The 144,179-nt window shown below is 32.0% G+C and overlaps 9 protein-coding genes, 1 non-coding gene and 1 pseudogene across 14 annotated transcripts; 5 read left to right on the top strand and 6 right to left on the bottom strand.

Moving 5' to 3' along the window:
• Positions 1 to 7,188: 7,188 nt before the first annotated feature.
• LOC110635617 (DEAD-box ATP-dependent RNA helicase 1) lies at positions 7,189 to 19,910 on the bottom strand. Of its 2 annotated transcripts, XR_009144164.1 has the most exons (10): positions 19,716 to 19,910; positions 19,256 to 19,490; positions 18,424 to 18,678; positions 17,583 to 17,737; positions 17,109 to 17,286; positions 16,208 to 16,395; positions 14,040 to 14,244; positions 13,044 to 13,149; positions 12,301 to 12,466; positions 7,189 to 7,674 (listed from the first exon to the last, which is right to left on the bottom strand). XR_009144164.1 is itself a non-coding variant. In XM_021785034.2 (9 exons), the coding sequence occupies exons 1-9, from the start codon at positions 19,874 to 19,876 to the stop codon at positions 12,354 to 12,356; spliced, it is 1,596 nt and encodes a 531-aa protein (XP_021640726.2). In that variant the 5' UTR covers positions 19,877 to 19,910; the 3' UTR covers positions 12,226 to 12,353. The 2 variants fall into 2 exon arrangements, 1 of the variants encoding a protein (XP_021640726.2); XM_021785034.2 differs by lacking the exon at positions 7,189 to 7,674 and having other exon boundaries at positions 12,226 to 12,466.
• A 12,962-nt stretch (positions 19,911 to 32,872) lies between these two features.
• Positions 32,873 to 32,978, bottom strand: LOC131174294 (small nucleolar RNA R71). The gene has a single exon (XR_009144542.1). It is a non-coding gene; the product is annotated as a small nucleolar RNA R71 (small nucleolar RNA).
• Positions 32,979 to 41,888: 8,910 nt separating this feature from the next.
• LOC110635580 (CBL-interacting protein kinase 23-like) lies at positions 41,889 to 46,819 on the top strand. Its single transcript, XM_058136069.1, has 8 exons — positions 41,889 to 42,620; positions 44,788 to 44,850; positions 45,076 to 45,147; positions 45,261 to 45,368; positions 45,492 to 45,572; positions 45,707 to 45,760; positions 45,851 to 45,976; positions 46,504 to 46,819. The coding sequence occupies exons 1-8, from the start codon at positions 42,435 to 42,437 to the stop codon at positions 46,690 to 46,692; spliced, it is 879 nt and encodes a 292-aa protein (XP_057992052.1). The 5' UTR covers positions 41,889 to 42,434; the 3' UTR covers positions 46,693 to 46,819.
• Positions 46,820 to 51,303: 4,484 nt separating this feature from the next.
• Positions 51,304 to 52,839, bottom strand: LOC110635585 (lignin-forming anionic peroxidase). Its single transcript, XM_021784978.2, has 4 exons — positions 52,484 to 52,839; positions 52,201 to 52,392; positions 51,943 to 52,108; positions 51,304 to 51,842 (listed from the first exon to the last, which is right to left on the bottom strand). The coding sequence occupies exons 1-4, from the start codon at positions 52,718 to 52,720 to the stop codon at positions 51,457 to 51,459; spliced, it is 981 nt and encodes a 326-aa protein (XP_021640670.2). The 5' UTR covers positions 52,721 to 52,839; the 3' UTR covers positions 51,304 to 51,456.
• Positions 52,840 to 56,319: 3,480 nt separating this feature from the next.
• LOC110635624 (peroxidase 5-like) lies at positions 56,320 to 68,222 on the bottom strand (annotated as a pseudogene).
• A 10,909-nt stretch (positions 68,223 to 79,131) lies between these two features.
• LOC110635593 (uncharacterized) lies at positions 79,132 to 87,464 on the top strand. The gene is made up of 7 exons (XM_021784987.2): positions 79,132 to 79,270; positions 79,807 to 80,056; positions 80,891 to 81,014; positions 81,649 to 81,995; positions 82,120 to 83,908; positions 84,133 to 84,386; positions 87,102 to 87,464. Exons 1-7 carry the CDS (start codon positions 79,215 to 79,217, stop codon positions 87,171 to 87,173), a joined length of 2,892 nt encoding a protein of 963 aa, XP_021640679.2. The 5' UTR covers positions 79,132 to 79,214; the 3' UTR covers positions 87,174 to 87,464.
• A 152-nt stretch (positions 87,465 to 87,616) lies between these two features.
• On the top strand, positions 87,617 to 91,321 carry LOC110635595 (transcription termination factor MTEF1, chloroplastic). 2 transcript variants are annotated; one of them, XM_021784992.2, is made up of 2 exons: positions 87,617 to 89,772; positions 91,018 to 91,321. In XM_021784992.2, the coding sequence occupies exon 1, from the start codon at positions 88,857 to 88,859 to the stop codon at positions 89,766 to 89,768; it is 912 nt and encodes a 303-aa protein (XP_021640684.2). In that variant the 5' UTR covers positions 87,617 to 88,856; the 3' UTR covers positions 89,769 to 89,772; positions 91,018 to 91,321. The 2 variants fall into 2 exon arrangements, with proteins under 2 accessions (XP_021640684.2, XP_021640683.2); XM_021784991.2 differs by having other exon boundaries at positions 90,215 to 91,321.
• On the bottom strand, positions 90,962 to 94,713 carry LOC110635594 (uncharacterized). 2 transcript variants are annotated; one of them, XM_021784989.2, is made up of 7 exons: positions 94,157 to 94,713; positions 92,770 to 93,266; positions 92,606 to 92,673; positions 91,978 to 92,034; positions 91,632 to 91,721; positions 91,353 to 91,529; positions 90,962 to 91,212 (listed from the first exon to the last, which is right to left on the bottom strand). In XM_021784989.2, exons 1-7 carry the CDS (start codon positions 94,639 to 94,641, stop codon positions 91,168 to 91,170), a joined length of 1,419 nt encoding a protein of 472 aa, XP_021640681.2. In that variant the 5' UTR covers positions 94,642 to 94,713; the 3' UTR covers positions 90,962 to 91,167. The 2 variants fall into 2 exon arrangements, with proteins under 2 accessions (XP_021640681.2, XP_021640680.2); XM_021784988.2 differs by having other exon boundaries at positions 92,770 to 93,287; positions 94,157 to 94,712.
• Positions 94,714 to 101,788: 7,075 nt separating this feature from the next.
• LOC110635588 (uncharacterized) lies at positions 101,789 to 103,503 on the top strand. Its single transcript, XM_021784980.2, has 3 exons — positions 101,789 to 102,328; positions 102,601 to 102,666; positions 102,889 to 103,503. The coding sequence occupies exons 1-3, from the start codon at positions 101,864 to 101,866 to the stop codon at positions 103,390 to 103,392; spliced, it is 1,035 nt and encodes a 344-aa protein (XP_021640672.2). The 5' UTR covers positions 101,789 to 101,863; the 3' UTR covers positions 103,393 to 103,503.
• Positions 103,504 to 113,320: 9,817 nt separating this feature from the next.
• LOC110635579 (uncharacterized) lies at positions 113,321 to 117,277 on the top strand. 2 transcript variants are annotated; one of them, XM_021784969.2, is made up of 6 exons: positions 113,321 to 113,586; positions 114,140 to 114,302; positions 114,489 to 115,169; positions 115,845 to 116,292; positions 116,433 to 116,514; positions 116,871 to 117,277. In XM_021784969.2, exons 1-6 carry the CDS (start codon positions 113,557 to 113,559, stop codon positions 117,075 to 117,077), a joined length of 1,611 nt encoding a protein of 536 aa, XP_021640661.2. In that variant the 5' UTR covers positions 113,321 to 113,556; the 3' UTR covers positions 117,078 to 117,277. The 2 variants fall into 2 exon arrangements, with proteins under 2 accessions (XP_021640661.2, XP_021640660.2); XM_021784968.2 differs by having other exon boundaries at positions 113,332 to 113,586; positions 114,483 to 115,169.
• A 3,912-nt stretch (positions 117,278 to 121,189) lies between these two features.
• Positions 121,190 to 128,492, bottom strand: LOC110635616 (auxin response factor 6). Its single transcript, XM_021785033.2, has 14 exons — positions 127,334 to 128,492; positions 126,647 to 126,759; positions 126,138 to 126,236; positions 125,994 to 126,050; positions 125,747 to 125,902; positions 125,564 to 125,648; positions 124,901 to 124,991; positions 124,493 to 124,657; positions 124,297 to 124,419; positions 123,863 to 123,938; positions 123,569 to 123,713; positions 122,206 to 123,356; positions 121,862 to 122,052; positions 121,190 to 121,592 (listed from the first exon to the last, which is right to left on the bottom strand). Exons 1-14 carry the CDS (start codon positions 127,374 to 127,376, stop codon positions 121,394 to 121,396), a joined length of 2,694 nt encoding a protein of 897 aa, XP_021640725.2. The 5' UTR covers positions 127,377 to 128,492; the 3' UTR covers positions 121,190 to 121,393.
• Positions 128,493 to 144,179: the final 15,687 nt, after the last annotated feature.

Raw genomic sequence — 144,179 nt, 5'->3', positions numbered from 1 at the left:
TATTTTAATTTTATTTAAATTTTAGGAATTTTTTTGAGATTTTTCGGATTTTAAAAATCGGGTTCGATTTTCCGAAAATATAAACTTTGATGATTTTTAAAAATTAATTTAAAGACCACGTGGCAAAACTAAAAATATATTTGGAGTCTACGTATTTTTCTGAGTTTTCTGAAATTTTTTCAGAATTTTTGGACCTCCTTTTCGGTCCCGAGGCAGAGTAAAAATTCAAAATTTTGTATCCTAAATCGGACCGGCCGAATCGAACTGGACCGGATCGAACCGATCGAATCGGACTGGCCTTTTTTTTTTCTTCCTTCCTCCTCCCGCGCGCGTCGACCCCTCTCCCTTCTCTCTCTCTTTTCTCTCTCCTCCCTCCTCCCCTTACCGCGCTGCCACCTCCCCTGCCTCCCCACCTCGCCGGCGCCCCACCTTGGCCCTCCCCCACGGCCGGCTGCCGCCTGGAACGCTGGAAAACGTCGCCCGAAGTTGAGCGACGCGCACGCGCGGCTGTTGGTCTTCCCGGCCAAAATTCGGTCGATCCGGCCACCAATCGGACCGGGTCTTGTGTCTAAAATCATCTACTCGTCGAGAGCTTTCCATAGACACCAAGAACACCGAAAATCCATCGAGCGGTTTGTCCGATTTTTGTCTGGGAAGTTTTTAGCCCATTTCGACTTTTGGGCTAGATTTCTAGCAAACCGTGAACCCCACGAGAAAACCGAGAGTACCAGAGCGCTCCACTCGTCGAGAGCTTCACGGGGATATAAATTTCAAAATTTTCCGACACCGTTTTTCGGTGGGTCCCACGGAACTTCGCAGTGTTTTTCCGATCATTAAATGAGCTTAGAAAATTCTGAAAAATTTATGTACTAACCCCCGTGTTGTGGGCTTCGTGTAGGTATCCTCAATTCGCGGAAATTCGACAATTGATCGGGTCTGTGAATTTCCGGCCAGACAGACCCGTTACCGGAAAAGTCTCCGAATTGGGCCGAGGTTTTGGCTACCCCCTATTGTCAGACGTCCCGAGCGCGTCCCCGAAGTCGGAATCGGCAAAGGTAAACCCGAACCTTGTTTTTACGTAATTTTCTAGTGCTTAAATAGGATTAAAAATCCATAAAATATTCGTGGTAGCTTAGAAAATTATGATTCTTTTTGCAATCGCTTAGTAATATTGCTAAGGACCGCGGGGCAAAGTTAGAATTTTTAGAGCTGATTTGGGCAGTTTTTGCAAAAATGGTCAATTATAAGGACTAAATTGAAATTTTACATATTGTGATGGATGATTGATTTGATGGGCCCAGGAGGGGCTGTGTGATGGGATTGAGTTGTGGACATATGGATTGTGAATATAGAAGTGTGTTTTGAGCCCTTTTGCAGGTTGGGTAGGTCCTAGGTATAGGGGAGACTCTGCCGAATTTTCGGCACGACTGAGGACGTATTTGGTCTTTTCTTTATTTGTATTGAGTCAAATTTATTAAATGATTGTAATAAAATTGTCAAGTGAGCCGGGACAGCCTTCTTCCTCCGCCCAGCCGCCTCAGTGACCACCGTCAAGTCTGTGAGTAAAATATTAATTTTAATTGTAATTTCGATATTATTATATGTTCAAGCATGCCCATGCATCACTTATATGCATATATCTATGTAGATAAATTCTAGGCACGATTTATGTTGCATTCATAACTGTGAAAGTGCCATGGATGTTGTTGTGGTAATTTGGAGCAGTGTGCGTGCATTGGCGTGCGTGTGATGTGGTGTGGACTATGGATAGGACGGGTAGACACGGCTTGAGATCTTCGCTGGGACCTGGTCCTTCGGGGCAGACACGGCTTGAGTTCTTCGCTGGGACCCCGATTTGGTTATTAAGTGGAAGTCCGAGCTGAGTTCTTCGCTGGCACCAGGTTGGATTTAAGAGAGCTATATAGGGGATCAGCTCCCATATATTATGATTGATGTTACAGAGTGTGTGAGTGCTCCAAATTACCTTTTTGATGTTATGATGTGAAAATGTCGTTGATGTTGCATTTCACTCTACAGGGTGCATTAGTTTTAGATAGTTATAGAGATTATGGTTAAAATTGATATTTTACTCTTTGAGTCGAACGCTCACTCCTGTTCAATATTTTTCCAGGCCACAGGAGGATATTTTTGAGGTTAACCTGCTTCCTTTCCTCGCAGGTTGTTTATCAATATTTGTATAATTTTATTTACTCCTAGAATTTCCGCATGTGTTAGAAATGTTTATTTGATTTGGGTCTGTAAACTAAATTATTATTGTGAACCTGTAAAATTATTATATGCATGTTTGATGGACTGGATGAGGGAGCTGAGCTCCCATTTATCATTATGATGATATGAGTATGTGGAGGGTGAGCTGAGCTCCCCAATGGATTGTTTATTGTGTTTACAGGTCGGGTGAGTCAAAAACTCCCCGTTGGTAGGTCCATTTTATGGCCGGACTCTGTCCGGTTGGTTTCTTGAAATTGGGCCCAAATGGGCCTTAGAGTTGGGTAAATGAATAGTTAAGGCTTACTACGGGCCTCGGGGGCTTTAAGCTGGCCCAGGTCCTAGTGCCGGTCCGGCCCATAGGTTGGGTCGTGACAAGTCCACTACAAGAACCAATCCATATAAGATATAGGATTCTAATATGGACATGATGAGTTCTTATTAATTAATATATGTGATTTAAGATTTTCTAAAAATATATGAATAAATATAATACATAGTGTGTTACTGTAAAATATGATAATGATTTGTTTATATATTGTGAAGAACTATACATATCTAAGCTAATAAGTCAAGTAAAAACTTTTGGTTGACATTAATTGCAGAATTAATAAATTATAATTGTAATCTTTATCATAAAGGAGTTCATATTTCTTTTTTAGTTACATGCACATGGATTTCAACAGCTATTCATTTTTTTATATAATTAATTTTATTAGATCTTATATTCAACATACAGACGACTCTAATATTATTAAATTAAAATTTATTAAGTACCTATAATTTTTGTTTTAATCTATCTTACACAATTATTTATAGGGGCGAGTATTCGATTAATCAAAATGAACTTAATTGAATTTCAACTAATTAAATTATTAATTAACTCTAAAATTATTAACCGAATTAAGCTAAAATTAACTGAAACAAAATAATATTTTGTCAATTATGGATTATAATTGAATTAATAAAAAAATAAAATATATATTTTACATTATTGATTAATTAATTAATTATTATAAAAATATATTTATAATTTTTATATATAAAAATAATAAATATGATTTACTATTAATTAGACAATAATTATAAGTTAAATATTATTATAAAATTATATAAATGATAATTACAAATAATATATTATTAATAAAATTATAATTAATAAATTAATTAATAAAAATTTAATTATTTGAGTTAATTCGATTATTAGATAAAAAGTAATCGAACTGATAATCAAAAATTAAAAATTTTTATTATATTAATTAAGAATTAAATTGAATCAAATTTACTCTTATTGAAATAACTGAATTAATTGAATTTCATCTATTCGATTTAATTATAACTAAGTAATTCACGCCTCTAATACTTTGAATTAACTTGTATACGTAAAAAAGACAGAACCTGAAGAAACAATAAAAACAGGAACAAGCATCAACATCCTTGTACTTGCTTGGATCTTTAGAGGTTCTCCTTCAACAATTGTCTCCAATTTTAAACAAGAACAAGTTCTCCTTCTATTTGCTACAACGGCAGGAGCACCTCATCTCCTTCACCGCATTATGATAATTTTATTTCTCTCTACACAATCAAAGTCACAGGAAAAATTAGAAGGCTTCCCCTTATGGCTAGTGAGGATTGCCTTGTCCCTCTCCATCATCAACCCCACTATCTATACATATATAATCTCAGCAAATTTTATTAAAATAGTAGTTTTCTCCAGTTAGCATATGGCATTGTCAATGGCCTGCATGACGCCACGTAAGCAAGTCAAAAATTTTCTTGTCTTTTTTGTAACATGCAATAAATATAGCATGTTCACTCGATTTAGATAATCACTTGTCATGTTAAAAGACTAATTATATATATTTTATTTAATTAATAGTCGACTAGATTCAATTATTGAAATTAATTAATTTTTAAAATTTAATTATTAATTAAAATTCATTTAGTTTTAATTGGAGAGCAAATTTTAAATTTATTGATATATCATCATCATTTAAAATGGGTATAATATATAAATAAATAAATAATTTTTATATTGGCAATCCGAAGCCTGATCCTCCAAACTTAAGTCCCGCTGGTGTGACGCGACCAAGTTCCCTCTCCAAGAGGTAACCGAGGGAAATAAAATATCACTAATAATAAGCTATATATATATATATATATATATATATATATATATATATATATATATATATATATATATAAAATTTATCTGAAATATATATTCAGTTTATAACTCCATATATATTAATTCTAAGTAATAAGAAAATTAACTTCATAATTTCAAATATATTAAGCATCTACTATAAATAATTAATCACGCATATTATAGTAAATAACATGTTAAAATTTAAGAAAAATAAACTGAATTTAACTCTAACCCAAAAGTTAACTCAAGAGAAAAAGATTTTTTCAAATCTTATATTTAGTATAAATACTTTATCTCAAACCTACATGGGACAACGCAAATATTATCTATAAGGGTCTGCCTTATAACCAAATCATCATTTTTTTGGAACAATTAAGAATAAAATTACCCTACAAACTTAAGTAACTAACCACTAATACACCTAAAATAATTCAACATAATTTACTTGATAAGGCAGAGTTACCTAAATTATAAATCCATAAGCATAAAGATTAGGAGAATATACATGCATGCGTGGAGTGGCTCTCCCTAGCTAGCTAACTAAGCACACCCCCAGTTATGACAATAAGATGGCAAAGGCTTTTGGCCTTCAAGGAAACAAGTTGAAAAGATTGATGAAGAAAAACTCTGATCCATCTCCATGCATTCTTCTTCATTTTCTTCTTCTTGAATTGTTTCCAAGGTTATTCTAATATGAACCCTAGAGATTCTAATAAAGCGAGATGGTGCAACTGCAGAGAATGGAGTTCTGGGTGAGGTATTATTACGATTAGGGAATTGAATCTTGGTGGGTGGGAGAAGACTTGGGTGGATAAAGGGTGAGTACGTTGCTGGAGGTGATCCAATTCTTGCCATGTTAATTAATTTCTTCTCTCCGCTATCAAGAATTCAAGTATATTGACTTGGTGAAGGGGTGTGGGGGAGAAAGGCAGGACCTTGGGCATACCCATATTCCATATCCTATGTCCCATTTATATAGACGTTATAACAACTAGAATGTCGTTAGGTTTTCATATATTCACAATAATGCCATTCATAGATAGAGAGTTTATTAAAAAAATTGTATAATTTAATTCGAAAATCCACAATTCTAAAAATAATTTCAATATTATTAAATTAAAAATATTAATAATATGATAATTTTTTTCTAATGTTATAATAAAAATGTTGACTAATTTATCATTATTTAAAATATAAATATATAAAATTTATTTATTTTATACATAAATTTTATTATGTATAATATATTTTTTATTTATGATAAATCAAATATAAATGAATAAGAATATCTCTATAAGTGATAATCCATTCTTGAAAAGAGTGATGTAATTAATTGAACAAAAAGAAAAAAAAAGAATGATGTAAATAAATGCAAAAAGTTGAAATTTGGTGATTTCATATTTTGAATGGAAAGATTCTCAAATTTCAATGAGTTTTTGCCTTTTACGGCAGGCTTCAACGCATCCATTCTGTTGAGGGGACATGCTTTTGCAATTAAGAGCGGCTAACAAAAAATAAATGTGCCCTTAATTAATTTTCTTTGCAAACAAATTGCTGCATTTAAAGCGAAAATGATATTGACAAATTAGTCACGAAAAATTGGACCTTTGACCTTTCTGTATCGGTTGAATTAGGGTTCCAATTCAATGGCAAATCAAATCAATGAATGAAGTGATAGTGCAACTAGAGGCGGTGGAGTAAACAAAAGAAAATTAGCGAAATAATAAAGATAATGGGGCCATAGAAAGTTAACCAATTAAGGGTTGATGGCAATTGCAAAGAAAAAGTTAACGTTTCTTTGCTTTATGAATTCAATGCAAGATTTGGAGCTACTCTTTTTGGTGTCATTTCCCCTAACAAGTCTTCTTCAATTCTCCATGCCTCCTTTGTATTCCTACTGCTAACCTTGTAGCCACATTGTTACTTTACTTGCTGTTTTGTTCCTTTTTATAATTATTTTTTTGAAAAGTGCTTTTTAACATTTTAATCCCATTAGCAAACAGGTTATTAATGTTCTGCACTAAAAAAAATTGTTGCCTACTGCTAACCTTGCAGCCACATTGTTACTTTACTTGCTGTTTTGTTCCTTTTTATAATTATTTTTTTGAAAAGTGCTTTTTAACCTTTTAATCCCAATAGCAAACAGGTTATTAATGTTCTGCACTAAAAAAAAATTGTTGGAGGATATATATGTATATAGATTCCTCTAGTCTATGCCTTGATGTGGGGTAGAGAAATTGGAGGATAGATACAGGAGTGGCAAGCACTTGCTCAAATTTCTTAGTCTTTTTGTATAAATGTGTGTGTATATACAACGTATCTATATCTCATCCTCAACTCGACTGAAAAAATATCTTATCCTCAAATTTCTGGAGTCCAAACACATCCTAAACAATACAACAAAAGATGAATTAAAATAGGATTCTAAAAAAGGTTGCCCCTGTCCTTTGTTGCCATAATATGAATCGTCAACGTGGTGGCGTGTGCCTTGCCTTTATTTGCCTGCCATACACAAACTAATCAATTCCATTTTGGCTAGCGTTCAAGATTATCATCATTGATCAATCTTCTCAATCATCAAATTCTCAAACTAGAGATTGATATAGATTAATAAATTACTTCATCACCTAGCTTGCAGTTAAGTTGAAAGAACCTAATTAGGCATGGAGTTCTGATTTATGAGCGGCAAGCACAAATCTTTCATGCATTTTTGCTATCATTTTTTTTCAAGAAAACTCAAATACAAACATCTAGTTTTTTCAAGAAAACTCAAATACAAACATCTAGTCCCTTTCAAGGATACATTGCTTTCTGTTCTTGCCGCCCTATTGTCTTCTTTGATATGCAACAGAGTCGCATAATATGAACAACATAGAGAGACAGTTGTATATTGATGCCCCATGTGGGAAATTTTAAAACCGAAAGAACTGGTAAAGAAAAAGTTCACTGAAAGGTCTCAATAGAAAAAGGAACTTTTAGTTGTGGTCCTTGTTCTTGGCTGCTCAGCCTTTACCCCTTTTTATTGCCATGGAATAGAGGCAAAAGAAAATTATATCAGAGAAGCATGGTAAGTGGACTGAGAGTAATGGGACATCATCCGTATCCATTGAGGCATCACTATCATCTCCCTTGTAAATTCAAGCCATGCCATGTGATTCTGTAGGTCCTTAGAAAAAGTGGACGTAAGTTGGACTCACTGCAAGAGAAATTCATCTCAACACCTCCTCCGTCAGTCATCTGTACAGTAGTTTACCCACTAGTTTCTCAATATCAATGAAGTTGAAGAGGATATTATTTTCCTGTACCAATAGTTTCCCTTCGAGACTTTTAATTAACAAAAATAAGATAAAATTGTAACCAATAAAAAATAAAATAAAATAAAATAGAATAATAAAAGCACTACAATGAATCAATAATTAAAAAAATGAAAAAAGAAGTATGAAAATTAAATATATTTTTAATAATATCGATTCAGTGCTAAATTATCTTTTCCCCAGTTCTTATTTGAATGCCGTGTAATGAAATGCAGGTAGCGACTGGAAGCTACAAGACAAACACTTTTTGGTAAGGATTTCACTCTATATATAGTATACTCCAATTGACTGGAATTTCAAGTCTCATTTCATTTTTTACACTATATTAATTGCTTTCTTTTTTAAAAAAATTAAAAAAAGAAAAAGAGCGAAAGGCATTTATATTAAGCTGGCAAATCTGACAATAAAAAAGCCAGGATACAAGAGGGTACTTCATCAAGAAAGACTCAGGTTCAGTACACAGAGCCAATTTAGCTAACTGATGAGCGGCCATGTTAGCAGCACGCCTAACATATTGGAAAAGCAATAGCTGAAAAGCAAGAGGACCTACTCCTCATATCATCCATAATTAAACCCAGAGGTCCCACTCCCAAATAACCATTGGTAAAAGCACCAACCGAGGCAGAAGAATCACACTCCACAATTACATTCAAGAAATCAGAATCCAAAGCAACGCCCTGACCGTAAAAATAATACATAAGGTGTGAAAGAGTACCAAAATGTCTCGAAGTTAAGGGGTTAATTTCATTCACACAGGATTGTTGTTTAACTTTAATTTGTTTCACATAATACTAAAACTTTAATTTAATACCACTCAAATTTTTCTGGCTAGATTCTGTTGAGTACTCTGGTTCTAAATTGATCTGGACATACTTAAGTGAATTAGACATAATAGAAAATACTTATATCATATTGACAAAACAATCTTTTTAATTGTAATTGAAACATTATTGATAACCTTTTCATTTCATTAAATTTTTTTTCTTTATTTTTGAACATATCAAATCTTGAATTATTTTTTATCATGTCTAATCCATCTAGGCATGTCCAAATCAGTTTATGGCCAATGTATCCAACAAAATTTAGTTAAAGAAACTTTGATGTTATTAAATTAAAATTTGAATACTTTTGTGATACAAATTAAAGTTAAATTTAGTGATGAAATAACCTTTAAAGTTAAGAGACAGTAAAATTAAACTCAAGTTAAAGTTTAATAGAAAAAAATTATGGAAAATAATAATTTAGTATAAATTCTTAGGATAATAATAATAATTATTATATATATATATATATATATTAAAAAGAATTATTTCAGTATATGACCACTTTTAACTTTTATGAAAATAATACATAGATAATTAATAAATTTAAGATTAATGATATTAAAATTATTTTTAAAATTATAAAGAGTCAAATCAATAAAAAAATACATAAATAAACATATAACTTTACTGAAATCTTTGTTTAGAAAATTAATTTACTCAAAATCTTTATTGAATATAAAAAAAAACTATACAATTGTGCATAGCCGTTAAAAAAAAAAAAAAAAAAAAAAAAAAAAAAAAAAAGAAGAAGAAGAAGAATAAAGAAGAGGGAAGAATATAGCCATTAACAATTGGATTAAAAGGGTTTTTATAAACGCAGCAATACCACCGGCCAGAGTATTATCTAAGCTCTGTTGTCGTCTTTATTTGATAATAAACTAAACCCAGTGCAAGTTTATAGAAAATTCAGGCCCAACATTAACAAAAGGAATTAAAAAAAATAAATAAATCTCTCATTATTGCGATAAACAAATTCTAGTTTGATAAGTAAAAAATAAAACACTAGCTCAAAATTTTTGATTGGTCTCTCAACTGCCAACATCAATCAATCCAAGACTTTGGGCATTCTATATCCTTGATTTTTGTCAGCATTGATTCGCATTAACCTTTAATTAATGTTTTCTTTTTTTACTTTTCTTGCTTCCAGAAACAGTTTCTAACTCTTAATCCCAGCTTACATCCAAATCAACAATAGTTAACACAGATCCCTACAGTACATTATAACATGTTTTATATCTCTCTATTTATGCATGGCTTTGCTAATCAGTGCACAAATCCAACTTAGTTAAGCATATTAAAGAGGAAGAAATCAATAAAATTTAATTCAGTAATATTGACTTTGTTTACAGAATTGAGAGGTTATAAGTTTAAATATCTCAATCAGAACTAAATGAATAAAAAAACTTAAAAATAAGAAAGTACTAAAAAATAATTTCACAAAAAAGAAAGTAATGGAAAATGATTTAGTAGCTTTAGATTTTTCTAAAGACGTAGCCCTAAACAAGTGTAATGTAGAAATTGGATTCATATAATTGATCTCAATTAATTTAGAATTAATTGAATTTAAGTGGAGCTTAATACAAAATGATGACAAGTTATGGTGAATATTTCTTCAACCAATGCATGAATACAGAATTTAAGCCAGCCAAATATGACCCTTCCTTCCCTGAAGAGGCAGGAAAGTTTAAGAAGAAACTTCTAGTTAGGATCACGGTTCAAATCAAGACTCATTTAAGAACCGTGTCTCCCAGGCAAGTAATTAGAAAGTTAAAAAGTATTCTCATTTCTATCTTAAGAAATCAATAGACAGATGGCAAGCAACCAGCTGCTCCTGCTTAAGCCAGGAAAAGTGCAAAATTGGAAGCTATTGATCACAACTAAAAAACATCCCTTGAGATAATTCACTTTCCACACAAGGTGTGACACATACCAGAAAAAAGGACCCACGAGTTATCTACACAAACTATCATAGAAGTGTCAAGCCTCTGCAATTAATATCAAAAGGGGGTGGCGGCCCTAACTGAAAATGACCAATTTCAATTAGCCTCTTTTCATTAGGACCAGTAGCTCAATTTTAAGCCTAAACATGTCCCCATAAATCTTACCCACATCTTAAGTTCATGCCCATCCCAAACCAAGCCTTTCCTCCGCAAACCCTTTTCCCACTGGGTTCTTATCTTTCAGTTTTTCCTCTTTCTAAATTCTAAGCTCTTAACCCTTTGAAATACTTGAAAGAAATGGCTAATTCACGCATAGCAAAGTTCATTATAGAAGTTGCACCACCACAATACATTAGTGTCATAAGTCACAGAAGATCAAAGGTGTTGGATACAATTAACGAAGACCACAGAGATGTTAGCCCCAGCAATTCTTTTGCTTCTCCTATGTCACCGACTTCTGCTACCACTAGTGCTGCTATGGCTGCAGTGGCAGCCGCTGACTCCAAGTACTTTAAAGATCTTTTTCAATCTTTGAAACCTGAGAAGTGAGAACTGTCTTTGACTTCCTTGTAACTTGTTGAAGAGTTGATGTTAGTGTTTATTATTATTATTATTATTATTATTATTATTTAGGGTCTTTAGTTATCTCCCTTTTGTTGTTTTTCAGTTGAGGGAGTGGAGGGGGAATTGGTTTTGGTGACCAAGAGTTGCTTATATCATGCAACAGAATGACAGATGAGTCTATTGTAATCTCAAAGTTGTACATAGGAGAAAATTCAGTAATAATCACGAAGCTAGTTTAAGTATTGAAATAATTTGGTTTTTGCGTCTACCCAGTTAAATGACCAATGCTTCTGCTACCAGGTAAACTAGTCATTGGATGATGCTAAGCATTTCAACTAGCAGTTTGTGACTTTTTTTTTAATGCATTTGCTCTACTTTTCTGAGCTTCCAAATTGTCTTAATTAGTTTAGTTTTTCAATGTTTAAAAAAAAAAAAATTGCATCCACCACCATACCGCCTTCGATGATTAGCACTGCCGTTACTAGCATGCTACCCTCGCTAACAGTGTCAGCCCATTGCCACTGAACCATGGCCGTCATCATCTTTCTGCATCTTCTACCATAACTAGAAATCACCACTTTCCATAATTGCCCTTTTCATATTTTCATAGATTTAAGGTCCATTTGTTTGGCAAAAATTTGCTTGTGAAATACATTTTTAAATATAGGTTTTTTTTTTTTTTAATTGTTGCCTACTATCGGCCAGTCGGCTACCACTCCAGTGTCGGGTGACGACTGAAGATAATTGACGGTAATAGGTAGGCTATGCTACCAGCTTTGTGATTTCCTTACACGCTTTTTTTTTCCACTTTAAAATTATAAATTTATAAAAAAAAAATTGAAAAAATGAATTCTCATTTTAAAAACAAGAAAATGGATATCTAGTTTTTCAATGGCAGCTAGTCTTCATAACTATTCGAAACACTGTTAAACTGACAATTGATCTACTTGTGTGGTATGTTTTCAGTATTGGCGACACTTTTTCTGCATACACTCTTGGTCTTAGGACGTTCTACAATTCTCCTAAATACTCTGTGCTACAGTATTCATAAAATCACATAACTCTCAAGAAGACACGCAGATTACTTGTGTTTATGCACAAATCTAGAATTTCTCCGGATGCAGCGGATCATTATTTTCTGATCATGGAGAAAATAATGAACTAAAATAAAAATGGCTATAGTAAAAAATTGGAATTATACAATTGAATTTTGTTGAAATGAATTTTCATATTAGAAGAATAAGTTTGTAGTTTTTTTAATTTTCTGTACACTTAAAACTAACCTGTGTACACACAAAGACTGTCTGACACAAAGGAGGCTGCTTGATTGATAAAGCTATTCCTTGGCTGAGTTTTTCTCCTTTCCTCTGCCTGTCCTTGAAGATTTGAAACCAATTTTGTGCTTCCTGGATGTTTCTGATTCAACCGTCTCTTTCAGTTTCTCCAGTGCTGACACATAAAAAAGGAATGAAAGGCTCAGAGTTCTTGGTACATGACATGACATTCAACTTAAGACTCAGAAAACCTTTTACATGGTTTTCTAATCCATACAAGACGCAATGGACTTTTTAAAACAACATCATTATAAAGATCTTTTTCAACATGTATCACACTATAACCTCTTCCTTTCAGGATATAACCTTATATGCGGATGGGAATCACAGAAGATATAAAGAAATTAAGAGCCATATCATTATTTGGTATTCATAACAAAAGCCATTAAACCAGTAGGGGGTAGCTTGATTGGTACTCCAATATTTACTCATATGTGCAGGCCTTGGGTTCAATATCCAGGCCCATCCCCAAAGAAACCAAAAAGAATAAACTCAATCAGGAAAAGCGCAGCAAATGATGTGGAAAAAAGTTTAAAAATATCAAAATTCAAATTTAATCGAGTCTGTTGTCTAGATAAGCATATCCACAGTATATATTTACCAATGTACTTGCAACCCAACCCAAAAACCAAAGATAGTATTTATCAATGCATTTATGAGTTCATCTATAGGAAAGAAATCCAGGAAATTACCAGACACATAAATAGAATGAAGAGACTCCACAGAACTGGAAGGGACAGTGTAAACAGGACAAGAATCATTGTCAACCTTCTGTAACAGTTTCCTGAAACGCTTTACCTGTAACAAGTAAAATTGTTGACATAACATGTTATAAATGAAATGACAACCAATTGAGGATATAAGGATTATTTTCAATATTGAACCTTATTTGCTCAATCTTTCTTTTGCTATATGCTTCCATTTGAAAATATCAGAAATAAAACAATTAAGGAAATTGTACAGGAGCCCAGCTAGTGAGCCAAGCCCATCTATCTATAAACTACTGGAATCTAATAACGGAAAAAAAGCATTTAAAATTATTCAATAATCATTTAAATCTATGAGTATTCACATGCTCAATTGCGTCACAATGGATCCAGTTGCCAATTGATGATTGAGCACTTGTAGGTCCCTCAGTGAAGATCTGAGCAGTCTGACAATAAATTTGAGAATGGGCAAAAAAAGCCCATGTCAAACTCTACTGAAACGATTCATCTGAACTCAGGTGGCCAGTCCCACTTCAAATTACAGGGTTCAGTTATCAGTAAAACTCGCACTGGCTATTACCTGGGCAGAATCCAGCTCACTCAGTATTTGACTGAGTGATGCTCGCTCATTGCACATATTAGATTGTGAAACCTTCTCTACAGATTGTCCTTGAGATAGGATCTTAGTTTTAAACCAGCTTTACACATAAAGAATGAACCCTTTTATAACAGTGCAATTGACATCAAATGACTTGAATGAAAGATACCACGCCATTAGCAGTCTCAACAAGGTCCAGAGGAAGGAGATCAAGCTTGAGCTTCTCTTTTGGATTAGCCAGGAAAAAGAAGGGGGGAGTTGGGTAATTCCATTATATAATTTAGGTCCAGGAAAACACCTAATTTGGATCCAACTAACCTCATTGGCATATAAATTTAAAGTAATACTTGCCAAGTATGGAACAATCAACATGAATATCATACCTCATCTCTATGCAACAGTGTGAAACAACGCCCAGCCTGGCCTGCTCTAGCTGTCCGACCAGCTCGATGAATATATGTCTTTATGAATGGAGGCCTATCATAGTTAATGACATTTCTCACCCCTTCAACATCCATTCCACGAGTCATTGCATCAGAGGAAACGAGTACTTGAATCTCTCCTTCCCGGAAGACCTTCAATGTCTTGCTGCAGTATGTTCACTTGTATTACACTTCAATTTGTTAAATAATTTAGATATAGCCCCATAAACATTATTATTATTCTTTCCCATCATCTTTACAAATAATTAGCATAGGGTATGATATTAATGCTGTTAATTAGCATGGGTATCAAAAAAGAAAAAAGATGCTCTCCATAAAATGCTTATATGATAATGATATTCACCTAAATCTCCTACATAAAACTCCCTAGATTAAGAAGATTTTGTAAAATGTTGAATCAGGATTGAATTTGGAACTATAAACAACTCAACTCAACTCAACTCAACTCAACTCAACTCAACCTTTATCCCAAAAATTTGGGTCGGCTATATGGATTCGCTTTCTCCACTCTAAAAGATTTTAGATTAAATTCTCAGAAATGTGTAATGCTTCTAGGTCACGTTGTACTACTCTCATCCAAGTCAATTTAGGTCTACCCATTTTTTTCTTTCTATCCTCTAACCTAATGTGCTCTACTTGTCTAACTGGAGCCTCCATATATCTACGCTTCACATGACCAAACCACCTCAATCTCCATTCTCTCAACTTATTCTCAATTGGCACCACCCCTACCTTTTCTCTAATACTCTCATTACGGACTTTATCTAGTCTAGTATGGCCACTCATCTATCTTAACATTCTCAACTCTGTAACTCTTATCTTAGATGCATATGACTCCTTCAGTGCAGACTCACTACCATATAACATAGCGGGTCGTATGGCTGTACGGTAAAATTTTTCTTTCAACTTATTGGAATCTTGCGATCACATAAAACTTCCGTGGCACGTCTCCACTTCAACCATCCGGCTTTAATCCTATGACTAACATCCTCCTCACATCCCCCATCTATTTGAAGGACTGAGCCGAGATATTTAAAGTGATTACTTTGGGATAGTACCACTCCATCCAAACTAACTCCTTCTCTATCACCAGTTTGGCCTTCACTAAACTTGCAATGCATGTATTCTTTCTTCGTTCTACTTAACTTAAAACTCTTTGACTCTAAAGTACTTCTCCAAAGTTCTAACTTTCTATTGACTCCTTTTCGTGTCTCATCTATCAGAACAATATCATCCGCAAACATCATGCACCAAGGAATACTCTCTTGTATATGTTTCGTCAATTCATCTAAAACTAATGTAAAAAGGTAAAGGCTTATAGCTGATCCTTAATGTAATCCAATTGAGATCGGAAAATCTCTTGTGTTCCCTCCCACTGTACGCACAATAGTACTTGCTCCTTCATACATATCTTTCAACACTTGTATGTACCTAATAGATACCATCTTTTGTTTTAACACACTCCATAAAATATCTCTTGGAACACTATCATAAGCCTTCTCCAAATCAATAAAAATCATGTGTAGATCTTTCTTCACATCTCTATATTCCTCCATCAAGCTTCTAATGAAAAATATCGCTTCCATAGTTGAACGACTGGGCATGAAGCCAAATTGATTGAGAGAAATAGAAGTATCATGACGTCGTCGATGCGCTACAACTCTCTTCCACAACTTCATAGTATGGCCATGAGTTTAATTCCCCTATATTTGAGCAACTCTGTATGTCTCACTTATTTTTAAAAATAGGTACTAAAATACTCCTCCTCCATTCATCAGGCATTTTCTTTGAGTTTAGAATTAAATAATTTAGTTAACCATGCCACTCCCATATCTCCCAAACACTTCCACACTTCAATTAATATTCCATCGGGTGGAACTACAAACAAACAAGTGTTAAACTCTATAACGGTTGGTGCTCTGATAATGAAGCATCATTGCAGTAATTAGCCCCCAAGGAAACTACATTCTATTTCATTTTAACATGATGTCCCAAATACAGTCAAAAAGGGACTTATTCAGTGGAGAATTTGCTTATTTGTCTCTCCTACAGCAAGGACATTGGTTTCTTAGATCGCACCATTATAAACTTCACAGCAGAAAAATTACCTTCTAACAGATTGACGTTGAAGACCTGAATATTCCTTGATCTTGACTTTCAAATCACCAAAAAAGTTCAGTAAGGTGCAAAGCCGATGTGTCGACTCCACTGATGATGTGAAAACAATGCACTTCTCCCCTCCTAAATTTTGTAGAAGAGCAACCAGGTACAGAGGCTTCAGCTTGGACTCGCAAATCTGCATGAAAAATATAGAAATGAGTTTGCATTGGAGCGCACTTGAATAGAAAAACACTTTTCTTTTCAACATTCCTAATGGCAAAATAGCTTCACTCCATATAAAACTGTGAAGCTCCAGACAAAGGTAATGAATTATGTTAATCTATGAATTTAACAGCCAGCATCTAAATTCGGAACATGTTAATCTTTTTAATCATTGTCAACACTCAACATCGTTATAGATTTAAACCAGAGATAAAAAAAAAATAATAATAAAAAATAAAAAAAAAGTATCATATGAATATTATATAGAACTTAATAGGAAATCAAAATTTAATATCATAACACTCCTACTTGCTCAAAATCCACACTGCATCTTAAAATTTTCAAACTTATTCCAATACTCAATCTCATACAGGTCGTTTGTTAGCTCTATCCATGTTCATGGCAAAAGACGCATAGAAATGAAAAGGCAACTTCCCATTTTTACATTAAAATAATTACTAACTCATGCATAAATTATCAGCAAACTTCCTTGAATTATTATCAGTTAAAATTTGATGCGTAAAGTAAAACTGCTCCAAATTTTATTATCCGTTTCTTTTCGTATTCCAGACCAAGAATAAGGTAAAATGCAATAGAGTGCCCGCTGTCAATAGCTGTAAGAGTTTAAAATGGAATGACTAGCAGTCATAGACTGAGCATGCTTATAAATACTGTCGCAAAATATACCACTCTGTAGGATTCCAACTTTTCAGGGAGCTGATAACGCCTTTTCCCACTTGTCAAGAACAAAGGGTGATGAAGATCAAGTTGAGCAAGCTTGCTTGGATCTCGGGTTAATGTGGCTGACAAAACCATCTTAACAAGTCTTGGGTAGCATTTGCCCTTAAAACCCCTTTCAACACCACTGCAACAAATTGGAAACAACAATTACAAGATAAGATAAAATTTCTTATCTATCTTTTGGCACAATAATAATACAGAGAAAACTTAACAGTAGTGTGAATCCAATGAAGGAATTTAATCAATGCTAACAACCCCAAAAATAATCATAGCATCTTTCAAGCATCAGCAGCTCCCAGTAATGACTATATTGGCCAAAATATAAAAATATACATTCTGTAGAATGGTGCATCAAACCATGCTTGTAGCGAAAGCTGGAGAAAGCAGATATTATGAAGAAATAACAGATATAGAACTCACCATCTCCTTATGGTTTTCAAAGGACCAAAAACATAAGGAAAAAAACTATTAACATGAGGCATGATACTTTCATCGTGATAACGAGTCATTTTGAGCACAGTAGGAAGCCAAGATTGGTATTCCTCCCTAAGCATGCGATCTGTTTCATCAACCACCTAAAATAGCTTAATTATCAGCACGTGTTTTACTGCAAAATAAACAACTACATCTAGAAGTTTGTTTAAAAAAAAAAAAAAAGCCTTTGGCCCTTGCAATGTACAAGCAAAGATGTCATTTGAACGGTTAAATTTATTTTTCCAAAGAAGCTGTCTTGCAGTTAATCATGATGAAGAAACACAAACAGTTTTCAGAATTTGGTGTCAATAATCAATAAAAATAACAAAAACGCCACATATTAAAGAAATAGTGGTGTTCAATAACCATGAACAAAACTGCTGGAAATCAATGGAAGCCTGCATCATTGAATAAGTTGAAAACCATAAACCAAAGAAATGCACACAAGATCTTTGACAACTCATAATCACTAATCAAATTACTATCCATGCAAACATTAGCTTATAAACAACACAACTGAAGCTCATATTTATGTAGAAAGTAGCTTTGTGTACTGGGTCCAATTCAAAGTGTAGATAAAAACACAAGGAAATTCCCCTCAGAATCATGTTTTTAACTACTATATAAACCACATTTAAAACAAATCTAAAATCCATAAATAAACAACGAACACCTTGTATATAAAATGAAACCACCAAAATTTAATCATATAAATTCAGCGCAAGCACAAAATACATTAGAGTTCAGCTTTTAAAGATGCATATGTCTAGCACATCCTGTGGCTTACAAGATAACAGAGATGCTCAAGTGTAAATCCCTTGGTGGTGGTGATATGATCCATAAGCCGTCCTGGAGTTGCCACCAATATATCCACTGAACTCTCAAACCCTTGCATAAGATATTCCCGGTCATAACAAATGCCAGCCTCAAACTTAGGTCTCTTAATAAGCTCTGAAATTTCATGAGAAATTGAAGATTGCCCTACAGCCAAACCAACAGATAAGCCCACCGCAGGTGCAATTGCAGCAAAAACTTCTTTAACCTGAATCAGATAAAGAAAACAGGCAGGTTTCTTTAGAGGTGTACTGACAATTATGCAACTGAATTACTTCTATCTGATGAGAAAATACTTCAAAAATGATGGGGAGATGGAGAAGGAAACAATTGCAATAGAGGAATAAAATCATAATCGACCAATAATACAGACATTTTTCAAGTCCATTATGGTGTGCAACCTGAAGATGATTTCTCAGAAAAAAAAAAAGGAAAAAGGAACATTGCGGTTTTGTTGGCCCCCGGCAGGGGGGGGAGGGGGGGGTGGGGGGGGTGGGGGGGTTGGGGTTGTTGTGGGGGTGGGGTTGTTGTGGGGGTGGGGGGTGTGTGGTTTGGGGTGGTGTGGAGTTTCTAAATGCAGTAATAACTTTGTGGACTAGGATACTGGACAATTATCATCAATTTAAATGATAATTCATCTCACTCATAATGAATAATAGAGAATTATTTAACCATAACAGATTGATACCAACAAAAATGGGGGAAAAGAAATCATATTATATCAGCATGAACACAAACTTGAGTAGAAAATGCTAAGAAACAGTAGAGATCAGGAGGTGTTTTACCTGCACTGCTAAATCACGTGTGGGCAAAACAATCAAAGCACGAAGACATTTGATTGCACGAGTTGACAGCCTTTGCACTATTGGCAAAGCATAAGCTAAAGTTTTCCCACTTCCCGTTGGCGAATTTATGCAAAGGTCCCGCTCAAAAGCGCCAGGTCCAATTGTTTCTTGCCAAACTGCAATTTGCACTGGCAAGAGTGATGAGAAACCCAACTTCTGCAAGGCCACCTTCAACCTAAGGTAAAATAATTAACCACATATAAGTAAAGCTCTATCCACCTCATTCTCATCTCCATTTTTTTCACAATGATAATGTTTAAAATACATATCAACCAAAAGTCCAAAACCCAGAACAGAACCTGAGAACAGCAGAGGTCAAACGAAAATCTCAAATGTATCAGAAATCATAGAATTCTAAATTGAACAGCAATGAATAATGACATAATAGTGAAGGGGATACCTGGGATCAAGGCAAGGGATGAGATCAAAAGGGCAATCTTCGAATTGAGTAATGTCAACCGGGCTCCTCATCCATGGCAAAACTGGTACACTCTTCTTTGCTGTTGATTCCTCCATTTCCCCCTCTCTCTCCAAATGCACCATAAACCCTAGGGAAGACATTAGGCAGGGGTTTACAGGGACAAGACATATCAACCAATGAATAATGCGGGCTCAGGCCCAATTCAACACTTTCATTGTGTAGATTGGGTTTGGATTTTTTTTTTTTTTTTTATAATTAAGAAATGTATTTATAAATTTATATTCCCAAAATTAAATTTAGGAAAATGCTGTTCTACAATAATTCACTTCACGAAACTCACAGAGAGCTTCACAATTTTGTGTATGCATTTTCTTGTAGTAACAGAATCTTTGAATTTAACATTCATTTCTCGAATTAAAACTATTTTCAAAATATATTTATTTTATGATATAGTAATGCTAATATTTAATATATATATGCTAAATGAAGAGTTATGTGTGTGTTAATTACTTAAAGTGGTTTTCTAAGTATATATGAAACACAAAAGAAAAAGATACTTTTTTAATTTTAAAATGATAAATTTCCTTTAAATTTGAGAATTGATAAAATCCTCTGTAGCTCTTTAAGAGGTTTTAGGTCTACTTGTATATATGAATTGATTACAAGATAATTATAAATATTACAAAAATAAATATAAATAAATAATGGCTAAATAATACATTTATAAAATATATCTATAACAAGATTAACCTGTTTTAATATGAGTGGAAAATAATCATTATCAGATCTAAAAAATTTAATATGAGTGGAAAATAAATTTTTAACATGAGCCTTAAAGGATTGAAAACAAGCCAGAGCTTCACTTTTATGATGCATAGGATATAGCCATGTAAATTTAGAATAGTCACCAATAAAGAGAATATAATAATGAAAGCTAGTGATTGAAGAAATTGGAGAAGTCCAAACATAACTCTGAATTAATTCAAGATAATATTTAGAAGTAGTGACACTTTTGGAAAAAGGCAAATTATAACTCTTTAATTGCAACCATGAAGAACAATAAAAATTTCTAGACATATTATTTTCCACTGAAAGAACAGAAGACAAGACTCGGAATATTGCAGCTCTTAGATGTCCTAGTCTTGCATGCCACATGGATTGTAAAGCTCGGCTGGGGAGTAAAGCTTGAGAAGAACCATGATAAATAGGACTTGAATTAAAAGAATATAGACCCACATCACTGAGGCAACGATGAAGAAGTTTCCCCGTTCGTGAGTCCTTGACAAGAAAACCCCAATCTTGAAATTTCACAAAACAATTATTGTCTTTAGTAAACTTATGAACATAGATAAGATTTTTATGAATAGAACGAATATAAAGAGAGAAGGAATATAAAGAGTCTGTGGAAGATGAAATTTGGTAGTGGAGATAGATTAAGATGAGTTACCAATATATTTGATAGGCAAAGTGGTCCCATTTCTAACTACTACTTCATGTAAACCAATATAAGGAGAAGGGGAAGATAGGTTACTAGGATCATTTGTCATATGGGTGTGGCTCTAGTATCCATGTAAAATGATGGGTCAAAAGCATCATGTATAGAAACATTGGCATGTTGATCATAATTAGAATTTGGAAAAGAATGCCCTTATTGCCAATAAGCACATAAACCATGTCCTTCATTGCAACATCTATGGCAATTTTGGATGAATAAGTTGAATTTGGGAATAAAGGAGTAGGGGCAAATCCAAGAATACCATGACCTCGTGAAGGATACTGAAAAAAAAAAAAAAAGTTTGAGAATAGCTATTAGAATAATTCTAATTAAACCACCTACCACCTCAAGATCAACCACGACCAACACCTGTTATAAATAGCTTGTATGTTAGATAGTATAGAGAGAAAGAATTCCTATATTGTTAAAATATAAGAAAGTGAATGAATGACAAGAGTGATATATGTATAGAATTATATATATATATAATTCAATATATATTATTCTATTATGGCACTTGACAAGTATATGTGTGAAATAAAATAATTATTATATTGTAATTTTCATAAATAAATTATGAACAGATGTGTTTATTAACAAGTAGATGTGTCTGTTAATAGACAGACATATCAATTCTATACAAACAGTCACAACTGTTTGTATAGGTGTCTGTTAATAAATAGACATATCTATTATATACAAAAAGTCATAACTATTTGTATAGGTATCTGTTAATAAACAAATATGTCGATACAAATAGTCACAACTATTTGTATAGGTATCTTTTAATAAACAGAAATATCTATTACATAAACAGTTGTATCTATTGGAGATAGACAGATATGTCTATCTATTAAAGGTGCTATGACTTTTCATTCTTTATAAATATGGATGAGTTTTCAATCCAGACATATACTACTTCTACTTCTTCTTCTTTTCTTCTAGTCTCTCTAAATTCGGTTCGTATAAAGAGTTCTTAAGGGAAATCTTCAGGAGTTGCTGTCTGCAGATTTCAGGCTTTGTTGTATCCTGGAGGTATATTGCCATAACCTTACAGCAATCTAGTGAGGGCAATTAATACCTTAAAGATAGTGATTCATCACGCCTCAAAGCCTATTCTACACCCACTGCCTCAACAATTTTAAGGTATTAATCGCAATAGAGTCTAAGGCTATTTCCGTGATGAATCAAGAGTTCGTGAAACTTGATCATTTTAAGCAAAAAAAATTATGTTCACTGAGAAGGTGAAAGCAGATCAAGAAAAGAAGATGAATTGCCATACCGAGGTCATATTCTCAATAACTCATCAGATAGGCTATAAGATTTGTTTAGCTCTGTCAAGTCTCCAAAGGAAATCTAGAATTCGTTAGAATTCTAATATAATATAGAAAAAAAAAGGGTATGGATAAATTTCTTATTATGAAATATTTTGAATTCTAAATACTTGATAATATGCCTGTTATGGATAAGTCCATGAGTTGCATATCTTTGTTTCAAAGTTTAAGGATTTGAAAGTGGTAGTTCCTAAATCATTGCAATTATGAGGAATAAGAGCACATCATACTTCTAGTTTGAATGATTACAGGAAGAAATTATTGTATGCTACATACGACTTTTCTCTTAAATAGATTCATAAATACATACAAATTAAAAGTTTTTTATGTGATAATTTATTTTATGTTGATGGCATGCTTATAATTAGAAGAAATATAAGGTTATATTATGATACTAAAGCTCATGGTGAATGTGTTAAAAGAATATAATAAGATTTATGTGCATAAGTCGAAAAACACTTTTTATATGCATAAAATCCTAATTCATATTGATTGTGTTTATCACTAACTAGGTGGAGATATTGTTAAAATATTAGTGATCAAAAAAAAAATTTGTCTCATTTAAAAAGAGTTATGTATGTTCATTAAAAGATATCAAAATGAACTATTTATTACCGATAATTATATTTGTTTTAAAAGGTATAAGTAAGCAAATATAATTGTTCTAAGAGATACAAAGTGAATGGTTGTATCTGTTCTAAAAGGTATAAGTGAATGGTCGTATCTGTTCTAAGAGGTATAAGTGTACGGTTGTATATGTTCTAAGAGATATAAGTGAACAGATATAATTATACTAAGAGATACAAAGCGACAGTTGTATCTGTTGTAAAAAGTATAAGTGAATAGATGTAATTATTATAAGAGATACAAAGTGAATGATTGTATCTGTTATAAAAGGTGCAAGAGAATAGATGTAATTGTTATAAGAGATACGAAGTGAACTATTGTGTCTATTCTAAAAGGTGTAAGTGAACAGATATAATTATTCTAATAGATACAAAGTGAACTATTGTATATGTTTGAAGAGATGCAAATGCTTTATAAATAGCAGTTTGGAACAAAAATCTATTAACTTTTCTTTTTTGTCTCTTCTCTTCATTTTTACCTACAATCAATATTATTATTCTTTAATTTATTATTGGGAGAAATTTTAAAATTACTGTCTAGATTTATATTTTGGTTATTATCCTTGAGGGATCTGCCTAAATTACCTAGCTGTAACATAGTGGGGGTTTTACTATTTGTCAATTTCATTATATTGAGGGAAGCAAATACTCCATATGATATTTATTGCAAATTGACTAGAAATTTTGGTAGAATAATTACTCAAATTGAGTATACTAATGCTATTGATAGCTTAATATATGCTATGTATTACACTAGACCTGATATTGCTTTCGCAGTATTTAAATTATCAAGTTATACTAGTAATATTAGTATGAAATACTGGAAAGAAATTTCAAGGTTTGGATATTAAAAAAAAAAGAATTATAAATTATAGATTATTCTGTGATAAATTTCCAAATATGCTAAAACCATATAAAGAGTTGTATTCATGCAAAGAGTTGTGTCTCTTGGCTAAAAGATGTAACTAAATAAAAAGATGCAATTCTTCTTAATAGTTACATGTATGAAGAGATGAATTTATTGGCCAAAAGGTTGACACATTTTAAGTAGTAAATATAAGAGCCTTACAAGTCATTTGTAAGAAGTGACAAAAGGACAAATGAGTATGCATTTGTGTATATGTGCAAGTTTAACTTGGTTCTTTATTGTTGGATACTCTCATTTTAGACAAGTTATGGAGCAATTTATTTCAACAAATAAGGTACAAATCTAGACTGTGAATAATTTATGTAGTTCATGTTATAAACATGTGATTATATGCTTGACTAGTGAAACAAATATGGAGATCATAAGGTTATATAAATGCGAATTGGATAAGTAGTACTAAGGATAATAAGTCAACATTTGGTTAGGTGTCCACTTTAGGTGGAGGTTTTGTTTCTTGGGCATTAAAGAAACAAACTTGTATAACTCATTCTACGGTAGAATCCGAATTTATAACTTTGGCGAATGTTGGTAAAGAAGTAGAATGGCTAAGAAACTTGTTATCGGATATTAAGTTGTGGCCATAACCTGTGCTATCTATTTCTTTATATTGTGATAGTCAAATCACGATGGTTAAAGCTTATAGTAAAATATACAATTAAAAGTATACACATATAAGTTTAAGACATGGAAATGTAAGACAATTAGTCTCTAATGGTATTATTACCATGTTTATGTTAAATCCTATAATAATCTAGCAAATCCTTTAATAAAAGGGCTCTCGAGAGTTATGATCATAAGTACATGTACTTATTAGGATTTAGAATATTCCATTAAATTTACTACTGATGGGAATCCTACTTTATAGTATTATTACTAAATAAAGTTTAAAGGGTAACAACAAGTCATTAGTAAATGTTGTAATTAAATACTTAGTGTATTAAGTTAATGGAATGAGGATGAGTATTTATACTCTTAATGAAGTTTAAAATCATTACAAAGGAAACTTCACCTATATGAACATAGGAAGTGGTGCCGCTTCAACAAAAGTGAGAATAACTTTTGTAAATGTTCATGAAAAAAGGAGGTAGCATAAGTCCATATTCGTGCTAAAATTTTGGTGAACTTTTTAAGTCGAACTAATTGATTCGTGTGTGGAGTATTTCCGGTTCTATTTAATAGGAATCTAGGTTTAAGCTAAGGCCACCATGATTTCTTTAGAACTTTGAAATACTTACACTAAGGAAAAGTTTAAATCGAAAGATACTTTTCATTATAAATGAAACAATGGGATCTAACAATACAAGCTAAGTGGGGGATTGTTATAAATAGCTTGTATGTTAGATAGTATAGAGAGAAAGAATTCCTATATTGTTAAAATATAAGAAAGTGAATGAATGACAAGAGTGAAATATGTATAGAATTATATATATATAATTCAATATATATTATTCTATTATGGCACTTGACAAGTATATGTGTGAAATAAAATAATTATTATATTGTAATTTTCGTAAATAAATTACGAACATATGTGTTTATTAACAAGTAGATGTGTCTGTTAATAGACAGACATATCAATTCTATACAAACAGTCACAACTGTTTGTATAGGTATCTGTTAATAAATAGACATGTCTATTCTATACAAAAAGTCATAACTATTTGTATAGGTGTCTGTTAATAAACAAATATGTCTATACAAATAATCACAACTATTTGTATAGGTATCTTTTAATAAACAGAAATGCCTATTACATAAACAGTTGTATCTATTGGAGATAAACAGATGTGTCTATCTATTAAAGGTGCTATGACTTTTCATTCTTTATAAATATGGATGAGTTTTCAATCCAAACATATACTACTTCTACTTCTTCTTCTTTTCTTCTAGTCTCTCTAAATTCAGTTCGTATAAAGAGTTCTTAAGGGAAATCTTCAGGAGTTGCTGTCTGCAGATTTCAGGCTTTGTTGTATCCTGGAGGTATATTGCCATAACCTTGCAGCAATCTAGTGGGGGCAATTAATACCTTAAAGATAGTGATTCATCAAGCCTCAAAGCCTATTCTACACCCACTGCCTCAACAACACCTACCGCCTCAAAATCAACCACGACCTCACCATCGATTCCCACAGCCACAAGGATTACTCTGACCACGAAACTATGTAAAAGTGGTAGAGAACTATTGATTGGAAGGTGCTAGAGTTCTCAAAGAAACTAAGGCAGTCGGTCGATGATGCATGCATTTAATATCATCATTTAGGTATAATTTTTACACATAATTTACCCTTATTTATAGTTATTACTGTAGATATTAGTATATATTTAATTAATTTTTACCTTTTTACAGTTTTTAGTTTAATTCTTGAAATTTATTTGTTTCATAGATTAAATTTAAAGAATTTTAGTGATATTTTGATCAGAGCAGTTATTTGGAGGAAATTAGAGTTGAATTGCAAAATTTCAAAAAAAAAAAATTTGAAGTTGAGTTAAAAAAAATAGAGAGTTACACAACCTATGACACAACTTATGTCGCAGGTTGTGTCATTGTCAGATGTGAAATTTTTCTCAGGCAGAAAGTTACACAACTTGCAACACAAGGCGCAATACAACTGATGCAGCTTGTGATGTTTTAATGAAAATTGTTGATGTGACACTTTCGTCCCTCTGATTTAATACATTATTTTCTCCATAATCTTCTGTCTTTTAACCCATTTTAGGGCAGACCTCTGAACCATATATAAACACCTTTTTCTCTTTCTTTCCATAAGGAGAAAAGAAGGGAGATTTTGTAAGAGAGAGAAGAAGGAAGAGAAGCACACGAGATCAAGTTTTACAACAGCAGAGGACGCCTTCTGCAACACTCCAGCAGCAAATTCTTCATCATTTTACTGGGTTTTTCTTTTCCTAAGCTTAGATTTTTATTATTTCTTCATTACTCTACTTGGGTTTGTCTTGAAATCATGGTTTGTGAGTAGGTCTTTGATATTCTAGAGATGGATCTATAAATATTGCTTTGTATTGTAGTTTTTGAACTAATTTAATCATTTAAATGAGATTTGCTATATTTTGATTTATTACTTGTGAGTTTGTTGCCTTGCTTAATAATGGCCCTCATTAAGTTAAGTTTTAATCATTAACAGATGGACTGAAAAGTGAATATTTGGGATAGATAATCTTGTAATAAACTTAGTTTTCTTAGTATTAGAGATAAGCTAAGAGGATTAAGGAGAATTTTAAAATCAATTAGAGCTTTAATTGGGTTTTTGTCAAGTTTGAAATACCGTGAAAATATGATTTGATTTAATGAATACCAACTTTGAAATGCTTGAAAAAAGTTTCAAAAAACTAAGAATTGATTTCCCTTAAAATTGCAATTCTCATGTGTTTGGCTAAATTGGGAATAAATCACATACAAACAATATAAAAAACCCTATCTCTAGAATCACTTTAATTTTTATTGAAGTTAGATTTAATTCCTCCCAATTTGATAAATAGTAATTTCAATCCAAATTTTAGTCATCTAGTTTAATTAATTGTTTGATTTGGCTTAAATTCTTCAAGTACCAATTTTAATTTTGAATTTCATTATCAATATCTTTAAATTTTGACAATTCTAATTAGTTTATTCCTTTAATTCCAATTTAAGCACAATTTCCTGTGGGAACGATATTTTAAAAACTATACTACTGTGACCCGTACACTTGCGAAAGCTATTTCACAGCTAACATCAAATTTTTTGCTCCATTGCTGGGAATTATTTATGTTTAAGTTGGATTTTAATTGTTTTAAGCTAATTAGAATTTTTTTTTTCTTTTATTTTCACTATTGTTTCTTATGTTTTTCAGGTACTTTTCTTGTTTATGAGACGATCGAAAAGCACAAGTGATACTCAATTGTTGTTCAACCCTGAAATTGAAAAATTCTGTCGAGCCAACAGAAAGGAATCTAAGAGGAGAAAGGAAGCAGAAAAAGAAGAACAATGAAGCTTTGAGCAAGAGGAGAAAATTAAAAATATGGAAAATCAAAATAGAGCGATTGATGGAAATAATGGAGGAATGAGCAAAACTGTAACACCCCTATATTCGGTAGTGCGTTCTACTGTTTCGGTGATCGGTGTCTGTCTGGACAGTTAGAATGCCTGAAATTATACTTAAATGTTAGTGAAGAGAAATAAGATAATGAAATACAATAGAAGAAATACAAGAAAAATAAAGAAAAAAATAAGAGCAATGAAATGTGATTAAGTTAAACGAGTAAAAAACTGTAGCAATGGGTGACAACACCGGGAAGTTGCAGCGAGGATCGTTAACTAGCCCTGGACCGCGAAGAACCCTGGAAAATATTTTTAAGACTTAAATAAACATCTATTGAGGTATAATTGACTTAGAAAATGTCAAAGAAAATTTAATTAATTAGTATAAAGAAGAACGAAGACAGAATACATACATTGCAAGTTCAGTGAAGGCCAAACTGGTGATAGGGAAGGAGTTAGTTTGAATGGAGTGGCACTGTCCCAAAGTAATCACTTTAAATATCTAGGCTCAGTCCTTCAAGTAGATGGGGGATGTGAGGAGGATGTTAGTCATAGGATTAAAGCCGGATGGTTGAAGTGGAGACGTGCCACGGGAGTTCTATGTGATCGTAAGATTCCCAATAAATTAAAAGGAAAATTTTACCGTACAGCCATACGACCGGCTATGCTATATGGTAGTGAGTGTTGGGCACTAAAAGAGTCGTATGCATCTAAGATAAGAGTTGCAGAGATGAGAATGTTAAGGTGGATGAGTGGCCATACTAGACTAGATAAAGTCCGTAATGAAAGTATTAGAGAAAAGGTAGGAGTGGTGCCAATTGAAGATAAGTTGAGAGAAGGGAGATTGAGGTGGTTTGGTCATGTGAAGCGTAGACATACGGAGGCTCCAGTTAGACAAGTAGAGCACATTAGGCTAGAGGATAGAAAGAAAAAAAGGGGTAGACCTAAATTGACTTGGAGGAGAGTAGTACAGCATGACTTAGAAGCATTACACATTTCTGAGGATTTAACTCAAAATCGTTCAGAGTGGAAAAAGCGAATCCATATAGCCGACCCCAAATTTTTGGGATAAAGGCTTAGTTGAGTTGAGTTGAGTTGAGTTGAGTATAAAGAAAAACGAAAAATTGAGAAACCGACAAAAATTAGTGTTACCGAAAAATTGGGAATACAAACTGAATAGGGGCATTTTAGTTAATTGACACCCCGAGTTGCCTTTTGACCTAAATTTCCATTAAAAATAAGTGATGTTAAACTTTGAAAATGTCATAAAAATTAAAAATGTGATACATAATGTAAATAATGGGAGTTTGAGGCATAACATTCAAAATTGTGAAACTTTAATTAATTAAAGATTAAACTATGGTTAGTGCTCCACTAACTCATAATTTTGGGACACCTAAAAGCTAAAGTGGATAGAATTACTTCATCTTCAACCTCTCACCAAAACCAGTCGAATTACTCTCCCAAAACCTCCATTGCCGTCCCATACCCAAGCTCTCTCTCTCATGGTTTAAGCCACCATTTTTCAATCTTCCTTCGCTAAAGTTGTTCTACACAACTTGGACAACTTTTGAGAATAAGAAAGAAGAGTTTTCTTGGAGTTTTGAGGAAGTTCATAAGAGATAAGTATCCATTTCTTCTTCATTTTTAAGTAAAGTTTATGTTTAGTTTGAGATAAGTGATTTGGTGAAGAAATTTTAAAGTTTTGAGGAGTTATTGATATATTCAATTTTGGATAGCCATGAAATTATATATTTAATGAACTATTCTTACATGTATTATGCAGAATTAATGTTGATTAATATGATTTAAGGTATTAGCAAGTTAACTTCTTGTATAAGTGATGATTGAGCAAGTGAAAAATTGGTGTTGAAGCAATTATGGGAAACTTTTGTAGTTTGGAGCAATTCGGCAGCCTTGAGACTTCTTAATGAATGCTTGAATTCATGAAGATATTTGATGAAATATGATCTTAAAGATTGCTAAGTGTGTATGTAATTTAATAGTGAATTTATATGTAATGGTTAAGAGTATTATGTGTATATATTGTTTAGAATTGAATTTTGTGAATTGGAAGTGTAATTGGTGCATTGTCAATTAGTTATATACAGCCCAAATTGACTATATTGTGAAGTGATAAATGAATTTGGTATGGTACCAAATCAGAATGAGGTATGAGAAGTTTAAATTTAGCAAGTTGAATGTATATGTGATTGGTGTTTGAGGAAAGTGTAAAGGGCAGTATGCATTTCAGCCTATAACCCTAAATGTGTGACTCCAATTGGTATGAAGCTAATTGAAGGTGAAACTAGGCACAAAATGTGCCAACTTTCATGTTGAAAGCATACCAAAATTCTGTCCAGAAAGTGACACTAAAACTGACCTAATTCGGAATTGCAAACTTGGTAACCCAGAAATTGACCATTTGAACAGTAATCAGTCTTTTGACCATAACTTACTCAAAATAGGTCCAAATAACCTGAAATTTATACCGTTAGAAAGCTTAGACATAGGGATACAATTTTGGTTAAGACCACCAAACCCAGAAATGACCATAAGCAAGCCAAAATGCTTGCACAAGTTCGGGTATAAAACCTGCCAGAATTAGAAATGACCCAAAAATGACCTAAGTTCACAATAAAAGGGTAATTTGACCAGCAATAGTAAAATGACCATAACTTGGTTCAGAAAACTTCAAATGACATGAAATTAGTGCCAAAATGTCACTAAGACATAAATTTACAATTTTGCTCTTTTGACTAGAATCTAAAAACCAAGGAAAGCAAGACATTTAGCTAGAGCAATCTAGCATAAAAAAATCTAAAAAATGACAATAAAATGTAATAAGCTTTAAAATGAAATTTGTAACATATACCAACACTTAGAGACTATAAAATGTGATAAATTGGAAATATTAAAATTAACTCACTTAGAGTGCATCAAAGGTCAACATTATAGGTTGACTAATGAAAGTAATAGTATTAATAAAATTAATTATTGAACCTTATTATTAGAAACAATTTAAATGAGTACTGAAACACTTAAATTGTGTGTTTCAATTAGCAAAGACTTAGGAAAGGGGAAAGAACCACTGAGTCAAGGCCAAGAGGCTACTCATCAGAAGTTTGTGCATAACAGTTATTTCTTTTGAATTTTCACTTGAAATAAATTATGACCATTTGTATGTTATTGCTTAAATTGTGGAAAATTTGTTTGAATGAAATTTGATAGATACTTATTGCTTGAAAAATATTGCAAATAGTTTGAAACCACAGTTATTATGTATATTTGATTGAATTCCTCGCTAGCTTGTCTAGTGGGACGACTTGGTTTTGAATTCCCTCTCTGGCTGAAGTGTTGAGGTGTGTGCTAGTTGAGGACGAATAGGATGAGTACTCATATAATTGCTAGCTAGCTATGTTATTCCTCTTTAGCCATTGGCTTTTGAGACGAATTGGACTTTGGAATCATGATCAAGCTGTGTGTGTGATTTATTAGTATTTATTGAGATATTGTGAAATGGAATTTAATTCTTTATGACAATCTCTATCTTTTAAAATGAACTATGATTTTAAGTATCCACAGTTTATATGATTTATGGTTTATGGTTTTTAAATTGCATTTTCTTAATGTTGTGCACCATTGAGATATTGGCTCAGCGATAACTTTTTCATTGCTGTCGCAGGTAGACAGACAGATAAAGCAGTAGAGTAGGCTGCTTGTGCTACACTTTTGAGATTTTGCAGGGCATATTGAGTATACCACCTTCTTTTTGTTGTAATGTATGTGAACTATATATATATATATATATTGTACTTGGTTTTGAGCAGTTGTAAACTAAAGTTATAAATTATTTTGGGCTGTAAAAAAATGTCATATTATACTTCTCTTATCTTAGCTTTTGAACTACTCGGTTATTTTGCATTCTATTTTTGGAACTACTGAAAATGATGTTGAATTGAGTATGACTTGTGTTGAGAAAATTGATTTGTGTTGAGCCATATTGGAGTTTGGAAATGAGACAAATATATTGGAAGTGTTTTTTACAGGTTTTTGAAAAACTGTTTTGTTCAAAATACAGACGGCACTCTGCCGAAATTTTTATAGAATTTGTTGATATTGCAGATTTGTTATGTAATTTAACTTTGAGTAAAAGGTTTTAAAACCTGTCAAAAGTGCTCACTACTGTATAAAGACATATTAAATTGTTTAAAATCCTTTGTAGTATATTTAATGAGTTATCAGTAGGCGAAGTTCGATAATTCATTATGTATACTACGGGAACATGTTATGCCTTACGGAGGGGTAAGGTGTGACAAAAACAGGCAAAATGAAGTTGTTAACCAGAATGATCCTCAGAGAATATCCATGTTAGATTATGCTTTTCCTAGATGTGCAGACGTGAGAGATAATAGACCTATCATTGGAGCTAACCAATTTGAGTTAAAGACTGGTCTCATTCAAATGGTCCAAACTTCACAATTTGGAGGTAGCTCACTTGAAAATCCTCATTCTCATTTGAAGAAATTTTTGATGATATGTGGCACACAAAGACAGCCTGGAGTTTCAGATGAAGTGATTCGGCTCACCTTATTCCCATTCTCTCTTTGGGATTCAGCATTAGAGTGGTATGACTCACTTCCACAAGCTACTATAGCTACTTGGGAGCAGCTATCTCAAGCTTTTCTATCTCAGTTTTTCCCACCTGAGAAGACCACTCATTTAAAGAATTTGATGGTAGCTTTTAAACTAAGGGATGATGAAACTTTGTATGAATCTTGGATGAGATTTAAGGAGCTTGAAAGGCAATGTCCTCATCATGAAATACCCAAATAGATGATTGTGTAGAATTTCTTCACCAGAGTTACTCCAGCCATAAGAAATACAATTGATTCACAAGCAGAATGAGATTTCATGGGAATGACAAGTGAAGAATGCTATGATCTATTAGAAAAGATTGCTCATAATACCCATTTGTGGGGAAATCCTAGAGCAATTAAGCCAAAGAAGGCTAGGATCTATGAACTTGACTCAGTTAGCTACATGAATGGAACATTTGATCAGTTGACTCAGCTACTTAGTGATTTTTACACAAAGGCAACAGTCTCAACTCCTACAACTATGCAACAAGTTGCTTACATAGATGGAACCCAAAGTTGTGGAGTTGATTACTCTTCTTATAGTGATGATTATTTGCAAGAACAAGCTGCTTATGTAGGAGGTTATCAACAGAAACCTATGAGAAATTCTTATTCTAATGTCAATAACTCAACATGGAGACCACAAGCAACTTTTGGTCAACAAGGTCAAAGCTCAAACTATACTCATAACCAGCAGTATATGCAGCAAAATAGGCCTCAATTTCAGCCTCAATTTCAACCCACAAGGCAGCCACAACCTGGATATCAATTAAGAGCACAATAACCTCTTCCACCATCTGAACCAAAGCCAACCTTGGAAAGCATGATGGAGAAATTTTTTGCTGAACAAAGTAAGATGAATAGCAAATTGGAGGAAGAAATGCAACACATGATAAAAACCATGGATCAATTACAAGCCCACAACCGTATGTTGGAGACTCAATTGGCTCAACAAGCAAGCTCATCAAGAAGTAAATCCTATGACAAACTACCTAGCCAACCACAGAACCCTCATGAATAATGCAAGGTTATGACCTTGAGAAGTGGTAAGAAAGTTAGTCAAGAGAGTGAAAACAAGAGAGAAGAAAAAGATTGCACAAAAGAAGAAAATTCAGTTGAGAGCAAAAAAAATGAAAAAGAAGAAGAAAGCAAAAGTGAGCAAGATGAGGGAGAGAAACCATACATTCCACCTGAGCCTTATAAGCTCACCCTTCCCTACCCTCAAAGATTCATCAAGCATAAACTAGACAAACAATTTGGCAAATTCCTTGAAGTGCTGAAGAAGTTGTATATCAATGTACCATTCAGTGAGGCACCATCCCAAATGCCAAGTTATGCCAAGTTTTTGAAGGAGATTCTTACCAACAAGAGAAGGATAGAGGATTATGATACTATTAACTTGGGAGAACAATGTAGTGTTATAATTCAGAACAAGTTACCTCCCAAACTTAAGGATCCTGGTGTGTTTTCCATTCCTTGTCATATAGGTGATAATTATGTGGTAAATGCCTTATGTGATCTTGGAGCTAGCGTCAGCCTAATGCCTCTTTCAATATATGAGAAGCTAAACATGGGAGAGTTAAAGCCCACTAACATGTATCTTTCATTGGCTGACCATTCAATTAAGTATCCAGAAGGCATTCTAGAAAATGTACCTATCAAAGTTGGGAAATTCTACATTCCGGTGGATTTTATCATTTCAGATATGGAAGAAAACACAAAAATTCCTATCTTGTTGGGAAGACCCTTTTTGGCAACAGCTGGTATACTAATTGATGTAAAGGGTAAGAAATTGACATTTAGAGTGAGAGATAATCAAATGATATTCAACATCAATCCAGCCATGAAGAGAAAACATGAAGAAGTCGAGTCTTGTTTGCGGGTAGACATCATTGATGAGATTGTTTAAGAACATTTCAAAAGAAGCTATCTACAAGACCCACTGGAAAATTGCTTAGTCCATGGTGGGAGCATTGATGATGACAACCCACACATAGCTGCTTTTGCACAACACTTGGAGAGCTCTCCACCACATCCTAAAGCTACAATTTTTCAGCTTGAAAAAAGTGCAGACATTGGAGATTAAACCACCATCATTAAAGGTAGAGGATGCCCCAAAGGTAGATCTTAAACCTCTCCCTTCCAACCTCAGGTATGCTTTTCTTGGACCCAATGAAACATATCCTATTATAATTAATGCATCTTTGACTGATGTTGAGATTGACAAATTGTTGAGAGTTTTGAGAAAATATAGGAGAGTTTTGGGATTTGCAATTGATGATGTAAAGGGAATTAGCCCAATACTTTATATGCATAAGATTTTCCTTGAGCCAAAACCACCACCACCACCTCCACCTAATGGCAAGCGCAAAGGAGTTATTATTCTTAGCAAGACAGTTTTACTTGCAGCATTTATAATTCATGTTTTTATTTAGGTGTTTATTTAGTTAGTTCTTTTAGTTACTTATTTAGTTAGCTTTATCCTCTCATAGCTTGTTAGCTTATTTAGTTAATATTTTGTTTGTGTTTTTATTTGAGATAGTTGCTTATTTAGTATTTTTAGTTATTTTCCGGTACATTTTTCTTTTTTATTTTTACTCTTTAATGCTTTACTTGTTTTTAATATGCTCATTTAGAATTTTTCTTATTGAATGGCTATATCTTGAATAAATTCTTACTTCCATATTTCATTTTGTGCTTAATTGATTTCATAGACCCTGTTTTTCTTTTGGCAAAGTATAGCAGCAGCTCAAAAAAAAATTCTTTAATTAAATTGGCTGCATCTTCAATGAGGTAACAATTTGCCACTACTTATGCAATAGGGGAATATCTATCCACTTTCTTTTAAGTTCATTAGGCTTACTTATCTATTCTTTATGCCCATGTTAGCCATATATTTCCTGTACAGTATTTGAGTGAGCCCATTGAATTTATAGCCAAATTATCTCATTCCTTGCATTCTTTTGACATTGAGGACAATGTCCATTCTGAGTATGGGGGAGAGGGTAAATTTTTTGCATAAAATATTTTTTCTTTTCAATTGCATATAGTTACATAATCATTCATTAATTCATACTTGTACATACTCATACATATTCATTGCATATAGCTTCATATATTTAGTCATACATACTTAGTTGCATATAGGTTCATTATACATTCATACATTCATGCATTTCATTTATTCATTTTTAAAAAAAATGGATTTAAACTAGTCTTTGAATTCCAGAAGTTGCTTATTCAAGCAATCTAACTTGCCTCTACATGGTTAGTGGAATGAAAGTTTCCAACTAGGTACAAAGTGTTAAGCATTATTCTTTCTCTTATTTAATAGCTAAAAATTAATATATTCATCTAGATACGCAGATTCTGATTAGTTATTTTGAGTGTGTGAATAAGCCTTTAAGGAAGAAAATAGTCATTGTTGTCTCACCAATACTAGAACAAGCATCTTAGATCTTTCAAAGCGAAATTTTTAACTTGTATTTGATAAGAATATAATTTAGGCATTCCTTCATATTTTTAAACCTCATATTTAGCCTTAACCCACCTTAATTTCATTTCAACCCTTGCAAACTCCCTTGAACCTTAATTTCTTAATTTCTTTAGAACCCAAATCATTTACCTAGCCATAAACCTAAACACTACCACCCATTTATGAGAATAATATTTTAGCAATTAAGTGCATTTTAAAAAAAATGAAGATGATAAAAAAAAAACTTGGAGGATTGAAACATCTTGAAAAATGCTAGAGTAATTATGAAAAGCTGATTAAAAAAAAAAAGGAAGTCACCAAAATATCACAAAAGTAATTTTAGGTGTGACATGAAATAGGGATAATTACAAAATCAAAAAAGTATAAAAAGTAGTCCCTTTATATAATCACTGTGATAGCACTTGAGATTCATAGTGAATTTCTTTCCTCTTGAGTTAAAAAAATTATTATTAAAAAAAATTTAATTAAAAAAAAAAGAGAATATTGGATGCACTTTGAGTTTCATGATTATTATTATTCTCATATTTTGTTTTCCTTGTTTCCTTTCTTTGTTAACCATAATTTTATCCTATTTGACCTCATTACAACCCTTAAAAAGACCTAACGATTCCTTGAAAAATGCTTGTATATTAGTGGAGTTAGATCTTTTATGCTTATATATGAGTTTGGCAATACAATCCTCCATACATTACTCACTATCTATTTGAGACATATTGGCTATCGATTTCATTTAGGTCTGTTTAGGTACAATTGACTCTTATAGCTGGTTGGTATTTGTTGCTTGGGTTGATTGGTTAATTCTTAGCTATTCTGTAATTGTTGAGAGTGATTGCTTCATTCTTTGTACTTTGCTGGTGGGAATTTGGAATATTGGTGGTTAGAGGTAAGTTGGTGGTTTGGATTAGTGATTTTTGTGTTTTCAAATACTGATTCTATTCCCTTCCAAATGAGTTTTAATGAAATTTTTGCTTGGGGACAAGTAAGAATTTGAGTATGGGAGAATTTGATGCATGCATTTTATATCATCATTTAAGTATAATTTTTACACATAATTTATCCTTGTTTATAGTTATTACTATAGATATTAGCATATATTTAGTTAATTTTTACCTTTTTACACTTTTTAGTTTAATTCTGAGAATTTATTTATTTTATAGGCTAAATTTGGAGAATTTTAGTGATATTTTGATCAGAGCAGCTATTTGGAGGAAATTAGAGTTGAATTACAAAATTTCAAAAAGAAAATTTTAAAGTTGAGTTAAAGAAACAGAAAGTTACACAACCAATGACACAACTTATGTCACAGGTTGTATCGTTGTCAGATATGAAATTTTTCTCAGGCAGAAAGTTACACAACTTGCAACACACGGCGCAACACAACTGATATAGCTTGTGATGTTTTAATGAAAATTACTGATGTGGCACTTTCGTCCTTCTGATTTAATACATCATTTTCTCCAGAATCTTCTGTCTTTTAACCCATTCTAGGGCAGACCTCTGAACCATATATAAACACCTTTTTCTCTTTGTTTCCATAAGGAGAAAAGAAGGGAGATTTTGCAAAAGAGAGAAGAAGGAAGAGGAGCACACGAGATCAAGTTTTACAGCAGCAGAGGACGCCTTCTGCAATACTCCAGCAGCAAATTCTTCATCATTTTACTAGGTTTTTCTTTTCCTTAGCTTAGATTTTTATTATTTCTTCATTACTCTACTTGGGTTTGTCTTGAAATCATGGTTTGTGAGTAGATCTTTGATATTCTAGAGATGGATCTATAAATATTGCTTTGTATTATAGTTTTTTAACTAATTTAGTCATTTAAATGAGATTTGCTGCATTTTGATTTATTGTTTGTGAGCTTGTTGCCTTGCTTGATGAAATGGCTCTCATTAAGTTAAGTTTTAATCCTTAACAGATGGACTGAAAAGTAAATGTTTGGGATAGATAATATTGCAATAAACTTAGTTTTCTTAGTGTTAGAGATAAACTAAGAGGATTAAGGAGAATTTTAAAATCAATTAGAGCTTTAATTTGGTTTTTATCAAGTTTGAAATACCGTGAAAATAGGATTTGATTTAATAAATACCAACTTTGAAATACTTGAAAAAAGTTTCAAAAAACTAAGAATTGATTTCCCTCAAAATTGCAATTCTCACTTGTTTGGCTAAATTGGGGATAAACCACATACAAACAATATTGAAAACCCTATCTCTAGAATCACTTTAATTTTTATTAAAGTTAGATTTAATTCCTCCCAATTTAATAAATAGTAATTTCAATCCAAATTTTAGTCATCTAGTTTAATTAGTTTAATTAATTATTTGATTTGGCTTAAATTCCTCAAATACTAATTTTAATTTTGAATTTCATTATCAATATCTTTAAATTTTGACAATTCTAATTAGCTTATTCATTTAATTCTAATTTAAGCATAATTCCCTATAGAAATGATATTTTTAAAATTATACTAATGTGACCCGTGCACTTGCGAAAGTTATTTCATAGCTAACATCAGTCGAACTTGAAAAAATTTGTCAAATGGAGTAGATTCCATTGACTCCAATCTTGCTTCATGACTAGGAAGCATTGTCCATACTTTACGAAATGTAGGAGGTGACTTTTGATTTGTGGCAACGGTGACAATAGATTCACATGTTGAAGGCAAACCTTGCAACAACTTTGTGACTTGTTCGCGGTCAGATAAAGGACATTTAATGGCAGCCAAAGCATCAGTGATTTGTTTGAATTTTTTACAATATTCTTCAATAGAAAGAGTGGCCTTTTTCAACTTATAGAGCTCATATTGCAAATGGTTTTCCTGTGCCATGGATTTATCTAAGAAATGCTCTTTAAGAGCAATCCATACTTCTTTGGCAAATTTGGAGTGATAAAGAAGGGGAAGTATCTCTTTTTGAACTGTAGTATTGATCCAACTCAAGATAAATCAATCAAATTTTCTCCAAGATAGATAGGACGGATTTGGAGCAGTAGTTTTTCCATCATCGATAGTGATAGTTTCTAAGGGTAGAATAGAAGTAGGATTAATATGATCTTGAAAATCATACATTTCTAGAACAGGACCAAAGAGATATGACCAAGTCAAATAATTGTTCATGTTAAGTTTTTCATGAATATAATCAGGAATACTAACTGCATAGGGATTGGTAAATGGATTTTTGGAATTTTGAGAAGATGATAATTTGAAGTTCTGATACCATAAAAATTGATAAAATCCTCCATATCTCTTTAAGAGGTTTTAGGTCTATTTATGCATATGAATTGATTACAAGGTGATTATAAATATTACAAAAATAAATACAAATAACTAATGGCTAAATAATACATTTATACAACATATATGTAACAAAATTAACCAGTTTTAGTTTAATAATATTAAATTATATTTAAAATTGTAAAATATTAAATTTAAATTCTAATATGATTAAATATAAAAACAATTCAAATTAAATAATCAAAATTTCAAAAAATACATTACTTGTGCCGGTCATGCATTTGGAAATTTTTATTTTTTATTTAAGAAAATACTTTTTTTTAATTATAAAGTAAAGTTATTTTATTATAAAAAAAACAAGATGATATAATAAAATTTTATCATTTATTTTATGTGATTTTTTAAATTAATATTTTTTCTTAAAATTCTTAATTATGAAAATTTTATTAACTTAATTGAAAAGGTAAAATTTTTTATGTGAGAGAAAAAATACATATATAATTTTTTTAAAAATCCAATATATATGTAGTAAATTTTATTAAAAAATTAAAGGAACTGATTACTCATTATTATAGTAAATTGCATTAAATTAAAATAATTAATTATATTGCATATAATTCTTATAACAATTATTTTTCTTGCTAGTTAAATTTTTTGTAATTAATTACTTTGAAAAAATATATCAATTTAAAAAATTGTATAAGTTAATTATAAAATTTTATTAAATTATTTTATTTTTCATAATAAATTAATTTTGCTTTTTAATAAAATAAATAAGCGTGTAATACACTAATACTTTATATAGAATTTTAGTTATTATTTAATTGAATAATTCAACTGCCTACCATGAGATTGAAGAGCATAGAACAAAAAGTTCACATTATGTATAGCTGAATAATTTTTTTTTTCAAATGATTCAATGTTTTATTCTCGTAATATATGCATTCAAATATATTTATATTTTAATCACTCATTTTCTTTTAAAAATTTAGTTGGTTGGTAGCTGTGGAGTTTAAGAAATATCTACCTATATATCTACATAAAGCAGAAATATATTCTCAATAGGTTAATATGTATAATTAATTTTCATAGTCTTACCATATGTCGTTTCACGTAAAGATAATATTACTATAATTTATAAAATATAGTTAATTGGCTATAAAATATAATTTATTTAATTTTATTAATATATGCATGCAAAGTGGCAAATTATTTATAAAATATAATTTATTTAATGTTATTAAAATTTTTCTATTATTTATTTATTAATTATTTAATTGTGTTAAATTATAATTAAGTTATTAATTTTTTAATTATATATATATGAAAGTTACAAATTATTTAATGATTACTCTCTTAATACTATAATAAGTAGCTATTATTATAAGGTAAGTTATAATATATTAACATATATTTATTGCATATACATATACATAATTTTATTTTATTTTTCACTTTATTTATATATTTTCATATATTAATATTATTTTTAAGTAAATAAAGATAATATATATATATAAACAGAATAAAACAATATTTTGATATTTAAAAAAATAAAATTAATCACATGATTAAACTAATTTCAAACGATTCAATGTATTTAATTAATATTTTTATTATATTTTTATATTTTTATTATTTTTATTATGAAATTTTTATTAAAAAGTTTAAAAAATTAAAAATTTAATATATATAAAAAATAATAAAAATAAAATATAAAACAATTAATATAAATTTAAGACATTATTTTATTTTAATATATTAAAAAATATATAAATTAAAATTATTTATATATTAAAATTATTAGTAGTCACATAAACAATTTTCTAGTAGTACATCGCTTCGAACCTAATTAATTATCTAATATGAGACCAAATTATTCATACTAAGTAATAATTAATTATTAATTTTAATTATACATGTATGAATGGTCAAATTAATTATATTATATATATGGTGTCTGCTGCCGCCATGTTTTTGTTGGACCTTCATTTTTATTGTGTTATCATCCCTTACAATTTTGCATATAGGTTTTAACTGTGGGCACGATAATGTTGGACTAAATTATTGTCAAATGTTCACACCGACATACGCTTATGTCATGTTGTGGCTCCGCGTGATCTTTATTTATAATTAAAATTATGATATAATGATAAATTAGTATAATTAATTGAAAAATATGAAAATTTTAATTTTAATTTTATTTTTAATAAATAAAAAATATAATTAACATATAAAAACAATTTTATTAAAAATATAAATTAGATTTAAATCCGTCAAACTTCGATTAGATCGAGCATCAAAGAATGTTATACTCAATTGTGATCTTAAAATAGATATGTAATTCATCGATGCGAAATGCATGTTTTGTGTCGCATATTACTTGCCATATAGAAAATTCCGAGGTGAATAAGCTCCAAATAAAGCCTTCCCTCACCAACCACCAAACAGTGCTCTTCCCCACCCCATAGGTTAAGCTCTCAGATTCTTTACTCAATTGCTGCTTGCATGAAAAAAGCTGTGCGTCTTTTCTAGTTCCTTTACGTGAAAATCTATGGGTTCTTATATGATGCCACCATCCTTTTTTGCTTCCCTTCATTTCTCGATACACTTCCCTTCGTTGTCGAGATTTGTAAGGAATCTTTTTCTTTCTTCGTTTGTTTGAAGCTTGATCTTCGTAAAGTACTTACTTTCTATAGCTAGTTTTCGTTTTTTGCTTTAATTCGAAGAAAATGAGGGTGGCAAAGTCTCAGGTGTGGCAACCCTGCAAGAAGAAGAGGTCTTGATGCACAATCTCTAGGGACAGAGAGAGACGGAGGATTTGCATTTTGCAATTTGAAATATTTAATCGAAGGGAATTGCATTTCTAGGTAGAAAAAGTGAGAGTGACCGAGAATTTGGAATCTGTAGGGGAGGATGAAGTCTCGAGGGAGTGCTGCGACTGGCAGTAGGACGCGCGTGGGGATGTACGAGCTGGGAAGGACGCTTGGTGAAGGGACATTTGGCAAGGTGAAGTTTGCTAGGAATACAGAGACCGGAGAGAATGTGGCGATTAAGATTCTCGATAAAGAGAAGATTCTCAAGCATAAAATGATTAGTCAGGTATCGATTAATTTGTAATATGTATCTTACTTCTTTTTCAATGATTTTGTTGATAGTTGTGTTTTACTTCTTTATCAATGATTTTGTTGATAGTGTTTGGTTGTCGAGAAAATGAACTGGGGAAAAAAGGGAAAAGTCAAATTGACGAGGCAGAATCGTCGTTTTGCAATTATGGAGGATAGTTTATTAATTTACTTGCTAGCAGAGTGAGCATTATTCAGTTCAAACTGAATAAATCGAACTGAACCACCTTAATTTGATAATTTAGTTTGATTTTTAATATAATTCGATTCGGTTTGATTTTATATTATAAAATTTCGATTATTTTGGTTTGATTCAGTTTTAAAGAGAAAAAAATTTATTAAACCGAATCGAACTGAACAAGTTTATTAATTTTTAAATTGATTTATTTTTATGAGGAATTTATAAATTATATGTAATTATATATATAAATTATTTAATTTTATTGATTAACGGTTATTACGTTCAAACTAAGGTTAAAATTAGACCAAATAACTTGAAAATAAAGTCTAAATTAAAAAATAAAACCGATCGATTTGAATCGAACCGAATCAAAATAGAGCGATTTGGTTCGATTCGATTTTTCATCAATTTCGATTCTATTCGGTTTCTAAAATATGTAATTCGATTTTCATGATTTAATTCTGTTCAGTTCGATTCGATTCGGTTTGAACCGAATGCTCACCTTACTTACTAGGCTAGACTTGTGTTACCATTGATTGTTTACTTCTTTTTAGGTTAGCCTATTGTTTCCTTTTTTTTTTAATTTTTATTTTTATTATTTAGGAAAAAATACTATTTAGTTCATAAATTTAATAAAACTAACTAATTGGTAAAAAATATGCTATTTAGTCTATTTAGTATTGTGTTTTAACTCCGTTAAATTATTTAGTCCCTCTATCAAATTTTTCATTATTAATATTATTTAAAATACTATTTAGTCTTTTTATTTTAAGAAAATTAATTAGTTAATATTTATATTTTGAAAACACTACTAATTAAACTAATTAGTTGGTCCATATATTTTAAAAATATATTCTATGATAAAAATAAAAATTTTGCTACATGTAGATAAAATTTGAATTCACTTTTTTTTTTTTAATTTTCAAATTCTTTGGACATTATTTTATGTTTTCTTTACTTAGAAATAATTTTCCTTCATTATTTAGAAATTAAGGAAACTGATTAAATTTTTTTGTATAGATAATTTGTACCATTTTTATCAATAAATGAAAACAAAGAGATAATAAAGGGAAAAAGGTGTAAAGGAAAAAAAAAACATAGAAAGAGAAATAAGGTAGGATAAGAAAGAAAGAAGAAGAAGAAGATAAATAATTTTCCTTCATTATTTAGAAATTAAGGAAACTGATTAAATTTTTTTGTATAGATAATTTGTACCATTTTTATCAATAAATGAAAACAAAGAGATAATAAAGGGAAAAAGGTGTAAAGGAAAAAAAAAACATAGAAAGAGAAATAAGGTAGGATAAGAAAGAAAGAAGAAGAAGAAGATTAGGGTAATTTAAGTATAAAAAATAATTATTAGAGTAAGTATTTAACTGAGTCAAATTATAGGGACTAACTAATATATTTTTTTAAAATATAAGAACTAATTAATTAGTTTCACTAAAATAAAGGGACTAAATATAAATTGACCAATATTGACCAATGAAAGAATTGACGCAGGGACTAAACAGTTAAACAGTTTAATGGAAGCAAAATATAGAAACTAAATAGTGTATTTTTTTTTTAAAGTACAAGACTAGATAGTAATTACTCTTCAATTTGACTGGGAAGGAAAAATAAAAGTTCTTTACTTTGAGATCTAAATTTGTTCTATTAATTTGCTTCTTTTGAGAAAAAAAGTAATTTTTTTTTGGTTAAGCTACACAAGTACTGTAGTAAGCAAAATCTGTGATTCATTTTTTATATTGTCAAATACAATAAAAAAAAAAAAGGAAGAGAGAGAGAGAGAGAACAAAATGGCAACTTTAGCTTACTAACCAAATGTATCCTTAGTTTCTATGTATTGAATATTATAATGTGTTCTACCATACTAATGATATATGATCTGTTTTGTTATTAGCATCATTCCTTTTTTAGCTTAACAATTGTCATTTCTTTTTTCTTGTTTTCCCTTTTGCAGATTAAACATGAAATTTCAACAATGAAACTAATTAGACACCCAAATGTGATCCGTATGTATGAGGTTTGAAGGCAATTTACATTTTTCAGTTCTTTTGAACCCTTGTTATTTGTTGTAATAGCGTAGACTCTGATTTGGTTGTTATTCCTTGTGCATTTTCACTTAAAAGGTTCACATTTTTTTTTTGTCATCCACCTTATAGGCCTTAATTTTACGCTACTAATCCAAATGTTAACATTTTATGTTATTTGGTCATATAACTGACTTCCAGTGGTATTGTTGTTGTAGGTGATGGCAAGCAAGACAAAAATATACATTGTTTTGGAATTTATTATTGGCGGTGAACTTTTTGAGAAAATTGTAAGCAGATATGTGATGTGTCAAAACTTCAAAATTGTTGTACAGAGTGTTTAACAACTCTATGTCCTTACTTTTTTTTTTCTTTTTCTTTTTGTGTAATTTCCTTGAGTCAGGCGAGTAGAGGGAGGTTGAAAGAGGATGAAGCAAGAAAGTATTTTCAGCAGCTTATCAATGCTGTAGATTACTGTCATAGCAGAGGCGTGCACCATAGAGACCTAAAGGTTTAAGATTTGACTTTTTATTTCAAATTTGCTATTGATGTTCATCCTTGGAATTTCTTCAGTAGAGTTTTCAAAGCTTTTTGTTATGTAATATTATAATTTTATTGTGGTTTTGAATCGCAGCCTGAAAATCTGCTTCTGGATGCTAGAGGAGTTCTTAAAGTTTCAGATTTTGGATTAAGTGCCCTACCTCAACAAATTCGAGTAAGTGTGAAGACTTCACGGCCTAGATAATTTGCCATTGATTTATCATTATGTAACAGAAAGTGGCAAGGCGGCATGCATGAGCATTTTTCTTACAAAAATGCATAACTAATTATTTTCCATTTGTGATTTAGGAAGATGGGTTACTTCACACAACATGTGGAACACCAAATTATGTTGCTCCTGAGGTCTGCTAGTTTTTTTGGCAAATCTTTCTTTCTTGTCGTATCTACTCTTTATTCTCTTTTTCCATATTAATTGGTGCTTCATTTTTCTAGGTTATAAATAATAAAGGCTATGATGGAGCTAAGGCAGATTTATGGTCATGTGGTGTGATTCTTTTTGTCTTAATGGCTGGTTACTTGCCTTTTGAAGAATCCAACCTTATGGCTCTCTATAAAAAGGTGACTAGTTCCATCATTCCTTGCTGCTTTACATGTGCAGTGTGCATGTGTTTGCACACACAAGCTTTTGAGAGAACTCAACTGAAGTATGTAAAAGATTTATAGTTATATCTTAGCGTCAAAAGCAAGAGTAAATTTTCACTTGATGATGTCTGCTTTGATATCTTTAACTTAGAAAATTTTGGTTTGTGCATGACTTGCATAGACAAGTTTTTCTTAGAAAATAATAGCGTAAAAGATCTACTGAAGTTGGCACATTAATTGTACAAATGAACTTGAGAGAGCTTCCAAATTAGCCGATCACAAGCTGGTTGTTCTGATCACTTGTCTAGTATACTTTGTTATAAAGTTCTTACCGGCTGTTCATTATTGAAATAGCAATGGGAGAGTAACTGGCAGGTTCATATCTTATTCTCTGGTATTGTAAAATGGGAACTGATCAAAGTTGGGAATTGGGAACCTATGTGCATGTATGCTCTGTTCTTACCATGATTTAATTTTATTATATGGTTCCTATGTGATTACAGATATTTAAGGCTGACTTCACATGTCCTCCATGGTTCTCATCAAGTGCAAAGAAACTTATCAAAAGAATTCTGGATCCTAATCCTTTGACAGTATGCTCCCCTTGCTCATTCTCTTATATATATGTGTATGCATTTGTGTGTCTCTTAATTTACGGAAAGAATGCATCACTGAATTATGATGCATGCTAATGGAATGCAACAGCGTATTACTATTGCTGAGTTAATTGAAACTGAGTGGCTTAAGAAAGGATATAAGCCGCCTATTTTTGAACAAGCTGAAGTTAATCTTGATGATGTGAGCTCTTTCTTCAATGAATCAGGGGTAAGATTGTTGGGTTTTGGTTTTGTATCTTTTTATTTTGCTCCTGATATGTGCTTGATTTTTCTCTCGGTCAACAGGATTGCCATAACCTTGTTGTGGAGAGGCAAGATGCTCCAACAGGGCCTGCAGCACCTATAACTATGAACGCGTTTGAACTTATCTCTACGTCTCAGGGTCTCAACCTAAGTAGTCTTTTTGAGAAACAAATGGTATATCTTGTGCTGATTTCTTCTTTCTTTTTTGTTTTTAAAATTTTTTAATACAAGCAGATTTTGAAATGGTCTCAATTTTTGACAAAGTATGCAGATTGTTCTAATGCCCATTGATCAGTAGATTTGAAATTTAAGCATGTTGTAAATCATATGCCTGTTGTGAGAGCTAATATTTATTTGTAACCCCACATCCCCCATCTGTTCCAATAAGAAAAAGAAATAGAAAATCCAATTATTTGCTGGACCGAACAGCCTATGAACTGTTGTGCCTCATAGTGCATGTTACTCAATAATTCAATAGATTGATGAGCCATACATTTTTGTATATGTAGTCATTATCTGAGGTATTCATGAAAACAAACTTAACAGAGTTTTCTTTTCCTTTGTTGACCAGGGACTTGTAAAACGGGAAACTAGATTTACATCCAAATGTTCAGCTAATGAAATAATCTCAAAAATTGAAGAAGCTGTGATGCCTCTGGGTTTTGAAGTCAAGAAAAATAACTTCAAGGTTTCATTATATTCTCTTTGAAATCTTACTAATGATGACTTAGATGGATTATCTAGGGCATGAGTCTGGATTTTTGCCTTGAACTTTATTCTTTTTGCAATGGAGTCCCTAAATAATAGTGCCATACATAAAATAATAAAACTGTTGACAGTTCATACATTTCCCTCACATGAGCCTCTGATGTTGACTGTTAATGGATGTGCTCAAGTGTCAAAAGAATTGCTGACATTTCTTGCAGGTACTGTGATAGATAAAGGAAAACTCAGAACCAGAAATTACACGAAAAAACAGAACAAGGAATGATAGCAGGAAGAAGATTTAGATTTTATTCAAAATACCCAAATGGATCCAGGTGGATACAAAACACTAAGATCTCTCTTAGACCCCAGCAGTAAGGAACTAATAATACTGCCCCCAGGCTAAAAGATAGCTGGAAGAAACATTACAATTCAGATCATCCGCTCTCTCAGCTAATCCTTTCCTATTTAAAACTACCCTTGCTGCTTTTTCTCATGCCTTCAGAAATTACTCTAACAGAATGGAGCTGAGCTGGCTCTCTTCCTGTCCTTTTTGTATCTTTTTTGCTTCTTCTAGAATATACCCTTTGGCTCTTCTTTTCCCTTCCTCTTGGTTCTGCTGTAGCATTTTCTGCATCATACTGCCACTGAAGAATCCCTTAGAAGTGGATCCCAGTTAATGTGGTCTAAAGAAATTCTTTTTATTAATCTATTATTATTGGCAGATCCATTTGCTATAGGAGTTATTTCTTAGCACCCAAAGATAGGATTTAGGTGAATGGAAGTGGAAGGTGATCGCTATCTTTATTGTTTTAATGCTTGTTTTCATGAAAGTGAACTGTTTACAGTAAGAGCTTGATAACCATTAGTTGTGTGATGCTTTTTAGTTGGTGTACAGTAAGATGAAATTGAGAAGAAACTGAATATGTTCAGAAATTGAGCTGTTTTCTCATGGCTCAACTGTTAGATTTTTAATTCTGAGCCATTCTTCTGTTTCTAATCTCAGATGAAGCTTCAAGGAGAGAAGAGTGGGCGTAAGGGTCATTTATCTATTGCAACAGAAGTATGTCTTGAGGATGATCTGTGATGGCAAATGGTTTTTTTATCGCATTAAGATTATTCTTTTAAACATTCTCTCTTTTATTTTATTTTTTTTTCCTCCAGATCTTTGAGGTGGCACCCTCTTTTTATATGGTTGAGCTTCGCAAATCTGGTGGAGATACCCTAGAATTTCACAAGGTAGGTATTACAATGTTGGGCTTGAGTGGCATCTGATTAAAGGAGATACAAGAATATGTTAAATATAAAAGAAACCGTGCTTTGACATCAATTAGGTGACTGCCGGTGTAGCTAGATCATGTCCGCTAGATTTTTGTTGTTGTTTTTAAGAAGAGAAAACAAAAGACTAATAAGCTATAAATATGTTACCATGCTGAGTTGAATAAGATGCAAAATGATTTATAGGCTTTCTGGGCTATGTATGCTCTTGATTCTTGAACAATCAGCCAAAGTTTACTCTTTGATTATCTGGTCTTCCTGGATGGATTGAGTGGGCCAGACAAAAAGAATCGTCTCTAGCCTAACATGTTTGTTTAATTAATCCTTTTTTGTGGAATATTTTTCATTTTTTGAAGAGACAAAATCACATTCTTCTAATATTATCAGCTCTAATTTTGAAATCAATTGGCTTGACTTGCAGTTCTACAAGAACCTGTCAACTGGACTAAAAGATATTGTTTGGAAGACAGTTGAATAAGAAAAGGAAGAAGAAAAGGTGCAGATAAATGGTGAGTATCTGTTAACAGTTTTATGTGCATTTTTTTACATATCCATACAACAAATTTTATGCATAGGCAGAAATGGGGCTGAAAACTGGGGTTCTGGGCAGTGGGCACTTAATTTTGCATGTTTTGCATGTGGTAATTGTTACAATTAGACTTTAATGCAATTGGAAGTTTGTGCAGAAACTTAGTAGTAGACTATATTTTTACAACACTATATCAACCTGCCAACGGATGTGTAACTTGATTGATATTTGACCTTTTATGTGACATCAAAAAGCGAGGAAAAGTTTTTAGGACCATTAGTGAAGAAAATTGGCTTAAATAAACCTTTTGAAAGGTTAAAGACGACATAATGTTGTGTTTCACTACCATTTATTATTTTCTTTTCCTAGATGCTTTTGCTCCACCCTAATACTGTGCATGGACAATCGAGAAAATTTATTCTGGGTTTCTTTTTCATTCAGGTGCTGCTGTGGTACTGGCATGAGTTGCGTAGAGCCGTAGGGCAGCTCTTCTCCATATGGATTATTCAAAGATATTGTTATCTAGCTCGTAGTGTTGATACATATTGTTCCAAAAAGGATCAAACTTCTGTTTTATTTTGCCTTAGCTGGAACTTTGTTATCAAGAACTTAGTCATGTTTGCCTTGGCTTAGCTTGAAGCATTCTTCATACCTTGGGAGAAAATAGATAAATATATTCTGATTTGCGAAGAAGCGCTCTCCCTTTCCCTCCCTCATCATTTTCCATGGTTTCATCCCTGCGTATTCTCTTAAAAATTTTAGTATGTTTAGAGATTTTCTTTTTGTGCAAGCAGGTAGGAGTGCAAATATATCTTCGTCATCTTTTCTAATTAATTTAATGTTATTGCTAGAGGTAATTATTGATTGCAAATAGTTTACTGGCCTACATTTTATTTATTTTTTATTTATCTATTTATGTATAATCTATCTATAATATATATAAGCTAGTAGACAGCACTGCAGATCCTCCGTATCTCCCCGGCAGATCCAGTGAGAGGATCAGTGTCTCCCATTTTGATCATGGCAGAAGCAAAGTCGGAGCTAAGTTGTAGGGCTCTTGCTATGTTATGGGATAATGTTGTCAGTGGAACCTCCACTAAATAGGACTTGTTCTGCTTCAAGAAGACCTTTCTTTTGCACTAAATTCTTGAAGTAATTATTGCCAAAAGAATTGGGTGTGACCAAATCAAGTGGAGCCAAAGTTGTATCGCCACCAATAGTTGGAAAGCGACGCTGTTGATAGCTTGCAAATCCAGCATCAATATTGGTGCCATTGCAGTATGCTCCATCCCAAAACGTAAAGGACTGAGCTCGCTCACGAGTGTGGGAACCTGGATTTCAAGAATTATTTAGCATTCTCAGCATAAAATAGCAAATTGACTAAAGATAATATGTAATTAATTGATACCTAAATTCAGGTCCAACCTGACAAAGCAACCATGTCTGTTGCAGTAAGGCTTTTACTCTGAAAGCGAGAACATGGCAGTTTTCTGTTGGCTAAAGTTTCGACTTGCTGTAGTGGAGTCTCATCCTCCAAGCTTCACTATCCACCTGATATTTATGGAAATATATCGTGAATGGTTCTGTTGCTAGATATATAAATTGAGAAAGAAAACAGATTAGATATGCTTACATATTCAGACGCATCCCTTGCTGGCGCTGCTATGATATATGCAGTGTCTAGAAGGTACAATTTCAATCAATGTTACTATTTTAGGATCAAATAATATGTGATATTTTATTAATTGAATGTTAGGTTACTCTATAATAGAATATAAAGAAAATATATGAACTAACAATAAGGAACACTCAGTTTTAAATTTTGAATGTTCGGCTTGTCTTGAAGGACTGGACTTGTATTGAACTTACTCATCAATGAATTTTATCTTTGATAAAAAAAAAAAAAAAAAAAACATATATGCGTCTAAAGATTAAATAACAATATAATTTTAAATATTCAACATGGAAAAATACAATTAATGAAATGAATTACAAGCGGAAATGAGTAAAAGAATGACACACATTTGTTTTACACTTGGTGCAAATTATAAAGAATGAACAAATTGGTCGAGAAGAACATAAAACTAGTTCACAGCACTGCAAATCCTCCTTATTTCCCCAGCGGTTCCTGTGAGAGGCTCAATATTTCCCATTTTGATCATGGCAGAAGCAAAGTCAGAGCTAAAAGCTGCGCGACTTCTGCTATATTCTGAGACAATACCGTCTGTTGAACCTCCACTAAAAAGAATTTGATCAGATTCGAGAAGACCTTTCCTTTGTATTAGATTCTTGAAATAATTGTTGTCAAAAGAATTGGGTGTGACCAAATCAAGGGGAGCCAAATTTGAATCACCGCCAACAGCTGGACAGCCACGCCGGCGAGTGCTAGCAAATCCAGCGTCAATAGTGACATTGTTGTATATCCTATCGCGGAATGTAACGCATTGAGCTTGACCTAGAGTATGAGAACCTGCAACAGGAAATGAAAAATACTTTAGCATAAATGCTATAAGCCAAGAATTATTTTGCTGTCACTTAAAAGGCTTGTTGCTTGTTAGATAAGGATATACCTGACAAGGCAACCATATCCCTTGCACTGAGGCCTTTACTTTGAAAGCGAGATATAAGTCTGTCCAGGCCATCTGTAAAACTTGGCAGTTCACTATTGGCTAGTGTTCTACTAGCAGTAGTTGAGTCTCTTCTTCCAAGCATCACTGTCCAAGATGGACCTCCCACCTGATATTTTTTGAAAAATGTGAAAAAAAAAATTAATAAACTAGAACTTGAGAAGAGTGACATCTGAAACAAGTTATATTGAATATGCTTACATATGCGGATGCATCTCTTGCAGCTACAGCGAGGATATCTGCACAAGATACCACTCCAGGGCATATCTTCTCTACTTCAGATTTTGCTTTTTCAATGACTCGATAGCCTCTGGCGGAATCTTTATTGGGAACTGCCGTCTGTTCACTCTCGATAGATGGAGTCTCTTCGAGTAAGATTGAGGCATCACAACCCTGCAAGTTCAAGAATTCATGAAGCAATGCTCATAGAATAATATATTAGTCATACGTATATGGCAGGAGAAAAGAGACCGATATATAATACCTGAACAAAGCAATCGTGGAAGTGTAGGCGAATGAGAGAAGCTGCCATTCTTCGTTCTGCTGCAATTGAATTCCTTATGGAAGTGCGGATGGTACTGAGTGCATTTGGACAAGAATTTTTGTAAAATGTAGAGGTGAGTTGAGCCTTGCAAGCGGTGTGCAAGAGCAGCAACACAAACATGAAGGCTGCTGCTTTTGCAGGAGATGTCAAAATATTATAATGAATTGAAGTTGCCATTTTCTTTTGTTTTCTCAAGATCAAGAACAAGCTACACAAGTCTTTAAACAAATGGAACAGCTTTTGAAAGGCTACGAACACTAACAAAAGAATCAAGAAATGATACAATAGATGAAGAAATTATACGAGGGTGACTACCTTATATAGAGGAAAAGGTCAGCGCATCAGGGTTTGTCTAGGTCTCTATTTTGAGCCACCGCGCGCAGCCGCTGTCATCTTTCTTTATTATGACCGGCTCCTATTCTCCCACTTGCTCATGGGCTTGTGTGCCATTGTGGTCGAAGGTATGTTAATTAAATGATTGAACGGGGGAAAATTTTATCTATTCATAGTTATCATGACGTGAAATTTATTTAATTTTATAAAAAAATTATTTAAATTTTAAATATAAACATATAAATTATATTATTTTTAAAATTTATGATAAATTAAATTTAAGTAATTTTTTATATAAAAAATTTATTTTATATATATTATATTTTAAATTTATAATAAATCAAATTAAAAAAAAAAAACAAATCAGTTATAATTAAAAGGGAAATTAGCTAGTAGGTATAATTGAGCCAGTAGTAATTAATTAAGTTAAGATAATTTGGCATTACTCCCACTAATTTACCTAAACACTTAGCAAATAATGCTTTGATACTGTGTGAAATCTAATCATGTTGATGGTCAAATAAAATTAAAGGTGTTGTGGACCGCTTGGAGCTTGCATGGCCTTCATGACTCGGCAACCATGGCAGCCCAGACTTTTCTTTTTTCATTTTTTTTTAATTATTAGTTTATTACTACACTATGCGAAAAGTCAGAATCAGAGGTTCATGGTAATCAATAATTAGTAATTAAAATAAAATTTATAAAAGTTTTTTATAATTATAATATCAAAATATCAATCACTCAGTAAGGGCTGATGGATTTTGCATCGGTAGTGATAATCTTTAGCTAAGGCATAGGATTCCAATCCATCTCATTGCCTGATGCCGTGCATTTCAGGCTGTCCACCTTCAATTAAAAGTTCTGTTGACATGTGGGTTGGGGTCTTTACAGGTTCACATGTTGCATCTGTTGGTCAATAGCTCTCTTCGGCATTATGCTTAGGATGGAATGATTCTTGATTTGGATGGTGAAACTCTTGGCATGAATCTGTCAAAGATAATTGGCTACAGAGGCCTTTTCGTGGGTGATGAGCTACGAGACAAGTGTGCAAGCTTCTCTCAAGAACCAATTCTAGTCTGAAAAAATGAATGCATAGCAATTTTTGGAAATGTATTCCTGAGTTCAATTGCTGTTTTGGTTAAGAGGATTTTGAGCTCTTGGTTTGGGAAATTGGATTTTACTTGTTAACAGAGGCTTAATCTTGGAGTTTTTTCTCCTTTCCCCTTAAATCTATTTTTAATAATATAAAAATTTTTTTACAGCATTATACCAATCCTGCAAATCAGGATCTTTCAAAAGATTTCGATGAAATTTTTTATGCCATGCAAAAGCTGCATGGCATTGATCATATCAGTCATGAATAACAAATTTCAAGTTAAAAAAAAATTAATTATACATATACATAAGTTTAATAATTAGTTAAAAAAAATTATTTAAACTCATTCATCATACACCTGAAATACAAATATATGAATTCAACCTATTTTATATATGAGTCACATCATATATATTATATTTTAAATTCATTATAAATCACATCTTTTCTCAAATTTAGATTTTATTTTGTTTAAGTTTCATACTTTCTAACAAGTTTACTTTTCAAGAAGGAACTTACTCCATTAGGTAAATAAATTACTTTCTACAAAGTAAAGAAAGTGTCATTAAAATAAAATGTCGATCAAATAAATTAAATTTATTAATTTCTTAAAAACATAAATTTTTTTAGTGAACTTACCTTAACCAAACAACTTCGTAGAATTAATTACAACCAAATACTGATTGAAAAAATTAACTTGCCATATATCATTGCCCTGGAATTATAGAAACTTAAAGCATCATCTCTAAGCTACATGCTATTAGATATGATTTGATACGTGTTTAAACAGAAATTAAATTGTGATTTGATATGTGTTCAAATAGAAATTAAATTGTGATGAAACTAAGAAATTTTAAATTTAAATAGAATTATTTTGAATCAAATAAAAATTCAGTTTTATCAATTTGATCGATTTAGTCTAATTTTGAATGAAAATCAAACTTTTCACTTTTTAATAAAATAAAATGTATTTTTCAAAGGCCAAAAACAAGAAAAGATAATTATTTAGGCACTTTCTATGCGACTATACCTTTGGTCACAAATGGTTAAGCTGAAGGAAGTGGGATATTACTGGGCTTTTGTAAGGCTGGGCTCTCCATCTCCGCTCTACACCCATTGCCACGTTGGTTGCTACACGTCTTCTTCTTATCCCTGCAGTCTTCTGATCACATCGTTTATTTATGATTCCAGCATTCTTGCTCAAATCTTCAAGCAGAGAGCCTATGTGTGGTGTTGATCGCCTTCACCGTCGTTACTGGTGGCTTGGTGCTCTCCCAGTCTCAGGTGCTTATATTTTAAGCACATTTGTACACTGTATTACTTTAAATAAATGATATTAATGATTATATATTCTTGATGCCCGTTGTATCTCTATTTTGGTTAGGTTTACTGGTGTATTTAAGTTGGGTAAAATGAAAAAAACCCATTGGTTGGAATTTTGTAGTATTTTTCATTTTTTATTAAAATTATTTTGTCTATAAAATATATATATATATATTGATTTCAATAATAAAATATAATAAATTAATAATTATATATTTATTTTAATGATAATATAAACTACAAATATATTTTTATTAATCATTTTATATGTTATAATAATAATTAAATATAATTTTATCAAATACTTAATATAAATAAATTATAATCAATTATTTGTCATCGGCTCCTGAATAGCTATCTAACTGGCAACTTACTGGCCAATTCCAATTCCTCTATGGAACTTGCTCTAGTTCTTTCATTGCAGCGACTTACTGGCCAATAGTAATTACAGATTTCTATTTTTATAATTCTGAATGACATTTTTTATTAATTTAAAATTAAAAATTTGTAAGAATTTAATTTAATTTTTTCATTAATTTTCATATTTAAAATATATAAATGAAAAAAAAAATTAATTCTTTTAATTTTAGAAAATATTCATTTAAGAAAAACAAAAATTAGATCACAAATACAATCTGCATATGATTTATTCCTGAAAAAGCTGACTCGTCTATCTATGCTATGTATGATCTTTGCAAAATGTTGATAATTGAAAAGCTTGAACTTCAAGCCAAGCAAGAAATTTTTGATAAGTCATGAATGAAACACACCCATTCTATTCCATGAAGTGAAAATTCAATTACTGAAAAGAATCATAATTATGACCATACAAATAAGATACAGTTATTTTACACTTGATGAAATACAAAGAAGAACAAATTGATGACAAAGAGCTGAAGTGCAGAACATGGACTTTCTCTAACGCATCAGAAACGCCTAATTACTTGTATACAATTTATCAGAGATGAAATTCAAGAAATCAAAAGGAAAATTTTAACATCTTGCAAAATGAAAGCAACACATATTACTCACGGACAGCACTGCAGATTCTCCTAAACTGTCCTTTAGAACCAGTGAGAGGCTTGTAATTTCCCATCCAGATCATGGCAGATGCAAAATCTGAGTTGAAAGCTGCACGATTTTCGCTGTATTCTTGGACAATACTATCGGTGGAACCTCCACTAAAAAGAATTGATCTGATTCCAGAAGTCCTTTCCTTTGGATCAAATTCTTGAAGTAATTGCTGTCCCAAGAATTGGGTGTGACCAGATCAAGTGGAGCCAAATTTCCGTCACCACCAACAGCAGGACAACGACGTCTGCGAGTGGTAGCAAATCCAGCATCTATGTCACTGCCATTGCTATATATCCTATCACGAAATGTGGCACATTGAGCTTGTCCTAGAGTGTGAGAACCTGCATTTGGAGAAATGGATATGTTAAGCACTAACAGAATACAACTACAATGTGTGTTATGCTAATTAATGCAATATAATTAATCAAGGGTTTTTAATTAATTAGAATGGTTTCGAACCTGACAAAGCAGCCAAGTCCCTAGCACTGAGTCCTATTTTCTGAAAGCGAGATATAAGTTTGTCCACACCATCCTTAAAACTAGGAAGTTCCTTGTTGGCTAGAGCTCTGCTTCCGGTGGTTGAATCTCTTCTTCCGAGCAACACAGTATAAGATGGACCAGCCACCTTAGATAGTTTTGAAAATATATAATACATGATGAACATTAGTTTTGGCTCCTAGGTTTTATCGATAGATATGAATTGAGAAGATATATAGCTAGCTAGGGGTTACTTACATATTCAGTTGCATCCCTTGCTGCCACAGCAATGATATCTGCACAGGATACAACACCAGGGCATATCTTCTCTACTTCAGATTTTGCCTTTTCAATGACTTCAAAAACTCTTGCAGAATTTTTGTTGGGCAATTGAGTCTTTTCACTCTTGATAGAGGAAGTCTCGTCGAGTAGGATTGAGGCATCACAACTCTGCAAGAAAGAGGATTTAGTTGCCAATAAAACATGAAAGTTTAAGATCTTTTTACAACACGGGTTGACAGAAAAAATAATATATAAAAAATGGTGAGTTTGAACTTAATTATTAAAAGTGGTGAAATTGTGTTAAAAAATTTAAGGGTAAGATATTAATTATAATAGCGTTTTGAGCCGGATGTTATTTATAATCGTTTATAGCTGATTTTAATTAAAAATTATTAAATAAAACAGCTAAAAAATAAAAAAAAAACGATAGCTATTATATATAATATCAAACTTTATTTTTTATCAATTGTTTTATATTATATTTTTAAATAAAGTGTAAATATTATTTTAATAAATAGTATTATACTAATTAATATTTTAGACCATAATATTTTTATTATAAATTTTTTTATTTTAAATTTAATTTTAAATTAAATAAAAAATTAAAATATAAAATGTTATTAATTTTACAAAATAATAAATTACTAAATATTTAATTAAATTTTAAATGAAATAAAAAGTTACAATATAAAATATTGTTAATTTTGTTTTAATAATTATTTCAAAAAATTAATTAATTATTAAATTTAACTGTTACTAATTTTATTTTAATAATTATTTAAAAAAATAAATTAGTAATTATAATTAAGCATTATTATTAATTTTTTCTCAATCATTAATTTTATAAAATAATTAATATTTATTTCATAATACACTGATTAAACTAAGATTCGACTCGAGTTAAATCTTAATTATTAAACCTTCTGCTTTCACCGATTCGACAACTGAATCAATTTTAAAACTTTGTTTGTTTCGTTAATGTGTGCATTTAGTCAATTTTAAAAACCTCCACACACACACACGTTATGTATGTAAGTATTCTGTAATTATTGATTTTGAAAGATAGATTGATGAAAAATTTTTACTTAAATTTAATTTATTATAAATTTAATATTAATAAAATGTTCATGCATTGTGTATATTTACATTAATAAAAATTTAATTTACTTTTTTTAAATATAAAAATAATTATATTGACAGATATTTTTTACCTTTTTAAGTTATTATTTTAGATATTATGTTGAATATAAATAGTTTGAATATTATTTAATGAGTGATAATAATATTTAGATTATCATTAAATATTTATTATTTTTTATTAGATTGAATTATAAATTATATTACAATATATATAATTAAGAATTTCATATTTGATGATTTTTTTTATGTTATATATATTTTGAATGTGTTGTGAAATTTTATATGCAAATATTATTTACATTTCTAAAGTAATATTGTAGAAATACGTAACTATATAAATGAAAAATGAAAAGTGACATATTTATTGCTGAATAATTTCCTCTCTTCCTTTGTGGTGCTTCATCTTTCTCATACTGACTTGGAAAGCAGTAAATAATCAAAACTTCTACTGTGTATTAGGTTAATTACTTACATTTTTTTAAAATTAATAATTTTAAGAGTATTGGTTAATTTGTGTTTGATTGTTTTGAATTCATTTGTAACATGATTTAGATTAATCGTTTAAGTATTACTAAATTCATTAAGATAAAATTATCTCGATTCTAATTATTTTTTATTTATTGATTTAAGGAATACAGTATTTAACTTTTATAATCTTTAAAAAAAAATCATACTTTTGTGAATGTTTGTAATTCTGTTCATTTTTGAAATTTTATCAATTTTAATTTAATTTGAGTAAATAAATTAATTTTTAATTGTTCATTTCCTTTATTATTTAAATTAAATGTAAAATTAATCATGCATTAATCAATGAAACCTAAACCAAAATAAAATTTATGATTCCAAAATTAGTAAATTTCTCTATATTTCAAAAAATATATATTAACTGGTTTAATCAAAACATGAAAAATAGAGAAAAATTTTAAAATTTTTGAAGAAAAAATATTTCTAAACTTAAAATTCTTGGTGGTTGTGGTTTTGATTGACGAATTAGGTTATTTGTTAATTGTAGTAACAATAAATTTTATTTGCATCTTTTTAAATTATATATTGGGTTGAACCCAGAAAAAGAAGAGACAGCATAATATATTTATTGAGTAGATCAATAAAAAAAAAAAAGAAAAAACTACCAAGTAAAATCATAAAATTGAATGTGAGAGAAAAGTTTCAAAAAATATTGATACATTTTATATAGAAGATAGGGAAAAGGAGATTATTTAACAAAAAATGATTCAACTTAGTTCATTTCATTAAAGAGTATGCATCATTGTCCTAAAACAAAACTCATTGCTTTAAAGAAATTGTTGCAATAAGTGCAACACTAAAGGATACCACTATAGTTGCTATAGTTGAAGCATTAGCTGGAGTATTGTCACGACCCAAACAATGGGCCAGACCGGCACTAGGACTTGAGTCAACATAAGGCCCCTAAAACCCGTAGTAAGCCTAATTATTTTTTAGCCCAACTATAAAGCCTATGTTTTGAGCTCATTTTCAAGAAAACAATCAAATAGAATCCGGCTATAACTTGGACCATCCAACGGGGAGTTATTAATTCATCTAACTTGTAATCACAAAATGTATCTATTTTGGGAGCTCAACTCACCCTCACAATCCTAAATCAATCAATTTAATCAAATGGGAGCTCAGCTCCCTCATCCAAAACAAACATCCATTCCACACATTCACACATGCATAATTAATAAGTTTACAATTTCAAAATAAATAATCTTTTACAGTTCAAACTAAATAAAATACTCCTAACACATGTGGAGTTCTAGATTTTAAATTAATAATATAAAATATGGATACTGCAACTATAGACCTGTAAGAAAGAAAGTAGGTTAATCACAAGGAAAAAATCCTCCTGTAACCTGAAAAAATATGGTAAATAGGAGTGAGCATTCGACTCATAGAGTAAGATGTTGATTTTAAGTACAATTTCTATAACTATCTAGCACTAATGCATCCCTACAGATGAAATGCAACACAGATCAACATATTCAACCCAACTCAAATAATAACCGCACAAAGAATAATTTGGAGACTCACACACTCGAATGTCACATCAGAGTATATACATATGGGAGCTGATCCCCTATATAGCTCTCTTAATCCAATGCCTGCCAGCAAGATCAACTCGAGTCGAAATTTCTCTTAATAATTCAAATGCGAGGGTTAGCAATATCAACTTAAAACCGTACTTGCCCCGACTTATCACAAAAAGAATCGAGCCCCAAGTGAGACTAGCTCAAGTCGATCTACCCGTCCTACCCATATCCAGTACCACACCTCAAACATGTCGACACATGCACACAGCTCTAAATTACCCTAAGGTGATACTCACATTAATTTCATTAAATAATAATATAACACAAAGCGTGCCTTATATTAGCTAAATACATATACATATATAAATGAATACATGAGCATGCATTTGATTTATAATACTATTGAAATTATAAATAAAATCAATATCTAATCACAGTACACCATAAGCTACTATGGTGGCTGGGCAAAGAAGGAAGGTTGACCCAACTCACCTAAATAATTATATTACAAGTTTATCATAATCAACTCAAAACAAGACTTTAAAGAGTCAAACACACTCTAATTTATGCTAGAAATCCGGTAGAGTTTCTTCTGTACCTAGAACTTACCCAACCTATAAAGTAATTCAAATAATACTTCTAAAATCACACATCTCAATAATATTACATGGCTCATCCTGGGCCCGCTAAACTAGGCAAACTCAAACAAATCAGAAAATTCAGTTATAAGCCTTAAAACTAATATTTTTCAAAAACCAACCAAATTAACTCTAAAAATTATAAAATTTTACTCTGCAGTCCTTAACAATGCTATACGGCTATTGCAAAAGGAATCATAATTTTTTAAGCACCCATGAATATTTTATGGATTTTTATTCTAAACCCAATACTAGGTAAATAAAAAAAACTTAGGGTTTGGGTTTACTTACACCAATTCTGACACTTGGAATGTGTATGGAGCATCTAAAAATAGTGGTGAGGACTATAATTCTGACCCGTTTCCAAAGTGGCTCCGGTAGCTTGTCTGCTCGGCTCGAAAATGCAAATTCGGGTGTCCGTAAAATTTATAAGAAACGAAAGTACTTACATGAAGCCCACAACTCTAGGAGTTAGAATAAAATTTTTATAAAATTAAATAAGCTCATTTAAAGCTCGAAAAATCACTGCAAAATCTGTGGAATTCACCAGATTTTCGGTGTCGGAAAGTTTTGAAATTTATATTACCGCAAAGCTCTTGTCGAGTAGAACAGGCTGATACTCTATGAATCTTTTTGGGTTTCCTGGTTTGGGAGAAATTTAACAAAAAAATCAAAATAGGTTAAAACTTTCTAAACTTAAATCGGACAATTCGCTTAACGAAAATTCGTGTTCTTTGTGTCTTTGGAAAGCTCTTGAGGAGTAGAACACCTTTAAGACTGGACCCGATCCAATTGGTGGTCGGATAGACCAGATTTTGGTCGGGAAGATAGAAAGTCGCGCACGTGTAGGGAGAAGTTTGGCGTGATTTTTCAGCCAACTGGGGTGTCGACTGGTGGCAGGGAGGCACCCTGATGGTGCGCCGGCGAGTTGAGGAGAAAGGGGTGGTGGTGGTCGGCGATGGGGAGGAGAGAGGAGAGAGAAATCAAAGAGGAAAGAGGAGAGGGTCTGCGCCCAAGAAGAAGAGGGAGGGGAGAAAAAGAAGACCGATTCGATTTGATCCGGATCGATTCTGTCAGTTCGATTCAGGATACCCGAAATTTTATTTTTACTCTGCCCTATAACCTAAAACAAGATGCAAAAAATTTGAAAAAAATTAAAAAAAATCAAAAAAAGTTATAGAGTCCAAATATATTTTTAAATTTATCACGTGGTCTTTAAATTAATTTTTAAAAATAGATGAAATTTATTGTCTTAAGAAAATTAAACCCCATTTTAAAAATAAAAAAAATTCAAATTTAGTTTTCATAATATTCAATAAAGTAAAATATTATAATTTACATATAAAATAATTATTTAAAAATTCATGGTGTTACAAGTATCATCAAAAGTAGTTGTAGGAGCTTTTGCCGGGATAAACATCTCAGGCTCTGAAAGTGCAGGTGTTGGCGCTACGAAAAGATCTACTGAAAGAAAAACCTGATCCACCTGATAAATAGTCAACTGACCATCAGTGTATATTGTGTCCTTTATGAGAAATTTTAGCGGGTGATTAAACTTAATCTGAATTCAATGATAAATATTCAAATTAATTAGTAGAAGAAAGCCTATCAAATAATAGTATAATTACTAAAATAAAAGAAAACTAATATACTTAAATAAAGTAAGATATGGAACTTACAACATTAAAATTGAGACCATGATTTGAACCATATAGTTGAGAAAATATAAATTTTCCATCCTTTATATATTAAAATTGGATGGACTTCAATACATTTTCATAAAGAGAAATGAAAATTTGAGAAATCTTAGCGTGAACCATCTCATTCCAAACTTTGTCTTCTTTATCACACCCCAGCACCCCTTGTTTTGGTTTTCTTGCTTTTTGGTTGGTACTTCAAAATAATGATAAATTGCCTTTAAATAATTAGAGTTTGGTCTATTTTTAATATTAATGAAGCATTTTAATTTCTCTTGTATGAAATAATTAAATACTTTTGGAATTAAGAAGAGGAAGAAAAAAAAGTTACAAATATTGAATTATAACTAAAATAAAGAGAATTTTACCTTAAATGTATTTTCAGGAATTGCAATTGAGGGATATCAAAAATTAAAATAGGAATGAAAGGGTAATTTGATAGGGATGGCAAAAGTGTATGAACCCGACCCTCTGTGCCCTGAACCCGATCAATTTTTCTTGATCCTAGCCTGACCCTGATTTGTGCCGGATGAGGATGGGAAGACCTTCTCTCCATCTCGAAACCTCGTAACCTGCCTCGCACATTAATACATTATTATTTTTTATTAAAAAATAATATATTTTTATATATTTATATATTTAAATATTATAATTTTAATAAAATATATAAATATGTTATTAAAATAATGTATAAAATTTCAATTTCTAATTATATTTCATTTTTAATAAATAATTTTATATTATATATTAATAAATTAAAATAAAAAAAATAAAAAAAAAATTCCTCACTAAAAATCTGCCCCGCACAACGGTGGAGAGTGCCCCGCTCCTATTGTGCACTATTGTCATTCCGCAAATTTGAGGAGTTGTTAAGTAATAAATAAATTAATTTTAATTAAAAATTCATTTATTAATGTTAGCAAATAGGAGTGAAAAATTTGATCTTATTCTTTGCTTTTTCTATGAAAATTACTTATTTTGAAATTAGAGAAAAATAATAAAAGGACTATAATTTTTTCCTTAAACATGTCTAAACTGAATCTCATTGATTTGTATATATATATATATATATATATATAAGCTTTTTGCTGCGTAAAATGATTTATAGAGCGGGAATTTAGGGATTAAACAGTAAAAAGTTATGAGAAAAGAAAAAATAATAGATCAAATATAATTTTTTAAAAATTAAAGGAAAATAATGAAAGAGCAAAAATAAACAAATTTTTTCTTTCAACATATCTAAATTCAATCTCACGCTGTGTAAAAGAATATATAAATGGGAGCTGGGGATGGAAGGGAAGAAGGTCACATGGAAAGTATAAAATGTCATCCGTTTAGAAGTAATGTATAAAAAAAATCTATAATAAATTTGAGGAGTTGTTAATAATAAATAAATCAAATTTAATTTATGAAAAATTGCCAAGTATGAGTGAAAATTTTGACCTTATACCTTTTTTTTTATAATAAATGAAAAATATATTTAAATTTTATAAAAACTACCAAATAGGAAAGAAAAAATTACACTTGTCTTTTATTTTTATGTATTTATATAGATAGATAGATAAATAAATAAATAAATAGATAGATAGATAGATAAATAGATAAATGAGAGGGTGATCTTTTGAATGGATTATAATACCTTATTTTTTTATTATAAATATTAAATAATATTAATAATATAAATTAAAAATATAAATGAAAATTTTAATTATATTCTAAAAATAATTTTACTTGTATTAGAAATCTTATTATAATTCTATTGTAATTTACTTTATAGGTTTATTAGGATTTTTTTTCTAATATTATTATCTAAAATTATTTTGATATATTTAAATTATAACTTATTTTTATGTTTAGTAATTTTAATATTGTATTATTATTCAAAAATGTAAATAATATTTTTTTATTTAAAATTTAAATATGAATATCTATTTTATTAAGAGAATAATTTTTTTATTAAGAGAATAATTTTAAAATTACAATATTTAAAAAAGTAGCATAAAATCTTATACAATGATAATGAACAGAAACATAATTTTATCAATAATGATATAATTTTTTTTTATATACTTTTTAGAGAATCAAAATACTAACTGTAATATTTACTTACAAAAGTGAATAATTTGAAAATCTAATTTAAAATACTAGGTATATATATACATATATTAAACTTATTAATTTTCATATTATTATTATAAAAATTAATATTTTAATTTAAGTAATTAAATTTAATATGTAATTTATGTATATGATAATTACTTATCATAAATTATGTGATATGTCAAAATAAAGAAAGTGTAAAAAATGTTGTTTTCATTATTGAATGTATTTGGGTACAGAAAAGTGTTTGTATATGTAAATTACAAGCTGTTTGTGAAAAAAAAAAGAAAAGACTAAATATACAACATAAAATTCAATTTATAAAGATAAGGAGAAAAAGATATTATATTATAATATGATGTACGTAAGATAAAATTGTTTATTTTTTAAATTAATCATTATAAAATAATTAATTAAATTATAAAACATTAATGTGGGATATTAAAATTATTATTATTATTATTATTAAAAAAAGATGAAAATATATATCCAGTTAATATTATTTCTTTAAGAATTTTAAATAACAATTTAATTTTAAAATTTTAATCACAATTTTATTTATATGAAATAAATTTTATTTTAATAACAATTATCATTAAATAAATTAAGAAAGTCTAAAAAAATAAAATTATAAAATAATAATACAAAAAAAATTTAATTATTATTATCCACATCACAATATTTTCTTATTCTTAAAAAAATAAAATAACTTTATTGAAATGACTAATAAAATATTAATACTTCATTTCAACTATGGCAAATTTATGTTTATTAGATAAAATTAATATTAATTTTATAATATTAAATAAAATAATAGAATTAAATTTTTAGATAAAATTAAAAATATCTAAACATAAAACTTATGATGGCTCATAACATATAGATTTCTTTTAAAAATATAATAATTATGTAGTTTTTACATTTATACATGAGATTGTCTTTCATTTTTGTTTTTATCATAGTGTTTCTATATTTCATATATTTGAAAAAGAAAAAATTTTAAAAAAATATTTGTAGTAAAAAATCAAAATATATACCATAAAAGTTGTGTACTCAATAATATGGGTAATATTTACCAATAATGATAATCGACGATTTTAAGCTTTTAAACATTTTATTTTTAACATTAATTATATAAATTATACATGAATCATGATATATGTATTGATTAACAATTATATAATAATATTTATGTATTTACAAGAAAAAAATATTTATTTTAATTATAAAATTTCCATAATAAATATAATTTTTCTCTCTTATTTACTTATAAAAATAAATTTATATTTATTATTTGCATATAATTCCATTTTTAATTTTTTTATGAAATTTTATTTATTTATATAATCTTATCCCCTTTTTAAAAAATAATTTCTGGTTTTTTATTCACATAAAAAATTTGAAATAAAAATTTAATAATAATTATTAATGTTAATACTATATTTTGGAGACGTATAATTTTCTTTTAAAGTTATGAAAATATTAAGAATTATTATGCTCTTTAAAAAAAAAAAGTGAATAAAGTGCTTTATAAATAAACTAGGGTCTTTTTTTTTTTTTTTACAATTATATCATATCATAAAGAATGATTATCGGATGACATGTATCACATAAATTAGAACTTATATTTTTTTATTATTTTTGTTATTATTATTAGTATAGTTGTTTTATGATTTAAGATAATTATTTTCAGTGAAATTTTAATATAACAATAGAATTTTAACTATGAGTTTTTTTAATAATTCTTTTTAAAATTATATTGAAAATTAAATAAAACAAAACTAATTACATTTTAAATATTGCGAATTTATAAAAAAAAAATGCTTATTAAAATGATAAAAACACACTTGCAAAAGACTAGTAAAATTCTAAAAAATCATATTGAGATATTAGATGATGCTGAAAATTATTTATTTAAAATTAACAATATATTTTTTTAGTGAAATTAATAATAGGACAAATTCTCCCAATGTGCAGATTAAAAAGGGGGGGGAAAGAAAACGCATATTGACTTATTATTCTTGCAATTTTAGTTGTCAATTTATTTATTTATTTTTTTTAAATAAGATTTCCAATCATAGCAACAAAATGGTTCAAATGCAATAGAAAATTCATTTCTACTCTGCAATCTTAGCCCAAAAAGACAGGCCCATAAGCCCCAAATCAATAAGAACTAGGCCGAGAACAACGGGTCTTCAACCCGAAAGAGGATCCAGCAGCATCCACACGCCAGCGCCGCGCAGCAAACTTCAGGTGCGGGCCTCTCCCACTCAATGGCCATGCGAGGCAAAGAGAAACCAAACCTCAGCCCAACAAAGGTGTCTCTAAGCCTAACCCACTAGGATTGATCGAACAAAGGGCACGAGAACCATAATTCTACATATTTATAGCGACAAAAACAACTATTTTAATTTTTTTTTTAATAAAATTGACTTATTAAAAATTAAATGGAATTGCTATCGATTTAAAAACATAATGAATATTTAATGTTATGAATTAGTAAACTTAAAATATACTTATGGCCTGAAATTAAAAAGCCTATATAATTTATTTTAAATTTATTTCTTTCAAAATAATCATAAAAAATAAATTCAATTAAAATTTTATGTTAAATAAAATAAATGATATAGTTGTAATTTCTAATATTATGAAAAAATATATATTCCTTTAATCCAAATGTGAACAAATTTTAACAAGAAAAATATTCTAATAATAGAAATGAAATTATGAGAATACAATTACTAAATTTTTAAATTAATAAAAAATATGATGGACAAAATTATTTTAGACTTTATTTTGATGATTTTAAATTTATTTAAATGGTCCAACACCTCCATAAAAATTTAATAAAAGTAATAAAAAACATTAATTTTTAGAAAATATTTCTATTATGCCTTAAAAAATTTTAAATTTTTAGGGGGCTTATTCCTCCCTTGACCCAACATAAATCCCTCCTTGCTAGCAGCCATGGACGTTGAGAAAACTATCAAGTTGGCAAAAGAACGGTGGTGGTAAAACTAAAAATATATTTGAATTCTACGAATTTTTCTAAGTTTTCTAGAATTTTTTTGAAATTTTTGGGCCTCGTTTTCGGTCCCAAGGCAGAGTAAAAATTCAAAATTTTGTATCTTGAATCGAACCGGCGGAATCGAACTGGATCGGATTGGACCGGTCGAATCGGACTGGCCCTTTTCTTTTTCTTCTTCCTTCTCCCTCGCGCGCCCGACCTCTCCTCCTTCCCCTCTCGTTTTCTCTCTCTTCCCTCATCCCCAGGCCGCGCCGCCACCTCCCCAGTCTACCCACCTCGCCGACGCGTCGCCCCGGTGCCTCCCCACGGCCGGCCGTCGTCCCAGGTGGCCGAAAAACGCACGCGAACGCCTCCCCTGCGTGCGCGCAATGCTTCACCTTCCCGGCCGAAATCGGGTTGATCCAGCCACTGATTAAGCCGGGTCTTGTGTCAAACACCATTTACACCTCGAGAGCTTTCCATAGACACCAAGAACACCAAAATCCATCAAGCAGTTTGTCCAATTTTTGTTCGAAAAGTTTTAGCCCATTTTGACTTTTGGGCTAGATTTCTCGCAAACCGTGAACCCCACGAGAAAACTGAGAGTATCAGAGCACTCCACACGTCGAGAGATTCGCGACAATATAAATTTCAAAATTTTTCGACACCATTTTTCGATGGATCCCACGGAACTTCGTAGTGTTTTTCCGAGCATTAAATGAGCTTAGAAAATTTTATAAAAATTATATACTAACCCTCGTGTTGTGGGCTTCGTGTAGGTACCTTCAATTCGCGGAAATTCGACAGTTGTCCAGGTCTATGAATTTCCGACCAGACAGATCGGCTACCGAAAAAGTCTTGGAATTGGATCGGGATTTTGGCTACCCCACCGTTGTCAGATGCCCCGAGAGCGTTCCTGAGATCGGAATCGGCATAGGTAAACCCGAACCTTGCTTTTCCGTAATTTTCTAGTGCTTAAATGAGATTAAAAATACATAAAATATTCGTGGTAGCTCAAAAAATTATGATTCTTTTTGCATTAGCCTAGTAATATTGCTAAGGACTGCGGGGCAAAGTTTTAGAATTTTTAGAGTTTATTTGGGTAGTTTTTGCAAAAATGGTTAATTATAAGGACTAAACTGTAATTTTACATTTTGTGAATGATGACTGTTTGGATGGGCCCAGGAGGGGCTGTGTGATATGATTGAGTTGTGGGTGTATGATTGGTGGATATAAAAGTGTGTTTTAAACCCATTTGTAGGTTGGGTAGGTCCTAGGTATAGGGGAGACTCTGCCGGAATTTCGGCACGACTTAGGATGTATTTGGTCTTTTCTTGGTCTATATTGAGTCAATTGTATTAAATAATTGTAATAAACTTATCAGGTAAGCCGGGACAGCCTTCTTCCTCCGCCGAGCCACCACAGTGACTGTTGTCAAGTCTAGAGTAAAATATTAATTTTAATTATAATTTCGATATTATTATATGTTCAAGCATGCCCATGCATCACTTATATGCATATATCTATGTAGTTAAACTCTAGGCAAGTTTTATGTTGCATTCACAACTGTTAAAGTGCCATGGATGTTGTTGTGGTAATTTGGAGCAGTGTGCGTGCTTTGGCGTGCGTGTGATGTGGTGTTGGCTATGGATAGGACAGTAGACACGGCTTGAGATCTTCGCTGGGACCCGGTCCTTCAGGGTAGACACGGATTGAGTTCTTCATTGAGACCCCGATTTGGTTTATTAAGTGGAAGTCCGAGCTGATTTCTTCGCTGGCATATTGGAATAAGAGAGCTGTATAGAGGATCAGCTCCCATATATGTATTGTTTGACATTATCGGGTGTGTGAGTGCTCCAAATCACCTTTTTGCTGTTATGATGTAAAAATATTACCGATGTTGCATTTCACTCCATAGGTGCATTAGCTTTAGATAGCTATAGAGTTTATGATTAAAATTGATATTTTACTCTCTGAGTCGAATGCTCACTCCTGTTCATTATCTTTCAGGCTACAGGAGGATTATTGTTGTGGTTAACCTGCTTTTCTCCTTCGCATGTTGTTTAATAATGTTTGTGTAATTCTGTTAACTTCTAGAATTCGGTATGTATTATAAATATTTATTTGATTTGGGTCTGTAATATAATTACCATGATGGGCCTGTAAACTTATTATATGCATGTATATTGGACTGGATGAGGGAGTTGAGCTCCCATTTATTTTTATGACATATGAGTATGTGGAGGGTGAGCTGAGCTCCCCAACTGATTATATTATGTTTACAGGTCGAGTGAGTCAAAAACTCCCTGTTGAAAGGTCCATTTTATGGCCGGACTCTATCTGGTTGAATTCTTGAAATTGGGCCCAAATGGGCCTTAGAGTTGGGTTGAGAAATAGTTAAGCTTACTACGAGCCTCGGGAGCTTTATGTTGGCCCAGGTCCTAGTGCCAGTTCGGCCCATAGGTTGGGTCGTGACAAATGTGGTATCAGAGCTTAGGCTCCAGATTCATAGGGAATAATTGTCTAAAGTGTTGGGAAGAGTCTACTAGGAGTCACATGAGGAAAATAGGATCCACATTTGTCTTGCATTGTCATATTTGCTTCTAGTTTATGCTTCATATATTGTGTGTAAATATGAGTTTATAGAGCTGTGTAATATGTAGTTTTGAAATTTTATGGGCTAATGCTGCTGAATTTCAGGAAAATGTGTAGAAGCAGGAGAGCTGCCACTGCACCAGAACCAGATGTGCCTGATGAGGTGTCGGTACAAGATGAGGCACTTACCCCGAGGAGGCGGGGTAGGAGGCCTAGAGCTGCTCAAGTAGAGGAGCAGCCACCACCAGTTCAGGAATAGTCCTTTATGGCACAGGGTCCCATGGACCCAATAGCAACTACTCTAGCTGGTTTGCAGAGAACCATCGATATGATGGCACAGTATATGGTCCACTCTCCCCAACAGCAGCAGTCCACTCCACCAAGAGGAGAACCGTACAAACAAATAATAAATTTTAAGAAATTGGTGTCTGGTACTTATGATGTGTCAGACGATGCCTATCAGTTTTTTAATTCCTGCAAACAGGCAAGGATGGAGTTGCAGTTGACTGATAGGAGGCTCATAGAGTGTGTGCAGCATGTCATAGGGCCTATGCCTAGATAATGGATGAATGACTACATATTACCTCGGATTAAAGGTTTGTCATGGACCCAGTTTGTGGAACTGTTTATCAACAGATTTGTACCAGAAAGTTTCAGAGATCAAAAGCAGTGGGCCTTTAAGGCCTTAAGACAGAATGACAGGTCTGTAGATGAATATGCTATAGAATTTCTGAAACTGAGCAGGTATGCCCCTACAGCAGTAGCTACAAAAACTATGAAGGTAAAGAGATTCCTAAAGGGGCTTGACAGGAGGTATGCAAACCTAGCCATGATGTCTGATCAGTCTTTTGATGTGGTAGTTGATTGAGCTAGACAGATTGAGATTAGCTATGCTGTGGATGACAGCGGAAGGGCAAAAAAAAATAGAGCAAAGGGTTTTTCAGGTGTTTTCCACATGGGTACTACGGATAGTGGTGGCCAAACTAATTACAGAGGAAGAAGCAGGAATAAGAGGAGTGGTTTTAGACACAATCTCGAGGATTCAGACCAGGGTACAGATCCAGTAGTGGTCACAGTTCGGGATACAACAGTTCTGGGTCTGGTTCAGGATCCTCCTTGGCACCTTGTGCACAGTGTGGAAGAGGACATTCAAGACCTTATATGATGGGTTCAGGAGTATGCTTTAGATGTGGCCAACAAGGTCACTTTGCTAGGATATGCCCCGTGTTCAGTGAGCCACAGATGGGGTCACAAGGTTCTGTTGCAAATGTTCCTCGTCAGTTGTATCCTGGTGCTTCCAGCATGGCAAGCAGTCAGTTTAGTGGCCAACAGGGCCAAGGACAAGGGGGACGTGGATTTGGAGGTAGATCAGGAGGTAGAAGTCAGTATCAGGGTTCTGCCACCCAGGGTAAGGATCAAGCTTGGGTTTTCACCCTGACCCACCAGGATGCTCAAGCTTTCAATGTAGTTGTGGCAGGTATTCTTCTGGTCTGTTCCTATGAGGCTCGTGTTTTAATAGATCCGGGTGCTACGCACTCATTTGTCTCCCCAGTGTTTGCCATGAGATTTGGTAGGAATCTTATAACTTTAGAATGCCCTTTGTCTGTAGCTACCTCGCTTAGTGACAACATAGATGTAGATATGGTTTTTTCGGGTAGCCCAGTAGTAGTGGATGGAAAGATCCTCCCAGCAGACTTGGTTCCTCTACCAATAATGCATTTCGATATAATCTTGGGAATGGATTGGTTGGCAACTCATTATGCCACTTTAGACTGCAGGAGCAAAAAGGTGTATTTCCACATACCTGGTGTGGAAGAGTTTAGTTTTGATGGTGACAGGAGAGTGGCTCCATATAATTTGGTGTCAGCAATTAGTGCTAGAAAATGTTGAGGTGTGGATGTCAAGGGTATTTGGCATTGGTAAGAGATATATCTATAGAAAGTGTCAACATGAAAAATGTTCCTGTTGTCAGAGAATTCATGGATGTCTTCCCTGAGGAGCTTTTAGGGTTGGCTCCAGGAAGAGAAATAGAGTTTTGCATTGATGTTGTGCCGGGTACAAACCCCATATCAATGCCACCTTACAGGATGGCACCAGCAGAATTGAAAGAGTTAAAGGAGCAACTACATGAGCTTTTGGACAAGGGTTTCATACTTCCAAGCACTTCACCCTGGGGTGCTCCTGTTCTATTTGTGAGAAAGAAAGATGGGTCCTTGAGGTTGTGTATTGATTATAGACAGCTGAACAGGGTGACTGTGAAGAACAAGTACCCACTTCTTCGGATCGATGATCTATTTGATCAACTCCAAGGAGCTATATTATTTTCCAAGATAGACCTGCGATCAGGCTACCATAAATTGAGAATCAGGAATGAGGATGCGTCCAAGACAACATTCAGGACAAGATATGGTCATTATGAGTTCTTGGTGATGTCTTTTGAACTCACTAATGCACCAGCAGCCTTCATAGACTTGATGAACAGGGTGTTCAGGCCATTCCTGGACCGTTTTGTCATCGTATTCATAGATGATATTTTGGTATACTCTCGAACCGAGGAAGAACACGTGTGGCATTTGAGGATGGTGTTGCAGACTTTAAGGGAGCACCAGCTATATGCCAAATTTTCAAAATGTGAATTTTAGCTAGAAAGCATCTCATTCTTGGGACACGTGGTTTCTAGTGAAGGCATTCAAGTGGATCCCAAGAAAATTGAGACTGTAACTGATTGGGTTAGGCTTACAACAGTCACTGAGGTGTGAAGTTTTCTAGGCGTAGCTAGCTACTATAGGCGTTTTGTGCAGGATTTTTCCAGGATAGCGGCTCCCCTAACTAAGTTAACTCGGAAGAATGTTCCATTCATTTGGACAGATGATTGTGAGGAGAGTTTCTAGAAGCTTAAGGAGTGTCTAACCACCGCTCCTGTGTTGAGATTACCGATAAGTGGTGAAGGATATACCATGTACTGTGACGCCTCCAGAGTTGGCTTAGGGTGTATTTTGATACAGAATGGAAAAGTAGTGGCTTATGCTTCAAGGCAGTTGAAGAAGCATGAGCAGAACTACCCCACCCATAATTTGAAAATGGCGGCTGTAGTCTTTACACTAAAGATCTGGAGATACTACCTGTATGGTGAAGTGTTCGAGATATACACCGACCATAAGAGTTTGAAGTACATCTTCCAACAAAGGGATTTAAACTTGAGACAGAGGAGATGGATGGAGCTTCTGAAAGACTATGATTGCACCATCCAGTACCACCCTGGAAAGGCCAATGTAGTAGCAGATGCTTTGAGAAGAAAATCTTCTGGTAGCTTGGCGCACATATCAGGGGAGAAGAGACTGTTGATTCAGGAAGTACATGAGTTAATGGATCAAGGTCTAATCCTAGATCTTTCAGATGAGGGGGTATTGTTAGCTCATTTTTCAGTGAGACCAGACCTGTGAGACAGGATTAGAGTTTTCCAGCACAGAGACCAGCAATTGATGAAGATCATAGAAAGAGTATAGCAGGGTGAAGGTGGTGAGTTTGGATTTGCCAATGATAGCGCCCTTATGCAAGGTTCCAGGATATGTGTGCCCGATGTAGACAATCTCATAAATGAAATCAGCGAGAGGCACACTATACACTGTACAATATCCACCCAGGCTTCACCAAAATGTACCATGATGTGAAAGATAGCTATTGGTGGAATGGCGTGAAGAGAGACATAGCAGACTTCGTGTCCAAGTGCTTGACTTATCAGAAGGTGAAGTTTGAACACCAGAGGCCGTCAGGGAAGCTGCAAGAGCTCCCTATCCTATAATGGAAGTGGGAAATGATTACTATGAATTTTGTGACTGGGTTGCCTCGTACCACCCGAGGATATGATTCGATATGAGTAATTGTAGACCGCCTAACTAAATCAGCTCATTTCTTGCTTGTGAAGATCACATATTCTGTTGCATAGTACGTCCACTCTATATTCGAGAAATAGTCAGATAGCATGAAGTTCCAGCTTTCATAATATTTGACGGAGGGCCCTATTTCACTTCTCGATTTTAGAGGAAGTTGCTGGAGGCACTTGGCACACAGTTGAACTTTAGTACTGCTTTCCACCCTCGCATGCATTTAACAGAAGGATAATCCAAACACTGGAAGACATGCTTCGCATGAGTGTTTTGGATTTTGAAGGTCAATGGGATGATCAGCTACCTTTGGTGGAGTTTGCCTACAACAACAATTACCATTCCAGCATAAGGATGGCACCCTATGAGGCACTATATGGAAGAAAGTATAGGTCTCCTCTGTGTTGGACAAAAAAGGGAGAACCAAAGGTGCATTATGTAGACCTAGTACAGTACACTTCAGAGATAGTTCCTTTAATCAGGGAACGATTGAAAACAGCTTTCAGTAGGCAGAAGAGTTATGCAGATCCTAGGCGAAGGGGTGTGGAGTTTGCAATAGGCAACTACGTATTCCTGAAGGTTTCTCCGATGAAGGGAGTCATGAGATTTGGAAAGAAGGGCAAGTTGGCACCTCGGTATATTGGACCTTTTGAGATTATTGATAGAGTTGGAGCAGTTGCCTACCGGTTGGAGCTACCACCCAACCTTTCTCATGTTCATCCTGTATTTCACATCTCCATGCTCAGAAAATACATACCTGATCCTTCTCATGTGCTACAGTCGGATGTAGTAGAGCTGAAAGAAAACTTGACGTTTGAGGAGCAACCTATAGCCATAGTGGACTACCAAGTGAGGCAGCTAAGATTAAAATAGATCCCTATAGTTAAAGTTTTGTGGAGGAGTCAGTCAGTGGAAGAGTGCACCTGGGAGTCAGAGCGGGACATGCGTAGCAAGTACCCTTATCTATTCAATGTATAATTCAGTACCTTATTCTGCCTTATGTAAAAATTCGAGGACGAATTTTCTGTAAGGGGGGAAGAATGTAACACCCCAAATTTTTAAATTTATTATTTTGTGAGTAATATTAATATTTTAATTTTATTTAAATTTTAGGAAATTATTTGAAATTTTTCGGATTTTAGAAATCGGGTTTGATTTTCCTAAAATATAAAATTTTAATGATTTTTAAAAATTAATTTAAAGACCATGTGGTAAAACTAAAAATATATTTGGATTCTATTAATTTTTTTGAGTTTTCTATAATTTTTTAGGAATTTTTGGGCCTCGTTTTCGGTCCCAAGGCAGAGTAAACATTCAAAATTTTGTATCTTGAATTGGACCAGCTGAATCAAACTGGACCAGATCGGACCGGTCGAATCAGACCGGCCCTTTTCTTTTTCTTCTTCCGTCTCCCTCGCATGCCCGACCTCTCCTCCTTCCCCTCCCATTTTCTCTCTCTTCCCTCACCCCTAGGCCGCGCCGCTGCCTCCCTAGCCTCCCCACGTCTCCGGCGCGCAGCCCTGGTGCCTCCCCACGGCCGGCCGTCGTCCCAGGTGGCCGGAAAATGCTCGTGAACGCTCACCTGCTCGGGCGCAACGCTTCACCTTCCCTGTCGAAATCGGGCCGATCCGGCCACCGATTGGGCCGGCTCTTGTGTCAGACACCATTTACACCTCGAGAGCTTTCTATAGACACCAAGAACATCAAAATCCATCGAGCGGTTTGTCCAATTTTTGTCCGGGAAGTTTTATCCCATTTTGACTTTTGGGCTAGATTTCTCGCAAACCTTGAACCCCAAGAGAAAACCTAGAGTACTAGAACACTCCACTTGTTGAGAGCTTCGCAGCAATATAAATTTCAAAATTTTCCGACACCGTTTTTTGGTGGGTCCCACGGAACTTTGTAGTATTTTTCCGAGCATTAAATGAGCTTAGAAAATTCTGTAAAAATTATATACTAACTCCCGTATTGTGGACTTCGTGTAGGTACCTTCAATTCGCGGAAATTCGACAGTTGTCCGGGTTTGTGAATTTTCGGCAGACAGACCGGCTACCGAAAAAGTCTTGGAATTGGATCGGGATTTTGGCTACCCTACCATTGTCAGATGCGTCGAGCGCGTTCCCGAGATCGAAATCGGCATAGGTAAACCCGAACCTTGCTTTTTCATAATTTTCTAGTGCTTAAATGGGATTAAAAATACATAAAATATTCGTGGTAGCTCATAAAATTATAATTCTTTTTGTATTAGCCTAGTAATATTGCTAAGGATCGCGGGGCAAAGTTTTAGAATTTTTGGAGTTTATTTGGGTAGTTTTTGCAAAAAGGGTCAATTATAAGGATTAAACTGTAATTTTATATATTATGATTGATGACTGTTTGGATGGGTCCAGGAGGGGCTGTGTGATATGATTAGGTTGTGGGTGTATGGTTGGTAGATATAGAAGTGTGTTTTAAACCCATTTGCAGGTTGGGTAGGTCGTACGTATAAAGGAGACTCTGTTGGATTTTTGGCACGACTTATGACGTATTTGGTATTTTCTTGGTTTGTATTGAGTCAATTGTATTAAATAATTGTAATAAAATTGTCAGGTGAACCGGGACAGCCTTCTTCCTCCGCCTAGCCGCCATAGTGACTGCTGTCAAGTCTGTGAGTAAAATATTAATTTTAATTGTAATTTCGATATTATTATATGTTCAAGCATGCCCATGCATCACTTATATGCATATATCTATGTAGTTAAACTCTAGGCACGTTTTATGTTGCATTCACAACTGTTAAAGTGCCATGGATATTGCTGTGGTAATTTGGAGCAGTGTGCGTGCGTTGGCGTGCGCGTGATGTGGTGTTGGCTATGGATAGGACGGGTAGACACAGCTTGAGATCTTCGCTGGGACACAGTCCTTTGGGGTAGACACGGCTTGAGTTCTTCGCTGAGACCCCTATTTGGTTTATTAAGTGGAAATCCGAGCTGAGTTTTTCGCTGGCACATGTTGGAATAAGAGAGCTGTATAAGGGATCAGTTCCTATATATGTATTGTTTGACATTATCGGGTGTGTGAGTGCTCCAAATTACCTTTTTGCTGTTATGATATGAAAATATTACCGATGTTGCATTTCACTCCACATGGTGTATTAGCTTTAGATAGTTATAGAGATTATGGTTAAAAGTGATATTTTATTCTCTGAGTCGAACGCTCACTCCTATTCATTATTTTTCAGGCTACAGGAGGATTATTGTTGTGGTTAATATGCTTTTCTCCTTCGCAGGTTGTTTAGTAATGTTTGTGTAATTCTGTTAACTTCTAGAATTTCGCATGTGTTAGAAATATTTATTTGATTTGGATCTGTAATATAATTACCATGATGGGCCTGTAAACTTATTATATGTATGTATGTTAGACTGGATGAGGGAGCTGAGCTCCCATTTATTTTTATGACATATGAGTATGTGGAGGGTGAGCTGAGCTCTCCAACTGATTATATATTATGTTTACAGGTCGGGTGAGTCAAAAATTCCCCGTTAAAAGGTTCATTTTATGGCCGGACTCTGTCCGGTTGAATTCTTGAAATTGGGCCCAAATGGGCCTTAGAGTTGGGTTGAGGAATAAGTAGGCTTATTACGAGCCTCGGGGACTTTAGGCTGGCCTAGGTCCTAGTGCTGGTTCGGCCCATAGGTTGGGTCGTGGCACTTTTATCCTGACAAAATATCTTGACATCTTTATCTTTAAATGATCCACATATCATAACAATGAATGAGCAAATAACTTTCTAATCACAAGGCCTACTACTTCAAACTTGAAAAATTACTATGTACATGTTTATTTTATATTTAAATGACCTGCAAAATTATTTCTTTTAGCTCATTTATGAACGGATACTTTTAAAATATTTAATTAACTCTTAAAGAATAAGCTCAGTAAAATTAAAGTCTTTAGCCTATTATTAAATCCAACATTAAAAAAAAAATTAATATTAACTCAATATTAAACCTAACATAAAAAAAGCTAAATTAATCTTTTACCCATTATTAAAACTAACAAATTAAGGAAATCTTGATTATTTTTCAGATTTTTTCTCGTTGTTATTAGAACACAGTTTTTTAGTCCAGCATATATTTATAAATTTACTTTTAATTACACCTCACACCCTTAAATAGAAACTTCTAATTTCGCCTTCAGGCACAAAAGTGTCTCTCACACCGTAGATAAAGAACCCCTACCATAAGCTTTTTTTTTTTTTTTCAAAAATAAAATACGTACATAGAAATTAATAATGAAAATAAATTATTATTAAAATTATAATTAATTATAATTAAATTTTTATTTTAATATAATTCACACTTACGCGCTGCTTACCATAAACTCGTATCTATAAAAACGTAAATCAAAAGATTATTTGTACCCATTAAGTGGTGGGAGGATAAATCCACGGCCGAACAAGGAAGCCTCCAATTCTAGTTGATTAGTTGAAAAAAAAAAGGTATATTCTCCTACATCATCGCATCTCTGAAGTGATTCTTTCTTTAAAACAATATATTAAATGGCCAAGGTTAATTTTATCAAACACTATTAATGAGGGTTTGTCTTCTTTGAGATATATATATATAATATATATATAAAATATTGGTGATTAAACATTCAACCATTTCTGGGTAAAAAATAAAAATCAACAATTTGATGGTTGATTATTATTATTATTTTTTAAAAATTTTGCATACTTATCTTTCCAATGTAAAATCCGGACGCCACGTCTCAAGTAAACTGATAGCAAAAGATGAATTAGAATCCACAAATTATTGCAAAATAAAAAATATAAAATAGTAGTTTTGACTGTTGACTTTGGCACTACGCGCCACGCAAATCCACACTCGCTATAAAGCTAACGTCCTTGATACGCACGCTCTTAATTTCCGCATCGAAACGAGGGGAAAAAGAAACCCCAATTAACCAAAATTTGCCCTTTGAAGAAGCGCAATGAGGGAAGAAGTCATCAGTTCCGGAGGGACCATGGATCCCACTCCTGCCGCGAGGTACCAGATCACTCTTATCTCCCTCCTTCCTATCCTCACTGCATGTACTCACTCACTCTTGATCTCTTATTCGGAGTTTTAGTTGTTACAGATTGCAACTCACTTCGCTCCTCTGAAATTAGGGTTTCTGAATTTTTCCTCTTTTAGTTGTTTCTGCCTCTGCTTCTTTTGGGGTCCTTGATTTTTGGTTTCTGGATAGCTGAGGAAAAGAAACGGGACCCTAATTTTATAGATTCAATTCAGCTGTGCTCAAAACAGTGGTCTTTGTAATTTGTTTTTCCATTATTATTATTTTACTTTTCTTAGGAGCCCAACATGGTAGTGACTAGTGAGGTAATAAGGACCTTTACAATTTAGTGGTTTGTGGAGGAATTTGCGGTGAAAGGCGTGTACGTTTGGTTCCTCTGAAAGTTGAGGAAGAGAAAGGAAATAAAATAAAAAATATATATATTTTTTAAATCATGCAATTATGTAAATCTGTGATGTATTTTTGTTCTCATGAAGTACAATTCTTTATGGATGTTGCCTTCCTCCAGTTCCGCTGGGGCATCCTCACCTGGTGTTCCAGCAAATGTCGGTAGTGTAGAGAGGTCCAGTCATGCGCATACTTCCAAAGCAGCCTCTCTGTCTGTTGCTGGCTCACAATTACCAAGGACCTCCTTGAGCACCAGTGCTGGTGGTTCTGTTCTGGGATCATCAAGGCCTTCATGTAGGCCATGGGAAAGAGGGGACCTGCTGAGGCGTTTGGCTACTTTTAAGCCGTCGAATTGGTGTGGAAAGCCTAAGGTACCCCCATATTAATGAAAAGTAGTTGTGTATTGAAGTCGTGATTACATTGCATTTAAATTTTTTAATTTGCTAAAAGTGTAAATATTGGGAGGCAATTATGAGGTTTTTATAGTGTAATTTAATTATCTAATCTAATTTACAGGGCTTTTACCATCTATTATTGCTTTAGAAGAAGCAAATGAGTAATTGGTGCTGGTTTAAAAGGAACAAAATTGTAAAATTGTAGTTCTTAGATTTTCCAGGATCAAAAAATTTCTCTCATATTCTCATTTAATTTATGCAGAGTTAAAGAACACAGCTACCTTTAATATGATATTGATATGCTAAGAATAGCAATTCTGAGCTAATCTAGACACCCAATGAATGTTTGTTTCGCATTGTAGCTTTATAGAAGTTATTCTGTGAAAATATGCATAAAAACCACTTGAACTCTTTCATGTTTTCCTCCATAGTAACTGATGTTTAAACCATTAGTTTCAATTTATGTTAGAAGTCAATTTTGCATTAGAAAAGCACTGTAAAAGAGGTATCAGAAACAGTATAACTGGAAGGCCTGAAAAGGTTATTTTAGTGAAAATCCCTGGTTTCCTATACAGATACAAGGATGATTAATTCCTTCAGCCTCAATTTTAAACAGGAGTTGAATAAAAATTGTTTCCTAGGAAGACATGATGATATTCCACGTCAACATTTTTAATTGTAAAAATATATCTTGGAGTTATGTTGTTGTAAACTTAAGTTACTGTGATTTGAAGAGTCCGTGTTTCTCGTTTTAGTAATAGACTCAGTAAAATTTGGTTCATCTGATCATCCCTTTCTAATTTCTTGCAGATTGCTAATTCATTGGCTTGTGCTCAAAGAGGTTGGATGAATATTGACATTGATAAAATTGTGTGTGAATCATGTGGTGAATGCCTGAGTTTTGTTTTGCTACCATCCTGGATCCCTTCTGAAGGTTAGCTATTGTAATTATAGTAAAAATCTCTATATCAGACACAACACAAACTGGTTTTCTAATGACCTTTACAAGCCACAGCATTAATGGTAAGGAGGAGTTGTCATATATCTGAGAACAATAGAGAAGGTTGGAAAATAGATTTAAGTGGATAAATTGACAAAAATGGGCCTAGTTTTTTCTCGCTGCCTAATGCAGAAGAGAGCTAGATGAATGGATGATTTAGGTAGAAGGATAAAGATAAGAGAGCTTGGAGAGTTGCTATTTTGGATTTTACTGGCTATTCTGAGTTAGTTACCCAAATTTTTGTTATAGCTGAATTAAAATCTCAGAGCAAGTTACCTGTTTTTCATGGCTTGGAACTTTGTTGCTTTTGATGAGAGCCTCACCATGCAATAAAATTGCTTGGAATGATAATGATAAATTTTGTTGTAGGATGCACATTAGAAAATCGATTAAACCTTTTTCTTCCTAATATTGCTTTTGTAAGGCCATGGTGTGTTATAATCTTGTTTCTTTGATGCATTGCAAGTTGATGTATCTTTTGTTCAGACAAATTTTATTCAATCATTAAGTGAACGTCTGTTGCTCATATCCATATTATATTTCTCTTTTTCCTTTCTTCTTTTTGAAGTTGAAAGTGCTAGTGAAGCATTCGCCAAGCAGTTGGATGATGGCCACCAAGCCAGCTGTCCTTGGAGAGGTAACAGCTGTCCTGATAGCTTGGTGCAGTTCCCTCCAACTCCTCAATCTGCTCTAATTGGAGGATATAAAGACAGATGTGATGGGCTCTTGCAATTTCAGTTTCTTCCTATTGTTGCTGCATCTGCAGTTGAGCAGATGCGGGTTTCTCGGGGTCCAGTGGTTGATCGCTTTTTGTCCCAGTCACAGAATTTTACATCTGGAGAAGGAGACTTCAAGTCGGAAGGCATACCTGAACTTGAAACTTCTAGAGATGGGGCCTCCTGTTTGTATTCTCGTGTGAGATACTTTATGCTCTTTTCATTGCATGCCACTTTTCTGAGTGATTTATAGCTTTGCCAATCAGCTTAGCTCATGCTCTTTTTATTGTGTCTATTCTCTTTCTCATTATTTCATCTGGCAGGCCCAGAAGCTTACAAGTCTTTGTGGGTGGGAACCAAGATGGCTCCTAAATGTTCAAGACTGTGAAGAACATTCTGCTCAATCAGCTCGGAACGGGTGTTCTTTTGGCCCTGCCCAGGCCCAAGTCCATCTTTCACATGATCCTGGTCTAAGCAAGAAAGCGCATTCTGCTTCCGCAAAAAAAGACGCTGGAAAGAATAAACTGTTAGCTGAGTCAAGATGTGATTCCAGGTCACCCTTACTAGATTGTAGCTTATGTGGTGCTACTGTTAGGATATTGGATTTCTTGACTGTTCCCCGACCTGCTCGTTTTCCTTCCAACAACATTGATATTCCTGATGCTAGCAAAAAAATGGCACTGACACGTGGGGTAAGTGCTGCCAGTGGAATTAGTGGTTGGGTTGCTGCTGATGATACAGATAAGGAACATACCGAAGACCGTGATGAGGTGGCAACAACGGACAAGGGTAAATCACTGCAAAACACAGAAGTTGATCTGAATCTTACTATGGCAGGAGGCTTACCTTTTACTCAGGCAGACAGGGTAGCAATCCCTGAGAATGTTCATGATGTTGAAATGGGGAGAGATTTAATGATAGGTCAGCCTGCAGGCAGCGAGGTTGGTGATCGTGCTGCTTCATATGAATCTCGAGGGCCTAGTTCTCGTAAGCGGAGCTTGGAAATAGGTGGCAGCTCAGATGATAGGCCTCACTTGATGCAACCTGCTGATAGCGTAGAGGGAACTGTCATTGATCGCGATGGTGATGAAGTCACAGATGGTAGACAATTTTCAGCTGGACCTTCAAAACGCGCTCGTGACTCAGATTTTTTTGATACACACTGTTCACCATATCAGAGAGACTCATCTGGTGCTGGTCCTAGCCATTCAGTGGGTATGGAAATTCATGCAGATGGAAACAGAGTTAATTTGTTTCGCCAAGGAAGTGACCAAGTTTTTGGAATCCCATCAGCAAGGGATTCGACACGTGCATCGTCTGTCATTGCAATGGATACAGTCTGTCATAGCGCAGATGATGATTCTATGGAAAGTGTTGAAAACTACCCTGGAGATATTGATGATGTTCATTTCCCCTCTTCCAGTATGTACGGGAATCTGGACATGAATGAGACGTCTGAACTGAATTACAGCAATCAAGCCCAGCAAAGCATTTGTTTCAGACGTGCTGCTGCAGTAGCTCCTGGTGAAATGGGTGTCAGTAGTACAAATGATGGTGAAGAGATTTTCAATGCAGAAACAGTCACAGCTCAGGCTCGGGATGGTCCTAGTTTTGGTATTAGTGGAGGCAGTGTAGGCATGTGTGCTAGTCATGAAGCTGAAATTCATGGGGCTGATGTTTCTGTCCATAGAACTGATAGTGTAGTTGGTGATGTGGAACCCAGAATAGAAGATGTTGAAAATCAAGGTCAGACTGGTGAATCTGCCCCTGATCCTGGATTAATGGATGAGGTTGTTCCTGATGAAATAAACAGGGAAGATCCTCATGGTGATAGCCAGGAGATGTTGTCTCGATCTATAGAAAGGGCTGATAGTGGCTCAAAAATAGATGGTTCTACTGCAAAGGCTGAATCTGTTGAAAGTGGTGAAAAGGAAGCAAGTCAAAGCTGCAAGTTAGCTTTAGATAGCAATGTCCACCCTTCTCTTTCCTGCAATGCAAATATGTACTCTGGCTATCAAACAACTAAGAAAGGGGTCAGCAAGGCTGGAAAGTTATCCTCTACAAACAATTGTCCATGCATGGAGTCAGATTATGCTATTGCCAATGGGATAGGTAAGTTTTATGTTTACTTGTCTCCTGGTTTTCCTGCACTATCGTGCTGTCCCCCCTGCATCAAATGCTGAAGAGAAGCTCGCTCACTAAGATGGATGAATAATTTATTATTATTATTTTTTTAAATTTGAACTTCAAAGTTCTTGGTTTCTCTCTCTCTCTCTCTCTCTCTCTCTCTCTCTACCTGTGTGGTCGATGCATTATTCATGCTACTGGATTCTCAGGGCCTCCAAAAGGTGAAAGCAACTATGAAGAGGCTATAGAGTTTGATCCAATTATTCATCACAATCAGTTCTGTCCATGGGTGAATGGAAATGTTGCTGCTGCTGGTTGTAGTAGCCGTGGTTCTGGCAACAATGCTGATGCAGATGCACTCTGTGGGTGGCAGCTGACGTTGGATGCGCTGGATGCACTGCGATCACTAGGGCATATTCCAATTCAAACAGTACAATCCGAGTCAGCAGCATCATTATACAAGGTCAATTATCGCATCTTGAATTTATTTTCTTCTGGTTTAGCCGAAAATGGACAGAAATTTTAATTTCTCCCTTTGCATTTCTGGTAGCTTTCTCTGTCTTCATATTTGTTTCTATTAATTAAAATATAACTGGTAATTACTATTGCATTTATGATATCAGCACTTTATTTGCATGGTTAGTGCAACAGCACTTTGACTGGGTTTTGTAACTTGGACTGGCAACTGCTTTGGAGGGGACAGCATAGGACATATTAGGAAGTAATGGCACAGCATAGACGACAAACAGTTTTTCTACCTATGCTTGGTGCGAGTAGGACAGGTTAAAAGTCCATTTGGGGGAGAGGGCAAGTTTATTTGTTTTGGATCATATTTAGCAAAAAGTTAAATCTTTTAGTTGGCTAAGTAAAGCCATGGAGTTTGTGAGGGCAAACAAAGTATGGTGACTGGACAGGACAATAATCTGCCCTTCTCCTGTTCAGTGAGTGCATTGGACACCATATGATAGGGTTTTCTTAATACAGTTGAGTGGAGGGAACCTGACCAACTAAACAGATTACTTTATAATGGAAATCAAGTATTAGCTTGCCTGTCTTGTCCCCTGCAAGACAAATGCAAACTTATTGCTAAATGATGAATCCAATTTGAGTGGAGGCCTTGAAACCTGACTAACTAAACAGATTCCTTTATAATGAAAATCAAGTGTTAGCTTGCCCTATTCTGTCTTGTCCCCTGCACCAAATGCAACCTTATTGCTAAATGATGAATCCAATCACCAATGTTCTATTATGTAGTTAAATTAAACTTTCTCCTTGTCTCAAGAAGTTAGGCGTCAAAGATGTAATTTTAAGCAACTGTTTTAATCAGTGAATTGCATTTAGCTCCATGTAGACATGAAAGTTTTCATTTTAGAGCTACTGCTCTTAAGAGCAAATTTAGCTACACATGTTTGCAGAGTTTTTCATTAGGTGTTCTGAGGCATTCTTTGCTAGGAGATTAATCATTTTCAACCTTGAGAGTATGTATGGAATATAAGAGATTATTGGATATTTTGGGCTAGGATTTTTAATAATAAATAGTGACTGATGACCATGTCTCTTTGATGGAACTTCTCATATGCTGGGTACTGACTCTATGATCAGAATCAGGTGCCACTGTGAAATGTGTTTGCCATCTTATGGTTATGCTACACTTGGTTTAAGTGCCATTTTAGTGCTGGGGAATATCATATTTCAAGCAATTGTCTTTGTAACTCATGCCAAGTTGCTGATTGAGCTCGTGCGATGTAAGTTCCATATCAGCTCGATAAATAGACTAATGATCCTACCACTTGGAGATCACATATCTTCTAACAGATAGATAATTGGGTTAAATCCAAAAATATTTAAATTTAGCGTGATTTTCAATTTTAGTGCCAACAAAAAAATTTGTCATTAAAATACTAAAACCAATGGAATGATACAATCAAAGCATATGACCAGCAAAGGCCAAGTGCAATGGAACCTTGCCGATGTGGCGGCAGTAAAAATTTAAAAAAGAAAAAATCTGAGGCCAAAACACACCATCAACATGTGCTTCTCTTTCAAATGCATGCACTCTGTACTCCAACCCAGAATAACAGAGAAGAAAAATCCCATCTTCACATTCATGACTCTTAACCTGAAACACAAATTTGCAGCTAAAAGCACCCTTGCTCGACAATAAAAAGCTTCCCCTTGAATTCACATGTGTTTCTCCAAAGAAAAGGAAATGATTAATTAAACCATCTCATTGCTATCTGAGGGTGATCAAAAAGACCAATGCATTTGGACACAAAAGAGAAGCATTCCTTTTCCTGGGAGTCCAAAATCAAGGAACAAAGCCTGCAAAAAGGCCTAGGGAGATCTTTTTAAGGTAGGCCTTTGACATAAGATCCAAACCCAACATTTTGCATCAAAGCACACGGAACGAAGCATGTGAGCATCTCTCTCTCTCTCTCTCTCTCTCTCTCTCTCTCTGTGCTTGCCTGGGTTGTCTTCCTAAAGAAACTTCAATGAAATGAGCCCCCTCCATGTATCATCACCACCTCTGTGATTCCCCTTCTTTTTCCCCTCTCCTCCCTCGAAAGCTCGCCTTATCTGAAACTGTACTAATCTCTATAATGTGTATTTGCTTCAAAAGCTCTGATCCTGCATACACTCTGTATGGTGATTTCGTTGGAGCTTTAAAACATGAAAGTGTGTTTCTGCTTGAGATTTTTTTTTTTTTTGGGAAACATGAAACGTTGTTTTGGCCTCAGATATATATATATATATATATATATATATATATATATATATATATATATATATATATATATATATTGGTCAATTTTACTGCCATGTCAGCAAGTTTCTGGTTGCATTTGACCTTTGCAGCTCATGTGCTTTGATTGTAACATTTTGATTGTTTTGTGTACTTTAATGACAATTTTTTGTTGGTGCTAAAATTGACAATTGCACTGAAGTTTGGGAATTTTTTTGGATTTAGCTCTAGATAAATTGTTAATGCATTTTCCTTGCTTGAATCCTAGCTCTGGAATGGTGATGAAGATCCAGTCTGGTTATTTCTAATTTCTGTTTTTTTCTCTTTTCTTATTTGTGCCCCAACTTTTTGATATCTATTCATATTCAAAGAGATTTATTTGCATTTTTTTCCTTTTTGGCTTAACATGTATGTGACATGAGTTTTCTTTCACAGGATGATCATCAAACTCCTGGTCAAAAGCTCCTTAGACGGCATTCTATGAGCAGAAGCCATGGGCATTGTTGATATTTAATCAGAATAGCAAAGGTGCTTGCAATTATTAATAAGGTTGCATCAACTCAACTGAAATTTGCCCTGAGCTTCCTGCGGTAATGCACCTTTTTGCATGTAATTGTCATTGACCAGAATGAAGCAGTTTGTGCTGTCCCATTTTTATTTGATGAATTGAATTGGAACTACTCAAGAGAGAGAGGATTGAAACTCCTTTAAAATTCCATTAAGTTGTTTGAAAGAACAAAATACTTGTATGTTGAGTTGAATTGAATGTACACAAGTAAAATAAAGAAAATTTAGGGATGTTTTTGGGTTTTGATAGCTGGATTCTTAAAGTGAAGTCATGTCATTATGGATGGAGAAGAAGACCAAAAGTGGAGAAGAACCCAAGTTTGGAGGACATAAAAAAAAAAGGAAATGAACGATGCTGCCATGTCTGTAGGAACGTATGCGGAATAAACAAGCATATATTTGATTAGAAAATCTCCAACTGTCTGTCCGTGTTGTTGAGTCAGCTGAACAGACTTGATCATTCAAAATTCATAACCTCATTATGGATCTCTCTCAAAATCCAATTTTTATGTGCGAAGTTCTTTTCAAGAATGCAATAACATAATTTATCAAGTATAATTTCTGAGGCTAATGCTGTGTAGGATGAAACTGCATCAGTATTGGAAGTGCAATCTGGTACTTATTTTTCTTATTGGATGAAGAGCTGCTGCCGGTGAAACTTCTAGCAATCTTGGCTTTATTTCCTTACCATTTTTCCCTCTTTACGGTTGGATAATTAATATTATGTTAAGAAAAATTTGAGGTGCTGGTTTATGCAGCACAATTTGCCCGTTCTTGTTTGTTAACTACTTAAATTTTGCCAATTGTTATTGTTACTACCTCATTCAATCAATGATGTGATGAACCACCAAATTTAATCAAGGTCCTTTGGATTTTAATTGCTGTAATTTTTGTTTGGTTCTCTAGTAGTAAAGTTTGGAAACCATAATGGAAGTCGCAATTTTAGGAGTTCAGATGTATTTGTTTATTCGAAGAGTGATTCTATCTTTATATGCAAAATAGCTGTTGGTTGTGGGCTGCGCTGCACAACATTGAACAACGTAGGCATCAGGTATGGTATTGTTTAGTGGCATTTCACCTCAAAAAGAGAATGAATTTGATCATCTGGGATAGAGCTCTGCTACTCTTGTAGTCGCTTTTTTCTGCCTCAAACAAGGCCCTGTTCGGCTTTGTATTTATTCCCTCTAGCCTTACAGTTATTTTCCTTGCCATCTAGGCTATGAAGGCCCAAAGGGAGATGGATAAGATGCCAAGTAGCTAATAGTAATATGCAGTGCTGATTGAGGTGCGGCTTCCAGCCTTGCCTTCCGATATAATAGACGACAGCAAAATCACATGGAATTTGGTTCGTTACTTAAGGAAGTAGAAGTCCATTATGTTCGCTGGGCCTCATGCAATCCGGTAAAAAGGACCAATCCTTTTTGCATCACGAAGCAAGCGGATGTGGAGCACCGTCCTCCCAAAATATCATTGTAATCCAGCTTTAGCCAATCAATTTTGAGCCATACGCCCTCGTGTCATTTCCATACGCTAATAACGCCAATGAGATAAAATTTGGAAAAGAGACCCATCTCTCTCTCTCTCTCTCTCTCTCTATCTCTCTCTCTTCCTCAGATACCAACCATGCCTGCCGCAGCAGCAACAGCTTTACACTCTACTTTCTGCTTCTCTTCCCAGAAACCCGCACCCTCAAACTCAAATTCCCAGCAACCAAACACCTACTTATCAGCAAAACCCAAAAATCTCCTGCACAAGCATCCACTCTATACACCAGCTCATATTAACATTCCTTCCCAAATTAAAGAAAAGATCCTATGCCTTGAAATCATGGGTGTTGATTCTGGCAAAGCATTATCCCAAAATCCTTCTCTCCACTCTGCCTCTCTAGATTCCATTCACTTCATAATCTCTTTTCTCCAATCCAAAGGCATCCACCAAAAGGACTTGGCTAGGATTTTTGGTATGTGTCCTCAAATCCTCACCTCAAACATCAAAACTGACCTCAACCCAGTTTTCGAATTCCTATCCCATGACCTCAAAGTCCCAGAAAATAAATTTAGAAGGGTCATCAACAAATGCCCAAGATTGCTTGTTTCTAGTGTCAGAGACCAGCTGAAACCATGCCTTTTATATCTCCAAAGGCTTGGGTTTAAAGATTTGGGAGCTTTGGCTTATCAAGATTCGGTGTTGTTGGTGTCTAATGTGGAGAATACCTTGATTCCTAAGTTGAAGTACTTGGAGAGTATTGGGTTTTCAAGAGATGAGGCTGTGGGCATGGTTTTGAGGTGCCCAGCATTGTTTACTTTCAGTGTTGAGAACAACTTTATGCCAAAATTTGAGTACTTCTCTGAGGAAATAAAGGGGAAATTAGAGGAGTTGAAGGAGTTCCCTCAATATTTTGCTTTTAGTTTGGAAAACAGGATAAAGCCAAGGCGCATAGAGGTTATTCAAAGTGGGATTAAAATGGCTTTGCCAACAATGCTTAAGAGTACTGATGAAGAGTTCAGGGAGCTGCTAACGCAAGGAGCTGGATAGAGTGGTGGGTTTTTGTCCTTACTCTCTTCACTTTCTCGTTTGAAATTTTGTGTCATCTGTAAATCTGGATTCTGTAATTTATAAAAACATGCTTCAAGTCTATGTTTTGTGGACTGCGTTTGCACATATCACCTGATCACTTGGTTTTGCAATTTGGGAGGTGGCTTTATCCATATTCTCTCCATTGCCTAGGGTTTACCTCAATCGAAACTATTAAATATGCACCAATTTTGAAGCACCGAATTAGGTGAAAAGTATTTGTCCAACAGATAATAGGTGCACGCAGCACACTAAATAATCCTTCTTACCATGTACTTGTTAGCACCAATTTTCCATACACTTTGGTTTGATTAAGGAAAAAAAAAAAGTTTCCATACAATGTCGTACGTTAACGACTTTTCATTTTGTCATCTCCGTCCTTGTTTTCTGCACATAAACATCATTAGATGAAGTTATGGCCCCATCCAGCCAGTTCCTCAAGCTTGGCAGCCTCCAAATCGGGGTCAATGGAAGCTCAATAAAGATGCTTCTGTTAATTTGGATCACGAGGTTGTTGGGTTGGGGGATGTGGCGCGTGGTTCTTCTGATGAAGTTTTGTTCAGGTCTTCATGTGTCTTGACAGCCCGAGTTTGCAGAGGCAATGGGTATCCTATTTGGCATTCATTGTGCTTTGCAGCATCAGGTTGAGGAGCTGATCGGGGAGAGTGACTGTATTAAAGTCATTAATTAGCTTGTCTAAGAGGCAGGATGGTCTGCAATTGCTGCATTCTATTTTAAAGGATGTGCACCTGCTGTCAACGCATTTCCAGTCTATTTAGTTCAAATATGCACATAGAGATTGTAAGTGTTGCTTATGAGTTGTCTAGGCTAGCTTTTTCATTGTCTAATCATGGATCGATGTAGTGTTGGGAGCGTTCTGCTCCTTACGTTGTTTTGCCTTTTGTGGTTGCAGAATTTGCTTCTGCTTCTTATTAATTGAATCCTGACAAGGCAAACGCCACGAATTTGCATTCAGACTTAAATGGTTTTATTTCAGCACTAGGTGAAAGATAAACAATCCATTATGAGTTTGATTCGATGGAAAATACAAATTATTATGTCAAGGTGTGGAATATGAATGGTTGATAAAGAACAATTGAACTGGAGGTGGAGGGGCAGAGTGCTGATTTGAATAAACTCACATTACACCCTAATACCAACTGATATCAACAATACTATCATTCTCATCTTCATATTGTTCAACTTTTAGGTTTGAAGAGGAAAGCAAGTTAGGCATCAGATGGACATACAAAATTCTCGAATACATGATTTGTCCCCGTTCTTCAATTATTCCTACTAGCTTGCCATCGGTTTCTAACTTACTTCACAAACTGGGTCCAGAAGGATCCTGAACAGTCTACTAATTAAAGAAGACATCTTGGGAGATAAATGCAGCCCAAGCATCCTGTAACCGCATATAAAGAATTGAATGTTATTTTGGATTATTGATTCTTTTCTCCTACTGAAACAATTTAGGAAATCTATTGAAATAAATTCTTTTATTTGTTTTCAAAGTATTTTTTTCCTGCCACCTCTAAGATTTACCTGGAGGATGGAAAAGGCCTTTTCTGCAATGTACTTCTGTTGTAATGTAGCCCCTCTTTGTTGCAATTTGTCTGGGTGGAGACACAACCTTGCTTTCTGGTAGGCCTTCTTCACATGTGAGCAATCAATAAGGCCTGTCAGAGAGGTTGCGGACCAGCCGCTGTTGGGCCACAGAATCTGAATTCAATGCCAACAAAACATTTACAAGCAATGGCATGAGTTACCCCCATATTGAGATGAAGCCCTCAAACATAAGAAAAGGTTATATATCTTAATTACATGATGTAATGTTGAAAGCAGCAAGCGGATATTGGTTTCCTTGCCAGCTGACCACAACCGTATATCTTCATCCAGTAACTCCAGCTCCATCTGCAATTTTTGCAGAAGGAAAACAAAACCATCAATCAAAATCTCATTCCTTAAAATTTAACTAAATTCTACTAGTTCTACTAACTTTACAACATTATAATTTTTGCAGCTGGAAGTTCTGTTATCTTATCACCCTTTAAGAGTTTTTCCGGTCATAAACAATGCATCAATTATTGCAATAAAGATGTCTCTTCAACCCAAGCTTTTATCATATATGCATAGTCCTACATTGACTTTGATAATACCGAAAGCTTACATCTTTTTCTGACTTTTCTATTTCTTGTTCACTTCTCCATTTCTTTAGCCCATCTTCCTGCAAAAGAAGAAGGAAATTATATGATTAAATTCTCCTTGCTCTCACTTTGTCCTTTGAATTACATTCCCTTATTGATCATCACAATTATATTCAAACACAAGAACACAAATGCCACATTCGGGACTTGTGCCCCATGCAAGCTCCTGTATGTCTGGATAGAGTTATTCTCCACTAGTTATTCAGTTTGGATAGGCTATGCTAGAGGGAACCACGATTGGGAAGGGAAAGTGCCTTTCCTACTAGCTTTTATGGAATCAGAAGTATTAAGCGTATCCAGTAATTAAACTGCAACGGAATATGGTGAAATAAATTTCTGATGTGTCATTCTATTACATTACACCATATGGTTTGCCAAACATGCCCTTTATTAGACTTTTCTATCAATATTACAAGTGATCAGCACAGGCAGAAACTCTGATACACAGTTTATCCAAGTGAATTCTATTTCAAACGCTATCGAATCATTCACAAACCAGATTATTCAGTTTATTTATCATTATCATTCATATACAGTTTATCTTAGTGATCATCATTTATTTGCTTATACTTCTCAGAAACAGTACTTTACCGTAGGAGATTGCATCCTTCCGTGCCCATCCATTTCTTGTCCTGTAAACTCATGCGTGTTAGGCCTTTCTGCAGAATTCGGGGACAAACGAAAGAACTTGTCATTTATCCTCACAACTTCTCAATGTGAAATTTCAGGTCTAACTATATGGGTTACCGTATCACCTTCTACTTCAGCTGAGGGATCTTTCGTTTGCTGTCTGTCAAAACTTTGCACCTGGAACTTCTCCTTAGCCCACGCAATTGCCTCATCAATAGAAATTGCTTCACTAGCTACTTCTCTGTGATCAGAATTAATCTCAATGACATAAGAACTCATAAGTTCATCATCCTCCTGTTCCATTTCTTCCTCTGTCATTAAATTATAATGTATACCAGCACTTGCATCCTGATCTTGACAAAGCGAAGAGACAGGAGATGAAGGGGAGTTGAGCTCCAAATCATCCACAGATACTTTGATGCTTCGATACGAATTTGGTTCAAGACTAATGGTTTCTGGGGATGACACCTGTCTCGAAACTTTGATATAGGAGCTTCTGAAATTGTCATTGCGGTCATTTTCCACGTAATAATTGTCGGCATAGGAAGGAAAATTACTTGGAAAAGATAGCATCTCTTCTTTCCCTGCTTGTTCTTGAGGTCTGATTGTGGTGGAGTTCCACCTACATGGAACATTGATTGGCCTGTAAGAAGATGGGAAATCTAAGCTTTCTCCATTTTTGGGATGCCAATTATTTTTTTTTACAAAAACAAGCCAAAATAGTTGCCCATCAAAGAAAAGAGAAAGAAGAAAAGAAACATACAAATAAAAAAAGTATACACTTAGTCTTGGTCTGAAGCTAATTAATATGAATGTCCAAAGTGAAGAGTAAAACAACATTAAGGAACTATTCCTAGAATTTCCAAAAAGTTGGAATGGTATATGTTTGTCGAGGTAAAAAACTGTTCAGGAAACAATTGGGGAATCTTGAATAATGTGAAATGGCTTGTGGAGCCATAGCTACCCCACAAAGCATGTGAAGAATTCTCTCCTAGAAAATTCAATATCAATTTCCGCATTGCTTACAAGCATCTTAATAATGATGTCTTAATAAAGTGAATGATAGTGGCTTTTGCTAAAATGAGCTAACAAATTGAGTAGTGCTAGAGCACAAGATGTCCCCCTCCCATGGATGACTGACAATGAGATGTTGCATTATTTACGCGGTTAATAAATAAATCTTTGATATAGTTACTCTATGATATGATATTAGAGTTATTTCTAAAGATTATGAGTTTTTGAATTTAATAAAAATTTAATAAAAAAATAACACAATTGAATTCAATAAACATGAATCTAATAGAAAAAATTTAAAATGATGAAAGGTTGAAAATGGATTTTAACCTGGAATTATGAATTTAAGACTAAGAACATTTTATCTACTCAATTGAAGAGAATAAAAATTGTGAAGACTTTTGGAAAAAATTTTAAGCACAAAGAAAGGTGAAGTCTTTAAAAATCATAAATTTGGGAAAGCAACCCCAACTGAAAAGCAGTTGGCGCTCTGGATACCTGAGCTTCAAAGCAAAAGAAGACAATGCCACATCATCGCCGGTAACCGGCCGACGATGGGGGCTCAGCTCCTCTGAACTAAGCACCGAAGAGGAGTTAGACTTCGATTTAGCCTTAGAGTTGGACCTCGATCTATCCCTTGATCTCCGTCCCTCCTCCCACCCAAAAACATCACTGTAGAATTCTTCACCCTTGGCTGGGATCCTGAAAGCCGGCAAGCTCCGTCCAGCACTCTTCTTCTCCACGGAAGCAACAACCTCCGGCTGGCGGAAAATCTCCTCGTAAAAAGAAGTGGATGATCTAGTGAAGTCGCCAGAGAATTTACGGGACAAAACACTGCGGGGTGGGCCGCCGAAAACGTCTGCGAAGTCGTCGGGGTCGAGGGCCTCCATGGAACGCCTTGTGGGGCCGGCCGACCCGTCTTCCATGGAACGGCGACGTGGGAGGCTGGGCATTCCCATCCGCATTCGCCAGGAATCGTCCATGTAGTTCGCTTTGCTTCAGAGTTCAAAGAGGACTTAGAAGCTAATACACACACACATATGTATGAATATGAGAGGTTCCTGCAGCGGATATATATATATATATATACATATACACACGCCTGTACAAGAAAGGGAGCTTTGAGAAAAAGGTGGTAGCTTTTGAATTTTAATTAATTAGTTTATCATATTTATTATTTCCTGTTCATTTCCTTATAAATTAATAGTATTTTTTTTTATTGAATTTTGATTTTTTTTTATTTTTTAAGCTAAGTTAAATATTTAATTTTATGAAAAAAATATTTATTGAGAGTATTTTATTTTTTGTAAAAAAAATTAATAATATTATTTTTTATTTTATAAATTTAAAAATAAGTTTATTTGATTATTTATAATTATTTTTAAATTTATATATTAAAAAAATAGAGTATCCTTTTTATTTTAATGATTATAAGTTTATATTTATAAATTAGTTTATATTATTATCATTTAATTTTTTAAATTTCACTACTATTTTATTTAATATATTTTTAATAATAAATATTTTTATAAGTTAAAGTTTATCAAATATATTAGTAACTTATTAATCGTTTATAAATAATTTAATTAAATATAGAATAGTTTAAAAATTAAATGTTTATAAACTTATATTAATGTTTATAAATTAGATTAACATTTTCTAAATGAGAGTATTTCTAAGCTAAATTCTTTTGTTATGTATATTTAAATTTTGAATAGAGAAAACGACATCAAAAATTACTAAAAAATCATATATTCCCATTTTATAGAATAAAATTCATATATATTCTTAAATGTTTACCCTTTTATGTATTATATTAATTTTAATTATTTTTTATAATTATAATATTTTATTTTTAATCACCTATTAAAAAAAAGCTTCTTTATCAAAACAATCATGTAATCAAATCTTATAGCTTCCATAAAAAAAAAATTTCTCATAAAAAATATATTCTCAATATATTAGTCTAATTAATTAATTAATTAAGATATTTATAAATTATTTCCTATTAATATAGAAATATTATTTCCTATTGATATATATAGACTAGAAGAGTCATACTAGAGAATTACATAACATTTACTCTTTGGTTAATTTATATTTTAATATTATTATTAATTTCTTAACAAAACAATTTGAAACAACATATACATGGAGTTACTGATTTTCTTTTTTTCTGATTTTTTTTTTTTTTTAAATTGATGATGATGGACAGAGATATGCATGATGAAGTAGAAAATCATCATCAAAGTTGGCACTCCCCATGCTTGCCTGGAAAGCCGTTTTTGGACGGAGGGAAGGGTTTCAGTCCCCACACCAAAATTCCATGCCATGTTTGCTTTTTTCTGAATACATAATTTTTTTTTTAAATCTTTTTATTGAAGAAAATCTAATAACACTAAATATTTATTTCAATTTATTAAGAACTTTAACTTTAATTTTGTTTGTATTAAATGTAAATTTATTTAATAAATAAGTTATGTAAAATTACATGAACAACAACGAGTGAAATAGTTATATATAATAATATTGATATTTCATTTTAATAAAATTAATAAATTATCATTGATATTATTCATAGATTTTTTTTGTGGATTTAAACCTGCAAGATAAGAGAGAATACTGAATATATAATGTGTGTAATTTATTTTTAATTTTATGAATTTATTTTTTATTTATTTGTTAAACATGAAAAGAAAAGAAAAGAAAAAGATTGATGAAAGATGTTAAATTTGAAAAAGGAATTAAAGAACATAACTAAAGGCAAACTAAAAAGTATTGCTTTAACTAATTAATAAATATATGATTACTAATTAATAATAAGTCAAAAGTTTGTAATAAAAGACATATTAATTAGTTCTAATTAAGAAGATATACTAATACTATTGAGTGGATTTGTATTGAGAAAAGAGATAATAAAAGTCTTGAATGGATGCGATTAAAGTTGAAAGAGAAGTCAAGAAAAGCAATTTCATGTTCTCTTCTTTATCCCCAAATTCAGCTTTAATGCATATATCCTTTGCAATTCACAGTATTTATATATGCTTTTCTTTTAAAGGTCTTGATATCAAGTGAGATTATTTAAAAAATAAAATAAACATTATTAAAAAGAATTCATATTAATAAAAATCAATGTTTCCTTCAATATTTAAATTTTAACTGATATTTAGTGGTAATTATTAAATTAATGTATTAGTTAATTAATAGTTAGTAGTCCAAGAAAAAGTTAAAATCCAACTATTATAAACTTTAGCTTTTAATATTTCCATTATTAATTAATAGATAAAATAAAAAAAAAAGTCTATAGTAGTTATAAGAGAAAAACTCAGATTCGATCTTTACAGATATCAAAGAATTAATTTTTCATAAATTGTAAAATTTTTATGAAAAATGGACATTAAGAAATACCTAATAAAAAAGAATGAAACAGAAAAAGGTAAAATAGGTAATGAAGGTTGGAAAATCGTTGGTTAGCATTCTAAAGCAGAAACAAAATATGGAACTCACGATGATATTAATTAATTATGTGAAATATACAGAAGCCTTGCAATTACATAGCCATGAAAAAGAGACAAAAGGCAAACAAAATAAACCAACGAAACCAGACAACTTGTATTTGATCATTTCCACTAAAATCCGGTTGCTTCCCGCCATTGTCATCTCTATAATTGGCCCGTGAATTGAATTTAGGCCGTAATATGTCATATGCATTTACCTAATATTTTCTTGCTTCCCCTCTATATATATAAATCTTATATTAATTTTTTTTTATTTTGATTCGAAAGGTTAAAGAATATTATACAATATTGAATTTTAAAATATCTTTCATCACTTAATATGCATATGGTATTCATATTTTCTTTCAAAAAAAAAAATCAGAAGAAACCAAAGTTATTTGATCATATTTTATCTAAAAAATAAATTCTTGTTCATGTTCATCCATGGATCCAAATTCCATCTAAGTTTCTAGTTTTTGGATCCATCATCTCAAACCCCTACAATATAAACAAAATCAAAACCAACTAATTATAAGTGAACGAAATTGAATCGATCTAATAATATAATCTTAAGCTAACAAGATAAATAATAAATTGTATTGATCTAATAATATAATCTTAAGCTCGGTTTTGCATATATTACTCAAGGAAGTGGATTAAAAAACTGCCCTTATTATTGCTGCCATTGATTAGGAATTTTTGGGGAAAGAGTTAGAAATATGGGATACTAAAATTAATTAGCTGTAATAAAGAAAGGTGCTAAAAAGGGGAAGGATATGGTTGATAGCTCAAGAGGGGACAATGCATGCCCTAAATTGATTACGATCAAAAGCTTTATGCCTCACCTCTCAACTTTCCAACAAAGTTAATCATCAATCTTTGAAGCAAAGACCATGATCAATCAACACACACACTACTCATGCCAAGAAAAGAGGAAGAAAGTGGGGGTGCCATGACAATAGAAAATTGAATAGAAAGAAAGTGGGCAAACCCTATTAATGATTACAAATTAAGAGATAATCCAACATTAAAATCTTTTTTTCTATTTATGGGTAATGTGGTCCTTAAATCAAACTACGGCAATATACATGCAACTGTGCTGCTCAATTATAAAATTTTTTCCTGTAATTCAATTCACTCAAGACACAAGATGGCCTAATATGAATTGGACTAATAGTTAAAAGCATTTCAGTCAGAGTGAATGTCAAGTTCGAGTTAATAATCTAATTTTAATTATATTTTTTTAAATTGTGTATCTTTAGGATTTACATTAATATTAATTTATGTGATATGATATGTCAATTCACGCATCAATTATAGTTGTATTTGTCGTTAAGTCAATTATAAAACACTAAATAGTTAGAATACGTGATTTACATTTATTTATAAAAAATAATTGGGTTAATCATTTTGAAAAAGATTTCACAGGAGCTTTTTTTTTTTTTTTTTTTTTTTCCAATTCTATACAAAAGCACTACTCAAGCTAGCTATGTGTCTGATAAATACTTACATTTATCAAAAATAATTGAGCTAATAATCATTTTCAAAATAATTCTACAAGAAGATGGCACCCATATCGTAGAGCTATACATATGAAGTACATCGATAATGACATGCAGCTAGCTATAAGACATGAATATGGACCTTCCTTAATTAAGTGCATTCATCATTCATGCACACTGTATATGAATCTAATTAAACAAAAAATTTATAAAAATTTAATTTAATTATTTTTTTTATTAATTTTTATTTTTCAAATGTGTAGAATATTCATAAGAATATACATTAATAATCTGCCAAAAATCTAAGAAGCTGAGAACTCTACACAATGCATCCATTTATAATAGGACAATTTTTGCTTAATATTTCAACATCATTATATTTGTAATGATTTGTTTGGACTTGATTTAGATGATTTTTGACCCATAATTATATTATATGAAAAGGAAAGAAAATTTTGTTTAAAAAAAAGAAAAAAAAAAAAAGATGAATGTGACTTTTACGTCAATTAAATTTTCTAGTATGAAAATAATATCATTTCGGAAATTAATTTAACATAAATTTTAAGATTTTCACTAAAATTCAACCCTCGAAATATTCACTTTATGCATATAATAATTACACATATCAACACTTAAAGGTTTAGCTTGGCAATTGTGATCCTTGCCTGAGCTTCAATTCTTCAATTAAAATGCTAAAAGCAAATCACTATTTTCAGATGTACGATAAGTTTGCACAGCAGCAATTTCTTTGGTTGTTGTTTGAGTGATTCGATTATAATTTGAAAGTGTTTATCCTAATTTATAAGTTAATTTATAAATTTTAAAATTAAATTTAAATATTTATTTATAATATTTATAAATTAAAAAAATAAGTAAGAAGAGATCAATTTTTTATTTTAATGCTTATAAATTAATTTAATCAAATATTTTATTATGTTATTATCATTTAATTTTTAAAATTTTACTACATATCTTATTTAATATTTTTTTTATTAAATTTATTAATTATTTATCAATTACTTATAAGTATTTTAATTAAACATATAATTATTTAAAATTTTGAATATTTATAAGTGACAGCTTGTCTTACCGTTTTGGTAGAACTAGGCTTTTGACTGAACTAGTATCTTCAAGCTTTTATTTCTCTGGTCTTTATTTGAATTAGAGTAAAGGGCATTTTTTAATTAAAAATTAGAACTCTAAGATTAAGTTCAGTCGAAAATAAGGCACCCACGAAGAATAGGCAAAAGATTTAACCTAGTCTTTTTTTAGTGAATCACGAAGTAGCTTATGCGCTCTCTCCAAGCAAAGGAGTTTTCACCAAAAATTGAAGAGGAGCGATCGTCCAAAGTCGCACATAAGCATATGTATCAGTTAGCATGTTTTCTAATGAGGGTGGAATGAACATTTTTTTCGCCCTAATCATTAAGTGTTTATAAGTTAATTTTTATAAATTAAATTAAATACTCTCTTAATTAAAAAAATAAATTCACATTAAATAAGCATATATTAATCTAAATTTGGGTAGTTTTTTTAATCCTAAATTCCATGTCATGTAACAAAAGAAGATTAATAATTGTATTCAACAACAGTACAAGCTTCGTTCAATCGTGGGTCGGCCATAAAGCAGACAAGTTTGAAGTTTCCATATGTGCCTTTCATCGTAAGATACCTTTTTTTGTATCTTCAAAACAAAAGCAAAAACAAATAAAAATTCCCTTCCAACCCTAATCATGACCCAAAAACAACGAAGCATGTTAGAACAATAGAGCAAGGCCAAGGGAATTGGTGATTTGAGAGAAATATTGGATCTTTTTAATGCCCAATTGGCTCAATTGTCTGCCAGAAGCGATGCAAAAACTTTTTTCTTGAGAAGCTCTAGTAGCTTTCTTAATTTGAACTATCCACTCATTGAAAAACAAAATAATATTCACACCGTACCCCAAAAAACGTTAACTTTAAAGCAAAGATTCTCCATATCCCAGTGCTGCCTCGCACAGGTAAGCTCTGTTTCAAGACTTTGTAACTTCCTGCCTAGGCAGATATGGCCTTTGAGTGCCATTATTTGTTGTCCTGCATCAATTCAACCGAAGCAGCAGGTAGTTGATTGTGATTTGGCATTGAAAGGACGAACACTATTAATTCACTTTTTCTAAGACTGGAGATGCCCAACCTAATGAGATATGGCTTTGCTGGAAGAATTTCTGCCGTCAAGTTTATTTTTGAACATTTTGCTCATACCTCTATCAGATCCTTCTAGTAATGTCCTGCCATGAGGATTTGGCAGTGACCAGTTGCATTGTTCTTCTGTACATTTGCCAACTATTTTATTTTATTGCTGAAGTAAATACTTGACTGGATCCGGTGTTTTATTATTATTAAGAGAGAAAAAGATGAATTGGTCAACGACGTGTCAAAATGGAAAAGGTAGCAACACAAAGGTAGGAGAGAGACCCCATCAGAGGCGCCCCTGGAATATCTGTGGGCGAAAGGAGGAAACTGGAAAGCATTTTCGACTGCTAAAACTAAACGTATGCGTAGGACTAAGGTTTGTGTAATTCTTGACCCAGCGAAGACTTTGTTAATTACAGCTTGTAGAATGCGTCGGACTTCTATGTTCGTGTTCCACCCATGCTCTTGAATATACCTCGACTTTAACTCCAATATAGAGTACAAACATAACAAATTAAGCAGATCGTCTTTCTTTTATCAAGTTACCCTTAGGTTTGAGTAGAATACGTCGGACTTTCTTCTGAGTAATTATGTTCTGAGATATGAATCGTTTTCTAGTAGATATTCCATTCTCCTATATCTGTGTTACCATCATAGATGAGAAGTTTCCCGTAACCATCTGTAGAAATTTTACAATTTGAGATTCGTTAGCCTAGTCAATTTGTATTTGTTGTGATAAAAATAATGTTTTTATTGATATATAAAATTAAATTTAAATATTTTTAATACAATTGACTCTGATACATACTCTAATTTAAGACTTCAAAATTTTAAAGAGGACTTAAATATTGCTCATTTATTAAATTTAGATGTTCAATAGATGATATTTTAAAATTGAATAAGCAAAAAATTCAGAAAGCAGAAGCCTAATTGATTAGCTTCCAGGGTGGAAGGAATCAAGTTATAGCAAGTTTGAATCTTCTGCTGTCGTAACTGATCCGTAAAAATCTAGAAACAGTCAAAGCTTAAGACCAATGGAAGGTCCATTTCTAAAGTCTTCGAATACATTCATAGTTTTCGTCCCCTGGATTTTAAAAGCTCAGGCAAATTGCCATGACCATTTGAATTCCTCTTTCAATCTTAAATTAGCTTCAAGCCTCCATCCAATAATCCACACCTCAAAATTCAAAAACAATCTTTTCCAACCAAGTTTCAAGTACCCTTTAGCCCTTTATTGCTGTCTGTTGATTCTTTTAAGAGACAGGAACAACAAATTAAAGAAAGAAAAAGGGGGAAAAAAGAAGACAGAAGCAAGCAAAAAAGAGATGGCATGCTTTGTGCCTTTCAATAACAGGAATTTGGATATAAGTTTTTTTGTCTTCAGGCCCACGATGGTTTTAGTTGATGAGTTAATTGAAACGCTTAAGCACTTTTCTGGGAGCACTGAGAGCCTTGGTTGTGCTCAGAGTTCCATATTGAGAAGCATCCATGGAAATATGGTAAGAAATTAACCTTATTGCTTTGTGCAAAATTACTGGTTCCTAGCTTTAATTAGCTGGGTTAGGTATATTTATGTGCGAATTACATGAACACCAACATTTGGAAGTAATATGAGATGATCATGCTTTGATTACATCAGCCTTATTTTGGCTGTTGATCCATATTGTTATTGTTATTATATCTACTATTATTCAGACATGATATTGCTATTTTGACTTTGATTTCGCGAAGTTAATACTTGAGATCATAATTGGGTCAATTTTCCCTCCAGATCATATGGTATGGAGCATGGATGAAGAAATCTAGTGAGAACAAAGAGTTGTTGACTGCAGCCCTTGTAAGTCAATTGAATCATTTATGGAGTTTCTTTGCATTTCCTTACCTTGATCATTTAATTACTTTGAACCTTTTTCAATCATCTATAATTCAAGAAAGGAAAGCGAAATTAAATTAAAATTTGAAATCCCAATCATCTGATCACTTGAATTAAGTTATATGCCCTTCACTTTCAGCATGTATTCTCATTCACTGTTCCTATATATCATGTTTTTTCACACAGTTATCAATGTTAACAAGCATATCAAGCATGGCAATCTTGATTGAACATGGCTTCTTTGATGCTTACGCCGGCGAATCAAGAGACGGGTCCTCAGCAGCGAAATTTTCAACCGGAGATGCAATTTCCATTAATATAATAGTGCCACAATCAGGAGACGTGAATGACCTATCCTATGCAAACTTGGCACTCTTCAAATCGCACTTCCTGAAGATGGAAGGAGCAAGTGCTGGAGTGTGCCTGAATTGCCAGAGCAAGCCTAAAGTGGCAAGCCTTTATGTGTGGAAATCTCTCCAATTCTGTTACTCATGGATTATAAATTCTGATCACAGGAGGACAATGCTACCCTATCTTGAACGTTTTTCTCTTGACATTAAGTATGACATTTTTAGGGTAGTTTTTGTTAGCAGTGACAACCTACTAAGTTACCAACATCTTCCTTCTAATCAGATGTTACAAAATGAAGGGGCCAGCAAAGAAAAAGGCCAGGTAATTATGCAAGATTAAGAATAATTATTGATTATTCCTACAATACCCTTTTTGTGCAAAAAATGTTCCTAATGTAAATTAATATTGTTCATAAACTCCTACTACTTTAATACACCTGTGTATTCCATATTTCAGACGTTAAAGAATGCATGCTTTTATTTTCTTCTTCCTTCACATTGACATTAAAAACAAGGTCTTTTTGGTGATATGTAAATTAATTGTTGATCTTCTTGCATTCAGCCATTTCAAGAATGAAAAGATAGATACCTTTATATGCACAGTAGTTGAATTTCGTATAATGTAATTAAAGAATGTTGGATGCCATAGATTCACATTATAAGTTACTCAATTCTATCACAAAGGTTGATAATAGATCAATCCCATTCCTAGGTATGGAAAGCTGAGCTATTCTTCAAAATTTTGCTTCTGTATAATTCAATTGCCATCTAAAGTTTGGGAGCCAAAAAATTAAAAAGAAATATCTCATATTTGTGGCTAGAAAATAAACATGGTTAGGTTTGGATCTTACAGAAATCCAAGACTATGTCTGGGCCACATAGGCCCATTATTTATCACCCAAACAAAATGGAATGAAATGGCCTGGTCTATTTTTTAGCTGAAAAAGGAAATTCACAAGAAATTATATCATATGCATACGAGGAATTATAGACCACGGGCCACCTAACAAAATGAAATGAACTGGGTTGCTTGTTTTGCCTTTTAATTTGGTCTATAGGGATTCATTCACACAAGCAGCCAATTTAAGTTTCAATCATAATAACCCACCTTAATTGATTTACTTATGAATAAAAACATCAAGTGCCCAACCTTTTCTGGGCAAATAAGCAAGCATTTTAATAATACCCTCACGAGTCATGACCCACATTTAGGAAGGAATAATTCAAACTTCAAAAACTACTACTTTGAAGAACTCTCCTTGACAGGTACTTTTGGCCCCTTATTAAAACAAGGCATGACCCACATTGAAAATAATTGAGATTTTTGGATTGCCACCTTCATCTAGCTTTAAATCCTTCCAAAACACTATACAACACCATTGAACATATATCTAAACCAGCACAATCCCGTTGATTGAGCAAAGGGAAACAATTAAAAAAAGGTGACTTTACATACCAAAACTTTCAAAGATTGGAGAGAAAGTAATGATCCAAGGGACCCATATTGTGAGAAAGCTGAAAGGTTTTATATGAATACAGTGCCCAATCTAGTCAAACCTTTTTTTTTTTTTTTATAAAAGTTCTCTCCATTGCATGACCCATATTTCTTTTCCCATTCTATTGGGATTTGAATTTTGTGGCATAATCTAAGGTTAAATAAGAGCTATTGTTTTCCATGTGTTACTTGGTCCAACCCATGCATATATGGTCCTAAAATTCTTTGATGGTTGTTAAATGTTTGAATTCTTTTGGAGGGAATTGGGATAATAATAATAATAATAATAAGAAGAAGAAGAAGAAGAAGAAGAGAAGGAGAATTTAATTATTCCTACCAACTTCTGGTTTACCTTCTCTTAATATTCTATAAGGATATGTCTTAAGGTTTTTCTTTTTACAATAAGTTTGAAGGTTTTCTAGTAAGCATTATGCAGCCTAAAAGTTGTGTGATTTATTAGTGATTATGCTAAATATATAATTGACAACTTCATTTTATATATGTTACAGACATATGAAAGTATTTGCTCATGATAACAACTTTATATGTTGCTTCTATGAAGTAGATATAATAATTAAGATGGAATTTTAAAATCAATAAAGATTTGCCTCAAAAAAGTTGGTAAAATATATAGTTGGGCAGTACAAAGACTCTAACAAGGAAATGGATGAAACAAAAACATACTCTTTATGAAGTTAATGGGAAAGCTGTTGGTACTTCTAATATATTAATGGGTCAAACCAATTTGGTCGAATTTAAATATAATAATAAGACCTAATTTTTTAAAAAAAATTCAAACCTTTTGCATTTTAACAATTTAATCAAAACCTTTAATTTTTGATAAAATTAGTCAAATTTCTAAAAATTATTTAATTTTTGTCAATCAAATTTTGAACTCCTTTCTTTTATTTATTTATAGTGACTATTGAAAATTTAATTTTATCACATTTATCAACTCTTTTAAAATTAATGGTAGTGAAGAGAGAAATTGCATAACCAAAACTATCAAATTTGATCAAATAATTAAAAATTTTAATATATTAAAAATGAATTTTGAAAGTGGTAAGATTGAATAAGAAAAAAAATTAAGTAGAATAATATATTAAAATTAATAAAATTACTATAATTTTTCAAAATTTCAAAAAATTTGAATAGAAATTGTACAAATTTTAAAAATTTGATTACTTATGCTAAGATTTTGCGCTTGAATCAAATCGTAAAAACATGAAAAAAATTTGACTTATTTTTATGGTTACACTTAATAATAATAATTAAAGGGGATTTTAGCATACAAGTCTTTTTCTTTTTTACTCTATCCACTTGCCTTGTTTAAGAAAGGCAATCAAGGAAAGGCATGAGGCCACATGTGGTGGCATCTAAGTTAGAACATGACAGGGCATGATAGAATGGAGAATTTGGTTTAAAATAAGAGACAAATACCTAACAATTTTCTTGAGAAATTAAGACACATCCCTCTAAGTTTTACTTTGGAAGAAAGCAACATTTATCGCCAGATCAACTCCATTGTTCTTTTGAGTTCAGCCAGCTCAAGCCCTGCCCAGCTTCTTTTCCACTTTGTTCCTCTATTTGAACAATAATCAACTTTTTAAAATATGATTATAATCTTTACAACTATACATGAAAGGATAGAAATCGAGAATCATGCTTGTTAACTAATAACTATAGATTAATTTTTTAATACTATGAAATCTCAAGTCACAATCTCAACCAGAATCAATTACATCAATTATACTTAAAAAAAAATTATAGAGTAATTTATATATACACGCATACAAATCATCTAATTTTAGTTTTTGCAATTAAAGACATCATAATAATATATAAGCTAATTGTTAAATGATTATTAATTCGCAATTGATGTATCTGAATAACCAATTTATATATCATTTATTATTTAAACCATGTGAGATCAGAATGGCGGTGTTAATGGAGCGGCAACTCCAAGATGAGATTAAAGACTAATGTCCTATTTGACATTATTGTTCTATTCTATTGGTATTTTAAAATCACTAATTATAAAATTATTGTTTTGAAAAAAAATATATCTATTTGGTAATAAAATAAAAAATTATTATTAATAAAAAAGTTACTTATTATGTGTTTAGTTAATTAAAAGCAAAATGGCCATCAATAACTATAAATATATTATTTTAATTTTATTAACAATTATTCATTTAATTTATTTTATTCTTTCTAATTTCTTATAATTATATTTCATTTTTATAATGAAATTTATTTAATTTTATATTTTTTTATTAATGAAATATTAATAAACATTAATAAAAAAATCAACATTAATAAACATTATAATGAAATATATTTAATTTCTACATGATAATAAATTACATACAATTTGATAACGTATAATATTCATATGCAATGTCATCTCTATGACTATCAATTGAAATACTTTTAACATCTAATAATGTATTTAATTCAAGTTATTTATTGGATAATCATATGAGATGTCATTATTTTTGGTTTGATTGTATTGTTTGATGCAGAATAAAGTTTGAGTGTGAAAGAGGCGACAAAGAGTTTTACAGATCAATTGGGGCTTGATTGTGAAAAATAAAATGCTTTTATAGTGGCCTAATGATAAAAATGATGACTTATTAAGGGCAATTTTCACCTTAAAAATATAAGATCAGTCGTTCCCATTTCTTTCAAACTTGCTTTTCTGAAAAGCATCAAAATGGATGTTTTTGTCAAATCTGATTTTTCAGGGACCAAAACTGAGTTTTACTACTTAACCAAACACATTAAATAACTGAATTTCAGCAGAAACCAACTTTTTTTTATCTCCAACTGCAACCCCAAACGAGGCCTAAGGTAGAGCGACTCACCAGATGTAAATTGAGTTTAATTGAATAAATTTAAAAAATATAAAGATTTAATTAGATTAAATTGAGGGTTAAAATTTTAATTTAATTTAAAAAGATAAAGGGCCTAATGATCAAAGTAACTATATATTCCCTCTTTGCTTTCTTTTTTTTTATTATTTGTCCTAAATTATATATCATTTTTCTTTTTTAAAATAATAATTTATTTATTAAATTATTAATATATCCCTATTTAATATATGTTGAAAAAGTATAATTTATTAGTTCTAAAAATAATTTAATAACATGAATAATTTATTATCTCTATCTATTTTTATCTATCATTAAATCACTTAAATTATAATAAAAAATTTTTTAATTTGACTAAATTATTTTCTATGTATCTTAATTAAGAAAGAATACGATAAGATGTGTTTTAAAAAATTATAAAAATAATTATTATATTTAATATAAATAAATAATAAAATTAAAAAATATTTAATACTTCTTAATATTTTTAAATGATAAATAAATATAAACAAAATAATTTTTAAAAAATGATAATAAAAATAAATAAAAATAATAATTTTTAATAAAATAATATGAGTAAAATATATATTATAAAAAAATTCAATAAAATTTATTATTTTATCAATATTAACTATACATTTTTAATGTATGTAAAAATGGAAACAAATCTATTCTGCGAGAGGATAGGGCAATTGCTTTTGTTGAAATGAAAAATATAAATAAATAAAGGTGGTGGCGCCGTCTTGTCTATGTGGGCATGTGGGGAATGTGGTCAAAGAAGTGGGCTACTCGATGAATTCACATTTGGGTCAAACCCAATTCATTACAACGTGACACGTACATGTCGCCATTCGCGAAAGGGAACATTACATGTGATTAGGATACATACGCTACCCACTCTACATTTATGTTTAAAGAATGGTTTTGCACCGAATTAATCCTTTTAAGAAGGAAAAAACAATTCTTTGAAGAACCGTATTGAATATAAATAAATGTTGAAGGGGGACCTCTTCTTTTTTTCCCTTGCCTATGGGGCTTTGATTCGAGTGACTCATAAATTCAGTGGATGTGTAATCTTATTTTAAGCTTTGTTTATGAAAAAGAACATTGGGTTTGGAGTACTAAAAGGCATTCCATGGAAATCATTATTATTTTGGGGAGTGGGGTAATCATATGTAATGAAACCCAACCTACGAGGATGTTAATTTCAATGGTGTGCTAATTGCCATTCCTTTTCTAAAATCAGTTAGTATCTGCTAATGAATTGTTTTTAAGATAATATTTAATAATATTATTTTATTTATATTATTTACATTAATATTTAAAGATTAAGAAAATATTTTATAAAAATTTACTTCTCTTAATTTTTAAAAATTGAATGAACATTTTAATTAAAGTATATTATTATTTTTATATTTAATAATTAATTAAATAATTATTTTCACTTAATATTTTTATTTTAAATCATTATATAAATATTTAGCTAATCATTAACAGCATGTCTAATAATTAATACGTAATAAAATAATTAATAATTATTAAAATAAAAAAAATATATTAAAACAGTTGATATTGTTAAATAGGATATATATTTATAAGAAATCATTTTATAAATTTCTTAAAAAGCGTTTATTCTAAAATTTTAAAATAATTTCAAATAAAAATACTTAAATATTATTAAAAATACTTGATCGTAAAAATATTTATAGTTATTGGATTAGTAATTTAAATATTTATCTCATAATATATAAAATAAAATATTTATAACATAAAATTCTCATTTTTTTTTTTTAAAGTTTATAGAGATACGTGAAAAAAATTGCAAATTAAAATTATATATGGTATTTGAATGGATCTCAAATTCATGAAATCATTAAATATAGTAGTGCTCCTTGAAAACTTCATATGTTTATGGAATTCTAGAAAGGTTTATTTTTCTTTTCCATATAATATTGGGTAGGTTTCTTTAAATAATAAATTAAATAATAATGTTAAACAGATTTTTATTCATTAAATTATTAGATATCTTTTGTATAACTCTATGCTTCAAAATCATTTATTAACAACAAAATTAAAATGTCAAAATAACTAGAAATTAAAATCTAAACCAATAAATGATGCATTTTCGAAATACAATTAGAATTAAACGTTAAAAATTAAAATATATATAATAATTGATAATTTGAACGATTATTCAAATGTGAACTCTCAAACACTCGTTTAAAAAAATAATTTGAATTATTATCGAAAACAGTGGCAGATGCAAATATAAATTAAATTGTTAATAGTAAATATTATTAATTTAATTTGAAAGATAATAATAATAATAATAATAATAATAATAATAATAATAATCCAACCTCTATTCGTTCTTTCTCCGTCGTATTATCAGCAGTAGCGTGCAAGGCAAAAGGGTCAGATTATAGAATTCTGAATCCTTCTTCTCCTTCTGAAGGGTCTGACAGTGTTCAATTCCTAGATTACATAAACAATTAAGAAATAAGAAAAAAAAGAAAGTCATTGATAATGACAATGGCTGCATCGTTGTCTACCAACTCTCTTTGACTGACTCAGACAAAAAAAAAAAAATCATTGACTGATGACTTCAACCATATATTTTCCTGTTATCTGTTAATCAATATTCACTATTAATGGTGTATTTTAAAATATTTCATTTTATTACTTTTGATTTTTTTTTCCAAATATTTTTTTTTTTTAAATTATAATTATTCTGCCAAGCTTTTGACGCAGAAAGCGAAACCCTAACTGCTCCTGGTTCCGTGTGACTTTGGCTGAAAGGACTTGATAGTACTTGCAAAATAGGAATAATTTTCTAGGTCAAAATTTGAATAGTTTTTTTTTTCTATTTTATTAATCAAGGTTTGAATTATAGGACAAATTATAAATAATTTTGTTTGCTAATTTTAATATGAATGATTTATCTTGAATTAAAACATAATTTTTTTTAACGATAACTAAGTCAGAAAAATATTACTCCCTCCATCCCAATATTTTAGTCTCACAAAAATTTCACATAGTGTTAGTTTAATTAATTATTTTGCATGTTTATTTCTAAAATACCTCTATTTAAATGGTGAATAGTATTAATTTAATTAGTTGAAAAATCAGAATGCATTAATACTCCATTTGCATATGAGTGAGTTTAAAATTCTAATTAATGCTACGATTAAAGCCAAAAAAAAAAAAATTAAAGGATATCATAAATATTTTAAGAGAGAAAATATAAATTTTCAATTCCAGCATTAATGAGTCATGTCACGACTTGATTTAACCTGAGCTGACATAAAGTTTCTGCGACTCATAGTAAGTCTCACCATTCCTAAACCCATAAACATGATCAAAATTGAGGCTCAATATGTAAATAAAATAAAATAAAATATTATAAATTTATATGGATCAATCCAATCCAATTATCAGAAAAATCAAATTTAGGGGATTCCAACTCAGCCCCAATACCCATCAAACACAAATTACTTAATCTCCATTAATTAATATAATACATAAATACATTAGTGTCACATCAGAGTTTGAATAATTAAATACATAGATGAATAAATAACAACATATATATATATAAAAAAATATTAACTAAGAAACACCACAACCTGCATAGAAAAATATAGATTATACCCAAAAATAAACTTGCTCATCTTACAACCTAGGAAAAAAAAAATTGAATAGGAATAAGTGTTCGACTCAGAGAGTTTATATATTGATTATAGATTCAATTTCTATAACTACCTATAACTAGTACAATCCTACTATAAAATGCACATCTATCACATATAATAAATAATCCATCAAATATTCACATGAGAAGCTAATTTGGAGCTACTTACGTATCCACTGTATCACATCAATGTATAAATGTGGAAACTGATCCTATATATAGCTCTCTCAATTCAAATTCTATCAGCAAGCTCAACTTAAGCCAGACTTTCGCTTAAATCCAAGTGTGAGGGGCCAATAAGATTAACTCAAAGTCGTGTCTCACCGCGACTTTTCATATGCATAAAGACTGAGTTTCAGCGAGACTAGCTCAAGCCACAACTACCCTTCTAATCCATATCCATATCCATATATAAATAACACACTCAGCTCCAAATTATCCACAAGACGACAATCACAAATAAATAACAGCAATTAAATATGCAACAATCAAAATGCCCTAATATATTAACTATTTATGTGTATAATTAAATATTTATAAAATACATTGGCATGCCACATATATAATTAATATTGAAAATACAAAAATAATCAATATCAACTCACAGGCTATTCGACTTAACTATAGCTAGTCCAGTTGGAATGAGAAGAAAAGCTAGCCGGTACCTTTTATCTATATAGACATATTGATCTCTATAAAATTTAATGACAGAATTAACTAATTAATTTAATTAAAAAAGCAATAATAATTTGTAAGGTATTGCAAAATTTCGATAGAATCTCTACTACAACTGGACATAACTTCCTCGCAAGAAAACGCAACAACAGTAACACACAGGGCTTCAGGCCTACAGCAATAATTATAATGTCCATCCGAGACCTACAAGAAACTTAATCTAAGTCTAAACATCCAAACTCTAGTTTGGGTCCTAACTTCTTTACAGTCTAAATAATTATTTTCAGCACTTCAAAAATTATAAAAAAAAAATTTTAGAGGTCCTTTACAATGTCATTGTATTAATTAAATTTATTTCATTCAATTTTACTAAATTAGGAATATTTTACAGATTTATCGGCTAGCTTAACAAAGGTTAAAAACCATACAACTTGAGTTCAAGACTACCTTTGTAAATTCTGCTACTTAAAACGCATCCGGGACGTCTGAAAATGTTAGAAATGACTATAAATATAACTCCTATCTAGGATAGCCTGCCAAACACCCAGACTGGGCTGAAAACTTGATCTTGAGTCTGATGAGTCATTACCTATCTGATCGAACCTAAAATAAGCTTATAAATTATTAATAATTATTATATAATTATATTTAAATTACAGACATTGAAAAACTCAAAAAATCTCACTGAATAATTTGAACTATTCGATGATCGCCTTTTTCAAATGATATCTGATCGGAGTAAAGTTAGTCCCATCTCAAAAGTTTCATCATCCTGAATTCATCGGTAGTCTCAGATCACCGATTCGATAGTCAGATCGATCGAAATCTCACCGAAATAAAATAATAATAAATTAATAATTTAATTAATCAAATTATTACAAGTGGGTTTGAAAATTCTTCACTATTAAATATTATAATAATATTAAATGTGCAGTTAGCTTTTTACTATAAGGGTAATTTATTAAAATTAAAAGTGAGACTGATACATAATATATTGAAAATAGAAAGTGAAACTAAAATATTAAGACGAAAGAAGTAATTTAATACAGTGATTATTGACATCACCTGATCACATTAAATTACAGTAAAAAAAAAAAAAGAAAATCCAAAGCGGTCAAAACGCAAATAATGCAGAATGATGCAAAGAGCAGCCAGTCAAATGCTAAAAGCCCATAACAAAAAGGGATTGTTTTTGCAGTGATAATTAAAGCAAAGAAAACAAAACTTCCCATTATTACTTGGTTTTTTAAGTAATATTTTTTCAGTGATTGATAAGATAATGAAACATTCACTTACTTGATGAACGGCTTACCATACAGAGCAAGGTGAAATTCCACTTTTTCCATCATTGCCTCACTGTTCAAAAGCCTGCTCTTATTTATTTAATTTGCATTTTGTCTATATTTGAATTGGATTTTTAGAAATTTTCAGGGGGAAAAAAGTGGAATTTTTACTTAAAAAAAGGGCAATTCCTTGGCTGGTCAAGTTAGAAATCGCCGACCACCATTAATCTCGCCTGCCTCGTGTATGAATATTGAGAGTGGGCCCACGTGGTGACGTGGAGAAATCGGAGGTGGGGTAGGGAGAGAGCAGAGAACTAAAGTGTGGATCTTTGATTCACACAGTGGACACAGTTTTCGCACCTGTTACCTGTCTGCTACGAGAACACCTCTAAACAGAGAGAGAGAGAGAGAGAGACGTATGCCTGTAGCTTCCTCTGCTACTTCATTCTAGAGACACAAACAGTTTAGAAAAAGAGAGAGAGATCCAATGGAGTACGAGAGGATACACAAAGTGCAGGTAGAGTTTCGTTTTTGTCTTTTGAACTGTGTTTTTAAGAGGGTATTCAAAGACCCTTGCCCTGTTTTTGTTTGTTCTTGATGTTTTTGCAACTATCAAAGTAATGGGTGCTCTGTTTCTTTTCTTTCATTTCTTTTTTCCCTCGCGGCTCAATTGATTTAATGTGAGCCAATAATTCATTGTTATTGTTATCTGATTCTGTGATGATCTGGGGTTGTACTTTTTCTTTTTTTTTTTTGTTTAATGTAATTTTAATTCCAAAGTTGTGATCTATTACTTGAAGTTGGAGATTTTTTGGATTTTTTAATGTCAACGTATAGAAAGGTATAATTTTCACGGCTATTTCTTTATGCTTGAATGGGTCAATTTGAGAAATTCCTTGCATAAATTTTTCAAAGAAAATGTTGTGTTGATAAGGGCTAAAAATGTTTCAAAAAAATTAGTTTTTTGTTGGGTTGGCTGCGTTCAATTGATCTTGTACAAGCCTGAAAGCTTCTCTCTGTTTTTCCTGGAAAGTTGTGGGTTGAATTTTTTTTTTTCTAAACAAATGTAGACTGGTATAATATCTCCAAGTAAGCTGAGGATGAAGCTCATGGGACCTCACCATAATAGAAAGAAGGATGGATCAAACAGTAATTCTTCAAGAACATCTCCTTCAAGGCTCGATGATACTGAATTTGACAAGAATAGCTTATTAGCCTCCAATGATGAGGAAGGTTGGTCTTACTATTCTTCACCTCTTTTGGGTATTGTTTTGCATAAAACGGTTAGGTGCTAAATTAATTTAGTATCGCTTCTCTTCTTTGAGCGTTTGGGTATGTTTTTTACTCGTGTTGCTCTAAATGATACATTTTGCGCATGAACTTTGAGTATTTATATTGAACTATGGTCTCCAGTTGCAGCTTCCAGCTTAGAAGTTTCATCTGTGACTGTTCTGGGAGACGCAGTGGTTAACCCCAGCCAAGTTGATCAGACATCTTGCCAGCAAAAGGATACGTTGCCAAAGGAAAATGGCAACATGGGTCGTGCTAAAATGCAGCAATTTTCAAAGGGTGAAAGTGGTAATTCAAGTGCGGTTCACCCAATGAGATCACTTGAAGATGAGAATCTTGATTATGATAGTAATGCTAGTTCATCTAGTTTTGAGTTCCATAAGGAAAGATCAGTACATAATCAATTTACAAGATCATTTTCAAGGCCTATGCCATCTAAGTGGAATGATGCAGAGAAATGGATAATGAATAGGCAAAATGTACAACCTAATTTGAAGAAAAATGGTTTACACAACCAAGCTAATCGGATGCTTGGGACTAATACAGTGAGAGTTGCTCCAGAATCAGCAAATCATGATCTTAAGTCTTCTATTAGCAGGGTAGTAGACACTAAGCGCATAGATATCTGTCAGCATCCTTCACAAATGGCATTTGAGAAGTTTTCTTTTATTCCCACTGGCGCTCCTTCAGTTTCTGGTCAAGCATATGGGGGGAATCTGCTAATTGATCAGTGTACTCAAAGCAAGGACTTTCAGGAAGTGGATCAAAGAGAACCATGTAGTGCAAAAAGTTTGGCAGAAGATGGAACAGGTAAGTTTGCATTTATACTGTGCTCTGAGTAATATTTATGTTTTTTGTTTTTTTCTAATAGGAGTTTACATTGAGAACCACAAAGCTTACTGCTTTGTTGTACAAATGATTTAATGCACTAACAATTGTTGTGTTAACAGAAAATGATATCAAAGTTCTTTTCTAATTATGCGTTCTTGTGGGAGTATGCATTTCTGCTCTGAGAACACTGTATGAAAACATCAAATTTTCTCTGATGCATACTGGTAGTTTACGTTTTTTTTCCCATTTGATCCCCTTTATCAAAATAATCGGGACATTACAGTTTATTGTTCCTATGCTTGATTATTTTCTCCCCCACTCATTGTTCCCAACTCTCCATGTTTGTAGAAATGCCACTGTAAAATGAATGCTAACACAACATTGTTTATTTGGGTACTTGCAATCCTAATTGTTTGGCTGTTGTGCAGCTGTGAATGAACCATTTATGGTCTGTCTGGTCTTCAAAATAGATATTGTGGTTTGATGATGGATGATGATCATCTTAATAACTGAAACTTCTAATTTATGGGCTTGCAAAAGTATAGTAGGGTAATTCAGGGGAATAGTAGAATTAGTCTAAGAAGCCCACCCTGTGTCATAATCCCTTTTGATTATCTTTTTTGCACTCGATAATATGATGGTATGACTTTGCAGTTCTTCCTGTTTTAAGATCAGTCTGCATGAGAGACATGGGAACAGAAATGACCCCTGTTACAAGTCAAGAGCCTTCAAGGACTGCTACACCTGTGGGGGCAACAACTCCTCTCCGCAGCCCAACTTCTTCAATCCCATCTACTCCCCGGAGAGGGGCACCAGCGCCAACACCTATGGAGCATGGTACTGATGATGATACACAAAACATTCCTGAAAACGGCAGAAAAGAGTTGACCGAGCAAGAAATGAAACTGAGGACAAGAAAGGAGATTGTGGCCCTAGGTGTCCAGCTAGGCAAGATGAATATTGCTGCATGGGCAAGTAAAGAAGAACAGGAAAAGAATACATCTGCAGTTGAGAGTGCTCATGTGGATGAGCTTGAGCGGATTGAATATGAAAAACGTGCATCTGCATGGGAAGAAGCTGAAAAATCTAAACACACAGCAAGGTTTCTTCCACGACCTTGGCACTTGTGAACTAAATTTAAAGCAGTATTGTGATGAACATATAAAGCAGTTCAAGTAATTTTTGCTACAAGATAATATTTTTTATGTTTTTCATCTGACAAAGCATGCTTGAACCTTTCAGATATAAAGGTGAAGAGATTAAAATTCAAGCATGGGAAAGTCAGCAGAAGGCAAAACTAGAGGCCGAGATGCGGAGAATAGAGGTATTTAAATGCCCTTTTGATTATGCAGATGTAGTAGAAATATCTGTAACATGATCTGTAGTTTGTCCGCATTGTTGTTTAATGGAATAAGCAGTTGTGTAGATCATTTGAAAATTGCAAGAGAGAAATTTGATAAGGCCTAAAATTTCTAGTAACTCCATTACTAGCTTAGATGAAATCTAGGCATCAATCATCACAAATGATTTACAGGGTAATCAAAGCTTGCACTGTTATAAACTCTGGAATGATTTTGGCACTTTGTAAAATTTTGTGAATCCTGCAATTCAAATGACTGCTGAGATTGCTATGTGGTATGCGAAAATTTTACCTTGTAATTGAAATTCACATATGATCAGGCACAAGTTGAACAAATGCGAGCCCAAGCTCAAGCAAAGATGGTAAAGAAGATTTCTATGGTAAGGCAAAAATCAGAAGAAAAACGCACAGCAGCAGAAGCCAGGAAGAATAGAGATGCGGAAAGAACTGCAGCTCAAGCAGAGTATATTCGTCAGACAGGACGAATGCCGCCATCCCGTTACATGTGCTGTGGTTGGTTGTCATAAAACTGAAAACATCAAATATTCAAGTAGAAAGAATTTGCTCATACAACTCATTGAGCCAAAGTGGCATCTCTTGTATTTTGTTTTTGTTTTATAGTTCATTGAGTGCTGTCCACTTCCACTATATTTTGCTCAATCTTGTATCTAATGGAGTGACCTTAGTTTGCAAGTTAGAAAGTAAAATTTCTCTGCTTTTTCTGTAAGATTTAACTTCATTCAAACACTTATAAAAAAAAAAAAAACTTTATACAAACACTAAGGACGAATACTCGAGCGCCTGGAACTTTCTGGCTATAGTAGCTAGATATGAGGCAGCTCTCAGCCAGTTGAACAGGTAAAGAAAACTGAAACTCTCAGCCAGTTGAACAGGTAAAGAAAACTGAGCTTAATAAAAGCTTTCCAATGGCCCTCATAATGCCAGGTTCAAGATCTGAATACTTGCATTTTGGATGATGTGGTGCACTACAATATAAAACAATATGACTGCCATGAATGACTCCTCCACTTTCATGACCCAACATTGAGAGATTGGGCTCAAACCTATGTGAAGCTCCAAAGCCTGAGTATTATGAGAGGGCTTGGCAATGCAGAAGAAGGTATTCCTTGCATATCATGCATGCCCTAAACAACAAACTTTTCAACCTTAATTTGTTCAATTGTCCACATAAAGATTTAAATTGTCTACTTATCTGATTTAGTAAATAATTATGAGTTTAAAATCATATTTTCCTTATGAAAAATTTCTATCACATTATTAAAAATTTAAATTTCTGCTTTTCGTGTCTTCAAAAAAGAAAAAAAAAATCCATTTGTTTATTCAACTCTGCCACAAATTTTGAAATATAGTTAAAATAAATTTTAGTTAGAATTCATTTCAAATGATTTCCATTATTTAGCATGACATAATTTAAAATGCAGAATTTAATTAAATTCCATATGATTAATGTTTAGTATAATTTCAGAACTAAAATTTAATTTTCCTCAATTCCTAAAATACCCTCAAAAATAAAATTAAAAAAATTATAATATTTTTATAGAATTAAAAAAAAACTTATATCTTTTTTTCTAAAAAAATATATTTAATAAATTTATAATAATTAATAAGCATATAAACCAATAATATTGCAATAAATATAAATTAAATTCACGTATTATAATATAAGAGATTTATATAATAATATAAATAGCATCATTATTATGTTTATAATAAATTTAAATATTAAAAGCTAAAAGAATTATAAAATATATTATATAATTGTCCAAACATATTAATAATAAATAGATAAAAAAAAAAAAACTAATTTGTAGTTCCACATTCTTTTTCAGCCAATAAAAGATTAATTGGGAGAAAATTTTTTTAATCAGGATATTTTAATTCAAAAAATATTATTTACATAAATTTTATGAAATTCATTTCAAATTTCATTAATTTTAATAGAAATTAATTTTAGTTATGACTAGTTTATAGAATTCAATGCAATTCAATAAAAATTGCGTGTTTAAATTGATCAAACAAGCAATTAGATAACAAGTCAAATATGGACCGGGCACATCCATTTTTTGGTATCGAAAATGTATCGCATGGAAGTGTCTGTCTCAGTAAACATGTGGGATTGTCTTCTGAAAATGTCTTCTAAAAAAAAAAAAGACACATGTGAACGCGCACGCTGACAGCGTAAAATTGTTACCCTTTTTTTTTTCAAGTTTATAAATGTTAAAGAAATGGTACAAGCCATGCATTTAGGAAAAATAAGTTCACTAAAATACAAAGGCAGCCAAGGGAAAAAGGGGCATTCCTACCTCTTTCCCCACGCAAAGGTGAATGTCCTTTTGAAGGGGTTGTATCGGTAAGCATTATTGTTGATACTCTATAGTGCTTTGCCTTGTCATCATTCCACCCTTCAAAAAAAGTCCCTATCCACACTCACTAACCCACCACATGCATCTCTAAACAATAGCCTTTCAATGACACCACCAAGTCCCACAAACTAAAAACGACAGCTCAACTTGAAAAAAGCGAATTCTTACCAGTTCAATATCGTCCAGCAAATGTAGAAATATTGATGAAAAAAGGGGTGCACGTGATTCACGTCTTCCATCAACCAACACTTTCATACATGTCCCACTGTTAAAGGCTCGGAGCACATTTGGACAACCTGAATAATTGAAGATGTTTATAAGGTACTCAACTCAACTAAACCTTTATCTTAAAAATTTGGAGTCGACTATATGGATTCGCTTTCTCCACTCTAAATGATTTTTGCTTAAATACTCAGAAATGTGTAATACTTCTAGGTCATGTAGAACTACTTTTCTCCAAGTCAATTTAGGTCTATCCCTTTTTTTTCTTTCTATCCTCTAATCTAACCAAACAATCTCAATCTCCCTTCTCTCACTTATCTTCAATTGACACTACTCCTAACTTTTCTCTAATACTCTCATTATAGACTTTATCTAGTCTAGTATGACTATTCATCCACCTTAACATTCTCATATCCGCAACTCTTATCTTAGACGCATACGACTCTTTCAGTGCCCAACACTCACTAACATATAACATAGCCGATCGTATAGTTGTACGGTAAAATTTTCCTTTCCACTTATTGAAAATTTTACGATCACATAAAACTCCCGTGGCACGTCTCCACTTCAACTATCCGGCTTTAATCCTATGACTAACATCTTTCTCACATCCCCCACTACTTGAAGGACTGAACCTAGATATTTAAAGTGATTATTTTGGGACAGTACCATTCAATTCAAACTAACTCTTTCCCTATCATCAATTTGGCCTTCACTGAACTTGCAATGCATGTATTCTATCTTCATTCTACTTAACTTAAAACCCTTTGACTTTAGAGTACTTCTCCAAAGCTCTAGCTTTCTATTTGACTCCTTCTCGTGTCTCATCTATCAGAATAATATCATCCGCAAACAATATGCACTAAGGAATACTCTCTTGTATATGTTTCGTCAATTCATCTAAAACTAATATAAAAAAGTAAGAGCTTATGACTGATCTAATTCAATTGGGATCGGAAAATCTCTTGTGTCCCCTCCCACTGTGCGCACAATAGTAGTTACTTCTTCATACATATCTTTCAATACTTGTATGTACCTAATAGGTACCCTCTTTTATTCTAACACATTTATAAGACATCTCTTGGAACGCTATCATAAACCTTCTCCAAATCAATAAAAACCATGTGTAGATCTTTCTTTACATCTCTATATTTCTCCATTAAGCTTCTAATAAGAAAGATCGCTTCCATAGTTAAACGATCGGACATGAAACCAAATTGATTGAGAAAAATAGAAGTATCATGACGTAGTCGATGTTCCACAACTCTCTCCCACAACTTCATAGTGAGCTTGTATGTCTCCCTTATTATTAAAAATAACCATGTGTAGATCTTTTATCACATCTCTATATTTCTCCATCAAGTTTCTCATAAGAAAAATCGCTTCCATAGTTGAATGACCGGGCATAAAACCAAATTGATTGAGAGAGAGAGAAGTATCGTAATCGATGCTCTACAACTCTTTCACACAACTTCATAGTATGACTCATGAGTTTAATTTCTCAATAGTTTGAGCAACACTATATGTCTTCCAAGTAAAAATACTATCGCACTTGACTTCTACAAGTAGACTTAGCCATGTATATCACAGTAAATGATGCAACTTAGGCGATGCGCCAAAAATTAGTAAAAGCTATTAGATGAAAAACCAAACACCACCCACCTAATACGTAATACATAGAGAACCTATAAGCATTCTGTTCTACCTCTAACCAAAATGGATATAGAGGGAATGGTGGATAAAAGCATCCGTTGGTCAAAACAAAAGCAAAAAGTGTGAAGCTTACGTTCCCGCCAAAAGCCAAGAACCTAACAAGTGATGCCATTTTCCCATTAATGCTGTTTTTGACACCTACCTATTATAGACCCATCACATGGCAATTGGAACCTACAACTTGTATTAGTCATCTAATTCCATAAGTTCTAGTCACATCGACCAAAAAAGTCAAATTATGACACAGGAACATCATTTTCGTTCTACAATCAACTTTTTCTCATCAAAAATTGACTGAAAATTTAACAAAAATAAACAGCTAAGTCCACAAATTGTCTCCTACTAATTATGGATTGTATGTATTCAATAGCATAGTAACAAGGAACAGCATCTTCTAATTACAGTAATAACTTATATATATAAACTTTTAAGCCCGGATTAGGCAGTACCTCCCACCTCTGGAAGGATCCAAAGAGAAACTAATATTACAAAAGAGAAAATGGTGTCTTAACTGGTTAAATTTCTCAGTAGTCCAAAGACCCCACAGAAGTTATACCGGTGCTCAAATTTCTTGAGTCCTGCCGGCTTGCATAATCATCACAACTGCCATTGGAAAGCCTCTGAATTGGGACTGAGTTCAGAAGCTCTAGGCCACGTTTGCCCATTTGCTGCACTTCTTGTGGTGAGAGTATTTTGATGCACCACACACTGTTTACAAATTCCCTGGTTTATGAAGAACGGAACATATCAGCAGTGATAGAGAATGGCAAAAAAGAAAATTAAAAACAGATGGCATTCCCAACATGAAGAAAAAAATCTAGTTTCCAGAGATATTAATCTCATAATCATTGCACATAGAGATCTATTTATTTTGAAAATATTTTTTATGACAACATACCTGGTATAAGTTGGGACAAAATCCCACCACGTTTTCAGAAAAATAATAATCAATAAGTCCTAAAGAAAATTGCCAGAAAGAGCTGGAAACTTACGGCCAGGGGTCATCACCAAGGAGCAGAACATCATTCTCACGGTCAACAAATACAAGCTGCCAGCCTGATCTCAGGGGGTCCTCCAGCTGGCCTTCAAGGCCAAACATATGAGCAAGCTCACTCCGCAATTCATTGTAACTGCTGAATTTGGTAATGTCTAGTGACCTACCGAAGGACCCTGACTTGTAAACCTGTCAAAAATTACAGTATCAGCATCAGGTAACATGAAAAGAAATTGAGTCTAGAGATAATTTACAAACATAACCTGAAATATCAAACTATTGAGAATTTCCTAGTGCCCATCGAGTGATGAACAGCAATTTAAATGCCAAAAGGCAACTAACCTTAACAAAGGTTCTAGTTGGTGGGTTTACTTGGCCCACATTTTCCGGGGACTGCAGGAAACCTGATTCATCAATACAACTTGACGGTGTCATTGCTGGATTAAGTGAGAAATCAGTGCCTGCATTGCCCATGTAATTTGAAGAAGAGAAGGGCACATTTGTGGAATCACTATCACTACCAACACCCCTAAGACTCGACATTCCATTCTGCAGTAGAAGAGATGAAGGCTCTATATTGACACCAAATAGAAGATGGCTTTGTGGATCAGTGCCACCTTCTTGGTCCATCGAACACTCCCTACCAGGGAAGGGTGGCAAGGAAACAGAACTCTGAGAGATGTTTGTCTGAGGGGGCCCCAACTGTTGTACTTGGGGTAGAACACCTTGTGGAGCTCCAGAAGAAATAAGAGGTTCAACAGCAGCTCGCTTTGATGGCCAGCCAGAAGAAGTTACCAATGGATTGGTTCTAGGCAGGTTCATCAAATGAGATGATTCATCCTGGGAAAATGAACCCATGAGACTATGCAAAGGAGAAACAACAGAGCTTGTCACAGGGTTCCCATTTGAGTCGGAAAAACTCTGCTGTTGGCACAGGGAAGAGATGGCTTGTAATGGTGGTGACTGGGATTGAGAGGCTGAAGGAAATTGAGATATTGTAGAGACAACATTAGGAATCTGTTGATGTTCAACCAATTGCTGCTGTTGTGGCAGCTGCTGTTGCTGTTGACTATTAAGTGAGTGAGGGTGATGCAACTGTTGCTGAATAAGGTGAGACTGTGTTTGAGCCTGAGACTGGGGCTGATGTTGGTTTTCTTGAACACCTTGAAGAAAGGCCTGTTGAGGCTGTGACTGCTGCAGCATCTGGGGTGGTATCAAAGCAGCAGTTCTTGGGAGATTAGGATGTTGCTGGAATTGCAAAAGGGATGCAGTTGATGACTTGGAAGGATCAAAAGCCCTCATCTCCTGAAGTGCAGCAGCAGCCATAGCTTGATACATATCAGTTTGCAAACTAAGCATGGAAGCATCAACTCGTGGCTGCATCCATGGTGTTACTCCTAGTCCCTGAAAGTTCATAGATTGAATTCCACGATCTCCATCACCTCGCAGCCACATAAGGGGTGAATTCATTCCCAAATCATCATCCTTGATTCCTACATTCAAAAGATTGTTAAACAAAATATATAAGGAATTTTTTCTTTTTAAATTAAGATTAGAAACATAATGCCAAATAATAATTTTACAGCCAAACCATAGAAAAGGGAGGGATTAGGAAAGTGGGGGTAAAACCCAGAGCCTACTAACTAAACTTTAGAAAATACAACCTACTCATCAGAACTCTCAAGCTGGCAATAGACAAGCTTACCATGGAATGAGGGCAGTCCAGGTGGCCAAGGGCGCTTAAGCCTTAGAGGGAATGGAGGATACATTGGGAACGTTGTTAATGGCTCAATTTCCCATAGGGAAACCCTTGGTTGCCTCTCTCCAGCTGTGGATTCGTCCCAGCCAACCTGCATTTATTTGCTCTATTCATATTAGAGAGTATATTCACACAATATATATAGCAAAATATGTAAAGAAAAATTGACAAAAAGACACAGCCAAGCAAAAAATTTTATTCAACAATATATACAATATCCAATGATTCTTCTTAACATACCTTGACTGAGCGCCAATGTGAATTAGGCCACCTAACAGAATCCAAGTCGCTTATGCCAGTTATTGTACCCATGTAGCTTCACGCATAAAAGTCATGTATAAAATTCTCATAAGAAATTCATCGCATTAAAATAAGAAACAACAATACAAGAGAACATGTTATCAGATGAGCCAAGAAAAAGATAGAAGTACAGAGGGATCCAACTTCAAGCCTGTTGATATATACCAACCGTAATTTAACAATTGATCATCCCAATAAAATGGGGGCAGATATTTATTTCAATGTCACTTGTATGTAATATATTTAATGTTTACAGCAGCCAAAAATTGAGCTCATTTTGATAGTTGAGGGGGAAAATGTAACCAGTCAAAAAGCCAATTATGCAATAACTGTAACATTTATAATAAACATAACAATAATGACATAGGGCCTACCGGCGGACACTTGATTCTTCTGTTTCAAATAGCATTCTAAAGCGCATACCAACAGAAACCCGGGTATGATAGACTGCTTTAACATACTTGGCCAATGGTATGACAAATTCCGATGGGCTAGCCCTGAATGACAGAATGAAAAATTGAAGGGAGTGTAACAATAAAATGTTAAATTTCACATCAGTCGGTATCATACCTTGGATTGTAAAATATTGTGAAACGGCTATTTGTTGCAGCTGCATGAGCTGCAGCAGCAAGAAGCCCCAAGTGCATGCTGTCACTTGATAAGACTGATGAAGGCATCACAGTTTGAGGACGACTAGCACGTCGGATACCAAGTAACAATTGATTCTTTTCATTCCTGATCAAGTCATACACAATGTCATATATATTCCCAAGTATACAAGAGAAAATGCAATTTAGTTTAGCTAAGATCATCTGATCTAGATGAGTTTCAGGCCTCAGGAATACTTAAAGTTCAAAGATTATGCAAGAAGAAAACTACAATACATTCTACTCTAAGTCTCAAATGAAATGAGAAATAAGATAAGCTCTTATAAAAAAAAGGGGGAAAACAATGCAGGGGAGTTAACCAACAGCCTACCAGATAAAAAGGACTGAATCCCCAGCGACAAGTCTTTTAGCACTTACAAACACACTCCACCCTGTTGTTAGAAGATGCCTTTTGGGCTGGCCTGCATGAAGAGAAGCCAAAACTGTCAAATGTATATTCTAGAGGAAGTCCTTTCCTGTGTTTAACTTAATTCTCCGGAGAGCTCAAAATTATCTACTACTGCACATGATGATAACCAGCAGCAAATAAAATAAGCTGTAAAATTTCCAACAAAGCAACTGGAGGAGGTGGATTTACAATATCCACTGGGATTAACTCATTTTTACCATTATTATTGCTCTGACATTTTGAAAGTCAAACATTAAAAAATTTAATTTACTCAACCTTTTAAATATCAGAGAAAGTTGTACACAGAAGGTAGAGACAAACAAAACTTCACATGCAGTGCTCTCATCACTTTGAGCATCAGGTACATGATAATTGTCAAAATGCTCACCACGTGTATTATATTAAACCCATTTGCTTTAAAAATCCAAATGAAGATGCACTTCATTTCTAGGAAAACGCTGCAATGCAGCCAACATCAATATCAAGTGCAGTTGCTCAAAAGATAGAAATGATGCTAACTAATGAAATTACACAACAAAGAAGACAAATTATTAAAAAAAAAAAAAAAAAAAAAAAAACTCTCACCACGAAAGATATGCCTGAATTTCCATTCGTTATCATGTAGATCCCTAGCAATCAACTCTTGAGCTGGAGGTTGTTGGGAAAAGTCCTGCAAGTGAAGAATTGATGTAAAAGATATTACATGCTAGACTTCAAACTTGAAACTTAAACTAACGATCTTGTTACACAGTAACAAATAAGCTTTACCAGTGGAGGAAACACTTTTTCAGCTGCCCGGCGAGGGACAGAGAATCCTCCATGAGTACTTGTATCACTGGCTGTCAAAGTTTTACAAAAATAATTTGCTGGCTGTTTGCTGGAAGTGCCCAATTCAGTGGGAAGGTAGGCATCCTTCTGTTCTTGCTATAGAATAAAATCATTTTAAATATGTAATGAATTTTATGTCAACCAAAGAACAACAAATCAAAACACCAATAAAGACAATACGGCATACAGGACTCAATGGCTGTAAGGTCATCTGTGCATACACTTCATCCGTCTCAACATCTGCCTGAAATAGATAAATGTTTTAAGCCTTTTAAGAAAGATCCAATGGTAATATGCACAACTAAAAACTAGCAAACTAAACAAGTCTTACATGCATGGTCACGTTGTGAAGTTGACAGATAAGTTGTGGAGGTAAGCTTGGGTAGTTAGGAATATGGGCATCCACTTCCTTGTTAGTTGACGCAGCAACCTACACAAAAGAGCATTAATTAGGGCAAAATACAGCAAATTGATACCAACTATCCTACCGCAAGGTGATTTGAATCAACCATCTAACTAATACTGGCATTGAGGAATAACAAGGGTGCACCGATTGACATTTTCAACTAGAATTTTCAAGATCCATGACGCAACCTGGAATCAGGACTACTTAAATAGCATTTTTATTATAGCTAAATGCATTTATCAACCAGTGATAGGTAATATTAATCATTTCAAAGTCTGTTTTACCCAAGACGACAATCATAAATTGAGATTAAGCTTATATTCAGATCAAAATAATCAACATACAATAACATAAAATATAATTATTCGAGGTAATATATCAATCCACTTCATCATTACAGGGAGGCAGGCTATATTCAGATTACATGTTGTTACCTGCTCGCTGTGACCCTGGGGGAAATAAACAACACGACTTCCAACAGCAGGCAGAGAAACAAGAGGACCCGCACATGCGTGCCAAAGTTCAGAATTCAAAACCCTTTTCTCCCCTGCAAAATTCGTTTCGGGAGGAAGTTAGAATTACATGAAAACTTAACTTTGATGGCACCAAGACTTTATAATGAGACCTCCAACTAATGAAATCAACTAATCACAGATGCCATTTAAGGGCCTTGGCTATTAATTTAACAAATTCGACATATTATCCCTCTGAATGATTACTGAAAAGGTTGAGAAAGGATGGGAAATCCAAGTATTCGTACCAATTGAGTTCTCTGCACTCCGCAGCTGAAGCTACCCAAGGAAAACCCAAAAAACTAAAGAACTTAAACCAACCAAAGAGAATCTATCACCTCACAATGCTTTTGAAGATCTCAATGTATATCACTTTCCCATAAGAAACAAATGGACTTTGTGGATGTCCCAATTCCATGCTTAAACCACAAACTAGCCTAAAAACTCAATCTAATCATTTGGGAAAAAAAAAAAAGAAGAAGAAGACGAAGAAGAAGAAGAGAATAAACCCAAAACTAGTAGCGAGAAGGAGACCAACCAACCAAAAAAAAGAAGAGTAAAAAGAACGAAAAAGGAGAGGGGAGAAAATCTGCAAGCAATAATACTCACCTTCCTGGGTCTGTGGACTAAAACCAGCTGAAGAGAGCCTCATTATCACAGATTTAATAACGCCTTCAAAACCAAGTCTAGACCCACAACGAGAAGATCCCAAAAAACCCACTCTTACCGACACCAATTAAACCCCAACCAAACCACTCAACAATTACTCTCTTCCCTGGTTTCTTCTCACACAATACCATACCTTTACCTTTTTCCTCCCCCTTCAAAAACCAATCCAGATTGCCAAATTTTGGTGTCTAACCTTCAATAAAACGCATCAGTCAAATGATATTCAATGTGAAACTTCATTGGAAAACTAACAACCACACCAAAACCCCTCTTCTTGAATCTTCAACGAAGCCGGTGTTGCTACAAAACAAGATCGATTTCAGCCACATCCGCTTGCTATTTTCTTCACCCACAACCCCCAACTTCACTAATCACTGACAAAAAGCTCTTAAACCACACAAATCTTCAACAAATGGAACCCCACATCCCAGCCAGCATTCCCCCACGCGTGCTTCTCCAGAGAACCAACCAAACAGTGAGCCAATGATTTCAGCAATAAGATGAGAAAGGCTCCAGAACCAAGCACTTGAGAACAGACGCAGTAAGACCCAAAATCCCGAACTCGCAAAACAGAAGTAGATCTCACTTGAAAGTACCAAATATTACTTCCCTTAGAAATTTTCCAAAAAACCCAGATCTTATTACACGGGCAAAACCCAAAATAGTACAAGTTAGTAACTCAAGTACAGAACATTTTAGAGCAAGCTGAAGGCCACATGAGCATGCAACAACAACGGCAGCAGACACTTTAAACATATATTAAGATCTTCACATATATATATAGCTATAATCATATAAAGACATGTATGATATTTTTACGCATATGGAGAGGATTTTATGGGTTTGGGCAGTTGTTTCCAGTAACTGAAATAGTGCTAGTTGCGGAGGTGATGGTTCTGCTAGCTGCTGCTACTGCTGCTCTCTCTCTCTCTCTCTCTCTCTTGGCTCAATCAATGAACACCTAACCGCCATTATTTTTCGCTCTTTTTTTTATACCGAGAGAAAAAGGCAAGGCAAAGCAAAGACCCATGGGAAGAGAGAGGAAAGGCTGTGGGTGTTCCTATGTGAGAGTAGTCAGATTTTTATTATGAGGAAGCGAGAGTGAGTTTTTTTTTTTTTTTTTTCCTTTAGATTTTCTTACTTTACTGTGGCTTTTCGCGCTCACTTGAGTGAGTCGCTTCAGACAAACTAGGAAGGGAGGCATTTACCCTCAAAGTTGGAGAGATCTACTAAGCTGTCCCTTGGTTTTTCATTTTTACAAAAATTAAAAAAAATTATTAAAAAATTAAATATTTAAAAATTATTTAATTTGATTACTTATCCTTAATTTTTAATTTAAAATATATCTTTTAAAATTAAAAATAAATAAATAATTATTTAAAAATAACTTTTAAATAAATTAAATATTTGATAAAAAATATTTAAAAATAATTTAATTTATTAAAATCATCAAAAAAATATAAAATTAAGTGTTGTAATTATTAAAATAATAATATTATTAATATTTTTAAAAATTATTAAAATAATATAATTTTTTATTTAATTAAAAAATATTTAAAAAATAAATAAATTATAAATAAAATATTTTTATGATTTTTAATGTAATTTTTTTAATTTATAAATTAAAATAAAAATTAATTTATTCATAATTTTTTATTTGTAAATAGATTTAATTAGTTTATAAGTTAAATTAAATATTATCTTAATAAAAAATAATAAAATAAAAAGAATAGTATTGGAATGAAATGATTGAGAGGGCAATGTACATAAGAGTATGGCTGCAAGTTGATTGTCATTACTGTGCAATGGGCCAACACAAGTCCCACTACTAGACTAGCACAATTATAGGAATCCCACCTTCTATTAATCTTACATGCATGAATGTTTTCATACTTTGCGGCATCTTCACAAATTGCAATCCCCTCCACCACCACCCCCCTTAAAAAAAATACTTTGTATCTAATATTTATTCTCTTATATTTGATTAATTTATATAATTTGTTTTCAATTATGCTCCTATTATATTTTAGACTAATTTATACTTGTTTCATATCATTAAATTCATTCCTGTTAAAATAAGAAATTTGTAGGGCATCAAACTTTTTTATTTAACTATTTATTTTTATTAATTAAAATATTCAATTAATTTTAAATTAATTGAATCAAAATTATCAAATTAATGACGCAACAAAAAATCATAACATTATATCAATTTCACAATAATAATTTATATATAGATATGAAATAATTTATGTGAACTACTCTCTAAATATCTTATGCATTATTATTTTAATGTTTCATGAGAAAATATTTTATGTAATTTTTGGCATATCAATTAGCTTATCGATCATCAATTACCTTTAAATTTTGAATTATGGTTATTATGATGATTACCAAAATTTAATATTTTATATTTTTTATTAAATAATAAATAAAAAATAAATTTTTTATAATCTAAATATTTTATAATATTATGAATTTAAAAATTAATATTTGAATGTATTTAAACAATAAAAATAATTTATTTTCCAATACTATAATAAAAAAAAGTTATTTATCAATAAAAATATTTTTTTAAGTAAATTATTTTTTCACGAAACAAACCAGCATTTAAATTCACTTCACCCATTTTGCAATATACAAATACAATTTTATTAATAAAAATATATTTACCCTTTCTATGCTTTTACATGATGCTTGGAAAACATTTCAGGAGAAAAAGAAGATAAAGAAGAAAATAAAGAATTTTTTTTATTTTTATTTTGGATAATAATATAAACAAAAATAAATTTATTTATTTTATTTAAAGAAAATTAAAAGGTACTAAAATTATATAATACAAAATTAAATCAGCTACAATTTAAAAAATCTTAAACAAATTTATTTTCGTTTATATTATTATCTAAAATAAAAATAAAAAATTTTTTATTTTTTTCTTTATCTTCTTTTTCTCCTGAAATGTTTTCCAGACATTATGTAAAAGCATAGAAAGGGTACATATATTTTTATTACTATTATATATATATATATATATATATATATATATATATATATATTATTTATCAAATGCAAAATTAAATCAGCTACAATTTAAAAAATCTTATATAATTTAAAAAACAAAAAAATAATTAATTAATAAATTCATTTTAAAATTAAATAATATATATATATATATATATATGTGTATATACCAAATGCAAAATTAAACTAACTACAATTTAAAAGATCTTATTTATTATTTGCAATTAAATTCATTGTCAACTTTTTTTAAATATTAAATAATGCTCTATATTTAGATTGAGTGATTTAATTCTATGGATTAAAATTTATATTAAATATATTGTTTGAATATTATAAATGAAAATAGATTTGAATTTGATCCAAATCTAATATATTTATGACAAGATTAAAAAAACTACTTTTGTTTGTTATTTTAAATCCATCTCCCTACAATTAAAATTTTTTAAATTTATAAATTTTAAATATTAAATTTTAAATTAAACATTTTAAATTTAAATTCTATAATTCCAATGCAACCTAATGACAAAATTTCATTAAAAGAATAAAATGAAAATCTTTAACCAAAATAAAAAAAAAAAAAGAAAAAATAAAGATGACAAACTAGGAAATTATTATTTCTTTTAATGACTTTTTTTATTATTATTTCTTAATTATTAGCATAATATATAATATTTAAGAGCATATATTTAAGCATTCTTGTTAATTATTATATTTGCTATCATGTTTATATATTTTTATTATATACTTTTTATTTTAATTATGCTATGAAAATGTCATATTTTTATGAAGAATTATTTAAATAAAAATAATTAATAATTATTCAAGAAATAAAAATTTAATTTAAGTTTGATAGACATATAACTGTTCAAATTTTAATGTAATTTTAAATTTTCTTTAATATAATTAATAAAATAAATATTAAATTATATTATTAAAATAAAATAATAAATAGTTTTTCTTTAATATTTTTTCTTTTTTTCCAAATGAAAAAAAAAAACTATGTCTCCTTGTTTTTCTTAAATTATTTTCCTCTTTTTAGCTTTTACTTACGTTACGTTACATTCTCAAATTTTTAACAAAATTGGATAAGAAAACCGTTATCCTCCCACCTAATATTATTTTGCAACCATTAACAATGAATCCTATTAATGTAAATTATAAAATTAAAACAAAAATCTCATTCTCTCTCAATCATATCCCTGTTATTTTATTGAAAAAAAATCCGTAAAATAACGGAGTATTGTACTTGTATTTACTGAAAAGGCTCCATAGTAAAAAAAAAAAAAAAAAAGAGCCTTTTTCTCTGAATACGCGTCATCCATGTACTGGAAGATGAAAGTAGGCAAGGGGTTGAAACGCAAATTTGCAAGCTTCAGAATAGGTGGAGACGCATGCTTATGGTGGGGGAAAAAAATGCGTAGGCGTGCAGAGTGTAGCAGATTAATTTTTTTTAATAAAATCTTTTATAATTTTATTTTTTTTATTATTTAAGTGAAAATACAACGTTTTGTAAAGTGTTTATATGTTTTAAAAAAGAAAACCTTTTAAATTTATTAATTTTATTAATTAAAAATAAATATATTTAAAATTTACACAAATTTTATTAAAAAAATTGTGAATTCACTTAAACATAAATTTAATATTTTAAAATTTAAAAATATTTCTCATTATGAAATTTTCTCTTAAACAAAATTAGAATCTTAAATATAAAAGTTAGGGTTTTTAACATTCCAACCCTATATCAACGATTTCCTAAGATTTATATAAGATATGTTTACCAGTTAATTAAGTAGCACTTAATTATTTTATTAATTATTTATTATTAGATATTAATTATTAGTGATTAATTATTTATATATTAATTTAAAATATAAAAATTTGATAAAAATAATTATTAGATAAACTATTAAATATAAAAATAGTGGTATCATTATTTTATTATAATAAAAATATTTTCTTAATTTCTAAAAGTTATGAGGAGTGATATTTTATAAATTACTCTCTCAATCTCTGAATATTAGTATAAATATTATACCACCAAATAATATAAATAAAATATATATTTTAATCAGAGTTAAAATATTAAATATTACCTTAAAAGTTATTATCGAACAAATTATAATGATATTAGTATATTTTCTATATATATATAATACTAATTAAATTTAATAAGCAAATAAACCCACATTATCTATAAAAATCAATGAGATAAAAAAAAATTAGGATCATATCAGATGATTTTTTTTTAATCATTTATAATATTGTTTTATAAATTCACATGGCGAGTAGAATGACAATAAAAATAGATGTGAAGTATAATATACCTAAATAACACATTGCGATATTTCCTTATTTGTGTTAAGTTGAGTTTAAATTAAAAAAGATTGAATTAATTTAAATAAAAAATTGAATTAAATTAAACACTTTTAAAAAATTTGCAAGGGTTAAAATTAAAAATAAACAGTAATAAGAGAGTGTTCTATTTTTTCATGAGATAGGTCCACACACTCCATGCATGCAATGTACCATTGCAAAAATTTAAGTGTACACGGTCCACTGCATTTAAGCTCCAGAAGGATCACATCCTTTTATGGGTCCATTTAATAATACTTTGATATTTCTCATTTCATAAATTGTACTTGCTACATGGTAGAATGTTTTAGGGTATTGAGTTCTTCTATTAATTTCACAAATTCATCATAATTTTATTTCAACATGATGTAAATATGTTATCTATATCAAAAAAAGTTTCATATTAATTATACTTTTTTTACATTATGAAAATGTTTTAAAATCTATTAATTATCCACTTAAAAATAATTTTTAAAAGATAAAAGCATGTTCCCTTGACGAATTTACTTTTTTTTTTCAAAGGTCAATATTATCTAAATTTTATTTTGTTTAATCTAAGAAAGTGTTTGTTTGAGCTTATATAAGTTCTAAAAATATATTGATTTATTTGTTTATAATAATTTTTGAATTTATAAATTGAGTTTATATGCTAAAAAAAATATTAACAGAACCAAATTTTTATTTTGATACTTATAAGTTATGTACTTATAAATTAATTTAATAAAATATTTTACTATATTATCCTCATTTAATTTTTAAAATTTTATCATAAATTTCATTTAATATTTTTTTTATTATTTTAATAATAAATTTATTTGTCAACTATTTTTTATTAAACGAATTAATTATTTATTAGTCACTTATGAGTACATTAATCAAATAAGTAACTGTTTAAGATTTTTTAAATGCTTATAAGCTCAAATTAACTTGTGAATATTAAATACTTATAAGCTGATTTTTATAAGTCAAATATCATCTAAATATGTATAATTGATTTATTGCTTATTATAAAATAAATATGAAAGATAAAACTGAAATAAAAGTTAAAAAGAAATTAAGCATGTGGAGAATTTTTTTTTATTTCATTAAAAATGTTTATAGGGAGTACATTATTTGGTGTGGAAAATAGTATAAATATGAAAATTACATATATATGAATTCTTCTCAAGAATTAATAGCTCATAATAATTAATGTGGTGTTTGTGATTAAATAAATTTGCTTTTTTCGCTAGTATAAAGAACATAAATTAAACACCATTCTTCATGATTATTAATTTAATGATTGTAATTAATGCTTTTACTATTACATGCATAAAATCCTTAGCATCAAACTTGGGCAATAAAATAAATGCACAAGTAAATTCTTTGAACAGACCAGTAGTACTCAAATATTTCTTTAAAAAATATTTTTAAATTAGTACAAAAACAATATAATTTTCATAAAAAAATATATTAATGTGTATATTCATAATATAATTAAAAATAAAATTATATCATAACTTTGAGTTTTAGGATAACTTGACATTGAACTTTAAATTTAAATTATATTCAATATCAATAATTAACCTTATAAAATATTATAATCTCACCTTGACTTCAATCACACCTTACCTAGGGAAGTACGATGAGAGACAGCTAGCTAGAGCTTCAACTTTTATTGAGCAACATGAACTAAGCACAATAACTCATTCCTTCATAGTCTTCATACTCGGGCATGTATGAATCGAAAGGTCAATCTCCTTTTCTCAAAATCCACTCTTCTCATGCCATCATGTCCTAGCTATGGTGTTGAAATATCTAGATGATTTTGGAAACTTTCCCACCAATACTTAGTTAAGATTAATTTTGATACAACAATGGATGAAATTAATGGAATGGGAGCCGTTATAATGGTAATGCAAGACAATAAAAGTTACATTGAGGACTGGAAGGCCTTACAACCAGGAAAGGTATTGTCCTTGCTAAGGACAAAGATTTCGATGGGTCATTGTAAAAAGGGATGCTTGAATCGTTAGTAATAGTATCAGTGCTGATTCAATTTTACTTGACATATATAAGGCATCATCCGAGGCATAAATCATTTTGAGATATAGTTTAGTGAGATTCATTTCAATTTTGTTAGAAAGTATTCTAATAAAGCGACTCATAATATAGCTTTCAATGCCCTTGGAAATGAATCCTCCTCATATAATTATTCTCAACGAATTATTATGTGCCTGTTTGATATTTTTATTAAAATTATTATTGAAAAAATTATTTTTTTAAATATATTAATTAGAGAGTTTAAAAAATAATTTAAAATTAAATTTAATAAATTTTAATTATAAAAATATAAAAATAATAAAATAATTTTTATTAAATTATTTTTTTAATAATATTTAAAATAATATTTTTATTAAAAAAAAATAATTTAGATGCTGTAAACCCAATTTCAAATAATCTCTCTCTATATATATATTCCTCAGTGCCCGTTTTAAGGCCTATCAATGGATTCTGCCTTTTGGGGGAGGGGGGAAAAATCCAACCATGGTTTACCCGTAATACAGAATGAGAAAACATGGTGAATAAGGAGATGTTGAGGGGCAGTGGAGCAAAAAAGAAAAGTGACATCACCGAATCTTGTAATCCTACGGATAAAATGCAGATATTATCGTACAAAGGAACAGAAGAAAAAGGAAAAGGACGAAATCGTGACCATTGGCTGACGGATGGCGGGTCCCAAAAGGCCATGATGGGACTTGACGTGAACCACACCTAGCCTTTTTATTGGTCACTGTCAGATTGTACGGTGGAGAACGGCACACGCAATAAATTATCCCATCCACTGAGCTCCTCCATCAGTCGGTGGCAGAAATGTAAATATTCAAGTTGAAAGTGAAAAGGTGGCATATAAAAAAGTGGATAATAGGTCACTGTCTCTCTCTCTCTCTCTCTCTCTTTCTTATTTTTCATTTTTGTGTCATTCTTTGATTTATTCACCCTTTGCCCCTTCATATTCCCATTTTCATTTTTCTTTTATTTAGTTTTTCTTTATAATGGGGTGAGATGGTTTAAATTAAAAATATCAATGCTTGGTAAACGATTTCAAATCAAATTAAAATCTCATGAAATGACTTAGTAGATGGAAATGAAAGCTAGGGATAGCTAATATAATTATCAGAATATAGATTGCAACTAGCAAATAATAGAAAAATTAAAGGACAATATAGTAATTCATAGTTCATATAGATCAATTTAGAATTTAAGATAAAATTTATCATTTTGACCCCAAGATATCAATATTTTACAACTTGATTTATGTATTACTAGATAATTATTGTAAAAAATTATTCAATTCTATCTTTGCCTAAACACTCTCTCTCTCTCAAGGAAAAAAGCTCTTCTTTCTCACTGTAAAGTATCAGCAAGGTTTTAGTCTATCAGAGAGGTTTGGCCGTTTATGGCCATCGACCCTCCCACTATTCTTGTTTCTTTCAGTAGTGTAGACTCTTATTAATTTTTCCTCTAATTATTTCTTAGGCTCCAGTTTGGAGTTTTAAATGCCTCTCTTTAGGATAGGGCTTTGTTGGGTATCAGTGGGAGGCTTTGCATGTTAAAACCGGTCCCATGTTGGGTTGTTGTGTAGCTTTTTAGAGTAGGTATTGGTTGGCAATTAGAGGCTGTTACCGCACTGGTCATCTTTGTCAAACTCTTCTCGGTTCATCCGAGCAGGCTGATGTTTTCTCTCTTACATGGTTGAGGTTAAAGTTGCCTTGCCGTTCTCCCTTAAAAGCCATTGAAGAATCCATTGGAGAAGATGAAGTTGAGATCAGCAGCTACTAAAGATCAGATAACTGGGTCTTACCCGTTTAGCCTGCGGTTCATTAGGATTTGAATTTTTAGTCCTAGGCTGGGATTAATTAATATAATAGTGCATTTTAAGTGAGTTTAAGCTTTGTAATCTTATTTTATCTAATGAAATATATTTTCTGTTAAAAGAAAATCTATTACACAAGCTAATAAAGTTATTAAAAATAATCAGGAAGTTATTGAACATTTTTCTTAGGCTTGCTGTGAGATTTTGTCGATAAATATAGCTATCCGAAAATCCGAAATTAAACTATAAAATACTTGAACATAGCTGAATGAATTGTTAATGCCCAATTTTCAAGCTCGGCTTCATCAACTTCATGGCTTCGATAATTTTTCATGGAGCAGATTATCAGAACTTTTATTATGAAATAAATATTTAACTTTTTAATATTGATTTCATTAATAAAAATAAAGGTTAGGCAAGACCTTTGATCAATAGTATTTTTGTAAATTTATTTTTTTTCAAAAAGAAAATTATAATTAGGAATTTAGAGTTCTAATTAAATTATATTGTGAAAATTAGATATTTAAACATGTTTTTATATTTTTATTTATAAGTTTTTAAGCCAAAATTTGCACTCCATCCATCAAAGTGAAACTCGAATACCATAGCTTTTTATGTACTTGGAAAAGCTTTTATTATTATTATTATTATTATTATTATTATTATTATTATTATTATTATTATTATTATTATTATTATTATTATTATTATTATCTCCTAGAAGGTTAATACACACCTTCCATATTGGTGAATAAAATCAATGTAGATTTTGCATAGATAATTGTAATTTTTGAACTAAAGAGATAACAAGGCATCTGAAACTTTACTAGAAATGTTTGTGTCCATTATTTTTTTTCTTCTTTAATTTCCCTGAGGAAGTAATGCAAAAGAATTTCCACACAAGTTAAAACAGGCTTATGTAATTATCGGTGCTCCGAGCTTGATGAATTTCTTATGAGGGGTACGTCAAAGATATTAAAATTTATTTTTGAGAGTTCATTTATAACTTAAAATTATTAATTGAGTGATTTTATGATAAACACTACTATTAGTACATGTTAACTTTTTTTTTTTCTCATAAAAAATTTTTAAAAACTATTTGTGGGATAAAATTTTTGCTAGATTTATTACTCACAGTGAGATTTGGAGATTGACCTTTTTCTAATTAGAGTACAATAATTATTTCATTTGTTAAGTGGAATTCCTATCATATTGTTATAGTATTATTTTTAAATTGAGTTGAATTCATAATTATATTAGTGTTAAGTAGCTAACACTATAAATAGTAATATCACATAGATTATTTGGTTTTTTTACCTATAAGTGAAGATGGACTTTTGTTCATTGAGAAAAGTGATTTTTAGTCATTGTAGTGGTCAACCGACTCTTACCCATTGCAATTCCATAAATTGTTTATGGAGCTATTGCCCATATAATTAAAAATAGCATTAGAATGTATAATATGTTAAAACAATTATGTAAATCTAAGGAACACACACAATCGCACAATTACAAATATAAGAGAATAGAAGAAAAAATAATATAGGATTTACTTAATTCGATCGTAAAGTCTATATCCATGGGTAAGACAAGAGAAAATATTTCACTATGATGAAAAAAAGTAATATACAATCACTCAAAACTCTTAAACTCTAATTTTATTGTGTTTCTCGAATATCTCATAAATATACTGCAAATGGCAGAATATTTCAATATTTATCCTGATTTTATCTCAAATCGAGTCGCAACGTGAAACTTGGTTACAATTCGGGTCCATAAGGACATATTCAAAATTCAAGCCACATAAAAATAACATAATATAGTTAAATTAATTAAATTAATTATATCTAAAATCCCAAAATCACATTTAAATTTAACTTTTTACTTAAGTAGGAAAATTGTATGTTAATCTTTGAGTTGATTGATGGGGTTCAAACATAATTTGACAATCTAAAACTCCACATGCCCATCCCTTATATAACAGGGTGCTTTTTTTCCCTCTTTAATCTATGAAAGAAATCCGGCCAATATTAATTTCTAAGTAGAAAAAAGAAGAAACTATCCTTACTTGGTTTGGAAGTTGGCCACATCCATCACATGTGGTGCATATTCATTCATAGGAGAAGGGATAAGGGATGCCTTTTAAATCTCTTCTTTTCAAATGCAAGTCAATATGACATTATCCCATTTTTGATTAAATGACATAGGCCTATGTCTCATGCAAATATGGGAAAATATTGATCACCACATTTTCCTATGAGCAACATGGCTTGTTTATTACTTTGTTCAATTATTCAACGCATTGCCCCCATTAATTTCCACTTGTATTGCTATCATTTAAACGTGCATGATTGATGAATTCCTCTAATTTATCACATTAATTAATTTTTAGTTCATTAAGATAACTATATGTACATCTAAGTAGCCTTCTTCACAAGTTTGATTTATAAAATGATATAAAGTTTTGGTGTTTTGCACTTCTTATAATTGGAGATGATAAATAATTTAAGTTTTACAGATTCATATTGTTGGTCATCTTAATTTGTGAATTGTTTATATTACTTATTACATCGCTACGTATAAAGAAATTTAAATAAATTTATGAATTATGAATATTTTCGAATGAAAAAATATTTTTAATTTATATTTTATGTTGAATTTCAAACTGACCGTATCAATTCAAATAAATTAGCTTCGTTATAAACTGACCAAAGCCCCATTATCTCCCACCAAGAAAAAGAGGGCACTAGCCTTTGAAAAAGCAAACAAATATAGGCGAGAACCTTGTTGACTCATTATATATACATACCACTTGGATCACAATCGCAATTGGCTTTAACAATTTCATATAATGCCCACTTGTAGATTTTAACTTGGTATCAATTTGCCCACGGATTTAGATTTGTAGACATGGAATAACCAAGCAAAAAGCTTTGTTCTTTTTCAAACCCTATAATCATGTTCTTGATGATGGCAATTTTTTTTTTACATGTTGAGTTCCTCTTTTTTTCTGGCACAAAATTAAAAAAATAATTTGTTGCCACTATAATTGCAATTCATCCTCTTTTGTTTGTTTTTAATAATTTACTTATAAAAATATAAAAAATTTATTTCAAAGGAATTTAATAGGATATGAATTATATAGGCATATCTAGCAACGATTTTTAAGATAATATTTAGTGTTTTGATATCTTATTTATATTATTCGATAGTATAATATTTATACTATTTTTTAGACATTGAGAAAATGGTTTATGAAAAATTATCATTTCTAACTTTTTAGACGTTGAGAGAGCATTTTAACTAAAATCAATAAGATTATATCACTATTTTTATATTTAACAGCTATTTTTACCGAACATTTATACTTTAACGGCTATATAAATAGATAACTATTAATAATTAATATATAATAATTAGTAGCTAGGAAAATAACTAATGACTATTAGAATAGTTAATATTATCAAATAAGACAATAATAGTGATATTGCAGATTGAGGGAATGTAATTGTTAATTTTTTTTATTCTTTATAAAATATATGAAAAAATTAATTAAATTAATATTTTAGACGTTTCTTTTCACGGTTATATTCATCAAATTACAATTATTTTATTATTAAAAATTTTAATTTTATATTAATGCAATTTTCTATCATTTACAAAAAGAAGCAATTATATAGTAAAGATTGAAATTGGACACTAGGTAATTAATTTTATCTTAAAAATGAAAACTTGGGATAGGGAACCATGAAGGGTCCACAAGGGCCAAGGTCACACTCATACTCATACGTATAGCATACATTTCGATAATAAAAAATTATCAACTCTTTTTATTTTTTAATAATCTAACCATATTGCATAGAATATTTTTCATTTTAAATATTTTCTTAAAATATTACCCGAAAATCTTAGGAGGAAAATGACAAAAATTATCAGAGGAAAATGAAGGCCCTAAAAAATCAACAAAGTCCGTCAACTTTTTTTTGTTTAATAGAATAATCATTAATAATAAAAATAAAAATAACAAAATATGTAGAAAAATTAAAGTGGTTTTCAAAGAAGTCGGCTATAAGATACTTATGTCTGCATTAGGAATTAACACCGACCGTGGCAGATGTGTAATAAAAGGAAGAATGGATGGCAATAGAAACTAGTAATCCCAATAATTAAGAAAGAAAAAGTAAAAGAGGTGGGTGCGCGGTGGTGGAAGATAAGGTCACAAATACCTCTTTCTTTCACTGATCCTCTTTTTTTTTTTTATTATATTATTTTTTTCAAATAATAATAAAATAATTACGAAGGTCACTTTCTTTCAAAGAAAATGAAAATTTAAAAATTAAAAAAAAAAAGAAAAGCGAGAGATGTCAAACAAGCAACAGCTCACCTCTTAGATTTGAGGGACCCATGCAATTTCCTCCCCCAGATTTCGTCCCCTTTGACGCGACTTCTACACTCTTTCGCTTTCACCGCTCCCTTCCCCATACTCCCGCGTTTTTACCGCCTCTCCATTTACTCACTCACAGCGCCAATTCCATTTAATTTGAGGTTATTAATCTACCAAACCCTTTTTCTTTACATAATTAATTTTAAAAATGTGGTTTTAATCTTATAATTATTATATACTTGGAATTTATTTATTAATTGGGTATGTGAGAAATTGATTGTTCAGAAATTTGGAAGTACAGGATCTTCAATCAATTGAAAGCTCCAACTGAAGTGTGAAAAATAAATATATATATAATGTCGATGATTGAATTATTTTAGCAATTAAGTGGGGGTAGTCAAACTGCAGATGACATAATTTTTAAATTAAGATTTCTTGAATTCTGTGGACAAAGATATTTGAAGTTGATTGTGGTTTTTAAAATGGGATTTTTGATGTTATGACATTGTAACCAATGATTTTGATATTTTTGTTTTGATTTGCTTCCTACTTCAATCAGTCTCTCTCTACCATTTTATTTTATACTGCACCTTGTCTCTTAAATCTTATTTTTTTGAGCTTTCTTCCATTTTGTATGTTTCTTCTCCTTGATTCCCTTCATCAAACTCCCAACAGTATTAAAGCTCTATTTTAGTTTTTTAAAGATATATTATCAAACAAACACATAATCATTAAAGTGTTAATTCAAGTATTAATTATGTGAATCATTTCAAATATATGTAGCTGCAATTATTGTTATTATTTTCAATCAACATCTATAGGTTACTTATTTTTCACTTTTATTGTATATTAAATAAAAAAAATTAAATATATCAATGATTAGTGTTCGATATAATAATGGTAGGATTTACTGTGCTTCCAAGAGGACAATTCAAGTTTAATTGTTAGAGAATGTATTATTAGGAGGGACAATTACTATAAACTGTAAAATAAACATAAATAATATCCTACTGTAAAAAAATAAAAAGTAAAAAATTTTCTTGAGTGGTAAGTTTTATTCTTAAACATGGGAGAAGAAAAGTGAACATGTGTGAAATGTCTCAATCTTTGCAGTGGTGGGCAGATAGCAATAGTCCAATATTGAAGAGTCATTACCTTCTTTTTCTTGAAATCCTTTCTTACCCATTTATTCTTAACCTCGTACAGATTTGGCATTGGCATGAATAATGAGTGTGTATGGTGGGGATCAATATGGAGATATGCCAATTTCAATTAAACTTGCTAATTATGTTCCCTTTCTTCCCAAATTAATTGGGATATCAATGTCTAGCTTTTCTTCATTATTATTATTATTATTATCTTTTTTTTTATTTCTAAATTTTAGTAGAAAAAAGGGTAACATGTTTAGTAGATAAAGAGCAATAGCAAACTCAGTGGACTTTTACCAGGCAAATATAAGAAGTGTTTCCCCTTTGGGTAGATAATCATTTCCTCCATATATTTTTGCTTACAATATAAAAGATTAGAAGCAAACATCTTGGATACATAGAAAGGGAACAATATTAACCCATTATATCATGCATTTCTTGTTATTAATTGAGTGTTTATCTTATATATAATTAGCTTTTTAAATCTTGATATTAGAATTTTTTATTGCATTCTCATGGGAACAATGGCTTCAAGAAGATGACTGAAGCAAAATCCAAGCTTAAAGGACGGCATGGATACAAAAAATTGCTAGCCTTTTCAAGCATCATGGATAGTGTGCTTATTGTAGGGAAGTCCTGGTCCATAGAGGAGGTGCCCCCCAATTGCTAGCCTTTTTAGACATCATTTTAAGGGTTGCCTGATCTAATTGCCAGGCAGACACCTTTCTAACACAACTCATGTGCACCTAATTAACTTCACATATGATAAGCAATTAAAGGGTAGAGACCAAAGATGGGCTAAATCTGGTAAATCAACCCTAATAAGCTTTTGATAGGCTTAGGGTTGAGTTATCAAATCCTAATCTCTACATAATTATCCCTACTTTATCATTTCTCTTTGGAAGCAACAGGATGGCATAACAGCTTAAACATTTTCCTTTCCCATTAGGATGAATTGAAATTACCAATATGCTCTTCTAAAAGAAAATGAAAATTTTATCTCCATGGAAAAAACTTGCCTACATCTGACATCAAAATGAATCTATGCAATGATAATTTTTCTCTTCAATTACAAAAATGAAAATCCAATAAAAAAATTTTGAAAGATAGAACAAGCTTTTTCCCCCTTGAACTTTCCTTGCTTGTGATTGGCGAAAAAAAAAAAAAAGATTATAGACCTTAGAACATAGCATAACAAAGCCACCACAGAAGTGCATGCGCACAAGTCAAGTAAGAAAAATAATTTTTTATAAAGCAGCTTTGAAAGAGTGATTATCAAAAGATTATGGGTTCCCTAATCACGAAGCAAATTAATAAACGAATGCGTGTAGGTCTTTTATTGGACATGTTGGTAATGGTAATGAGACGGATTATGCGGCACAAACTAATGAGTAATTAACTAGTTAAAAAAAAATTAAATCTTAAATCTAAAAGAAAACTGTTGTAATTACGATAATTTTATTATAATTATTAATTATGGTACGATAAAACACTTGTGAAACTCATCATAATTTACGATTATAATGATATTATTATACATACATTAATTTTATGGTATAATTTTTTCACTTAAACCCCTAGTTCAATAACAACATACAAATTGTAGTTAAGGTTTTATTTTTGTCTCAACAAAAAGTAAAATATAAAACAAGTTTAAGACAATGAGACACTTATAGAGAGGCTGTACTAATTTGGATGGTTAGTGTGGAGCCCATGTGTTAATGATGTTTAGTATTTAGTGAGAAACATGACTAATTGATGACAGAAAGTATTGAAAGGAAACTAATGATGATTAATGATAAAGAAAGAGGGAGGTTAAGACACCTTCTCAAATTTGAACCCATTTAAGGAGAGCATACAATGCTAATAGAGACACAAACATAGAATCAAACAGGGTTGACCATATGCTTTTTTTAATCTGCCTTTTCTTCAAAGGAATTTGGTAAGGGGTGGGGGGCAAAGCAAGAAAGCAAGGCAGCAATTGTTTGGATCTTTTCTTGATCATGTTTTGGGTGACAGCCAGAG

Source organism: Hevea brasiliensis, chromosome 15 (genome assembly GCF_030052815.1).
Source record: "Hevea brasiliensis isolate MT/VB/25A 57/8 chromosome 15, ASM3005281v1, whole genome shotgun sequence".
In the NCBI taxonomy this organism is placed as follows: Eukaryota; Viridiplantae; Streptophyta; class Magnoliopsida; order Malpighiales; family Euphorbiaceae; genus Hevea; species Hevea brasiliensis.
Note: the sequence above shows the minus strand (reverse complement) of the source record. Positions and strands in the feature narration are given on the sequence as shown.

Bases quoted from the DNA above. Each gene is read 5' to 3' on its own strand.
- LOC110635594 (XM_021784988.2), bottom strand. From the start codon at position 94,641: ATGGACGATTCCTGGCGAATGCGGATGGGAATGCCCAGCCTCCCACGT. The intron at 92,674-92,769 runs GTGATACGGTAA...CGAATTCTGCAG, and splicing joins TCCCTCAGCTGAAGTAGAAG to AAAGGCCTAACACGCATGAG. The intron at 91,530-91,631 runs GTAATTAAGATA...CATTGAATTCAG, and splicing joins TGCTTTCAACATTACATCAT to ATTCTGTGGCCCAACAGCGG.
- LOC110635616 (XM_021785033.2), bottom strand. From the start codon at position 127,376: ATGAGGCTCTCTTCAGCTGGTTTTAGTCCACAGACCCAGGAAG. The intron at 126,760-127,333 runs GTGAGTATTATT...CGAATTTTGCAG, and splicing joins TAGTCCACAGACCCAGGAAG to GGGAGAAAAGGGTTTTGAAT. The intron at 126,237-126,646 runs GTAACAACATGT...TCTTTTGTGTAG, and splicing joins CCCAGGGTCACAGCGAGCAG to GTTGCTGCGTCAACTAACAA.
- LOC110635580 (XM_058136069.1), top strand. From the start codon at position 42,435: ATGAAGTCTCGAGGGAGTGCTGCGACTGGCAGTAGGACGCGCGTGGGG. The intron at 45,148-45,260 runs GTAAGCAGATAT...TCCTTGAGTCAG, and splicing joins GTGAACTTTTTGAGAAAATT to GCGAGTAGAGGGAGGTTGAA. The intron at 45,761-45,850 runs GTCTGCTAGTTT...TCATTTTTCTAG, and splicing joins CAAATTATGTTGCTCCTGAG to GTTATAAATAATAAAGGCTA.
- LOC110635595 (XM_021784992.2), top strand. From the start codon at position 88,857: ATGCCTGCCGCAGCAGCAACAGCTTTACACTCTACTTTCTGCTTCTCT.
- LOC110635593 (XM_021784987.2), top strand. From the start codon at position 79,215: ATGAGGGAAGAAGTCATCAGTTCCGGAGGGACCATGGATCCCACTCCT. The intron at 79,271-79,806 runs GTACCAGATCAC...GCCTTCCTCCAG, and splicing joins GATCCCACTCCTGCCGCGAG to TTCCGCTGGGGCATCCTCAC. The intron at 81,996-82,119 runs GTGAGATACTTT...TTCATCTGGCAG, and splicing joins CCTCCTGTTTGTATTCTCGT to GCCCAGAAGCTTACAAGTCT.
- LOC110635588 (XM_021784980.2), top strand. From the start codon at position 101,864: ATGGAAGGTCCATTTCTAAAGTCTTCGAATACATTCATAGTTTTCGTC. The intron at 102,329-102,600 runs GTAAGAAATTAA...TTTTCCCTCCAG, and splicing joins GAAGCATCCATGGAAATATG to ATCATATGGTATGGAGCATG. The intron at 102,667-102,888 runs GTAAGTCAATTG...TTTTTCACACAG, and splicing joins AGTTGTTGACTGCAGCCCTT to TTATCAATGTTAACAAGCAT.
- LOC110635579 (XM_021784968.2), top strand. From the start codon at position 113,557: ATGGAGTACGAGAGGATACACAAAGTGCAG. The intron at 114,303-114,482 runs GTTGGTCTTACT...TATGGTCTCCAG, and splicing joins AGCCTCCAATGATGAGGAAG to TTGCAGCTTCCAGCTTAGAA. The intron at 116,515-116,870 runs GTATTTAAATGC...ACATATGATCAG, and splicing joins CCGAGATGCGGAGAATAGAG to GCACAAGTTGAACAAATGCG.
- LOC110635617 (XM_021785034.2), bottom strand. From the start codon at position 19,876: ATGTCTTCCCTAGGGTTTATGGTGCATTTGGAGAGAGAGGGGGAAATG. The intron at 17,287-17,582 runs GTGAGTTCTATA...AATTTGTTGCAG, and splicing joins TTGAAAACCATAAGGAGATG to TGGTGTTGAAAGGGGTTTTA. The intron at 14,245-16,207 runs GTAATTTTTCTG...AACATACTGCAG, and splicing joins CAACGTCAATCTGTTAGAAG to CAAGACATTGAAGGTCTTCC.
- LOC110635585 (XM_021784978.2), bottom strand. From the start codon at position 52,720: ATGGCAACTTCAATTCATTATAATATTTTGACATCTCCTGCAAAAGCA. The intron at 52,393-52,483 runs GTATTATATATC...TTGAACTTGCAG, and splicing joins TCCACGATTGCTTTGTTCAG to GGTTGTGATGCCTCAATCTT. The intron at 51,843-51,942 runs GTATATCCTTAT...TTCCTGTTGCAG, and splicing joins GGATATGGTTGCCTTGTCAG to GTTCTCATACTCTAGGTCAA.